Genomic DNA, 118,858 nt, shown 5'->3' with positions numbered 1-118,858 from the left:
CTTGCGGGATCGATCTGATCAATGCGAAGACAAATCACGTGGGCTTAGATAAAGACAAACCTGGAACTTATATCGAGGTGTTAAACTTGAGATAAGTTCCCGGTCCCGATATCACAATTCATTACGTTACATTACGGATTTTATTTAATAGCTACAATAAGGCCAAAGGGCTATGGTATAAGAATATGTATAAAAATGATATATACAGTATTTATGTTACCAAGATATGTTCTTTATGATTAATAAAAACATGCAGACATTACAGATATTACATATGTGTTACTTTAACAGAGGACGGTAGTGTGTCGATGGCTGAGTTCACAGGTCTGTGGAAGCTTCTGACACACCAGAGCCAAGAACACGCCGAAGCATTCTTTCATCTGGCTGACCTTACTAACGATGACGTCATCAATTCCAGCGATCTCAAACTCTTGTACCATGTCTTCGACGTTGATAGTTAGTAATCGCACAATCCGTAGTCACAGGGACGTGATGGGTTAACACAGGGATATGATATGTTATCACAGGGTCGTGATGGGTAAGCACAGGGATATGATAGGTTATCACAGGGACGTGATGGGTAAACACAGGAATATCATAGGTTATCACAGGGACGTGATGGGTAAACACAGGGATTTGATAGGTTATCACAGGGACGTGATGGGTAAACACAGGAATATCATAGGTTATCACAGGGACGTGATGGGTAAACACAGGGATTTGATAGGTTATCACAGGGACGTGATGGGTAAACACAGAGATATGATAGCTTATCACAGGGTCGTGATGGGTAAACACAGGGATATGATAGCTTATCACAGGGACGTGATGGGTAAACACAGGGATTTGATAGGTTATCACAGGGTCGTGATGGGTAAGCACAGGGATATGATAGGTTATCACAGGGACGTGATGGGTAAACACGGGGATATGATAGGTTATCACAGGGACGTGATGGGTAAACACATGGATATGATCCTAGGGCCGTGATGATTTATACCATGGATGTTAAGGGTTATCACAAGAACGTGATGGGCTACCATAGGAATATGATGGGTTATCATAGGGACGTGATGGATTATCATAGGGACGTGATGGGTTACCATAGGAATATGATGGGTTACCATAGGGATGTGATGGGTTACCATAGTAATATGATGGGTTACCATAGGGATGTGATGGATTATCAAAGCGCGTGACGGATTATGCAAGGGGCGTGGACTTATAATATTATAACACACATTTTCATCTCTCTCTTATTTCCGCATAATTCAATAATACGTTTCCCATGTGGAGCACCTATGTGGAGGTGTTTTGGAGAGTTACACTACAGACGTCCACATCTGGTTAGACTTGTGTTTAAAATGGATAATACGCGTTAGCCCTTTATGATGCATTTATCTTCAATCCTGTGAGAATTATAGGATCATAAATTTCCAAGCAAGGCAGTTTAATACTTATATTTAAGTTTTTTCTCATATGTAACCTGCAACAGTAACCAGTGTTATCACATTCCAAAGTCAAATTTCGCGCTTTCCGTGTTCTTGTGACGTCACGGCTACATGCGTCTGTTCCCGGCAGGAAATATAGAAGAAATATTTTGCAAAATTTTAATCAATATATTCCACCGTGAGGATGTTTGCCTTTAACACAACAGAAGTAAATGAATTGCCGCAAGTTACATTTGATCAATCTGTTTTCTTTTACAACGGTAGCACGTGGAATCACGTAGACCCTCCTAGTAAGTGTTGACATAAGAAAGTCACACTGTCGACGATAAGCTGACGTGTTTGCCATATACTGTGTATTAAATTGTTTTTACAGGTACTGGAACAGTAACAGCGAAGAATTTCGCCGCCAAATGGGTCCAGGTAAGAAGTGATGTTGACGTTTTGTATAAGCACCTCGATAATTTAAGAGAATAAAGAACAGACAGACAGACAGACAGACAGACAGACAGCAGACAACAAACAGACAGCAGACAGACAGACGGAAGTGTCAGTTACTATGGTTCCTTCCTCTTTTTCCAGATTATCCAGGAAACACCCTTCGCTGTTTTGTTCGAGCGTGCAGACACTGATAACAACAACCAGTTGACATCAACCGAGTTCAATGGCTTCTTCAAATCCTTTGACTTCAACAGTAAGTTGTTTTAATGCCCTTGGAATTGGGATGATCAACAATAGTATGTCGATGATTTGAATGAATAGGTGATGCTATATTGTCATTTTAAAAGGATACGGGGTTGGTGACATTTATACATTTTTCGGAATAATCGACATTGTTTATGTAATTCGAATCACCAGTATCAGACTTTCCTAGTAACGCCAGTATCGGTTCACTAGTAACGCCAATATCGGTTCACTAGTAACGCCAATATCGGTTCACTAGTAACGCCAATATCGGTTCACTAGTAACGCCAGTATCGGTTCACTAGTAACGCCAGTATCGGTTCACTAGTAACGCCAGTATCGGTTCACTAGATAACGCCAGTATCGGTTCACTAGTAACGCCAATATCGGTTCACTAGTAACGCCAGTATCGGTTCACTAGATAACGCCAGTATCGGTTCACTAGTAACTCCAGTATCGGTTCACTAGTAACGCCAATATCGGTTCACTAGTAACTCCAGTATAGGTTCACTAGTAACGCCAATATCGGTTCACTAGTAACGCCAGTATCGGTTCACTAGTAACGCCAATATCGGTTCACTAGTAACGCCAGTATCGGTTCACTAGATAACGCCAGTATCGGTTCACTAGTAACTCCAGTATCGGTTCACTAGTAACGCCAGTATCGGTTCACTAGATAACGCCAGTATCGGTTCACTAGTAACGCCAGTATCGGTTCACTAGTAACGCCAGTATCGGTTCACTAGTAACGCCAGTATCGGTTCACTAGATAACGCCAGTATCGGTTCACTAGTAACTCCAGTATCGGTTCACTTGCAGGTGACGGTTCCGTGGATAAGGCCGAGTTCGAACACGGCTGGGCCTCGTCTCTGTTCGGGACTAGCGCTGATGCCGACCATATTTTCCCTAAGATCACAAGTACCGGAAGTATTGGCGCTGTGCAGATGGGGCCGTTATATACAACATACAACGCCGACCGTACGTGACTAAATAGCATATCATGGAACAATTTATGAAAAGGCCTACTTTTAGAGCACTGATGTTTACGCCCGCCTTTATTTTGATGCTTTTAATATTTCTTCACTAGACTTGCTAATTTTCTGGATTTTTTCCTCTCTAATCCATATCCTATAAAATATATTGACATTTAAATAAGAGTCGTGAAAAAAAATTCAAAAGCATTCCTTTACTTATATATATGTGAAATTAACTCAGCAGAAAAAATATATTGTGAAAATCTTAAAGAACTGCTGAATATACAAATATAAACATGCGGTTTTATATTTCAATTATATCATAATTATCCTGACCTTTTTTTCTTCTCAGACGATGACCATTTGACAATTATTGAAGTTTCCAAGGTACGGTTTATTTTTTTGTATTTATAATATATTTTTTTAATATAACACATAATGGTTTACTCTAATGATATTGGGGTCTAATTGAACGATTTTAACAATACATTCAACCAGATCACACGATTGACAAATTCTTATCATTCACAGATGGCAAAAATGCAGCCACCCCCACCGTCATCCTAAAAATCGCCTACTAGTAGTAAGTGTCGCTATTCCATTATACAGCTAGGTAGGTCACAGTATGCATTGCTTTCAGTTTTCAAATTATCTTTGAAGGATATACAATTTGTATGTGTGTAAAAGTTATATAGATCAATTAATCATACTTACATCATGTCTATAAATGTACTAATACATATTTTATGTATAATTATATATATTCTACTTGAGATATAGTAAACGTTCTACTCACTCTTACACCCGTAAACTGCAGACATTGACGGCATATAAACAAAATCATAACCATATTTACTGTATCTTAATATAATATATTTCATACTTCTTTCTTTTCTTTTCCAGCAATCAATATACATCAAAAATAAAACAGTTTACAAATAATGTTGCGTCTGCGTCAGTCTGTAATATTCCGGGTATTAGCGTTTTCTGGATTCCGCAGGATCATGTGTTTGTATTCACTACAGGAATAGGTCTTTCTCTCTATCGAATTATCTTCCCCCGCAAAACGCATTTGCAGAGGTAATAAATAAGGCTCCGTGCGAAAACCATTCTCGTTACCGCTTTTTTTCTGCATAGATTTTCTGAAATATCATAAGTACATTTTTGATTCCCGTTGGTCCCTAGTTGTCTATGTTAAAATATGATTAACTGATATACATGTAGTCACGCGACTGGCTTATGACAGAAGTTCTATAGTGGATCTAAAATAAGATTGTTTAAGATTAAAAATTTGTGAATATACAGTATTTGAGAACAATATACGCCCGATCTATATCAAAGAGAACCACATTGAATTAAAATTAATACAGGTAAATGAGGCAGCAGTAATCAAAATGGCTCTCCGAAATACCATTTCATATCCTAGTAACCAATGACCTACAGACACGATCAATGAAATTCAAATACAAATGTACTGAAATAAACAAAGGACAATAATTTTGCAAAAAAAAAAAAAAAAAAAAAAAATATATATATATAGAAGAGATCGTCTTAAAATTTCTCTTTACAAGAGTCAAATACATATAATAAACAAAGAGCAATAACCATTGTACTCATCCTCAAGTCAATGCTATTCAGGGAAACTAAATGTATATACATCTATATATCATGGTTATAAAGCCTTTCAAGTTTCAAACAGATTAGTTGAAATCATGTAGGAAGTCTCCCGAAAAGATTCAAATGTTGGGGCGATCACTTTTGCGAAAATGGTCGGATCAAAATTAATTGTCATTCAGAGAAACACAACTATACACCTGGATTTCTGTTACCTCGAAACTATCAAATTCGAAATAACACCATTTTGCTCTAATGGGACGATATGTAAAATGGTATATTTATGTTATTACATGTATCCCCCCTTTTTTGGAGGCTTATATTTGTATACGACCGTAAAATATTATGTTTCCATGGAATTAATTTTGATTCGACTATTTTTGAAAAAAAGTAATTGCCTTTTGTTTGTTTCAGTATTTGAGTTTTGTCCTGATATATACTTTTTCGAGATATTTTTTAAACCTTTGTAGGATTTATAATCATGGTATGAAACTTCGTCTCTCTGAGAAACATTTTCATTCTATAAGGGAATGTCCTTTTCTAGAACTTTAATCTTACCCAGATTCTCCTCCCTTTAGTTTTCTACGTAGGCTTTATAATCATGATATCAGGGCCCAGTTGTTCAAAGGTTGATTAGGCTAATCATATTTTAACAATATTTTTCAAATCCTGATATAATAATTTCTTGTAGAACTAATTTGTTAAAACTTTATGAAATTATGTAATTATTAATTCTCTTCCAACTGGCATGATTTAAAGATGATATACTCACGGGTTTTGCAACAAATGAGAACTGGAATTTTCACTAATCAAGTGATTAAACTAATCACCTTTTGAACAACCGGGCCCTGCCTGGTGTTTAATGAGTTGAAGACTTCTTCAGTAACTTCTGATTACTGGTATTCCTCAAACTGTTTGAAAATTAAGTATTGACGTTTAAGTGAAATGTGAGGGTTATAGCATGTCACATATCCACCAAATCTTATTTCAATGCAAGAAAGATTATAACACTATATACCATACCATGGGCGCATATTGTACCGCCCTGCGGTAATATCATTTAAGGGGAATCTAAACAGCAAATCCAGCCAAAACATTTGATATTTAACAAGGCTATAAATCCCCACTAGGGTGTAATTTAATAGAAATAACTTGATGAAATTTTGATATGCATCATGTCAAACTGTGAGCCTTGCTGTTGACATTTAATTTGTTCAGTTGTTTGTATATTTCATAAAACATGAAAAAAAATGCATGTTTCAGGGGGACATAATTAACTAATTTGTATCGCATTTATTGCGCAAAACAGTCATGTCGTTTTGTTCACAAGAGTCTAATGTACAAAATATGAGCATTGGTTTGACTAGATTTGGCTTTATGATTTGTATTAATTTTATTTTGACCTTGAAATGCAAATGGCGGTTCTGAATAATATCACACAATTATGTCATATAAGAAGTTATTTCAAGAGTCAAAAATGCTCTTATTAGATATTAGATACTATAAAGAACTCTAGACATGGAAGGAAGACTGTTTTTAGGAAAAAATGTTCATCCGTTGAGTTTGGGTAAATGATACATATATTTCTGAAAAAGACCAAAAACTCACCAGTTTGACAATTTTTGTCTTAAAAAGGTCATTCTTACTACAATCAGATGTCTTATGTCTTAAATGTATGTATGATATATGAGCAATTTTAATGGCTGAAATGCCCCCCCCCCCCCCCCCCCCCCCCCCCCCCCCCCCTTTATGCCATATTTGTGTAATATCATCCACAGCCGCCATTTGCATTTCAAGGTAAAATAAATATGTATTTATACCTACCTAAAGTCAAATCCGGTCAAACAAATGCTCCTACCCTGTGCTATAGACACTTGTGAGCATGACAGCTGGGCTATTTTTTCAGGTTTGCTTATTTTTGTGACTTAGAATTATTCCATGCTACAACTTACTCCACAAAGTATCTATATAGAAGAAATGGTTAACATCTACATCAAATTATTTGTGATTTGAAGACAGTACATGTCCAAACAAACATTTTGGTATATTACATGACTATGTTTGTGCAAATTTTAAGATATTTATTCGTGATTGGAATTCAACATTATTCTCCTATATAAATGACCCTCAAGTGGATCGGTGAAAAATATCACCAATCTTAACTTGACAACGCTTAATTACAGACAATACCACTTCAATAGAGTCGATAATGTAATATATTTACAGCACTTCTGATTAAAAAGGATTGATGGTTGTTCCGGAAACAGTAATCTTAATACATAAAACAATGAACTTAATGATAGCGAGCTTAATATTAGTGAAGCTTAATAACAGTGAGCTTACTATTAGTGAGCTTAATAACAGCGAGCTTAACTGTGAACATTAATGATACACTGTACCGCATAACAAGTTTGCTGTTGAAACATCTAGATTATTTGTTTTAATCGACATTTTCACACGTGTACCCTACACGATGTTTGGTAATAAGGGCTCATCATATTTCAGTTTGAAGTGGGTTTGAAGGCAATGACTGAGAAGTAGGTTTGAAGGAAATGACTGGGAAACAGGTTTGAAGGCAATGGCTGGGATGTAGGTTTGAAGGCAATGACTGGGATGTAGGTTTAAAGGCAATGGCTGGGAAGTAGGTTTGAAGTCAATGACTGGGAAGTAGCTTTGAAGGCAATGACTGGGAAGTATTAAAGATAACATCCACTCCTCGAATTAGATAGCGATGTTATGCTACTCTGTAAACAGGAAGGATGAGATTTCCAGTATCCTCTTGTACATTAGTGGTACCACTTGATAGATTATATATCGGTATATATACGGAAGTTTTTGTAAGAATTATCATATTCTACTCTTTCGTATTTCACTTAACTTACATTCGAGTCTGCATCATAACGACTCCAGCCTTCATACCAGACGGATGGCAAACAGGTATGCATAGTTAAGTTGTATAAAAACTAATACATTTTGTATTTGTGTTTCAGTATGACATCGATGGTTTTCATGATATCGTCCCGTTTGTGCAACAAGGTGCTCTCTCGAATTTTAGCCCACAATCATTATATGGTGGGCTTTTTAAACCTTTTTTGTCCGTGATCTGTGGCCCGTCTTCCGTTCATAAACAATTCTTGTTATACCCCCGCAACGAAGTTAGGAGGTATACTGGAATCAGATTGTCCGTCCGTCCGTCCGTCCGTCCGTCTGTAGACGCATTCTGTCCGGACAACTCCTCCTAAACTGCTGGGCCGATTCCAATGAAACTTCACACACATATTAATGATCATGGGTAGATGTGTATGCCACTTTCTTTTTCTCAAAATTATGGTTGCTATGGCAACCGGTCACTATAAACAGGTTTTCTGATAAGAACCATAACTTTAAGATTGTCCGGAACAACTCCTCCTAAACCGAAGGGCCGATTTCAATGAAACTTCACACAAATATAGAGGACCATGTGTAAATGTGCATGCCACTTTCTTTTTCTCAAAATTATAGTTGCTATGGCAACTGGTCACAATAAATAGGTTTTCTGATAAGGACTATAACTTAAAGTTTGTCCTTACAACTCCTAAACCGAAGGGCCGATTTCAATGAACCTTAACACAAATGTAGAGGACCATGTGTAGATGTGCATGCCACTTTCTTTTTCTTAAAAGGATGGTTGCTATGGCAACTGGTCACAATAAAAAGGTTTTCGGAAAAGAACCATAACTTTAAGTTTGTCCGGACAACTCCTCCTAAACCGAAGGGCCGATTTCAATGAAACTTTACACAAATATAGAGGACCATGTGTAAATGTGCATGCCACTTTCTTTTTCTCAAAATTGTAGTTGCTATGGCAACTGGTCACAATAAACAGGTTTTCTGATAATGACTATAACTTAAAGTTTGTCCATACAACTCCTAAACCGAAGGGCCGATTTCAATCAAACTTCACACAAATATAGAGGACCATGTGTAAATGTGCATGCCACTTTCTTTTTCCCAAAGTTATAGTTGTTATGGCAACTGGTCACTATATTACTGGGTAATCTTAGTTAGCCTCTAATTAACAGTTCCAACTCACCATTGACTCTTGCAGATTGGCAGATTGCGGGGGTATTAGTCAGCCATCCTGGCGACAGTTCTAGTTACCGCTATTTCTCAGAAAGTACTAAATGGATTTTCTAAAATTTCTTACACCTCATGTGGATGTATTTTGTGTCAGCACTTCTTGATATAGTTAGAATCCAGCATTCAAACGTATAAAAGTTCAAACATCGCCAAATACCGTGGTTTAGAGAATCTTCATGCGGTAAAAGTTTGTGAGAAGTAAAATATACAAAATGACATTGATGTTATATTTATGTAAATATATATTCTAAATAGTATTGTAAAACGACGAACCATGTCCCAATTGATACTTACTTACACTATTATCCCGAATAAAATAGAATTGACGTAATTTCATTCAGCATGAATTGGTTTTAACAGAAGAAATTAACAGCCTTCCTAACTAAATGGATAAGCAATACAAAAACACATGTGTCTGTAATATTTTATAATAGTTTAATCTTGCGTGCATTTTCATTGACTAAGAAAAAAATGAAGTCGCCCTTTGTAATATCGCTTTTGCTTGGCTGGTACAGTGGCGTAGTAATTTATAAGAGAAAAGAGTTTATCAATAACAGCAGATTTCCACAGGGACTATGTATAGTAAAATAAATCATCATAATTAAGTTTTGAATTAACTTGAATATATCTTATGTAATGGAACAAAAAAAGTGCAAAATTATATGAGCTGTATTATGGATATGGTTTTAAATATACGTTGGCTGTGTACTCCACAATCTTGAAAAAAATAATTTTTAATGAAATCTGTAGGTATATTGAAATTCTACATGCTGTTGATTAAAATGAAATTGAAATTGACACGTACCTGTAACAGCAGACATTGTAGTCAATGGAACGGTACCTTCAACGTATTAAGTCATCATAAACAGTAATCGTCTAGAAAAGACGTCCCAAACCCTTAGGTGACAATGTTTAGATATAAAAAGATGACCGTCTCAACCCCTTAGGTGACGATATAAGGATTATACCAAGGATGGCCGTCCCATTCGCTAAATGGACGATATTTAGATTTACAAATGATTGCTGTCCTTACCCTTAATGGATATGTAGATTGTACCAAGGATGGTCGTCTCTTACCTTTAACGGGCGATATGTGGTTTATACTAAGGACGGCCGCCCCAACCCTAAATGGACGTTATATAGATTATGCCAAGGATGACCGTCTCTTCCCCTGAATGGACGATGTTCAGATTGTACCAAGGATTGCCGTCCCTACCCTTGAATAGCTATGTAGAATATACCACAGATGGCCGTCCTAACCCTAAATGGACGGTATTCAGATTGTACCAAGGATTGCCGTCCTAACCCTAAATGGACGGTATTCAGATTGTACCAAGGATTGCCGTCCTAACCCTAAATGGACGGTATTCAGCTTGTACCAAGGATTGCCGTCCTAACCCTAAATGGACGGTATTCAGATTGTACCAAGGATTGCCGTCCTAACCCTAAATGGACGGTATTCAGATTGTACCAAGGATTGCCGTCCTAACCCTAAATGGACGATATTCAGATTATACCAAGGATGGCCGTCCTAACCCTAAATGGACGATATTCAGATTGTACCAAGGATGGCCGTCTCCCTTTAATGTGGAAATAAAGATTATTTTAAGGATTTCCGTCCCTATTCTGAACGGACGGTATGTAGATTATACCAAGGAATATCATTCTCATCCCTTAATTGCCGATTTGTAGATTTACAAAGAATGGCGGTCCCTACCCCCTGAATAGATATGTGGATTGTTCTAAGAAAGTTATTCTGTCACATAAATGTTTGATTCAATCTGATTAAATTTCATTCAAACTGTTATATCATAAAAGCTGCATTTCATTACAGGATGGCGACACCATATCCTAGTGTCTTAATGCTTTCATTGGTGACTATGATGACGAAGGTGTCTACACATTGTGTTGATGTGGCCAACTGCTCTTGTTTCCAACACAATACCATTGCCGACTGTTCAAGAAAGCAGTTGTCATTTGTTCCAAATTTTCAACCTAATGTGACAAAAATCGACCTGAGCTTCAACATCATATCAACATTATTACCTGGCAAATACGTAAGTGTAAAATCAGATTCATCAGTCAAGCCAAGAAAAAGCAACGGGCCATTTACTTCCTTATCCCACCTCAAGTTCCTTGACCTCTCCAATAACAAATTACAGTATAAACCGGAAGTGTTCCCTGTTGGAGTATTTGAGGGTCTAGTGAATCTGGAAACATTGTACATACAACATAACAATAATTACAACGAGGATCAGGCTAATCTCATCTATCCCCAAAGTCTCAGCAAACTCACCAAACTGAAACGACTCCGGATTGATGGGCTGGACGCCACATTGAATATCTCCAGAATACTACCAACAATGCTTGCGCTGGAAGAATTGAACATCTCCGGGGCAAGTGGAATGTGCTACATTAAGAAGTTTGAGGCACAGTTCTTTAAAAATGTTCCAAATCTAGTAACTGTTACTGTTTCTGATTGTTATCTGACATATATCGAAAATGGAACGTTTGGTTCGTTGTCGCGTCTAAGATATCTTAACGTGTCTTATAATGATCAGTTGACGTTTGCTGCCCTATCGAATATTACTTACGGCCTGCAGTATACCAATATAACGTCACTGGATATCAGTGGGTTACATTGCATCTACGGTGTAGGCACGCTTCTTTTCGTCAGTGACATTAACGGGTTACAAAACACGAGCTTAGAAACGTTTGTATGTAATAGCAATCGACTTGTGCAGTTCGAGCGCAAGTTTGTGTACAACTTACCCTCCACGGTAAAGTACATCAGCATCAGAGACAATAGACTTACCTTTGGTATGTACATGTTTGAAGGTGGTGCTTCGTTAACCAGCCTGTTGAGAGTCGACATCAGTGGGCAATACACGTCACACGACCCTACCAAATCGCAAAGATTCTGTGATTGCAACGACTGGAGGGGTCCGCCCAAAAGCGACTGTCCAAAGCGACTGTCCCCTATACAGTCACATGCATTTCACTCAAGTGATTCTAGGTTGTTAAAGAACGATGGTGAGCCCATGAACCGGACATTTTACGTGCCGCCAAACCTTACAGAATTTGTATCTGAACACGCAAATCTGGTTTATAAAATTCCAAAATTATATTTTGAAGCCAACATTGTTCAAAAGATGAGCTTTAAAGGAAATTTTCTCTATTCTTGGATTGGTCCCTTAACAAACGCGCATTCTTTGGTTTACCTTGACCTATCCTACAACTATTGTTTAAACGTAAGCACTTTCTTTTTTCAAGATGGCGTGAAATTGCAGACATTATTGGTAAGCAATAATTTACTTGGCTTTGTTCTTTTTGAGGACATCAAGGGAAAGACATTTGAACGCCTGACAAATCTGGAGATTATTGATCTGTCATCGAACCGAATTGCTGAACTTGGATCAATGATATTGAAAAATCAAGCAAATATGACTACACTTAATCTAAGTTCTAACCTTTTACGGAAATTTGACGTTAAAATTGGTCACATGGAAAAACTACAATATCTTGATCTGTCAGATAATCAACTCCCATATCTAGATCCTTCAAGCATGTCGGAAATCAACAATTTGCTTGCCCGAACGAACTTGAGTATTGATTTATCAAATAATCCAATTCAATGTTCGTGTGAGAAACTGGAATTCCTCCGATGGATGGTGACGAACAAACGCGTGTTTTCAAAGTTTGAAAAGTACCAATGTTCTTTCAGCAATGGGACGACGGTGTCTTTCCATAACCACGATTCTCCACTTGTCGAGCTAGAAGTGAGGTGTGCCAGTTACGTACCGCTTATTGTGTGTGTAGTAACGGCCATTGTCCTCTCCCTGTCGGTAGCTATAGGCGGTCTGGTTTATCGGTACAGGTGGAAATTGCGCTATCTCTTTTATATAGCAAGGAATAATTTCACTCTGAGCAATAATGTAAGGAAGGACCGCCGTGATCGTCTGCTCTATAAGTATGACGCGTTCATATCGCATGCTGATGAGGATTCCGAATTCGTCGTTGGCGATCTTCTTCAAAATATGGAGGAGACTCGCCAGTTTACCATTTGTGTACACCAGCGTGATTTCATAGCGGGGCGAGATATTGCTGGCAACATAACAAACGCCATCCACAACAGCCGTAAGACGGTTCTGATACTGTCTCCAGACTTCCTCCGCTCAAACTGGTGTATGTTCGAGTTCAACATGGCGCGGATGGAAGGGATCTACTCCAGGGAGAATACAAGCAACATCTTCATCGTGTTCTATAAACATGTCCGACCAGAAGATCTTCCTCTCACTGTAATGGAGTTCATCAACAGCGAAACTTACCTGGAGTACCCTGGCGATTTACAGGGGAACGCTGTTTTCTGGGACAAAATGGCGCAAGCTTTGGCGGTGTAATATTACGGTTTGAGACAGGTGCATGTGGGACAATCAGACGTTTTACTAAAGATTTGTTTAAAATATTGTGTTTTGACATTCTTTCGTTATGTCAATGCTCCCGTGAGATAATTGGTGTCGTGGTAGGCTCATTGCCAGAGCTGCGCGATATGTATCTTTAATCGTTGTTAGATCTGGTTCCGTTGTTACATCTTGCCCGTTTTTTCTCCTACATCTTGGTAGATCTGAACCCGTTTTTAGATCTAGACCTTTATCAGATCTGGGCTTCTTATAGATATGACCCATTATAAGATCTTTCTCGAAGTTAGGTCTGAGAGAGTTATAAGATCTAGGCCCGTTATCAGATCTGGTCCCGTAATCAGATCTAGGCCCGTTAACAGATCTGGTCCCGTAATCAGATCTAGGCCCGTTATCAGATCTGGGCCAGTTGTGAGATTTGGACCAGTTATCAGATCTGGTCCCGTAATCAGATCTAGGCCCGTTATCAGATCTGGTCCCGTTATCAGATCTAGGCCCGTTATCAGATCTGGTCCCGTATTCAGATCTGGGCCCGTAATTAGATCTGAGCCCGTAATTAGATCTGGGCCAGTTATCAGATCTGAGCCCGTAATTAGATCTGGGCCCGTTATCAGATCTGGGCCAGTTGTAAGATTTGGACCAGTTATCAGATCTGGGCCCGTAATTAGATCTGGGCCCGTTATCAGATCTGGTCCCGTAATCAGATCTAGGCCCGTTATCAGATCTGAGCCCGTAATTAGATCTGGGCCCGTTATCAGATATGAGCCCGTAATTAGATCTGGGCCCGTTATCAGATCTAGACCATTATCAGATCTGGGTTTCTTATTAGATATGACCCATTATAAGATCTTTCTCGAAGTTAGGTCTGAGAGAGTTATTAGATCTAGGTCCGTTATCAGATCTGGTCCCGTAATCAGATCTGGGCCCGTTATCAGATCTGGTCCCGTAATCAGATCTAGGCCCGTTATCAGATCTAGGCCCGTTATCAGATCTAGTCCCGTATTCAGATCTGAGCCCGTAATCAGATCTGAGCCCGTAATTAGATCTGGGCCCGTTATCAGATCTGAGCCCGTAATTAGATCTGGGCCCGTTATCAGATCTGGGCCAGTTGTAAGATTTGGGCCAGTTATCAGATCTGGGCCCGTAATTAGATCTGGGCCCGTTATCAGATCTGGTCCCGTTATCAGATCTAGGCCCGTTATTAGATATGGTCCCGTAATCAGATCTAGGCCTGTTATCAGATCTGGTCCCGTAATCAGATCTAGGCCCGTTATCATATCTGGTCCCGTTATCAGATCTAGGCCCGTTATCAGATCTGGTCCCGTATTCAGATCTGGGCCGTTATCAGATCTAGGCCCGTTATCAGATCTAGGCCTGTTATCAGATCTAGGCCCGTTATCAGATCTGGGCCAGTTATAAGATCTGGGCCCGTTATCAGATCTGGGCCCGTTATCAGATCTAGGCCCGTAATTAGATCTGGGCCCGTTATCAGATCTGAGCCCGTAATTAGATCTGGGCCCGTTATCAGATCTAGGCCCGTTATCAGATCTGGGCCGTTATCAGATCTAGGCCCGTTATCAGATCTGGGCCGTTATCAGATCTAGGCCCGTTATCAGATCTAGGCCCGTTATCAGATCTAGGCCCGTTATCAGATCTGGGCCGTTATCAGATCTAGGCCGTTATCAGATCTGGGCCAGTTGTAAGATCTGGGCCAGTTATCAGATCTGGGCCCTTAGTTAGATCTGGGCCCGTTATCAGATCTAGGCCCGTTATTAGATGAAAGCCGTTATTAGATCTGATCCATTATAAGATCTGGCTCGATATTAGAACTTGGTCTGTTCTTAGATCTGGTCCCGTTATTAGATCTAGTCCATTGATCCAGATCTGGGTCCGTTATTAGATATAGATCCCTGATTAGATTGGACCCAATTTTAGATCTAGGCCCTTACTAGACCTGTGTCCATTATAAGATCTGGCTCGATATTAGAACTGTGCCCGCTATTAGAACTGGGCCCGTTGTAAGATCAAGGTCCATTATCAGATCTTGGCCCATTATAAGATCTTTCAAAATCAAAGAAATTCGTAGGTCTTCATGTGAAGAAAATATTTATCTGTCCTAACGAAACGAAACTATAAACGACACAAATCATTCTGATATTCCATAGATTTTTATTTTGATAAACAGCAGTTAAAGTAAAGAAAAATTAAATAAAAAAATGACAGTATATCACAGCTGATATCATACAACCGTTTATCTATTTTTTAGCATCTGCTCCGGATCTCACACTTTTCGAAGAACGACTTTTGCGCTTTTTGCTTGACTTTGTCCGTGTTCTGCTGTTAGTATTGGCGTTCTCCACGTCTTTTTCGTGTTTTTGTATACGAAGGTGTCGAATTTCCTCAGAAGCAAGGCAATACTGACTGGTATTTTTCATCATTTCCTCTGCAGATTGTTTCAGTTGTTTGGCCTCTTCTCTCAGAAGTCGGGCTTCCTTGCCGACCAGTAAGTTGGACTCCCACATCATTCGTTGAGCTTCGTCCATGACCGCTAAAGCTCTAAGGTGTATCTGATCGGCTCGTTGCGATTCTTCGCTGACTTTCGGAGTTGGAGGCAGACGGATTTTTCCTTTGATATATACGCCATTCTTTGATCCGTTTTTATTTTTAGGTTTCTCATGATTAGCCGTTTCCCTCTTGTCGGGCTTGGCTCTTTGTGTTACCGGCGTTGAAGACTTATTTTCGGCTTCGTCCCATAACCTGCCTATACTCTGTAACATAGACTTGGCGTCTACCTTTATCTGTCTGGCTTCATATCTTAGCTGTTTGGCCTCAATTCCCGACATCCGTCTGGCCTCCCTCTCCATCTTCTCGGCCTGTTGTATCAGAGAATTGGCTTTGATGTACGCCTCATAGTATTTCTTGGCATCCTTATTGGCCGGTTTGTAGTTGTAGATGCTGTCGGGTGACATTGGTGGACGACCTTGCCATAACATGAAATTTCGGATATATAATGGAGGATGATAGCGGATGAAAGCAGAGGAATTAATACCCATTTTGCAAAAGCTGTGTAAACGAAGTTTCTGCAGTCACGCCATAAGTTGCTATGAAGTACCTCTATTACGTCACTAACTATTAGAGATTTCAGCACGTCTGTGACGTAACAATGCCTGCAGACTTACCGAAAGAAATCCTTTATGACGTCACAGCGGGATTGTATTCTTGTTCAATGTATTTCATCAGTTCAAACCAGTCAAAATGACTGTAGGAATATTAATAGCTTCAGTTTTAGATTATTTTTTTCGACACATACTGTATAGTGCTAAATTGATATCCAACAATATTGTTCATGTGTAGCGGAACTGGACCGGGTCGATCGTCGGCGACCAGGTAGCTCAAATGGTAAAATGTAATAGGAATGTACATGTAAATGTAAATTTGTATGTGTTCTATAAAATCTATTAAAAATATTGCATGCTGCCTAAAAATTCTCACAGAAACCCACCGCTTTGTTCGCCAGACTACACCATGTATAATCACCTCGTTTAAATAAGAAATAATTGATGTTACTTACAATTTTACTTGTACAATACACTGACTACAAATGTATGCTGATAATTATATATATAACGGTATACATACGTTTGGTTGGCCGGTCTTGATGACATAGAGCAAGAGTATGTATATCTAACTCTGTATTGCATGTTATGTATAATAAACACAGTATTGTAAATTATGTATAATAAACACAGTATTGTAAATTATGTATAATAAACACAGTATTGTAAATTATGTATAATAAACACAGTATTGTAAATTATAGATAATAAACACAGTATTGTAAATTATATATAATAAACACAGTATTGTAAATTATATATAATAAACACAGTATTGTAAATTATGTATGATAAATACAGTATTGTAAATTATGTATGATAAATACAGTATTGTAAATTATGTATGATAAACACAGTATTGTAAATTATGTATAATAAACACAGTATTGTAAATTATATATAATAAACACAGTATTGTAAATTATGTATGATAAACACAGTATTGTAAATTATGTATGATAAACACAGTATTGTAAATTATGTATGATAAACACAGTATTGTAAATTATGTATATAAACACAGTATTGTAAATTATGTATGATAAATACAGTATTGTAAATTATGTATGATAAACACAGTATTGTAAATTATGTATGATAAATACAGTATTGTAAATTATGTATGATAAACACAGTATTGTAAATTATGTATGATAAACACAGTATTGTAAATTATGTATGATAAACACAGTATTGTAAATTATGTATAATAAATACAGTATTGTAAATTATGTATGATAAACACAGTATTGTAAATTATGTATGATAAACACAGTATTGTAAATTATGTATAATAAACACAGTATTGTAAATTATGTATGATAAACACAGTATTGTAAATTATGTATGATAAATACAGTATTGTAAATTATGTATGATAAACACAGTATTGTAAATTATGTATAATACACACAGTATTGTAAATTATGTATGATAAATACAGTATTGTAAATTATATATAATAAACACAGTATTGTAAATTATATATAATAAATACACTATTGTAAATTATGTATGATAAATACAGTATTGTAAATTATGTATGATAAACACAGTATTGTAAATTATGTATGATAAACACAGTATTGTAAATTATGTATGATAAACACAGTATTGTAAATTATGTATAATAAACACAGTATTGTAAATTATGTATGATAAATACAGTATTGTAAATTATGTATGATAAATACAGTATTGTAAATTATGTATTGTAAATTATGTATGATAAAAACAGTATTGTAAATTATGTATAATAAACACAGTATTGTAAATTATGTATAATAAACACAGTATTGTAAATTATGTATGATAAATACAGTATTGTAAATTATGTATAATAAACACAGTATTGTAAATTATGTATGATAAACACAGTATTGTAAATTATGTATGATAAAAACAGTATTGTAAGTTATGTATAATAAACACATTATTGTAAATTATGTATGATAAATACAGTATTGTAAATTATGTATTGTAAATTATGTATGATAAATACAGTATTGTAAATTATGTATGATAAATACAGTATTGTAAATTATGTATTGTAAATTATGTATGATAAACACAGTATTGTAAATTATGTATGATAAACACTTTTAACTTTATTGTATGTTGCTATTTATAATACATGTATTACGACCCATGAACTAGTATCTTCAAACGCTGTTGTCACTATTAAGCAAAAGATTATAAAGAGAGTGTTTTAGTAGTACAACTTATAGGACACTATTGTATACTCCACTCACTTATAATTATCCATTCGATATTGCCGCTCAGAAATGTCAAACATCTGTAATCTTACTGTAATATTTATTTTAAATATGATATATTTTGTTAGATCTACTGTATATGTAACGTAATTATATCAATGCTGTCCATCTTTCGTTAATTTGTATTATATATTAAGGATTGTGAATTATATGATGTAATCTTTTAATATGCTTATGAGCAATAATGCTTAAGTGAATAAAACATTGAACATTGAACAGGAGGCGAGTTATGTTTTGGTGTAAATCATTTTATAAAGTCCCTGATAAATTTCCAATTTCGACTTTTTGTTATTACATTGATCCACAGGCGTCTGCTTTTGGTTCGTATTAATAGAAAAAATAGACCCTACACTTTCTATTAATGCTAACCAGAAGCAGAGACGCCTATGGTTGACCAGACATACATAATTCCTGTATAGCGTTAATTTGTAATATTTACATTTCCACTGTGTGTTCTCTATATGAAGGTACTAACAAAATTAGCGTTCATTCCTAGGTGAACAATTAACCTGCCGCGTATGAATACATACAGTACACTGTTGGTGCCAACGTCAACATTGAGAATGCAGAAGTGAGAATATAAAATCGCGTTTGATTACACATAAAATAATGTTTTATCAACTTTAACGCGCGTCATTTAAAATATCTGTCAAAAAATGCCGTTCATACACCAGTGAACAACAAAAAATAACAATTATTTCTTAAGAAAACGTTGAGGATTTACAGATTAGTTAATGAAGAACTTTAATACCTTAGAATGACGTCCAGGAAAGACAACATTATCAGTCATAAATTGTCTATATAAACTTCAGAAAAATCAAGCTAGCTCATTCTCACTATTTCATATCTAAACCAAACTGATATATCTGAAGAAGGCGCAAGTATTTTTCTGAATTGTCAAATTGCCCGCAATTCTAAGTCTTTAAACATCCAATTGTTCATTTCAAATAACAAGTCACATATCCCGTCATATGGCTTATCGTACTTTTCATGTTTAAAAACACAGCCGAATTTCAGCGTGACCGTGATTATTAAAATATTGCGGTACTTTGATAGAACTTTATTGTACACGTGATTGCCGTGTACATAACTTTATCTAAACTTAAATATAAAAAAGTACATGTGTTTCCTTTCATAATATAGTCATCCATTCTACGGAGGCTGGGAAATAAAAAAAAAAATTGTGTGACTGACAGTACTGCGATAACACGCAATAATGTGGCATTCACAAGCAATACAAGTACTATTACGGCAAAGGTATGGCATTCACACACAATACCAGTACTATTACGGCAAAGGTATGGCATTCACACACAATACTAGTACTATTGCGGCAAAGGTATGACATTCACGCACAATACTAGTACTATTACGGCAAAGGTATGGCATTCACACACAATACTAGTACTATTACGGCAAAGGTATGATATTCACATGCAATACTAGTACTATTACGGCAAAGGTATGATATTCACAAGCAATACTACAAATATTGCGGCAATGGTCGTGTTTTTTCGTTGTCTTTTCTCAGCCGCCGTAGATATCATTTTGAAAATTTTAAATAAATACCGCTGTAATTATTGCAATGCTGAATGTTTTTTTATAAAAAACATAGGAAACATTCAACATCAACCCATTTTCTGAACCAAAAGCAAAAATTCCACCTGTGAAATGAAACGGTAATAAACTGGACTGTAATTACTTTGATGTCGTTACGTAATTAAGTTTCATAGCGAGAGGAGTAAATTTTCAAAGTCGGTTTGGCCAATAAACGATGGTCAATGATTTGAGAACTGACCATGTGTGTGTTGTTAGAACACGCGATCGTGAGGGTGTAATAAAGCACTGGTCAGTTATCCGGGGTATATAACACGCGCTCTGACCGCTACTGGACATTTCCTGATACATGATGGTGGTCAGTACTGTTGTTGTTTTAGCTGCCGTGACGGTGATTGTTGGTAAGTAAGACTATCTTACAAATAACGTATGTATGGTTTATTGAATACAAACATATGCACGTGTGACAGAGATGTATTCAAAAGTAATCTGGTTTCTAAAGAATAGAAAGAAAACCTGCTGATTATAGAGATTCCTTGAGGTAATTTATGTCCGGTTTATCGAGATTCTGCTTAGTATATTGATTATATCCGTACACCGGATATTGGTACTAATGAGGTGGCAAACGAACGACACACGGGTAGGTTTTGCAGAGATTTGCAGTATTGTTCCTTTCAAACATATTATATATATGATCCATATGAGATTATTAGATCCTCTGTATTTGATATTTTCTGGAGAAAAATGGATATTGACACGTGCTCTCCAGTACCACAATCACAGCTACAGTAGAAGACAAATCATGATAAAGGGTGCCTTGAACTTCCCTAATGATAATATTTATGTTCTTTGATTGGTTGGTGGCATATACATCCCTGTTGAGCATTGATAGCCTCGATCAGGAAGTTATGAAAAAGATTGATATAATTGTGTTGTGTACTATCGTTTGCCTGTTGATAAAAAATATCAACATCTAATTATGAAATTTCCGCACAACTTGTCTTTTTTATTTCGTAAAACATTCATATAGGGATTGAATGGTATTTCTATTGCGTTTATGGTGGTATGAACACAATGAGATACATATTTATTCTATACAGCGAGGTATATAACGATAAGAAATCCATAAGACAACCTTATATGCCATGATACATTGAAATAACAAGAAAACGTATCCAGGGAGATGTTAATCATCAATTATCCTGATTTGTGCTCAACTGTCATTGTGATTCCAGTAACTGACAGCACGTTTTCAGAACATCTACGCATCTTTGTGCGTCGTTCAATCGTTCGCCATCCCTCCTTAGTACCAATTTCTGGTGTACGGGTATACACAATGACAACATTAAAAAATTGTTCTCTTTACCTACTTTCTTTAAAACTGTGAATGAATTGGTCTCAAAACTGCACCACATGATGTTGTAAAAAATAATGTTTACAATACTTTATAGCAGTGTTTATGAAGATATAAATACATGCATAATGAAAGCAGGGAATGATAGGCGTGTCTCTCTCGATGTTTTATGGTACTTGATTCTATTACAGGGGCGGGGCCAAGTAGCCGAATAGTAGGCGGGGCCCAGGCCGATCCTAACGAGTGGCCGTGGCAAGTGTCACTACAAAGCCGTTCCGTCTTCTTCCTTCCCTCCCTCTCACTTCTGTGGCGGGTCTCTCATAGCCCCGGATATAGTGTTGACGGCTGCGCATTGCGTTGATGGAACCAGGTAAGCCACTTATTGCCATACACATGTATGAACATCGTCAATAATTCAAATATATATATATTACAATGTCTTGTCCATTTTTGAAAACAGCGACGTGTAGATTTTAACAACGGATTCCCAGATATACATGCATCTGAATATTAGTTTTCATCACACGATATATGAATTACCGATTTGTCTTTTTATCAAATGTACCGAATCTCTGGGAAATTAAAAAAAGAATTCGTTTTAAACAGAAAGCACATTTCGGATATACATAATGCATGTTTGGTTAGAGGAATATACCTCATTGGTTTATCAAAAATCTATTTCTGGACTGTGTATTAAGATAAATTCGCATAAAAACTACAAACGTATAAAGAGCTACAATTAAACTTCAAATTGAAAACTTCAATAGTTACATTTGAGAATGTTCGTTTGTGAGGTTGAGGGAATGTAGCGGAGAGTTTCACCACAAAATACATGTATACAACTAGAATGTAGCAATGCGCGATGAAAAGGTTTCATAACACTCAAAAACGTGTGTTTTTTTAAGTATGTGTGAAAAATTATATCAAGCATGGGCCTGTATCGTGAACAGGGAGTTCTGAACCCTCGTATAAGATTTTGGCTGGCCAGTACTTGGTAAGCACGTATGTATTTGTCTTTAACAGAAAGGCAGCTGACACGCGCTATTATTGATAAATTGTTGATATGATGGGATTGTATTCCGTGACGTTATAAAACTGATGTGAATGGGGAATTCCCGTCTAAATCCTATAACGTTTTGGATTTTGGTGGATAAATTGCATATACACTTTTGTATGTTTATTTCGGCCGAATTTTCTTTATTGATGAGTTTGTGAGAAAAACAATCAAATATTGGTGTGTCCCAGGATGTCTCGACACTTGTGTAAGAGTTGGACTGGCAGTGCTGACCAGCCAAACTTTGGGATTGAGATAGCCCTGTCTACGAAACAGGACCATGTAAGAGTATGACGTTGTGGAAAAAGGGTAGGCGACGGAATGTAGTTAACGGCACAGGGATTTGGAACGAATTCAAACACATGGCCCATGCGTGATGAACATAATACATATGAGCCGTGGATTGGATTTGTACCACGTCCCTGTGATTACCCAAGCTGTGACATTCAGAGCGTTGATGTAACTTTCTCGTCACCATGGCGACCAAGTATTTACTCAATTAAGATCAACGCTGGGTTCATATCAGACTTTCATGTTAGACTGTCTAAACTTATTTTATATCAATGCCGAGGTTTGTTTGTTTCTTGGTTGTTCACAGCCCTTCTTCAGTGATTGTCGTGGCGGGCCTTCATCGTCAGGGATCTACATCAGGTTCACAGTCAGTAACAACGTCTCGTATCATAATGGTAAGTCTGCCCGCCTTTGTTTATATTGGAATCATTTATAATTGTATTAAGTACAGCTAACCTATACCGTAATGCACTGTGAATTTACAATTATTTGCAATACAGTTTTGCGACAGAAGACGCGTATCCTTCCTGACCACCTGGTCGTAGTAATTCGCTAGCGAAGGCCTTATAACTCATATCTGTCAACTCGTATGTTAGCCCGAGTTGCCTCTGACCCTGATACCATGTGTAAGACACAATTTCAGAGGATGCCATGAAAAGCCAGTGCAGGGCACGATTATTTGGACGTTCAGAAAACATGCTAAATCAGCCAAGGTTGAACACAAGTTTTGAGGCCTTGGCTAGCGATGAAAACTTGACATCGACATGTTTTTCGTCGAGTTTACGATATATCACACAGGCACCGTCATGGGAAAATTGTGACATTTTTAATTTTTTAATTTTTAATTTTTTAAATAACCAGTTTATTATTAAATAACTGACTATGAATGTTGATAAAATAATAAAACAGCGGTATTGCTTTCCATAGTGCAAATGATTTGCTGTCTATATACATATGATTAAATATATCCTTCACATTTTGTTTTAGCACCCGGAGTATGACAATTCTGGAGCTGGTTTTCCTAACGACATCGCCATATTGAAATTGTCACAGTCATTTAGTTTAGCCGACAAGACTGTTGACCTTGTCGAACTGCCGGGGGAGACTATGGGTTTCCTGGATAACCCTGACTGTTGGATCACAGGATGGGGCAAAACTGATGGTAGGAAGACAACCAAGATAAAAAATCGTCTATACAGCAACCCAGTTAGCACTACAAAACTTCATATATATGGCAAGCCGTTTTAACATTTAATCCCTTAAGGGGATATTTTTTCACTTAAGTGAAATTTTTATTTCACTTAAGTGAAAAAAGAATTTCACTTAAGTGAAAAAAACATAATGCAAATAATTTATTCACCTTAAGGTGAAAAGAATTTCACTTAAGTGAAATAAAACATAATGCAAATAAATGTTAATATCCCTTAAGACAAAAAGAATTTCACTTAAGTGAAAAAAACATAATGCAAATAATTTATTCACCTTAAGGTGAAAAGAATTTCACTTAAGTGAAATAAAACATAATGCAAATAAATGTTAATATCCCTTAAGACGAAAAGAATTTCACTTAAGTGAAAAAAAATTCTGTGCAGACATAATGCAAAACACTTGTCCCATAAGTGAAATTCTTTTCATCTTAAGGTAAATAAAACTGACCATATGTCCATAAAGTCACTCTGTCCTCCTATCCACCCCATGGTATAATGGAATGAACCCTCCCCTTGGACCTGTCAACTAAGAAACAGCGTGAGTAAACTTCAACTTTGACACGTTCTTATCACTTACCATAATGGAAATAAATAAAACATATATTTAATGGAATTAAAACATAAGTGAAAGTAAATCATATGGGAAATAGTATTGATTTTACTAACAACAAATGAAGTAGAGAAAAGGTCTCGAATTGGTCAGAAATTAAACACCCAATGCTTGGTCAATAGATGGACTAGTCCATATCTGATTCATGAGAGTGGGTGTCCGATTTACTCAACAGCAGCATTTGCATTATGTTTTATTTCACTCAAGTGAAAAAGATTTTCCCTTAAGATGAATAAAATTTATTTCACTTAAGTGAAATTCTTTTTCACTTAAGTGAAATAAAACATAATGCAAAAATGTTAAAACGGCTTGCCATAATGGCAAGCCGTTTTAACATTTAATCCCATTTCCTCTTAAGGGGATATTTTTTCACTTAAGTGAAATTCTTATTTTACTTAAGTGAAAAAAGAATTTCACTTAAGTGAAAAAAACATAATGCAAATAATTTGTTCACCTTAAGGTGAAAAGAATTTCACTTATTTGATGGTATGTACATGTTGGCCCTGACTGACCCCCAGGGTCAGTCAGGGTCACTTAAGTGAAATAAAACATAATGCAAACAAGAGGCCCATGGGCCTTAACGGTCACCTGATTTTTGAAATATTTCAGTAAATTTGAATGAAAGAATGAATTTCAAAACAAATAAAACAAATGATAGTCAAAAATGTGATTTCCCTATAACTATAGTAAAGTTTATCCCCTCCCATGGGGCAAACGCAAGACCCCAGGGCTAGGAAATTCACAATTATGGTAAAGCACCTTATGACCCTTCGATCTGTGAAGAGTATTTAATTCTACCTTATTTTGGCTGTAAGAAGAAGATTTTTAAAATTTCTGTTAATTTGACCCTTTTTGGCCCCGCCCATCAGCCCCTGGGGGTCAGTCAGGGCCAACATGTACATACCATCAAACTGTCATCCCAAGCTGATAATGTTAACGAAGTTAGAATGAATTCCAATAAAAATTCAACAAATAATAGTCAAAAATGTGATTTCCCTATATAAACTATAGTAAAGTTTACCCCCTCCCCAGGGGCAAACATGAGACCCTAGGGTCATGAAATTCACAATTTTGGTAAAGCACCTTAAGATCCTTCCATCTATGTGGAGTATTTGATTCTACCATATCTGAGAGTAGAGAAGAAGATTTTTGAAATTTTAGTCAATTTGACCCTTTTTGGCCTCACCCATCAGCCCCTGGGGGTCAACTAGGGCCAACCTGTACATACCATCAAAGTGTCATCCCATGCTGATAATTCGATACAAGTTAAAATGAATTCCAATACAAATCCAACAAATAATAGTCAAAAATGTGATTTCCCTATATAAACTATAGTAAAGTTTACCCCCTCCCCAGGGGCAAACGTGAGACCCCAGGGTCATGAAATTCACAATTTTGGTAAAGCACCTTAAGATCCTTCAATCTATGAAGAGTATTTGATTCTACCATATCTAAGAGTAGAGAAGAAGATTTTTGAAATTTTTGTAAATTTTACCCTTTTTGGCCCCGCCCACCAGCCCCTGGGGGTCAACTAGGGCCAACATGTACATACCATCAAACTGTCATCCCATGCTGATAATTTGATACAAGTTAGAATGAATTCCAATACAAATCCAACAAATAATAGTCAAAAATGTGATTTCCCTATATAAACTATAGTAAAGTTTACCCCCTCCCCAGGGGCAAACATGAGACCCCAGGGTCATGAAATTCACAATTTTGGTAAAGCACCTTAAGACCCTTTCATGTATGAAGAGTGTTTGATTCCACCTTATCTGAGAGTAGAGAAGAAGATTTTTGAAATTTTAGTCAATTTGACCCTTTTTGGCCCCGCCCCTCAGGCCCCTGGTGGGTGGGGACCATATAATTCACAATTTTGGTTCACCCTCAGCCATGGAAGCTTCCTGTAAAATTTCATTGAATTTAGTTCAGCAGTTTTTAAGAAGAAGTTGAAAATGTAAATTGTTTACGACGCACGACGGACGACGCACGACGCACACCGCACGACGCCGGACAAAAGGCGATTGCAATAGGTCAACTGAGACTTTGTCTCAGGTGACCTAATAAATGTTAATATCCCTTAAGACGAAAAGAATTTCACTTAAGTGAAAAAAAATTCTGTGCAGACATAATGCAAAACACTTGTCCCATAAGTGAAATTCTTTTCATCTTAAGGTAAATAAAACTGACCATATGTCCATAAGGTCACTCTGTCCTCCTATCCACCCCATGGTATAATGGAATGAACCCTCCCCTTGGACCTGTCAACTAAGAAACAGCGTGAGTAAACTTCAACTTTGACACGTTCTTATCACTTACCATAATGGAAATAAATAAAACATATATTTAATGGAAATAAAACATAAGTGAAAGTAAATCATATGGGAAATAGTATTGATTTTATTAACAATTTCTAAAAGTATATTCTTTATATTCGAATTCCATCAGAAGCTGCTTCTAGCACTCTTTTTCTAAATACGTTTTAATGTTGTTTTTTTTTTAAATCCTGGATTCGGCGCTAGCATCTATTGACAATTGACAACGTTTCATTCATCACTAACGTTATCACTATATAAGCTCCTCTAACTTTAATGCCTTCCTTTGTCAATTTTTCATGTACTGCTTACTTTGTACATAATCAACTACTTTCCAAGTTCCACCAGTGGGATTTAGTTGAAACCTGCCAGGAAAGACCCTGAGTGGTCCTGACAGAATATTATTTTTCGTTTTTATTTTCTCGAAATCCAAGATGGCCACCAAGGCCACCATTTTGAAAACCACATTTTTAACTTTTTCTCTCATCGATAGGATTTAGCTGAATTTTGCCAGGAATGATCACAAGACATTCCTGACCAAGTGTTTTCAATTTTCGGGTCAATTAGAAATCCAAGATTGTCGCTATGGCGGCCATCTTGAAAAAAAAATACTTAAAGACTTCTTCTCGCTCTCCAGTCCCACCTGTGGAATTTAATTGACACTTGCCAGGAATTATTCTGAGATTGTCCTCATCATGTGTTGTGATGCTTTTCAAACTGATTCAAATTCCAAAATGGATACTATGGTGGCCATTTTATAACATGATAGGGCAGTCATAGTTTTTTGTAAAGAACACACATTTTAAACTTCTTTAGATTAGATTTAGATGAATCTTACCAGGAGTTAGCCTTATAAGATAGCCTTGGCCGTGCACGTGCCGTTCTTTCTCAGACAACATAAAGTATTGTACAAATGATTTTGGTACATACCACTCAAATATACTGCTACTAAGTACATATATCTATCCTTCACTAACCCTAGGGTCTTTAAAGTCAGATGACTGTTAAGGCCCCATGTGCCTCTTGTTATATTTTGTAGATTCAATATTTCACATGTGTCTGACATTTCCATTTGAACATAACACTATATTAAAAGTAACTTATGAAAACAAGTCTGAATGTGTGAATGAATTGATATAAGAACGCTTTAATGTGTTTAAGTTCCAGGTCACGAAATCAAAACTCTAGACAATTTATTATTATCAAAGTGGTTGATATGAATCTGTGTTGGCAGCCAACAGTGGCACGGCTGAGGTTCTGATGGAGGCCCGGATGGACGTGATCAGTAACGGGGAGTGTGAACAGCGTTGGTCTCCAGTAACAGGAGCCAGTATCTACGACACACATATCTGTATAGAGGCCGACGGCAAGTCCGCATGTAATGTATGTACTCAAATTTATATACCGAAAGATTTTAACAGATTATCATTATTTAGATGGAAATTTCACCAAGTATCACAGAGTTGGGATAAGATCACCCCACTAATACTCAGGGATGACAGCAGCTTAATGTAAAAAAGTCTGAAATCCTGATTTGTAGTGTGTTTTCTATGATGAGATATCAAAATTAACATTACAGCCAGCCACTCGTCACATCTCTGCCGCTTCCGTACCTACATCAAACGTTAGATGAAGGGTACCGGAATTGGCCGAGGTTAGCCGAATGTACAGCTAGCATGAGAAAAAAGTGTGAAATCCTGATTTGTAGTGCTTTCTATGATGCAATATAAAAACTCACATTATAGCCAACATGAGAAAAAAAGTCTGAAATCCGATTTTTATCTGAAAATTCTCATGCCTTAATACTATACTTTTATTGAAGGGAGATTCTGGGGGCCCACTTGTATGCCGGGTTAATGGCCAGTACGTCCTAGCCGGAGCCACGTCCTGGGGTATCACCACATGTGAAGGATTCCCTAGTGTGTATGTCCGCGTCAACAAATTTCTTTCCTGGATCAACAGCAACATGTGACTGGACAATGGAAAGCTTATACAGTTTGGAAAATAAATGTAATTATCCACTAAGTATAGTTTTATCTTGTTACTGATGACTTTAGTGGAACTGAACACATATACATAGATAAGTTACAAACACGAGTGTTTATGAGGACAACAGCCAGAAGGTAGAAGCTGCATGTAGGTATAATTGTTAGTTGACATATAGCTCGCTGAGTGGTTTAAATTCAGAATAAATGATTTAAAAGTAGGTCAAAGTTCACGGTCAAGGTCAGCAGGTCCAAGGTGTTGAGTTCCAAAGGAAAGGTCCTGTCAGAAGGAACACTCATGTCAAATAACTAAACTTTATTCTCATATGTAATGACATAACACTTAATATTGGAAAAACAGAAGATGTAACAAAATATATTTTTTGTTTTTATTGTCAATTGCATCAGGTACAAAATAACAAGATGATCAAATGGCGTAGGCATTCAGCCTATAATTGCATGAATTAGGTTGAATAAACAGCATTTTTTTTTCTGAATTTCACTCAAGACTTCCTCCAACAGTGTCACTACAACATATATCATAACTTGTGTAACAACTTTGTTAAAATATTCTGATTTTGAATTTAAAAACATAATTCTTAATCACAATGGAATTGTAGACTGATCACAAGCTATAGTTTATTATGTCTGTCTTTGGACTGACCACATGTTTCTATTCTCCATTAAAACAAGCAGGATGTCTTGAGTGAGTCCCAGAAAACATTGAACGTCCCTGCGTTTTAAGCTTGGACAGACGTAAACCACATATGTAATGCAATGTGGATCGGGATTAACTCTCAACAGATAACAAGCACATTGCAAGGCAGTTCATATTCAATATTCTTATAATATTCAAGACCTAGTCATCATGTTTGATGACTATTACATTATTTTCTACTTTGCAGATGTGATTTTACTTCTTATGGTGTAAATGATTTTTTTGTACAAATGAAATATGAAACATTTTAATGACATAAACAATTATATGTAAACTTTTCAATGTTAATTATAGACATGACAAGTAAAAAAAAAAATCAATTTTGTTCAATACTGTTAAATATTGGAAAAAAATAACTTTTAGTAAATTCCTTTTGATACTCAAAACGCAAAATTTTGTTGTAAAAAAACTCTGTAATCATTGAATTTTTTCTTTTGTCTATATATATATATATTAAACCTTTAACATTTAACTTGCTTAAGTGAATTTTTTTTTAGCTATGCACGGTTTTTCCGTACACAAAATCACATAAAAATACATTTGATCACATGTGTTTTTGTTTGACAGAGAAATCTACCACTAACTTATCTCAAATGTTCTGTTTGGCACATATAATAACAAATCTAACATAATAAATTCCCTCACACTGGGGTGATTTTCCCGGGAAGATATTGGAACAGTTACGTCCATGGTCAGCCTGAGTAGTTGGCAGCCATGTGTACAACCAACAACAAAAGGAATACCATCATACAGGACATCTCAGATTAAATCAATTTTCACGTCTACATGTATGCACCAAATTCATACTCTGATCTCATTTCTAATATATTACTTTCATGATCTTGTTTCTATAACACCAGTTTCATGATTTTGTATCTAAAATACCAGTTTCATGATCTTGTTTCTAATACACCAATTTCATGAATTCGCACAAAGGCGGTAGATAGTTCACATGATATAGACCGAGCGATCATGCAGAATATCCATAGCAACGACACAGGATCTTGGCCTCTATTGATGAAATATTCTTGGTAAAGACACAGGACCTTAATTTATCCTAAATTTTTCACTGAAGCAATGCTTTTTCACAATGAATTGCATCATAATTCTCAATAGTCAGATATTCATGCATCAATAATGATGATTTAACTTCAAATTAAACGAGAATGGATCATGCTATAAAGTAACAAGCAGGCACATAAATAATATCTCTGTTATCATATACAATGTACAACATAAAACAATAATTTCCCACTAATTCTAAATTACCCTTTTTGTACATTTTAGTGTGGAGTAAAATATTTTATGATTTTTTTTCGGATAGTTTGGTACTTTTTCATATAAAATTGAAACAATGTGAAAAGTTAATACTACTTAACCGTTGGAAATATTGCCTTAAATAATTCTGTATTCAGATTTCTATTCACCATCATTAATATCAAATATTTGTTATTTAATCATTAATTACACTTTGTAAGGCATATTTTGATATATGATGACGATTACTTTCAAAGTAAAATGTCATACTTCCATGTTTAATTTCCAGTAAAATTCAATGTTCTTAAAACAAGCTGCAGACATTTATGTATTAAACAGCATGTGATATTTTGTGACAGAATCTATAAGTACAATATTTCCCCACATGACTTGTCATTTAAACATGTAAAAACACAAATTCGTTGAATATTGCATTGGAAAGTGTGAGCATGACATCATGCAGAGGAAGGTGTACCAACAGCATTAATTAAAAACTAAATGTTTGAACACAATAAAGACAATCTTGACCTCTAATTTGACCTCTAAACAACACCCGTCCCCAGAACTTGTTTTATCTAATGAACTCGTAAAAATGGGGTTGACAAATGGAGTTATCTCCCTGAGGACTGAATCGCAAACTCTGCAGCAACTCAACGGTGATTTTGTATGATCGTGATATTTCTTCAGACAATACATATTAAACCTGCAGATTCCATTATAAACATATCTCAGCATAAAAATCTCACAAAGCATTTGTGATCAAAGTTTGCCATATAAGGGTGATTAATCAGCATACCATATTAGGAAACTCAACTTAGGCATGGGAGATACATGTGGAATATTCCAGCTGTGATTTCAAATCTGATATACGGACTTGTACATCAGTGATTTTAAATCTGATATATGAACTTTAACATCAGTGATTTTAAATCTGATATATGAACTTGTACATCAGTGATAAATCTGATATATGAACTTGTACATCAGTGATTTTAAATCTGATATACGAACTTGTACATCAGTGATTTCAAATCTGATATACGAACTTGTACATCAGTGATTTCAAATCTGATATACGGACTTGTACATCAAGTGGTATGAAATATCATTAATGAATTGCTACGTTTACTGGCATTACAGCGTGTTGTTATACGGTAAATGAACGTGTAACGGATTATGACAAATAATGTATATAATACGATTGTACTACATTGTATTGGGATTGTATTATACTCTGGTGTATACATATACATTTAAGCCAATTATCACAAAATTTGAGTCTGTAAAAACAAACAAGGCGGACAACTGAAACAGAACCAGCTGTTTATACAAATTTATACCGATTCATGAATTAAGCATTAATACGTTTAACTAATGTTACCTCTGCAGCGACAAAGTAGAGAGAATTTAAGAGAATTCAGTAATCAGAATTTTTCACAGTGGATGAGAGCCATTATGGAATGATGTAATGTAAATCTTGTTATAAGATCACAATGAAATTAGATATTGTAGAAAATAAGATATCTATGCCTGGTAATACTGTATAGCTATTTCACAGAGTCCTCTGCTCACCGTACCCCCACCCATTCTATACCTACATGAAGAGACTAAAACTAGCAGTCTGGATTGTTTCGTTGATACTAACAGTTCCATTATTGAGGCTGGCTGATTAAAACTTAAAGAGTTACTTCGTTAAGACCAGAAAACTTAATATAGGAAGTTTTTGCTAAGCCACAGACTCTCCATTTGTCATCTTTCAGGAAATGCATAAAACCATGTAAAAACCTGTTGAGGTCAGAGTCCCCTTCACTAATATATGATATTTTAGGTATGAATTAAAAGCAGTCTTCAGCAATAAGAAATAAATCATAAAAAATATGAAGTAATGAAGAGTTGACTTAAGAAAAGATACTAATTTTCCTCTTATTTAATTTTTTTCCCGAATGGATTGACTGAGAATGGTCAGAACTATACAGAGCTACTGTACAGTGTATAAAATCACAGAGACAAAACATAACACATGCAAATGAGAAAATGTCAATAAAATCACAAAAAATATGAACACATTAAACGCAACACACTAAAAATTGTGTACACTGAACTGAGGGACATCAATATTGATAACAACGTTGCACCACGGCGATGTAATACTATGACACACAATATGGGTAGACTATAACGGGGCCATACCATCTCACTTCCCAACCCCCAGGCCAAGATAGGGGCAGACACGCACACTTCCCAACCCCAGGGGCCAAGACAGGGGCAGACACGCACACATCCCAACCCCAGGGGCCAAGACAGGGGCAGACACACACACTTCCCAACCCCAGGGGCCAAGACAGGGGCAGACACTCACATCCCAACCCACGGGGCCAAGACAGGGGCAGACACTCACATCCAAACCCATGGGGCCATGACGGGCAGACACTCACATCCCAACCCCAGGGGCCAAGATAGGGGCAGACACACACATCCCAACCCCAGGGGCCAAGACAGGGGCAGACACGCACAGGGCTAAGTTTGGGGTTGACACACACAGGGCCAAGACAGGCCAGACACACACAGGACAAAGACAGGGGCAAATACGCACATGCCTAAGCCTTCGGCTGACACATACAGAGCCAAGACAGGGGTAAATATGCACAGGGCTACGACAGGGGCAGACACACACAGGGCTACGACAGGGGCAGACACACACAGGGCTACGACAGGGGCAAACACTCACAGGGCAAAGACAGGGGCAGACACACACAGGGCTAAGCCTGGGGCTGACACACACAGGGCCAAGACAGGGGCAAACATGCACAGGGCAAAGACAGAGGCAAACACCCACAGGGCAAAGCCTTCGGCTGACAAGCACAGGGCTAAGACAGGGGCAGACACATACAGGGCAAATACAGGGATGACAAGCAGAGGGCCAAGCCTGGGGCTGACACACACAGGGCAAAGACGGGCCAGACAAATACAGGGCCAAGGTAGGGGCAAACATGAACAGGGCTAAGCCTGGGGCTGACACACACAGGGTCAAGATGGGCCAGAAAATGAGACATGATGTGGCCATGTGTAAGGTTTTAACAGTACCACATCCACTCACACCTGAATTGTAGGACCAAGGCAGGGGAAAGATTAGACAATATTCTACCTCCAACATTTATATTGCAATCACCTATATAGCCATTAGATATTTTTGATACAGAGACTGGCCATATACCAATGAGCTTTATAATGACATTCAGCACAAATGCCCTTGTGTCATAAATACCCTGTGTTTACAAATATCAGTTAAAGTTGTAGAGTGCTCTATATATAATATACTATCATATATACTATATAAGGCTTACACAATACAACCTCTCTCAGAATGTGTTTAACAATACAACGTAAGTAATAATATACCTAGATACAACTGCCATTATGTATAATACAACCTCTCTCATACTGAAAATAAGAAGAAAAAAAAGTAAAAAAATTTGGTTTTTGTGCTTTAGCAATTTCAAAATTAATAATAGAAAAAAAAAAAAAAATTCCACATCAACTTGAATTTTTTTATCAAATGATTGTTGTTATATCTGGCTAAATCATTGGAAAAGTACACATACATAGTAAAAGCCAAATGTCACCCCTACCTTGGCCAAACATAAAAAATATATATCATCAATTGTTGCATATTAATTATAAATAAAACCTGTACAATTAGACTTTACTTTCCTTATAAATCTCTACGTCGATAATATCACTGGCAGCCCGCGGTACCCACGGGGCACCATATTCATCACAAGTCAATGGCCACTTGTCTAAACTTTTTGTTTGGAGTAAGGAGTCATCTGTTTTCAGTTCGGACCGACTACCACACAATGCCACACTATTCTCTTCAGGAGATGAATCGGTGTCCAAAACACCATTGCAATGTAACCGTGACGACAAGTCGTCTGACGAGTCCTGACCGTCCACTATTTCCGACAGCGTCCTGTTTAATGTTTCTGGGTTTTCTAATTCTGAGAAATCCTCATCGTCTTCCTCATCGTCGACCTTATCATCACCGGGGCCACAGAATCCATTGTTTCTTGGCCTCTCACTCTCGGGTGTCTTCTGCATGAATTTAAGTTGTAAAACCTGAAACACATCATAGAAATACATGTATATTCAATATTTCTTGTCTAAAATTGGAATTCAAAATAATTTTCTCTGAAATTATATACATCTAACATTATCATATCAGTAATCATTTCATTCGTAAGGAAATTGCAAAAAAAATTGTTGTCCCTTTCTTTGTAACGTTTGGTATATCCCACATTTGTCAGAAGCCTATCTTATAGCACTAGGTCAAGGAAAAAGCAAAACTATTAATTAAATTGCGAATAAATCATCATCATATCTTCTATATTCTGATAATAAATATCTTGTCTGTGCAGACCACAGGAAAATTCTTAAAAATAAGTTTAAATCATAGCAAGTAAAGTCCCATTAATTTTACTATACAAGCATGAAACATTCATTAACAAAACAAAGCATTCTGAAGTTTCAGACATCAGAAGAAGCCAGATTTCAACAAAATTTTAATGTGAATCTGTGAATTATAGAGCATTTTTTAATGTGAATCTGTGAATTATTTTTTCACTAACAGTGTCACAATTCTAATGTGCATGCACAATCCACATAAAAATTACTTTGTTTACATATGTTCAAGGAACAATAAAACTTTTTTTACAATTGTTGTAAAATAAATAAAGATTTTATATTTTACAACAATATCTACTTTTAGTGTTAGCTTTCTAGTTGTGATCATGCACAGAAAACAATAACAAACATGTGAATTTAGGAAGTGGTCACAACATTTTTTCAAAATATAATGGGATCTTGTTGAATTAGAAGTCGGTGAAAAAGAGAAAACTTTTTTCAAAATACCTTTTCTTCGTCACAATGTTATCAGATGGCTTTTGGAATATTTGTCCTTAATTTGATACATAATGTTTAACCCATCTCTAATAATTCAATAATAATTGGCACATTTTCCATTGAACAATTATTAAATTAATAACAATTTAAATATGCATAATTATCATGCATATTCAAATTATGTAATTATGAGTTTATGTAAGTAGATTTGTTACAATATGTCTGTAGAAATGAGACGTAAATAAATACATGAATAAATAATATATAACAAATTCAAATAAAACACAATGCCATTATAATGCCTTCTAATAAAACAGCTGTACAATCTGCAGTCTACCAGAAGCAGCTATCTACAAGCAGTGGCCATCGTTATCTTTATCTTTTATTAGGCTACTACAGGTGTACAATTGGTTTGTTTTGTTTAACGTCCTATTAACAGCCAGGGTAATTTTAGGACATGCCAGGTTTTGGAGGTGGAGGAAAGTCGGAGTACCCGGAGAAAAACCACCGGCCTATGGTCCGTACCTGGCAACTGCCCCATGTAGGTTTCGAACTTGCAACCCAGAGGTGGAGGGCTAGTGCTAAAGTGTCGGAACACCTTAACCTCTTGGCCACCGCGGCCCCTACAGGTGTACAATCATACCTACTAAATAATATATGTAAAAGAAGATGAACAACTCCTGAATCCAGGCTTCCAACAGTATATTCTAATTTCTTATACAGCTGGTTGCCGACATGTTTCGTCCTTAGGAAGGCCGTCATCAGGGCACAGCTTACATGGTGTTTGGAAACCTGGATTAGAGAGTTGCTCCTCTTCTTTTTCATTTGTTTACTACTTTAATTAATAGAGCCCTGTCTACCACTAGGTATCCTCCTACAGCCTAGTAGATGAATCACAAAATATATGAACATCACAGGCAGTTGGTTCTTTGAGAATCTCGCCAACTGGAGATTTCTCTCTTCTTATTCTACTTGATAATAGACTAAAATCTTAAAGAGAAAGTTTAAGTCATATCTTCATTTTAGATATTTTGCTGAATACTTTTCATCCTTTTATGATTAAACATGACCTGATCTCTCTTCAATTGTACATTCACAACCCTGGGTTTGTTAAACATGCTTAATTCTATCTTTACTGCTACTGTAACTGGATTTTTATTATTTTTTCTTTCATTTTTACTTGTTTATCAATTTTTTTTATTTATTTATTTCTAGTTCTCAAAATGCTACCAATCAATGAATTCAACATTAAACATGGTGGAAGATTTAACGAAATTTAGAATTAAAAATTGCGCAGGTAAAAATTCAAGCATGAAAGCTTCTACAGATTAATACATCCAAATTTAAACCACTAATTCGGCATCGTGCAGACTTGGAACAAAAATAAAATCAAAGCTGTATGCAAAGCTTTAAAATAATGGCAACATTATCATTTAATAATTATGCAAGTAGACTTTTAAATCTAGACAATAAATTATTGTATTTAATTATAAATAGCAACCCTTATCATTTCACAATAATTATTCTTTAACAAGAAAAGTATCCTTTTTAATATTATGTAAATAAATTTGTACATTTTTCATAAAAAAAAAAAGAAAAAAAAAGAAGAAATGTATACCATACATCTCTTTCATCATTGAAATTATATGTACAAGCACAAGTAAATGGATTCTCATTTAAACTGTAGATTTTTTCTTCAATAGATTTCTCTAAAGGCATTCTATTCATAAATAACAATATTTCAATCTTTTTCAAAAAAGTCTTAAAATGTTAAAAACAAGCTACATGCTGGAGACCTTCATGCTTTCCTATAACAGGACATCCCAGATGGATCTTGATGCCCACCATTGATTAATATTTATTGGTTTTATAAAAGACCGATATTTTTTCTCTAGTTTCATGATTTCATAACAATGGGAGCCTACCTATCAAATCTAAAACAGATCTAAATAAACTTTCTTTGAATCAGAAAATATTAACTTCATCTGTCTCTGAACTGCCTTCCAGACTAACTAATTCTCAAGAAATAACAATAACAAACTTCATCTGTCCAAATGAAAGATCGCTGCTTGTGGGCCATTTTGGTTTCTGGATCAGACTTGAAATCCGATAGACACAAGTAGAGACCAGTGAAAACCTGCAAATGAAGTTTCAGAAAACTCCTTCCAGTACTACTCATGAAATAGCGATAATAATTTGCTTTAACTGTCAAAATTCAAGATGGCCGTAACATGATGTGGCCATTTTTTTTCTGAATCAGACTGAAAATCCATTAGTCACAAGCAGGGAAATTTGAGAAAAATCCTTCCAGCACTTCCCAAGAAATAGTGATAATAAGAACTGTTTACAGATGGATGACGGATGACAAAAGACCACGGAAGAAGGGTGATTTGAATAGCCCATCATTATCATCTGATGGTGGGCTAAAAATCTACTTGGGAAGAATGTAAAAATAACTGGTCCAACAAAATACAGTAAGACTACACATCATGTAGCAGCATTTCAAGCTTTGTAAGAAAAACTTACTTTTAAAAACAACACGTAAAAACAAGATTAAATCCATACTTGCTGGAAAATTTTGTCCTGATCAATAAGTTAGACATGTGAGGACAGAAGGAAGTTTGTTTATTTTCTGCTAAATGTTTCACTTTATTGAAATATTACACAGCTGTATATATAATAAACTAATAATTAGGTTTGTTACAAACTGATATACAAAATTATTCTTACTGTTAATTGCTTTACATGCAGAAATGGAAGTTTTAATCTAAGTAGGAGTAATTTGGACACCTGTTTTTCCCCGGGGTGGGCACCCCGGGGAAAAACAGGTGTCCATGATAAATGAAGGGAGATAACTCTGTCTAGAGTGGGATACATGAAACACCTTAATTGAAAATAGCTGTATGATTTGTGAATATGTGAACAGAAACTAATGACTGGTTGAACAATCTTTTGATGAAGAATCATCCATGACTACAGAACAAACAATTAATTTACAAATATATTAATTTTATACTGATTTTATACAAAACAATCTAGAAACATACAATCTTTTTTAATTGCACATTGATAGAAAAACTTAAAGCACATTTACGAGGGAAAAATTGAAAAAAAAGTTATTTGAAATAAAAAATAAATATCACGAGTAAATGCCTATGAAAAACGATCTACCAGGCAATATGTAAAAGCAGGGGAAGGGAAATAAAACAGAGTCTGTAAAACCCGCAAAATAAAGCTCCCATATTTCTAAAACTAGAAATACAGGGCATGCAAGCCAGTGAGAAAGCTATCATACCTCGGATTTAGTGTGACAAATCCCTTCTCATCAATGGTAAAGGTGTCACACAAAATTGTTTACCTTTCTTCAACTTGACCGATTATACCTTCTACAGTGACATAATTAGGCGGGCTAATCACAGCAAGGGAACTCATCAAATGCTACACGTGTCATTTCATTTCAGGGTTTTTTTGCAACTTTTATGTCCAAAAATTTCATACAGCTATCAATTCTTTTTGAAAAAAAAGTTTGTTTAGATTAAGGTTCTTTGATTTTATGAAGGAATACAAAATAAGATACTTCTTGAAACAAAACTCTATAGAATGATGTAAACTAAGATAAGGCATACTTCTTTTGTTAAACTTTGTAATAGAATTCATTTCACAAAATAACAAGAGGCCCACTGGCCATAATGGTCACCTGAATTCTAATGTATTCTTATCAATTTGACCCATTTTAAGTCCAATACATACTGATAATTCTAAGAATTTTTTTTATTATTATTTTTTTTTTACATTATTTCAAATGGCATATCAACAAATGATGCTCAAAAATGGTATTTCCCAAAATAAACTATAGTAAAATTTACACCCTCCCCAGAAGAAAACGCGAGACCCCAGGGTCATAAAATTCACAATTTTGGTAAAGCACCTTATGGTAAAGCCCCATAAGACTATTTCATCTATAAAGTCTATCTAATTCTACTATATCTGGATCTGGAAAAGAAGATTTTTTGAATTTCAGTCAATTTGACCCCTATTTGAACCTGCTTTTCGCCTAAAGGCCCCAAATAAACATTTTGGTTGACCTTTGGAAGGTTTCTGAAAAATTTCATCATAATTGGTTCAGTAGTTTCTGAGAAGAAGTCGAAAATGTAAATTGTTTACGGACTGCTGACACACGACGGATGATGCACAACGACAAACAAAAAGGTGATTAGAATAGTTCACTTGAGATTTTGTCTCAGGTGACCTAAAAAATAAACAATTGATGTGCCTAATAAAGATCTCATTTCAGGCTAAACAAAACACAAAACAAGTAGGATAGTGACGTACAGGGGTTGGTAATAAAGACAAGAGAATTAGAAAACACCCACACGCTAGGATCGGTCATGTGCAGTAGAGCATGCAGACTGAGCGAGGTCACACACCTCATCCTGAAGATCATAGATACGATTCTCTAAATCCTGGTTATCCACCTTGGTGTCCAGACGGTCAGCGGTCAGTAACTCCTCCTTCTATAACAGTTAACATCACACACATTATATAACACAGATAACACCTAAACATGTTATTACAGACCTTAACATTTATAATTAAATCCATATATTCCAGATTTTTTGTGTAAAAAGCCTAAAGACCTTAAGATTCACCATCAAATCCAGATTTATGTATAAAATAGACTGAACTTTACTGTGAGTCCTGTCTAGTCAACATTAAAGAATGGCATAAATCAAATATTTTCCATTTATCTGTAAAAGCTGTAAATACAGAATATTATATACATACAATGTAAATAGTGTATTAACAAAAGAAGGAAACTAGAAAATGTCTGTAAGACATAAATGCCCCTGCTGCCACTTGACACCCCCAAACACCGTTTGGTGAGGATCACATCAGCAGTTCCGGAGATTAGTTAGTTACACTGCATCAGGACAAGACGGACATGGGAAACACTAACACTATATGCCCCTCCCAGATTTCATGGCGGGGGTATAAAAAAAAAAATGGTTTATACTTTAACAAAGGAACTTCAAAAAACGAAAAAACAGTTTTACTGTACAGGCCAATCACACTGATACAGTGTACAGTACTTGTTTTTTTTTAGAAATACATATCTTTTTCCTATCCTGTTTGTTAATTCTACCAATGTTACCTGTATCTCTAGTTCAGCTATTTTCTGTTTCAATGTGGCTACATATTGGGCATGTTCTGCCTCCTGTATCCTAACCATCATGGAGTCTTCTTTCCTCTGGAATAATGTGATACATTACATGTATTTAATCTGAGCAAAATTGAGCTAATCAGGCGGATAACTCCAGTTCAGTATACTTGACCTTCTTTCTATCTTGTTTCTTAACTTAAATAATCAAACTGAATTATCTTGTTTCTTTTCATATATTTGTTTCGGCCTTGGAATGCTTCAATGATTTAGAGTTACTTCCCTTGTCACATCTGAGCATTTATACCATAATCATGTACATGATGGATAATTGAAAGATCCAAAGTTACACAACTGTACATTTTTTTTCTTTAATTCTCAATATTCAAATTCTGAACAACAATTCTTGAAATAAAGGCTCATATGGAAAGATTGAAATCTCAATATGGTAAAATGGTCATAATGTTCGCTAGTTTATAATCTAAATTTTTATCAGTTTTAAAATTGGATAAACATGTAAGATAGAGCTTATACCTGAGTATGGAGATCATCCATTTTTCTATTAAGTTCCTGAATTTGATGTTTATAATCTTTTTCCACTGTATCTCTTTCTTCCAACTTGGATTTCAGCGTTTTATTTTCATCGTCCATTCTACGTATCTGGTTAGTGCATATATGGTTCTGTAAAACACCCAACAATATATATTACCAAATATGGACATACTGTAAAACATCCAACAATATATATTACCAAATATGGACATACTGTAAAACATCCAACAATATATACAGTCAAACTTCGATGTTTCGAAGTTCAAGGGACTAACAGAAAAACTTCGAAACAGCAGGACTTCGAATTATTCATGGTTGACAATAGATCGATGTTTTCTTGATAATGACCATCTATGTTAACATTACATGTCCTCAGTGTCTTCGTGTTGATCGTCGCCTGTCAGGCTCACATCGAAAAGTTTAGTTAATGTATACCTCAAACACAACAAAATTAAAATTCTTTTCATTAATTATACCTAAGCATTTTATTAATTAAACAAAATATGTATTGGTTACAAAACACTTATATCGCGTTTAACAGATAAAGCAAAAGAAGTACAATGCACACTTACGTAAGTCGTTAGGCTTTTCTGCTAAAGACACGTGCGTTTACGTTATGTGCATATAAAATACGGAATGCCGATCGGTTGGAGAATGCATGATTGAATGACAAATAATCGATTTACTTGGATATTTATGTATAAGTTTGAAACGTGACACTTTGAATATGAGTGAAGCCATCGCTAACTGTTTGTGTTTAAAATTGGTCCGGTTGTTTTACAGTTCCGTAAAATTTACTCACCGACTGCTGATTTCAATGGCGGCGGAGATTATCAGAGGCGACTACCGAAATGTTTTACCGGAGTGATTAAATGTCATGGCTTCTAAATACACCTTTTATCTATCAATTTGGTCTGATTATTAATTAACCCCATGACCGGGAGTGACAACACACGCTATCGTTATCCCTATTGTCAGTCAGGGCATTTGGGGGAGAGGTGTGAAATCTTGCCGCAGGGGTCACGACAAACACCTGTCCAGTGGTCAGTACAGGTGAATTTTTTGTTCGAATCATGAGATGTCAATTACCTATAATATCATAGCTAACGGGTCACGAAAAAAGTTCGATTCATCGAAAACTTCGATTTATCAAAATTCGAATCATACATAGTTTCGTTAGTAGTGTTATATAGTGAGAAAATTCGGGACCAAGCAAAAAGTTCGATACAGCGAGAAATTTGAATCAACGAAGTTCGAATCATCGAGGTTTGACTGTATTACCAAATATGGACATACTGTAAAACATCTAACAATATGTATTAACAAATATGGACATACTGTAAAACATCTAACACTATATATTACCAAATATGGACATACTGTAAAACATCTAACAATATATATTACCAAATATGGACATACTGTAAAACATCTAACAATGAATATTACCAAATATGGACATACTGTAAAACATCCAACAATATATATTACCAGATAAATACTTACATGTAATATAAATATCCAATATATTTTACTAGATACAGAAATATATGTAAACATTCCACAGTCAGAATTTACTTGTAAATGAATATTAATTTGCAAAAGACTTTTGATTCTGCTACAAAGCAATAAAACAACGAAGCATAGCAAATTTACCAGTTTCCATATCTAACAACTACCGGTATATATTTTGTAGACAGGTCCAAGTCTCTTTAAAATGAAAAAATGATGGACAAATTCAAATAATTCATGTAGGGACTTCCAACAGAGTTAAATCTTCAATAAAAAGAATCAGAAAATAGTTGTCATGTATCTATGGCAACAACATACCTGTGTTTCAAACTCCATGATTTTCTGTTTACTCTCCTTGAGATCAGAAAGACAGTTGGCCTCTCGGATTTTCACGGACATCAGTTCCTCATTGACCTGCTTCAGTTCCTGTTTAGTTGTCTTTTCTTTAGGAGACACAGGGTCTCGAGTCATGTTCTCTATATGTTTCTGTAACAGACCAGCCATATATATGTACTTCAAGTAAAATATCTATCCAATGGGGAGCCTCCAGAAATATAGAAAGTCTATGGTTGGGTGCTGGTGAAACTTATTCATCACATGGTACTGTTTGAAATGGTCCAAGTTTGATAAACCTGAAGTCCCTTTGGTATATATATTTAGCTGGAACATTCCTAGTCATCATACAAAACATTCAAGGTTTTCATTTAGACACTATATAATATCTTGGTCAAAACCATACAAAACATTTCAAAAACTTTTTTTTTTTTAACAGTAACCTAACTCCCTGTCACACCTCCGTGAGACATTTCCAATCCTCTATGGTTTGAACAGTAACCTAACTCCCTGTCACACCTCCGTGAGACATTTCCAATCCTCTATGGTTTGAACAGTAACCTAACTCCCTATAACACCTCTGTGAGACATTTCCAATCCTCTATGGTTTGAACAGTAACCTAACTCCCTGTTACACCTCCGTGAGACATTTCCAATCCTCTATGGTTTGAACAGTGACTTAACTCCCTGTCACACCTCCGTGAGACATTTCCAATCCTCTATGGTTTGAACAGTAACCTAACTTCCTGTCACACCTCTGAGAGACATTTCCAATCCTCTATGGTTTGAACAGTAACCTAACTTCCTGTCACACCTCTGAGAGACATTTCCAATCCTCTATGGTTTGAACAGTAACCTAACTCCCTGTCACACCTCCGTGAGACATTTCCAATCCTCTATGGTTTAAATGGTAACCTACCTCCCATAGTGACTCCAGCTCATGCACCCTCTGTCGCATCTCTTTGAGTGACAGATTGGCCTCCGCTTCCCTCAACTTTACAGCTATCAGCACCTCCTGTAGGTTCTGTACATCATTACTGGGCGCCCTCTGTAGTTGTAGATTTGTCTGTAAGGGGAGATAATTACAAAAAATTATTGTACATGTGATAAGGCGACAGAAATAAAGATAAATTAACAATAAATATTTTACAATATAATAACAAAACTGGCTCATTTGGATTAAATTCTGGGCGATCTTGTTCTTGTCATTGGAATGATAAGCTTTCAGAGAAGAGTATGCGCATGCAGTAAGTGAAGCGGTTTCAAATGCAGCTATTACCCTATAGCAAGAACATTGCGATACTGAGATAAGTTTTACTTACATCCTCTAAATCTTTAATTTTGGACCTGAGTTCTTTGACTAGAGAGTTGGTATCTGCATCCTTCAGGCGGAGTGCAATGAGTTCCTCCTGTAGGCCTTGTATCACAGTCTCGCTCTCATCTTCATCTAGGGACCCTGCAGTGGCTATACTGAGGGTCTAGAGGGGAGATAATCATCGTACAATGAGTAGCGGACAGACATTATCTAGGGACCCACAGTGGCTATACTGAGGGTCTAGAGGGGAGATAATCATCGTACAATGAGTAGTGGACAGACCTTATCTAGGGACCCACAGTGGCTATACTGAGGGTCTAGAGGGGAGATAATCATGGCACAATGAGTAGCGGACAGACATTATCTAGGGACCCACAGTGGCTATACTGAGGGTCTAGAGGGGAGATAATCATGGCACAATGAGTAGCGGACAGACATTATCTAGGGACCTTGAGGTAGCTATACTCAGGGTCTAGAGGGGAGATAATCATGGCACAATGAGTAGTGGACAGACATTATCTAGGGACCCACAGTGGCTATACTGAGGGTCTAGAGGGGAGATAATCATGGCACAATGAGTAGCGGACAGACATTATCTAGGGACCTTGAGGTAGCTATACTCAGGGTCTAGAGGGGAGATAATCATGGCACAATGAGTAGCGGACATACATTATCTAGGGACCTTGAGGTAGCTATACTCAGGGTATAGAGGGGAGATAACCTGGGCACAATGAGTAGTGGACGTAAACATTATCTTGGGACCCTGTGTTAGCAATACCCCGGGGTCTGAAGGGGGAACAAGTAAGACAAAATAAGAACAAGATACAAAGATCATCAGGTTGTTTTCTGAATACAGGCATTAAAAGGGTATAATGTTAAGCGAAACACATTTTCAACATTTATTGTACCTAGGGAACTGACATAAATTATATTCCGGGTTTAAAGGGAGATAACTAGGGCTTATTGTATACTGGTCAGGGAGACCATGGTTTCTCTACAGAACACAGACATCAAGGGTATGTAATGTTAAAACCACTATTGTGTTTTTTGGTTTTGTATATTAGTATCTAAAATAAATAAACAATCTCCAGATCATTTGTCTTACCCGTTGTTTGACATCCTCCAGAAGGACATGAGCTTCCTCTAATTTCCGAGTTGTGTCTGCTAGTTTCTGTTTGGTTGTGGACAACTTGTTTTTGAGTGCATAAGTTTCCTCAGCCTCCGTAGCCCGTGTCACCTGATCGTGGATCAACTTATCTGCCAGCGATGATGACTCCTACAAAACACAACATATTATCAGCTTTCAATCTTTAGAGCAGAGGAAGGGGAATATTCATCATGATTTCTGACTATTACATTATGTATACAATGAAATTGTACAACTTGTTTCCTGAAGTACTGTAAAAACTCATGTAATTGGAGTATTTAGTAATATGATTTTGACCAAGTTTTGTGATAACCTGTCTTAGTGTTATTTTCATACATTGATTTCGGGACCTCATGGACATCGTTTTTGGTTAATTTTTTTCATGCGCAAAATATACAGATAGAAGTTTCTTTCAGCATTTTCAGCCCCAAGTACCTGCGCAAATTACACAGGTTTTTTACAGGTAGTTCTACAGAAAAGAGTAAAAAAAAAAAAAAAATTTCAAGTGAAAGGAAATGTCAAGAACATTACAGAAATTATACGGTAGTCTTATAACACCTTTGGTGCTAAAGCTATGAACAGGTTTACACTAGAAAATCACTGACAAATATGTTGTTCTGGACCAGGGTATCGTTTCACAAAGCTTCGTAAATTACGAACGTTCGTAAATACTTAAGTAAGTGCGTTTCAGAAAGGTGTTCGTAACTTTTTTCGTATCTTACGTCAAAATCGTACGTTCTCCCGGTAAAAATATACTACTCTCTAACTTGGAGGTAAAAAAGGACGACACTTCTGGGGTGAAAATTGTACGCCGGTCCTATTCCCGGGTCACGTACACAGACTATGAACTTTAATTTGTTCTATCAAAACAACCCTATTATTGAGAGAAGATCATTTTTTCTATAAGATTCCAATTCTAATTGTTTATCATACGTTAAAACAAACAGTAACAACGCAATTTTCACAGATTTTGCTCAATGCTCAAAGACATACATAATGTTCTTAAAATAGACCATATGTTGGCACAGTCTGCGAATATGCGTACAATTAGTTTCATGACAATGTGTATTTTGCCGGCATCCCTCCTCGACTTTCAAAACCCGGTTTCCACCTCGAAACAATCGCTCACAAGGCATATTCGTTCTCTTATGCTAATTTGTAAATGAGTACGACGTCATTTTCTGTTCAAAAGGGCATGCCTGCGCACAATTTTAAATTGTTTTCGTAAGTTACGACAGGGTTGATATGGCGTAAAGTTACGCAAGGTTTTTGCGTAACTTACGAACGTTTGTAAGTTACGAAGTTTTTGTGAAACGCTTAGTAATTCGTAAATGTGACTTACGCAAATTTCGTAAGTTACGAAGCTTTGTGAAACGATACCCAGACCCTTTCAATGTACTGGTCAAGACCCTTTTGATGTTCTGGACCAGACTGATTGGATGTACTGGACTAAACCCCTTATTTAGCAATATTGAATCCCCTGAACCCAAGCTAGACTGTTTCAATATATACCAATTTGAACATGAACATCACTATTGCCATCGACAGGGAATTGTCGACCGGATCACTTACTTTTTCTAGTGTATCGACACGCTGTCTCAACAGTCTGTTCTCGGTCCGCAACCTCTGTTAAAACAACGTCAAACTTATCATCACAAAATGTTTAAACCCAAAATATCATTTCCATCAATGTAACTTTTGTTAAAACAATCCTTATTTCATTACGATTTAATGTTGTCACACATTGTAGTCGAAGAGAAAATGGTGGGATAGAGATGAGAAATTATGGATTATTTGTACAGTACTGTAGTTTGTGTTTGTAAGGAGTTTATACAAACACAGATGACAAGGTTACCTAAAATGACTTACCCTGAGCTCGATCTGATCCTCATTCTCCTTACTCTTCAGAGCTGTGTAGTCCTTCTCTATTCTACAAAGTAATTAAATACACGTGAAAATCTAACAGTGTAAGGTATAGAGTGAATAGAAATCAATGAAACATCCATCTAATTTTATTCTATATGCCAAACATTACCACCAAGGATTTCAACTTCTGAAATGACAAAATATTAATAATTGAAATCACTTCTGGTTTTCTTATGAAATAAATATATCATCTGCTGTAATCAAATTTTTATAGCTATATCCAGTAAATTGTTATAGTTTTTATCTATGGATATTTTTAGATTGCATTTCCTTAAACAGGAGTTACAAGAATGAACATATGTATTAGGCAGAAGAATAATGACCTAGGTCTGAAGAATTAAAAGGTTTCTTTGATAAGAGTACAGCACTTTTGCAGGTAACAATTTCTATTTATAATGATCCATTCATTACACCCAATATTAACAGTGAATTTTTGTACACTGAGTTCATTTTTAGATTTTATTGTCAGTATTGATGAATTAACGATCATATTTAGATTTAGCTGAACTAAAATTGATAGTAGATCTTGAATTTCTTTAATTATTGCATGTATTACATTTGATATACCAATATTAGAACTTAGAACTTAGATTTATAATTGTCTGTCTTCAATCAAAACTGTAAAGATGTAATGTATAATTTGCAATACAGGTAGACACCACGGTCTATAAATGTAACCTTACGAGGTCAACACTGACAAAAATTAACCCTACAGTACATATAGGCTATAATCATATCCTCAGCTGATATGTCATTACATACAGAAATAGAGTCTATAGTGTGTCGTGATTATACCCATCTATCATGTATCAGCCTTGGAGGAGACCTCAGTGACACACAGGGTTAATAGTGAAGTGGGGAGGGGCAGGGTGATGGTGACATGTCGGGAGGGGAGGGGCAGAGTGACGGTGATATGTCGGGAGGGGAGGGGCAGGGTGATGGTGACATGTCGGGAGGGGAGGGGCAGGGTGATGGTGACATGTCGGGAGGGGAGGGGCAGGGTGACGGTGACATGTCAGGTGGGGAGGGGAGTGGGTGACGGTGACATGTCAGGTGGGGAGGGGAGTGGGTGACGGTGACATGTCGGGAGGGGAGGGGAGTGGGTGATGGTGACATGTCAGGTGGGGAGGGGCAGGGTGACGGTGACATGTCAGGAGGGGAGGGGAGTGGGTGATGGTGACATGTCGGGAGGGGAGGGGAGGGGGTGATGGTGACATGTCAGGTGGGGAGGGGAGTGGGTGACGGTGACATGTCGGGAGGGGAGGGGAGTGGGTGATGGTGACATGTCAGGTGGGGAGGGGAGTGGGTGACGGTGACATGTCGGGAGGGGAGGGGAGTGGGTGACGGTGACATGTCAGGTGGGGAGGGGCAGGGTGACGGTGACATGTCAGGAGGGGAGGGGAGTGGGTGACGGTGACATGTCAGGTGGGGAGGGGCAGGGTGACGGTGACATGTCAGGTGGGGAGGGGAGTGGGTGACGGTGACATGTCAGGTGGGGAGGGGAGTGGGTGACGGTGACATGTCGGGAGGGGAGGGGAGTGGGTGACGGTGACATGTCAGGTGGGGAGGGGAGTGGGTGACAGTGACATGTCGGGAGGGGAGGGGAGGGGAGTGGGTGACGGTGACATGTCGGGAGGGGAGTGGGTGACGGTGACATGTCGGGAGGGGAGGGGAGTGGGTGACGGTGACATGTCGGGAGGGGAGGGGAGGGGGTGATGGTGACATGTCAGGTGGGGAGGGGCAGGGTGACGGTGACATGTCAGGTGGGGAGGGGAGGGGAGGGGGTTGGGTGATGGTGACATGTCAGGTGGGGAGGGGGTTGGGTGATGGTGACATGTCAGGTGGGGAGGGGAGTGGGTGACGGTGACATGTTGGGAGGGGGGGGTTGTTGTCATGGTAGATTTCACTGAAACATCTATGTCAATCTGACCATATCTAAATTTTCGACCAATCAGATCAGACCAAAGTAGATCAGAGGCCATTCTTTGATATGTCATGAAAAAGTGGCACTTTTCACTGCACCTGTCACTTGTGGAGAAGCTCAAGTCAAAGACATATACAGGTGGATATTTGGACTGCATGACGGTCAGAAGTATATCATTAAGGCATAGTGACACTAGAGATAAAAAAAAAGGGAAATGGATCAATGTAACAGGATAGAGGCGGAACAATTAGCTACCAGTAATAGTATACTTGGAGGTAGGAGAGGGTATCAGTCCATCTCCTGACTCCCTCACGCTAGGGAGCTGTCACGCCCTTCCCTATAGTCGGGCCCTGACCCATGTTACCCTCCCATACACAGGTATGTGTCGACTGATTACCTCGGAATGAGGTACAGTAAATATAGACATTCAATATCACCAATGAATTATGATACACCATAGACACAAGTCTGTAGATAAAAATCTCCACATATCTACAGTTGACATGTGATGATCAGCGATACCCAGCATTGGAACGTATTCTTCCACTGTATAATTTACGGGCCAAGATTATTTGAAAAATTTGTTAATATTGTATATCATTTTTCACACACAATTTAAAATCCAGCTTATCGCTACTTCCCCATATTTTCAAGCAAATAAACTTAAACTCATTCTGAAACTCAAATCAAATATAATTCATATATACATATATATATCAAATTGTTGAGTTTAACGCTATAAGCTTGACTAAACTTAAATGTCAACCGATAACAATGATCCCCACAGCACATAAGGAAACTCAATCAAGTGTGAAATCTATATACATTGTACCTGATAATCACCCGACTTTATCTAAATGTCAACAAAAAGTAGACAAATGATCATGGCTCACACAAACACACAGATGCCACGAGGGCTGACTGTACAGACTTCACCTCATCATATACTTTCAGGGAGGGGCAGTTTGTTGGGATTTTTTTGTTTGTCATTGTGTTTTATATATTGTCTTGATGGTAAATCATCTTCATACAGATGGCATACAACATCACAGCCTGTCTAATTTGCCAAAACCTGTATCTTGTAATGTATAAACTTTATTTATTTTACAACAATTCCAAAACAAGTAATGTAAATCATGCTTGTTGGCATGGTATCTTGATAGTGTGTGTGGAGTCTAATTAACTGTGGAAGGGGACCACAGTACCTGGGAAAACCAATGTGGTTGGGCAGGTGACCTCAACCTTTTCACATCCTATCGGGGAATCGAGCCCCATCCGCCTTGGTGAAAGGCGAGCCCCATGCGCCTTGGTGAAAGGCGAGCCCCATGCGCTTTGGTGAAAGGCGAGCCCCATCCGCCTTGGTGAAAGGCAAATGTGTTACATGTATCTGTCCTGCCCGACCACCCTGTATCTTAAGAACATTCATGCATTTAAGCAGACTTATCATAATCAATCGGAACTCCAAGTAACTGATGGATTATTGAAACACTAAAACAGAAACTTCATCGGAGTTTCTTTAATAAACCAAGTGTAGTTGACATGATTTTTGAGAAAAACTCAAATGATGAATTTTACCTATCTAAGCTCTGTTGCACCAGCAGAAATGTCTATTTGAGTATCAAGTAAAAGTGCAGTCATGCTCATCAATTAATCCATCATTTAACCGACTTTAATACATTTATTGTAGGAGATGACCTTTACACACTGGGTCTATAATGGGTGTTACAGAGACAATAAAACTGATCCTGTGATAGTTTGGAGACAACTTGCTTCGGTCGCATTCTCAAGCGACAAAACTCACGTAGTTAGTGATGATCATACCGGCCTATGATATAGAATGATAGGGACATACATTTACAACTGTTGTCTGACAAATATACATATACAACCATTGTCCGACAAATATACATATATATATACTGTTACAACTTTTAAGCTATACTGAAAATCATAGGGTCTGTAATATTCACATGAGAGTTAATGTTCAGTTTTCAGCATTTGTTGGTTTGTTGGGTCTATTTCCCTGTGGACATTTTGAGGTGTGGTCTCCTTGTAGTAGCTGGTGGCTTCCTCACTGAACAATATACGAGAGGCCAAGAGCAATATATATAAGGGTAAAAAGTCTTCCCCATGCACACAACCATGTCAGTTTTAACAGAAACGACTCTCAAGTTAAATAAATAGATTTAAAAATAACTTGCATTATTTTGTTTTTACTTTTATACATGTAACTGTAAGAGATATTGACGATTGTTATCCGCAAACTTATTCTAATCGTATCGATTATAATTACTGACTGATTTTCAACATAATCACATTTCTTGTGTAACAAACAAGGTAAAGAACCGTTCATACGCTTTTTCATTAAACATTAAATATTTAGAGTTATATCAGTTTAAATGGAAGATATTTTGATGAGGCTACATCTAAAATCCAATCTGGTGATTTAAATAGGGACAGTTGATAACCAAAACCTGTACTAGAAATGTTAAATGTTAAAAGTACAATTAGAAGTCCCAATGCAGTTTTGTACAGGTAATGATTTATAGTCTATTTATAAATTTCCTTAAACTTGATGGGGAGCGGACCACCTTGACCCAATATTACTATAGTCCCTTTTATTATACATAGCCAACTGCCATACCTATAGATTTTCTACAGTCAATTATCGGGTGTGCTGGACACTGAGGTAACCTCACAGGTCCCGACTACTGTAGCATATAAATCAGACCAAAATCTATCTGGTACCGACATACACATACCAAATCATCGTTACCCATGTCTAACACCCTATGGAATCAAATTTAACAGTTCAATTGAGGCGTTTAGCCGTTACAACATTTAATAATTAACGTCTTATCATCCACATGAAAAAAATATACAGCCGAGTCTAATTTAGTAGCAATTTTTGGCATATGGTATTGTAGCCTATATAGGTGTGAAATAAACGTTGCTCCACATATTGTTAGAGTATAAGGCTGAAATGGACATTAAATATTTGTTGTTATTTTAAATGCCGGAGGTATATAGGTATGTAGTACAGCAGTATTGATGTTAATTAAATATTATCACACGTAGGCTTTACCTGGATAATCTAAGTCTGGCGTGTCCAGCCTTTTTGGAAAGATTTTTGTTTACATTGTAAACAGTGATTGTGTTGACAAATACACACTCTAAGTGGCAGCTACAGTGGAAAACCAATATTTGGATAGCTATAACTGTATACAGCAGTCTATTCACCCGAGGTGAAAACCTGAGTCTGACTTTCACAATACTTCTACTGTTTTACGGCTGGAACTAAAAGTCAAACATCCGTTGATAACATTTTAGAAAGTGCACTTTACAGAAATAATTTTTATTTCGGAAATACTTTTAAAAAGATCCTTGATAACACTGCATTAGTAAAGATGGAATTTATATACCATATTTGACCTAATAAGGGCGCAGGGTGCGGGTAAATGACAGTGGGGGCGCCCTTATTAAGATTAGTTATTCTGAAGTTTTATGAAACAGACTATACCTTATAGCAGAATACCCAAGGTTGTGGAAACGGTAAAATATTCAGTCATAAAAATATTCCAGATGAAGATATCTATTCATTATCATATATTAAGCTTAAACATCACTTGAATACTCCTGTAAACTTGTAAACCATGCCAGCTGATCTTTAGACCAGAGAACGTGTGTTCCACCATTTATGTTCAAATGGAACTCTTTTGTGTTCTATTTATAGAAACAGGTGATTTCCCAGATCATATCAGACATCGTTTTCTTTGACCTAATAATTGATTTACAATGTCTTTTACTAGCTTTCTGTTCTGAACAAAAGTTATTTATCAACAAGAATGAAGTCTTTACTTTATCTTCAAATAAAGATGGTAAGTTATTATTTGTATGTGTGTTTAGTTTTGGGTGCTGAGAACTTTGCACTGACATGTCATATGTAGCCTGTAGGAATACACAAAATGTGGCGAAAACATGTGTTCCAGTTACTTAATTTGCCGAAGAAAATTGAACACATAAGTAGTAAAATATTTCACATGAATTATTACTTTTTAACACCATTTTGACACTCAGTCATAGATTTATTTCCTTGAAAAAAGGTAGGGGCGCCCTTATTAGGGTAGGTGCCCTTATTAGGTCAAATACGGTATATATTAACACACATGTATTTTTGGCCAACAATAATTTAATATCACCATTTGAAAAGAAATTGTTCATTTGTGCATTTTAATCAGTGCTATTAGTATTGCCATCACTGGCATTTCAAAAATTCATATGTAACCAAATATATATATATGCCGCCCTATAGTGTAGATGTCTGGGACATATTTTAATGGAGTAACCTCAAACTTTAGTACCTCGATCAGTCTCTAAAGTTGATTTACTGTTGATTTCATTATAATAATGAAAGCATTCTAAGCCACACCCTCAAGTTAAACATCAAAATTACAATTAAGTGATAGCCATTTCTGCAGGTAAAAACATTTATGCTGACATCATATTCTGGGATTTCAGGTTAAATATGTGAGGATTAGCCTATATTAGTTAACTATGCTACATCGGGTCTATTTTAGGTTTGAAGAGTCCCTGTGAATGACATTCCAAAGATAGCTTGACAAATAAAACAGATAGGGTTCAATTCATAGGATATCTTACAACTTCTGTGAACACCTTGATTGATATTGGATCTTCAAGCTATAGTATGTACAGCTGTGTATCACACGGTTTAGTGAAAGGTAAGGTCATATCTCATTATGTACAGGCAGAAATATTTAAGAATTAAATGAAATGATATTTACCCTTAACATACAGAAATACCTTGGTAGACTAAGTTTGTAGCTTCAATAGCCGGTTTTGATTAATTATACTGGTCAGATATCAAGTATGAAGAAGTCTTATACATGAACAAAGGCCCATAACTCTGTATATCTCATCCACACACAATTTATATGTAAGCCTGTGGATGTGGAGTTGCCAGTTATATATATAGGCCCCTGATTGTGGAATTTCCATCTGTAGGCCTCTGGATCTCAAGCTCCCAGCTACAGGCCTCTGAGTCCACGATTCCAGGCCGTAGACCTTTGGGTCTCCATGCAAGCGCCTAGGATCTAGGCCTCTATGTCTCCCAACTCCTCAGCTGAAGGCCTTTCAGGGTCGTATTTATAACCACTGTACTGCATTGCTCAACAAATGATGATCAATAGATGCAGCAACATCACAAAAGGATAGTCAGCCAATCTTTTATATCGGCCACCCTCAATCAATACACGCTGGCACATGTATTTGAATAATGTGTTTTAAACCTGCCAGAACACAATCTCACATAATGCAAACCATTGCCAGTCTCTTGTAATGCATAACATCACAAAATATTTCTTTGTTTCTTAATTTGTAGAATTTCTTTTTGAAGCTTAGTGTTGCTTGAAATTAAAAAATAACAAAAATATAATTGTGATTAATGAACAATTGTTGTTTTCATGTGTTTAAAAATCACCAAAGTCATGTATGATGGGACAAGACCAAAGACAGTCCAGACAGTCCACCATTAAATTAAAATAAGGGATATAATTATAAACATTTACAAACACCAAGGCTAGTAACAGCTTCATTACATGGAGGTATGGTGCTTTAATTTGACCACTCCGATGACTTGAATCCCGAAGTACACATGGAATTGTATTGATTCAGTTCATCAGCTTTACATGTTTTTTGAGTCCAAATATATTCCGTCCTCTCAATATCTAACACTGTGTCCCAGTATATTCCAACCTCTCAATATCTAACACTGTGTCCCAGTATATTCCCCCATCTCAATATCTAACACTGTGTCCCAGTATATTCCCTCATCTCAATATCTAACACTGTGTCCCAGTATATTCCCTCATCTCAATATCTAACACTGTCCCAGTATATTCCCTCATCTCAATATCTAACACTGTCCCAGTATATTCCCCCATCTCAATATCTAACACTCTGTCCCAGTATATTCCCTCATCTCAATATCTAACACTGTCCCAGTATATTCTCTCATCTCAATATCTAACACTCTGTCCCAGTATATTCCCCCATCTCAATATCTAACACTCTGTCCCAGTATATTCCCTCATCTCAATATCTAACACTGTGTCCCAGTATATTCCCTCATCTCAATATCTAACACTGTGTCCCAGTATATTCCCTCATCTCAATATCTAACACTCTGTCCCAGTATATTCCCTCATCTCAATATCTAACACTGTGTCCCAGTATATTCCCTCATCTCAATATCACATTGTGAAAGTAATTTTTGTTTCATTGTAATGGAAAAGGACACGTTGCTCCGTCAAGTATCAAATTCACAAATTCAGAATAGGATAATTTGAGATAGGACTGCTTTATCATTTACTCAGCTTGCTGTTTGTCAAGACACGATAATGGATGACTCTAAATAGATCATAGAGCTTGTGTAAGACTGTGGAGAACAGAAGCCAATCATTACAGGTAATTAGGACAGCTGTACAATACAGCTGTCGGCCACATAATGACAGGTATCAAACGCCTTGGACAGGTTAGGTTTTCCAACGGGAACTTCGTTACATCAGTGATACCCTCGGACAATCCAAAGTAAATTCGTTTTGTCAATTTACAGTGCTGTTATAATGTTTCAGATTATTGGAATGTCACAAAACATAATTGTACAACCCCAACGTTATTGAAGAAAATTGTTAAAAGTCATTTAAAACAAAAACCGATCTAGTTATGTTTTTTAACTAAGGCTCACTCAAGTTTTTATTGACCTAATTAATTAATTAACATCATTATTTAGGCCCTAAGAAGATGATTAAATATTGTAGATGAACTAGCGGACAGATCGAGGATTAGTCACCTTATGAGCTGGTCGTAGCTTATTGGTTAGACGGATTGACAGTACCTGTCAGTTAATGTTCATTTCAGGCCTGTATCTTAACCATATATATATTACCTACTGTATATTAGATTACAGAAATAGCAAAATACATATGGCCTTATAAATAACCGATCTAACAGACTGATGACTGTTTTATTGCTAAAGATCTTCGAAAGAAAGAAATTCAAATTAAATATATACTGGTATATGTCTTCTGGTAAGAACTTTGATAGATTAACAAGATTTAGAGGTCACCCAAACATATAAAGACAAAATATATTGACATAATGATAAAATTAATTAGTTCTGCGTAAATGCGAAAATTTATTAAAACTGTTAATATTCAACAAATAAATACGATTTCATAAAAATTTATTGAGGACTTCAAAAGTCTGCCCAATTGATCAAAGTAAATTAAGCTGTCACAACAGTGTGCACTGAACACAAATCTAGAGCATAAAAGTACAAAGATATTTTTTAAGCTGCAGTAAAATGTCATGGAATGTGGTATAAAGAGTTTGCAGGGGTCCCCTGAGGTTACAGCTGTCATCAATAGCAAGTCTGCAACTTAATAAACATCAGTCCATGGGACTCGGCAGCATTAAAAGAGTTATAATATATGTTCCTACAAAATCCATAAATAATACAATAGACACGCAAAGACTAAAGAATATATAGAAATATAAACAAATACGCTAATGATTAATTAATATCCTCGTTAGAATGTTTAGATTGTTTTATGATGCATTTTACAAATCGATGGAAATGACACATGGGATTTATATGGAGGTTATACAAGGTAATATCAGGTTAAGACTTACCCATCATTTTGGAGGCTGGTGTCGCTATAGTAATCCACATAGTCCACAAAATCCATGAGATGAAGAGACAAGTTGTGACTAAGGTCTCAGAGGGGTCAACCCTGAGGTCAAAGTTCACCGAGTCATTATAAGTAAGACAATCACTCTGCCTTAGGTCTCTTTGTAGCGCACACTTGTCTCTTTAAGGGTGAAGATTAATTAGGGCTTATGTGCCCTTAATGATCCTACAAATCACTTGTACCTGGCCATTTGTACCTGTCAGTATCTACATGTGTATGGCGACTCTACTGGTACACCCTAATTATGTGTAGAAATACGAGTTACTAATTAATATCACTGACTCGTATTCTAAGTGTTACGCAGCTATGAACAGGTAATTTATACCCGATCACGTAAAACCAAAGACGACCACTTCTATTGAAACGCAAAGTATATATAGCAGTATTTTTTTACTGCTTACAATGTATAGTGTTGAGTTGCTGTGTATCTTTGACCGGTGTTAAGGACTGTCACAGGTATCCTATATCCAGGTAAAACAGATTCATTTCACCAGTCCAGAGTTATGTTTGTTTTCTCGTTACAGGTGTGTATTGTACCTATATAGGTAGACCATCCGATGATATAAGACCTTATTTTACCACACGACTAACGAGTCTTTATATACCTGAGATTCTATTTCTTCATGTTGATGTTATCTGGCACGTCTCCGTTTTTTCACAACAGCATCCAGATATCAAATGCACACATATGAATATATTGTTTAAATTTCTACATCAAGACTACGTGTCACAGCCAAACCAACGAGTCATTCAGGAAGGAGGCTGATGTACCGGTTTGAACACCACCTGTCACCAGTCTCGGGGATTTCTCTGATTTCTCTGATACACCCATAAACCTTAACTATGGCGATCTATAATTCCACACTTCTTAACACGACATTCCAATGTCCTGCCTCAGTTGTATAACATTAGATCGGATATAGTGTATTCAGAATGTCCAGTCATTTACTTCTGACAAATATGTAAATTATTCTTTATCAGTGACAGAGACGTTACAATACATTGTCATTGTTATCAGATTTCCATCTGTAGGGTTATTACCTGTGTTTCCGGATTATCTCATATACTTATTGTAGTCTATTATCTACACAGGTAAAACCGAAGAAAATATACTAATTTGTAGATTCTTTGATTTCAGGTGATATGATCGTGGATTCTTCCTTATCACACGTAAGGAAATTCATTAATTACAGATAAGATATTATAATTAGCCTTGAGGTTTAGGAATTCAAAGATCTGATCCGACGAAGGGAAATGCAATTAAAATCCACACAATTAACTATACTGTTGCTTGTCCAGGTAAACACTACCCTTTAGTATGACCCTCTGATCCGTACCTGGAGTCAAACGGTCAGCTGATTCTCACTGGAGATTCAGTGATTGTAATTCGGTGATCAGTTAAATCCGGCTGAAGTTGTTTACCACGAGATGAAGAGATATCATTGAATTCCAGATATACCAGAGCTGAGAGGGCCACTCAATGTCCTTTGTAGTTAACTTGATTACAGTATAAAATCTAACTTGTATCACAAATGAAACGACGTCCCATAAACAGATGTACACAATCTTATCACTGGAGGTAGGTTAACACAGGGTGCCACTCGTAACTAGAACTCTACGGCTTCAGTATCGGTGTAATACTGTCCTCCACATAAAGTGTCACCAGTTTGTTACATATGATTTCTTCCAGAAAATCATTATCAGAATGAAATCACATCACTTTGAATTAAGTCGAAGTATTGCTTCCAGTAGTGTTCCTTACATAATTTATGTATACATTTTCCCTTTAGTGGCGAGTTCCGTTTTACATGTACATCAATTCCTTTCTTGTCATGAAATTAAAGCTGACCTTGGTGAAATAGCCAGGAAAAACTGATTTTATCAGAAAAATGTGAAGATGCTGGTACAGGTGTGTCGTTAGTGTTGATTACACAGGTACAGCAGGTGAGACAACATACCTGGACTCTTCCGTATCCATCTTCCTCCGGACTGGGCAATATTGGATGATACAGCGGTTACATCATATAAATCCTTATAGGTGGATTACCTACATCAATAGGTACGGGTCACAATTAGATCATACCTTAGTACTACCTGGCACAGGTAAACACCGAATAATTGTAGATAGTAGATCCTCTTCATTCTCCATAGAAACACTTGAGACTGCAGAGGAAGACGAAGTGTAAGTACCCGGACAGGTGTGTAGTAAGTACCACGGTTTACCTGTGTCACCCTTGACCGCTCAGCTTGGATTTCAAAGTAAGGCGGGAGGGCGTTATAGGCCGGGACTGACTATGACATTGTCACAGCTGAGGGCCATAGTATATACATACGGTATACACTGTACATCAACAAACACACACCTGTACACATGTCCACCTCCCCACTGTCCACTCGGCCACCTAACGCCACACCAACACCATACATGGTCAGTTCAGACACAAAGTCGACTGCTGGTTCTGACCAAAGACGAAGCATACATTGTCTTGCATGTTAAAATCAGCTTTATTGGCACACCAGGCCGTGAGTGAGAAGGGGAGATTATGCTGCAGTAGTTCCGTCGTCCTAGTCGATGGAGAGGCGCCGAGGGGTGATATACTGTGTCACTGTGTCAACAATAAGCAGATAATTCCATGGCCAGTCGACTCTGACAGGTAAACTGCCTGGCCTCCGCGGCAGCCTCAACACCAGGCTTGTTTTGTAAAACCATGCAGTAATTTAGAATAAAATTATGATCAGAGTTTGCGATTGAGTAATCCAATACACATGCATGCTTATAGAATTACCAAATCTACATCAAATTGATTTGCAAGTTGATTTGCAAGTGAACAAGATTCAACTTCCTTTTGGTTGAAACAAATTAGCATTGGCAAATTTGAATTTGAGTTCTTACAAATTCTATCAAGTATCAAGATGTGCTGTTTGATGAAGCAGACATGATTGTAATTTAACCGGAATGTCACAGACGATGGGATTGAACAATCCATTCAAGTCATACAGGAAATTATTCTGAATAATTTAAAATACTTCAAACAATTAAAATCACACACTTATAGACAACAGCTCAAACTATAATGGAGAAATTACCCAATATAAATGTATAGAAAATTTAAACCGCCCAGCTGTGACCTGAGGGAAGCACCTGTCACCTTCAATGACTGATTGTAGGATGTTATTAATTTAGCAGGTGTTAAAATATATTATAAATCCATAAAACAATGATTTGTCTGTATGATCTACTCGTTAAATTTTAAATATTTTACAAAACCATACAAGGTTGATCATACTGACAGCAAAATTTTAAAGCATTATGAATCTGTACTAAGCGAGAAATTCACACCATGTAAACAAATTTTAATGTATGTTGGAAATTGATTAGAACAATACACAGGTGTTTTACAGGTGTGTGAATTAAGCGTTACAACATTACGTCTAATCTAACTTGCCCTAGATATGAGTTAATTTCTTTTAAACTGACTTGATAATATGTTTACACTAGGGAAAGTCAAGGATAATATATAATGTATACATACAATGAATATTTAATGGGAAATATACCTTCCCCGAATTCTTCATTAATCAACACACACACAATTAATCACAAACATCCTTCACTCCCCAGACAAAAACAGGATGGAAATATTTAATGAATGGTTTACCATATCAGCTGAATTTCTGTGTTAGCTGAATTAAGGTCACCAAATACTCAGTACATATATACAACGGACAGATAATATAGGGGATTAGGATTACAATCAGTTAAATTTTTGGTCTTTCAAACTTTTCTTAATTTATGCTATAAATTTATCAAAATATGAAAAAAATGTCTGAAATATATTGATTCTACCAAATGTAAAATGAATCTTTGTCAGATTTTTTTTTTACATTATGTTATTTAATTTTCAGTGCCATCACAAGCAGAAAAGGAGATGTTGATGTACAGTATAAAGTGGGTCATTCTTCCCCCCCCCCCCAAGGAACTCAGGACTAGTGAAGAAGTGACTTTTATTTCGAAAGACAGCAAATCAGAATTTTCGAGAATCTTTGCCAGACTTAAATTTAGAGAGCGTAACCAAGATGTGCATGGATAGTGTTGATTTTAGTGTTCAGCATGTTATTAACTTTAGGTACCCCAATAAAAAGATGATTTTCTTCATGATCAATTAATTGCTAGATGACAATTGTCGATCGAGGAAAACTGAGGAGTCAAACAGCTAGAAGTCATGATCCTTCCCCAAAAACCTCGGTTAAATTACACACGAAAACCCCAGTCACACAGGAAAACCTCAGTTACACACGAAAACCCCAGTCACACAGGAAAACCTCAGTTACACACGAAAACCTCAGTTACACACAAACACTTAAGTTCAACACAGGAAAACCTCAGTTACACACAAACACCTCAGTTACACATGAAAACCTCAGTCACACACGAAAACCCCAGTTACACACGAAAACCTCAATTCAAACATGAAAACCTCAGTTACACACGAAAACCTCAGTTACACACAAACACTTCAGTTCAAAACAGGAAAACCTCAGTTACACATGAAAACCTCAGTTACACACGAAAACCTCAGTTACACACGAAAACCTCAATCACACACGAAAACCTCAGTTACACATGAAAACCTCAGTTACACATGAAAACCTCAGTTACAAACGAAAACCTCAGTTACACACGAAAACCTCAATCACACACGAAAAACTCAGTCACACACGAAAACCTCAGTTACACAGGAAAACCTCAGTTACACACGAAAACCTCAGTTACACACAAACACTTAAGTTCAACACAGGAAAACCTCAGTTACACACAAACACCTCAGTTACACATGAAAACCTCAGTCACACACGAAAACCCCAGTTACACACGAAAACCTCAATTCAAACATGAAAACCTCAGTTACACACGAAAACCTCAGTTACACACAAACACTTCAGTTCAAAACAGGAAAACCTCAGTTACACATGAAAACCTCAGTTACACACGAAAACCTCAGTTACACACGAAAACCTCAATCACACACGAAAACCTCAGTTACACATGAAAACCTCAGTTACACATGAAAACCTCAGTTACAAACGAAAACCTCAGTTACACACGAAAACCTCAATCACACACGAAAAACTCAGTCACACACGAAAACCTCAGTTACACGAGGACTTTGCATGCTACTCCATCACAAACAAACAAATGACTAATCATTATTGACATCTCTGAAAAGTCTAGCTCAAGCAGTTTCAACAGAAATTGATTTTATTTTGTTGTTCCATGAGTTTGGCCTGCTGTATGAAGACAGTCTATACCTGTCTCGTGTATGCGTGTAGACTACACAGCTTTCTCCTCCGAAGCCTGATCAATTTTATATGACTCATTTCCTTGCTGATTTCTTGAATAAGGATGGGACCCGCATCAAACACACACAAATATATATATGTATTGCATGTCTTCTGGACCAGTCATGAGGTGTTAAAACATTCAGAGATAATCTTGGTCTGAAGGTATAGATTATATACACCAGCTTGTCAACATCATGTTTACAGAGGATCCATAGCGATTATCATGCTTCCTTGCACGAGTTCACGTGATTTAATGAAAATAAACCAACTCATTGTCTGTTGTATATTTCAACTTTAGGTCTTAAAGAGATGACTGGTAAAAAAAATTCAGTTCCTTAGAAAATTGAATTAAAAATATACAGTTATGTATTTTTAAAATTCTAACTCTATAACAATCAGGTTTGACTTGAAAAAAAAGCTGAGCCAGCATCTTGATTCTGAAGCACTTTAATTACTGATCGAGTCAGATTGTGACCCAGCTTAAGTCTAATCGAAATAGGATATGGAGACTGATGGACGAGTTTTAAAGATTTGATACCATTGTAAAGATGTAACGAAAACCTTTTTGGTTTGTTTTTGTTTTATAACGTCCTATTAACAGCCAGGGTCATTTAAGGACGTGCCAGGTTTTGGAGGTGGAGGAAAGCCGGAGTACCCGGAGAAAAACCACCGGCCTACAGTCAGTACCTGGCAACTGCCCCACGTAGGTTTCGAACTCACAACCCAGAGGTGGAGGGCTAGTGATAAAGTGTTGGGACACCTTAACCACTCGGCCACCCCTGCCCCTTGAACAGAAACTGTATCTATTTTAAATTACAACAATTGTGAAACAATTAAGTTATATAAACTAATATCAATCACTTTGCTTGGATGGAGTTCTTGGAGAAAACCCAAGTTGTCGGTTTGGTGGCCATACATTTTCATGTCCGATCAGGGATTCGAACCCCCACCATATAGGTGAAAGGCAAGTATGTTACCACTATGGCAACAAATGTCTGAAGATTATCAAGTATAAGGGATATTGTGAATTCTCATATCAAAACTGTGTATGATTCCATATACATAATTCATACAGGAAATCAAATGAACTTCACATGGACCAAGCTACATAATTACACATTATAAAGTATGTATGAATTTAAATGCAATTCTAAATTTGAATGTGTTCAATAATCAATTCTAATGAAACTCAATTACTTACAATTTGTCTGACATTATGGAATGTACATGTTCAAATCTGGATTTGTCCATCCGTGTGAGAAAGTTTACACCAAATCAACGCGAAAAGTGATTTTGTTTGTGTCAATTACACATACAGAGGTGTAAAAATACTGCAGCCATAATGCGTTCTTATCAGAGGAATCACAGGGCGTTATAAAAAAGTTACACTCCAGCGACGACCATTATCATATCTAGATTTCTAAAGGAAGATTACTACCTAAACAGGTTAGATGATCACGAACACATCAATATTGTACAATCTCTGTAAGCCCTGTTGTGCATGAACGACTACCTCTGCCATCAACCTCTACCATCTAGTGTAATGTGGCCTAATTGTATGAACGACTACCTCTACCATCTAGTGCAATATGCCCCAGTTGTATGAACGACTACCTCTACCATCTAGTGCAATATGCCCCAGTTGTATGAACGACTACTTCTACCATCTAGTGTAACGTGTCCCAGTTGTATGAACGACTACCTCTACTATGTAGTGTAATGTACCCCAGTTGTATGAACGACTACCTCTACCATCTAGTGTAATGTACCCCAGTTGTATGAACGACTACCTCTACCATCTAGTGTAATGTACCCCAGTTGTATGAACGACTACCTCTACCATCTAGTGTAATGTACCCCAGTTGTATGAACGACTACCTCTACCATCTAGTGTAATGTGTGTCCGAGTTGTATGAACGACTACCTCTACCATCTAGTGTAATGTGTCCCAGTTGTATGAACGACTACCTCTACCATCTAGTGTAATGTACCCCAGTTGTATGAACGACTACCTCTACCATCTAGTGTAATGTGTGTCCGAGTTGTATGAACGACTACCTCTACCATCTAGTGTAATGTACCCCAGTTGTATGAACGACTACCTCTACCATCTAGTGTAATGTACCCCAGTTGTATGAACGACTACCTCTACCATCTAGTGTAATGTACCCCAGTTGTATGAACGACTACCTCTACCATCTAGTGTAATGTGTCCCAGTTGTATGAACGACTACCTCTACCATCTAGTGTAATGTACCCCAGTTGTATGAACGACTACCTCTACCATCTAGTGTAATGTGTGTCCGAGTTGTATGAACGACTACCTCTACCATCTAGTGTAATGTACCCCAGTTGTATGAACGACTACCTCTACCATCTAGTGTAATGTACCCCAGTTGTATGAACGACTACCTCTACCATCTAGTGTAATGTACCCCAGTTGTATGAACGACTACCTCTACCATCTAGTGTAATGTACCCCAGTTGTATGAACGACTACCTCTACCATCTAGTGTAATGTACCCCAGTTGTATGAACGACTACCTCTACCATCTAGTGTAATGTACCCCAGTTGTATGAACGACTACCTCTACCATCTAGTGTAATGTACCCCAGTTGTATGAACGACTACCTCTACCATCTAGTGTAATGTGTCCCAGTTGTATGAACGACTACCTCTACCATCTAGTGTAATGTACCCCAGTTGTATGAACGACTACCTCTGCCATCTAGTGTAATGTGTCCCAGTTGTATGAACGACTACCTCTACCATCTAGTGTAATGTACCCCAGTTGTATGAACGACTACCTCTACCATCTAGTGTAATGTGTGTCCGAGTTGTATGAACGACTACCTCTGCCACGTAATGTAAATCAATTTTTTTTTTTTTTTAAATAACACTAAATAAAATTTCTTTAAAAATTCTACAAGAAAACTTTATTTTTTTCTGTAACAAGTACAATGTTATATTGGTTGGAATCAAAAAATATCTTTATTTGCATTTTTATTGTAAAATACATTATTGTATGTTTAAATTAATCAGTTGATCTTATATATAGTTTTCCACATTAAAACCGGTTTATGATTAATTAGGCCATGGGGCTCATAAACAATATTTTTTCTTTAATTTACACCAAAACATTTTCATAAACTTTTTTTTATGAATAATTCAGTTTCAACTTGTTTCAGTCAGCAGAGTATCTAAAATCACTTCTATGTAGGCCTTTAATTTTGTTCTTATGTAAATACTTGATCTTAAAAGTTATAAAACTGTTTATGTGTGACATATAATTCACGTCAAACATATAATTTTTGTAATACATTCTGAGATAAAGCCAAGCTTGCATGTTTTCTTAACAAAAGAGTCTATAAATACTGAACTTTTATTCTGTGATTTTGACTCCTATACAATATACCTTAGGTACCAGGTTGTACAGCAGACCATATATATATGAATATTTCTCGGTATATAAATGCACCTTTTAAAGTCATTGATCTAGATTTTCACATTACAAGCTTAAGGGTCATTATAATATATATAACAGAGAAACCTGTTCTAGTTGTCAAGTTCTGATACCACGATCATTTTACCAGTACTACAATTTTCTAGTTTCTGTTGTTACCAACATATTTAAGCCTTTAGAGATGTGTAACAATTAAATTTAAGACTTTTTTTTTTTATATCTGAACAAAAATAATGGATATTTCTTCAATTCTGTAATGAAATTAATCTTTTATATGCATGTAATTTTCACAAATTTTCAACAAGAAATTTTTAAGATTTGGAAATTTTTCAATTACGATGTTGATAAAAACTTCACTCGCTGATGTTTCTACGAAGAATTTTTATCATCTTCACATAAATCATTGATTCAACAGACAAACTGTTTGATGGTATTTAAATGATGTCAAGGAGACACTCAGAGGAAGATCTTAGGACCATTATACACTGATGAAAGTGTACTGGAATACAAAATAGGTGAAACTGCCTAAGGAAGCGTGACATCCCATCAGATAGAATTATATAGAGGATAAAAAATTATGTAAATACATGCAAGCCTCGGAAAAACACATTAAATTTTTCTCATTGTATGTATATATACAGTGATTAAATTTACAGGCCTGAATATATTTTTTGTAAACAACTTACAAGTTTTTTTGTTGTGTTGACCCAAAAGATATCTTCAAACATATTCACACCATAAACACCCACCAGCAGTATGTAATCTAATTTATGGATTTGGTTCAGTTGGGAATTTTAACCTTCTCAACTTTTTTCTCATAACAAACTTTCGCTATTCATAAAATAAGTAGGCTATCTGAGTAAAGATAATATCAGATGCGTTCTTTAATAGGAAATGGTTTTGATTTGTGCATCAACTTTTATGGAACAAAACCTGTTTTTTAAGGTTTTACCTTTAAACAAAATGTTGTACAGAAATTTGATATATCTCTTATGGCAGGTGTCACTATAACTCAACTTATTTAAATTGGTCACATTTTAAACCAATGTTGTGTTTCTTTCTTTCTTACTTTCTATCTTTCTTTCTCATTCAAATCATTCATTCATTTATCTATTGTCTACAGTATACACTTGTAAATTATCATAATTCCTGAAATTTTGCATTAAAATTTATAGAGAAACTCAATAACTATATCAGGGATCACAGCTCCTGTTGTTCTCTGTGAATCATGCATGACATATTGTTATCTAAACAAAATTCTACCATGTTTGCTATGCAACGCCAGTTTTGATTGGTTTAAAACCATGTATTATTTTCCAATAATACACGCTCGTGTCAATAACACACGCTCGTGAGTCATGGCTGTTACAATGTTATGTATCTAATATTCATCCAACAAGAATATGGTTACTGTAGTCGAGTGGGCTAATGGGTTTGTCTTTCCTTATTTTTTATCACGACGCGAGTTCGAATCCTACGAATGCCGCTTTTTTTTTTCATCCCTTTTTTTTAAATTTAAAAAAACCAATGCCATATGATAGATGTTCTTGATTGTAGTACTATAGTGCCTGTAACAAAATGTATATTTTATCAACAAAATAATGCAATACTCAAGAAATAAATTACAAGGTTTTCCCGGGGTTTCTTTGCCGTTTTTCTATTAGAAAGAGGTAGATCTCAGAACTAAACAGTACCTGGTAGAATAGAAATAATCAACTTTGACTCGTGTATTGTTGCAGGATATACAACTCGGACGAGGATATTTTGCAATTTTAATTAATAACTCAGGCCTGTGGCCTTCGTTATTAATTTAATTGCAAAATATCCTCCTCCTCGTTGTATATCCTGCAACAATTTATCGAACGTGAGATATAGTGGCACACCTATTTTGTACTTAGCCAAGATTTGCATGTTTTGACACCAAATTACGAAACCGGGATGTCATGTAATAACTATATGTGAATATAGGCAGTTATTACAACTTGGTTATCAAACAATTTCGGGGAAATGGAATATTTCAATATTAGGAAATCTGCAGGGGTTACATTATTATCATTAAATTATAGCTATCAACAAAATGGTGAATCTGCATTATACTGCGTTGCAGAATATGACACCGATCATTATAACACGGCCGTCATGTAAAACCCCTTGCGGTTATACTAACATTTCAATGTTAATTATGACCATTTTTCTTGGAGATTGGATATTTATACTAACAATTTGCCGTGCATTACCCACACCTGTATATAGCCAATGGGATGCAAAACAAGGCATTTGATGAAATTAATTTCAGATAACCTGTACCAGCAGATATCCCTCGGGTAATACAACAATTAAATACATATATATATATATATATATACAAGTTAACCTTTATTTTATGTATGTGAACCAATTCAGATGTTGTATTTTTGATAAGATTTTTTTCATGTCCTTAAGCAGTGAACACTATAGACTCTATTTTTGTTGTTGTTTTTATTTGTTTCTGGCATTCCTATGTAAATCAGGAAACAAAAAACAGCATGTTATCTTCATTTCCTACATTTATCTATGTAAAAAAAATCCACTAATAGCCCGCTCCAGGAAATAGCCCATAACAGACATCCCCCTCAGATACTTTAAAAACTTGTACAGCCTGGATGGCCATATGCAGGAAATTACAGTTTAAATTTAAAGATATTTATACTGAAAAATCCCAACCAAATTATTACTATAGAAGAAGAAACAGCTTACGATTTCAAAATTAACAAAGAAATGAGGGATGAACTTTTATTGTTTTTTAATGAAGACGAAATTGGCACTGATCATGAACACGACCGCCATTTCAATTATACTTCTGAATAACATAAGCTGTATACAGCTTGTTTATTATCTGTTATCAGTGAAATGAAGCATCAATATTACTATATAGAGGTCTCTGGTATAATTAAACTCTGAGCTTGACGCTGGATATATACATCTTATGAGAGATTATATTATGTACTATAAACCGGTCCCTCTGTATTAAAACCTTCTGAACTCTATCCGTGTTTAATCAAATGTTTATGGTCAATAAGACGGTCAGTTTTGACAGCTAGTGGACGATGTAAACTACATTTGTATATAGATAAGAATATATAGAATCCGGTAACAGATCTCTAAATTAGTGGGAGTGAATAAGAATGGCCCCCAGCTGGTCAGTTTGGGAAGGTGATGACCAGCAGATTTACTAGTATACAAGGTCATCAGGTGAGAATACCTCAGGTGGTTCCTTAAAGTGACCACTGGTCATTTAATCTACAGGTAATGTACCAATAAATACCGGTCTCCGGGGTTATGTAAACCATTAGTGTCCAGTCCAGTATTTACACGGACATCCAAATAACAGGCCTAACCCACAATACCCTAGACACCTGTTATCCAACACCTACTATATATATATCCACTATGAGGAGTCAACTGGTAGTGGACTGTCACCATATAACACCACAACCTCGGATGATGTCCACAGCTACCATTTAATATAGTCATGAGGGTACATTATCGTATTTAACTGGGTATAAGCCCATGCTCGGGGATATGCCCACCCCAAATTTTTTAACTTTTTTCTTCATAGGCTCATATTTGGGAATATTAGCTCTCCCCCCAACTTTTGAAAGTCTAATCCACAATGAAATTTACTTTATTTTCAGGAATAAGCCCACCGCCAACTTTTGAATGTCTAATCCACAATGAAATAATAAAATTTAACGAAAAAAATGTAGTGAAAACGAGTTGATTAATCTAGATCTAGGTTTTGTTTTCTGTAAAAAAATGATCTTTTTATCGAATGAAAAATGTTTTGTTGTTTTTTTTGGATGAAAACTATTTCTATTTAGGTTATCATTGCTAATTTATTTCATTCTGGATAAAAAACAAACATTTTAAACTTGAATATATCTCTTTTACATATTTTGAACATTTCTTTTTTATTGCAAAGCCCAATGGTCCGAATATTACATATCAAAAGAGTAGATTTCAAAACGAGGCTACGACATGAAAAGTACACAACGGACAACATATTGACAGAACTGGAAACAATACCTATGTAGGCAAAGCTACCAGCTAACTAGAACTGTCGCCAGGATGGCTGACTAATACCCCCGCATGCACATCTACACATGGTCCTCTATATTTGTGTGAAGTTTCATTGAAATTGGCCCTTCGGTTTAGGAGGAGTTGTCCGGACAAACTTAAAGTTATGGTTCTTATCAGAAAACCTGTTTATAGTGACCAGTTGCCATAGTAACCATAATTTTGAAAAAAAAGAAAATGGCATGCACACCTACAGATGGTCCTCTATATTTGTGTGAAGTTTCATTGAAATTGGCCATTTAGTTTAGGAGGAGTTGTCAGGACAAACTTAAAGTTATGGTTCTTATCGGAAAACCTGTTTATAGTGACCAGTTGCCATAGCAACCATAATTTTGAGAAAAATAAAGTGGCATGCATATCTACACATGATCATTAATATTTGTGTGAAGTTTCATCAGAATTGGCCCATCAGTTTAGGAGGAGTTGTCCGGACAAAATGCGTCTACAGACAGACAGACGGACGGACGGACAGACAACCTGATTCCAGTATACCCCCCCCCCCCTAACTTCGTTGCGGGGTATAACTAGAGATTGATCCGATTAAACCATATTCAAACCAAATTCAAAGTTATATTAAGGGCAGTAACTAAAGATGACAAACACAGTAACTATACATATACAGCTGCACTTCGTCATCTCGAAGTCAGTCGGTCATAAAAAAACCTCGAGATATGCTGAGTATTCGTGGAAACTGAATATATTTTCAATAATTTTTACTGTTGGAACTGTTACCAGAGTTTGAGAATAATGAATTTTGACTGTACTAGTATAATAGTTGGTACGTATTTGGACTCAATTTCATCATATTAAACCGTATCAGCCAATATTTGTTAAAAAAATTGATTTAATGACGACATTTTGATGACTTTTTTCAAACCCCATTTCCTGTATGATATGCCAACAACATAGTTTGCTGTCATGAGTTATCTCCCTTTACTATTCAAGATTGAAGTAAGCACCTTGAACTGATTGAATGAATCACCGCGGATATACCGTCCATATATACCAACACTACACAAAAGACAAAGTTTGATCAAACTTCTAGTTCTACATCTTATTCAAACATATTAAATTCAATATAGATTTATAATTACATGTATATAATAAACAGTGACATGTATGTGAATTTCCATGTCCATTTCACAATTTGGTTTCAGTAAATTTTACTGAGTTAACAAAAGGAATTAGACAAAAGTCCGTGTCTGTATAAGTCTTCCCTATTACACAATTCATCAGTTTCAGTCGAGGCCTACGACTGACATATACACAACTCTCAGAATATGTCATCAGCTTATCCATATGGGCAAGACAAATACATGTAGGTAAGATGATAAATAAACAGGCTAATCACATGATTTCTAAATTAATGAGGGCATGTATTCTACTGACTGAACGGGTCCTCGGTGGGCACTGAATACAGTTTTATGTACATTTTGTATTTTGGACTTGATCGGCCCGCAACAGTAAAATTTACCAGAATACTGAAGGAAACAATAACATGTATAGTAAAAAGGTGAACAAATTCTGAAAGATGTGAAACAATAAAAAGTTTAAAGATTAACATAATCTAACATGGGTCTGTTCCGTGGACAGGGATATCTCAACCCGAGTGCAAGAGTTTGGCCAGTAAGCACGAGGCTTGCATGCATATGTTTGATTATTATTTTCACATACATTTATTTATGTACATGTATTTGCAAGCAAATGTAAGTTTTTATGAAATTTTTCATCTTGCCATTTTCAATACTCCTTGGAATGTGCATCAAAATTGATGACATCATCATTTATGACATGGTTACACAACGTAAAACGATGACGTTATGTTATTGCGAGCAGCGTCTGAAATATATAGCGTGCCAGCTGTCTTTACCCCTCTGTGTGAAATTGAATTTTCTCCCATACTTCATAGGGTTATCCGGCGGTTGCTAGGGAAAAGATAAATCCATCTTACACAGGGTTATTCAGCGGTTGCTAGGGAAAAGATAAATCGATCTTACACAGGGTTATTCGGCGGTTGCTAGGGAAAAGATAAATCCATCTTACACAGGTGGGTAAAGACAGCTGGCACGCGCTATATGACGCTGCTCACAACAACGTAACGTCATCATTTTACGTTGAGTAACCATGTCGTAAATGATGACGTCATCAATTTTGACGCACATTCCAAGGAGCATTGAAGATGGCGCGATGAAAAACTTTCATAAAAACTTACATTTGGTTGCAAGTATGTGAGAAAAATAATCAATCACGGGTCTGTTCCGCGAACAAGGATATCTCAACCCTTGTGCAAGCACTCGGCAAGCCTTGTGCTGACTGGCCAAACTCTTATACTCGGGTTGAGATATCCCTGTCCACGGAACAGACCCGTGATAGATTCTATTAATCTTTTCTCTAGCAACTGCAGGATAACCCAGTGAAGTATGGGAGAAAAAGTTTACCACACATTTTAGTCTATCCCAATTAAAACATTGATAATCAAGAGGCTCCAACATGTTATTGTAGTAAAGCCAGCACTGACTGGTCGGACCACACCACCACAGCAAAAATACACAGATCAATGGCACAGAAACAATGATGTCAGGATAGTAAATAACAAATCATTTTCCTCCTGGACAGAAACTTGTGAGTTTAAATCACATGTATTCCAGATTTTTATACTGCAAATACATATTCCAGATTTTCCTGAGCACTTTTGAGCAGCTCAAGTTAATTGGGATATTCTATGGGGATGACATCTCCATCAATGTCCACAAATTTTACAATGGTAACCAGTAACCATTATTAGATGTATACTGTTGTTTGTGTATTGTTAAGTATGTAGGAGCAGAGGACGAGCTGGAATTGGGGAGATCAGGGGTGTGGTGGTGTCGGTGGGAAATTTTAAAACTTTCAATTGTCCATAGTACGTAAAATTCAATTGGTCCATAGGGAGAGCAGTGTGAAATATGTAGTTTTACAGTAAAATCCTGTCAAAAGAGGTCTACAAATGTGATTCTATTTATAGATTTGGAAAATTGGAGTACCCATAATCACCTCCATGGAAATTTCACGAAGTCAGCATTTATGACATATACTTAAGATAAGACAGTGCACTGTAGATGAGACAATAGATAGGATAGTATGACTGTAGTTGTAACTTACTTCTTCATTTTCTTTGTGTTGTATCGTACTTGATAAGCTGCCTGGAACAATTTCTCAGGATCTTGTTCATATCTAAGAGGTACTTCCTTTTGGAAAAACTGCAAATATAAAAAAAAGCTGCTAATTAGTATTTATCTAAAACTAATTCACTTTTTATTTTCTTAACATTTTTTAAAACATCTTATATTAAAGTTAAATCTGTAAGTCTTACACAGTTAACTCCCCTGGCCAAAATTGTTGACATTTCCTAAGTCTACAAGAGTTACTTCCCTTAGATGCTAAATTTTTATTATCAAGTGTAGTTTCTCATTCTAAACTTTCTTGGTAACTAACCTCTATTTTCAGTCCACATATACAATGGCACTGCTCAGATCTGTCACAACAACACTTCAAAGCTAGATATCATTATTTTTTATCAGTCTTAAAATGGATGATATTAGGAACAATTTGTATTTCTGTAAATGATAATATCTGGTAATGAGATATCACAGTATGGGTAAACCCTTTCACCCCTACTTACCATATTGGACTTCAAACTATAAAAGAACGGCATAGTCCACTAAAATTTCTTAGGGATGAAAGGGTTAATCAATTACCAAAAATTAATTAACAGAAAATTTGGATTCAACGTTGTGTTTGAATGTTTTCACATATTTCTACATATACATGTATATTAAATACAAATTATAACATTTTGATATACACAATTTCATAGTGAAATATTAACACCATTAACTTGTGAGTGTATAAAATACATTTGAGCAATATCACAGTACCTTGAGCATGCCCTCCATGTCCATGGTCTTCAATAGATCCTGACTAGTCTGTAATATTGCTATGGCCAAGCGGAATATAAGGTCCATACCCTGAAGGAAAACATAGGTAACATGAATTAAAATTTTTAATATTCCCCATTTCATTAATCAAAGTACTGGAAGTACTGTAAACGAACATTATTGTTTAATGCAAAATCAGTAATCTTCTAAGTTTTAAGTTGATAAATTTACTGATATCGGTTTAGGAATTAATTGCAAATAATTTGAAATGTTTGCAGCTGTTCTGATTTGATTGTACACATGCATGTTTCTGTAAGGTCCTAATTGAAATTGGAAGTTTGTTGATCTATCTTGGATCGATGAAAATAAAATATGTCTTCTTTCTTTCGGGAAGGCATCATCAGTTATAATACAGCCAGGACTCTGTGACCTTATTGATGCCAACTTCTAATATGCACTAAATTTAGGCTAGTTCCATCGTTAGTTTAGCATACATAGTTGCATTTCAACTTAATATGATGAAACACACATAAAGAATTACTGAAAACCAAAACCAGAGCTGCTAATCAAGGCCCGAATTAAGAATGTATCCTATTGAAACTGTACTCATTCAAGCATTTATGGTACTTCAAAACAAAAACACCTGACTCCTTTTGTTCAGGAATCATTTGATGTTAATAAATCTGTATATGAGATGATAAACTTCTGGTATAATTACAGTATTGTAAACAATGTGATAAAGAATAACAACCAGATAAAGACTATCTTCATCGAATAATTCAGCAAACAGGAAAAGAAAACTTCAAGCTTCATTTTCAACTTCAAACCTGATCACAAAGATTACAATCCATTCGATGGGACGACACATTCCCTATTTATTGTCCTTTTCCAATGTTGATCATCCAATCATACTGAACCACACAATTCAGCAATGTAATTGCACAAATCACATCCTTTATGTGGAGAGAACATTTTTGGGGGTGTTATAAGATTCCATAACTGTATGCAAATTGTGAAGCATTCCATATCTATAACTATATATATACAGTACGTGTATATATTTACACATATCAAAATTGGAATGACACAGGAGATTTGCAAGTTTAAGTTCACCATCAGTCATGGGAGGTTTATGTAAAATGTTATATTTACCGGGGTAATTAGTAATTTTGAGAATATATTTATGAACCTCTATTCTGTACATTCTACCAGTGCTTAGAGAATGGACACAATTATATGTTCTCCAATGTCAAAATTAATCATATGTAAAATATTAGGGGTTTATTCGCCATTCTAGGCCTGATTGCCGTCATAGTAAAATTACCAAAATGGACTTGAAATCAATATTTTTAAGAGAATGATCTATGACTTGAATATTTCATAAAAATAATGTAATACATCGTTTATTCACTTCATTCAGATCTTCAACACCGCATAATTTGTGAAGTCATATATAGAAATATATTAACCATTTTGTTATTGATTTATAGTTCACACAAGTAAGCACTAGATGTAAGCAGTAAGTATATGTACCGCGCGCTATCTACTGGCATGACTTTGAGTACAGTAAACTACACTCGCTTTGTGGATATTGACAGGATAACATATATTTACATACTAATTCAATTTTAGAATTGTAACTGAAATCTTGTAAAAGCATGGCACAAATAGTCATCTGAACATTTGTTGTATATTGAAAAAATATTTAAGGTAAATTTTCAGTTTATCAATTCATTGATTACTCCGTGTTTGAAGTATGGTGTAGTGAGAATTTCAAGTCCTGATCATGACTTGATGAAAATTTTAAATTAACAAATTATTAAAATGAATTTGTTTGAAAAATAACACAAGCTCCACAGCAATATTATATAGAGAATCAATCACAATATATCAAAAGTTATAAAACTACAAATAACAATTAACGGCTGAAATATCAAATTAAGTGAATACCACAAGTATTTTTGCATTTGTTTTTTAGATAATCCGGATTTCCGTTTTCCGGCTTTAAAAAAAATGAGAAGTATTTTAATTGCCGTTATAGATGAATTACCAAAATGGACCTGAAATCAGTATTTTAAAAAAAAGAATGATCTATGACTTGAATATTTCATAAAAATAATTTAATACATCGTTTATTCACTTCATTCAGATCTTCAGACACCGCATAATTTGTGAAGTCATATATAGGAATATATGAACCATTTTGTTATTGATTTATAGTTCACACAAGTAAGCACTAGATGTAAGCAGTAAGTATATGTACCGCTATCTACTGGCAGGACTTTGAGTACAGTAGACTACACTCGCTTTGTGGATATTGACAGTATAACATATATTTACATACTAATTCAATTTTAGAATTATAACTGAAATCTTGTAACAGCATGGCACAAATAGTCATCTGAACATATGTTGTATATTGAAAAATTATTTAGGTAAATATTAACTCATTTGCTTGACTTTTAGAATTGTAACTGAAATCTTGTAACAGCATGGCACAAATAGTCATCTGAACATGTGTTGTATATTGAAAAATTATTTAGGTAAATATTAACTCATTTGCTTGACTTCAATTTTCAATTTATCAATTCATTGATTACTGTGTTTGAAGTATGGTGTAGCGAGAATTTCAAGTCTTGATCATGACTTGATGAACGTTCTAAATTAACAAATTATCAAAATGAATTTGTTTGAAAAATAACACAAGTTCCACAGCAATATTATATAGAGAATCAATCACACTATTTCAGAAGTTATAAAACTACAAATAACAATTAATGGCTGAATATCAAATTAAGTGAATATCACAAGTCTTTTTGCATTTGTTTTTAGATAATCCGGATTTCCGTTTTCCGGCTATAAAAAAATACGTAGGAGTAGTGCATACTAAACGTATAGCCATATCATGTAACAGTTGATTTTAATCAGATTGACTTGACATGAACTAACACCGTCTCAGTAGTTCGTCACAATCGAAAATTTGATCGTGAATTCGGTATTTTGCAAATTCTTTCAAAATACTTCCAGGTCTCTATACACACACCAAAGATTAATAGATCCTATATTGGGTCCATTCTCTCGTAAAAATGTCGATTTGGGTCCACTATCGGCCATTTCGGTAATTCAACTCTAACGACAATCGGGCCGCGATTCGCAAATGAAAAATTAATTTAAAATTTGTAAACCTCTAATATTTTACATACGATACAAATAGGCATTGAAAAAAATATATGTGGGTCAATTCTCTGAAAATAATGCCAATTTAGGCCTATATTATAATTAAGCCCCGTTTTTCTTCGTTTCAGTATTTCCAAGTCTGCTTCACCTGTGGTCCGTTTCAGTAAATATTCTCGACTTTGCCGAAATAAAAACAAGCTATATGATTGTTCATTTTAAACATGACAACTGCCGACCACACGTATCTAAAAATGTTATTGTGGATATTATCTGAATATTGCCATAGTTATCTGTCACCTCGATTGTAAACCCATTGCCTAAGTCATGGAAGAAACGACCAATCAAATTGGTTTAACGTTTGATTTCCGTAATCTTGCAGTTACCTCCCTTACAACAGTAAATACGTTCCAAGTATCGCCTACAACAACCAATCCCGTGCACATGGCAACAAGATATTATCATTTGCATTTGATTTATTGGTCGTTTTCGTCAAAGGAAAATGGAATATGGAAATCGATGACAATGTTAACGCTATGACCAGTCACCCTGACCACAAATGCCACCTAGTATATATCTTTCTCGCAAACATGTTCAGTAACCTATAGTATGATACAATGTATCGTCTCGTATGCCGTTATTGATATATTTCTTTCTCTAAATTATAGAAATACTCATCTAGTTGATAATGATGTAACATTCTAGAATATATATATTACAAATTTAAGTAAATCGCGGACATATTTGCAGACCTATGCTATAATGTCAGCCGTTTTGGAATGAACACGGAAGAGCAAAACTTTCTAAACATCCGGAGACGAATGCGCCTGCGCAATATTTGTTTACATAAATATATTGACCTGGAGTTATTCGCAAAGTTCAGGTTCATTTAGTCTTCACATTTCGCTAGCGTTATGCATTTCTCAAATCGTATGCATCTTGAAAACATCTACTGAATACATTTCAACATTTTCGGTAAAACTACTACATAAAACGAAGATGTTTTTGCAAGTAAATTATTTGAAGCGTAAGGCAATGGGGGCAGCCATATTTCATTGAAACAGACAGTAGATGGCGTATTGGTGAATGTGGCTACCAAATATGGTCATATTTCTCAGTCCAGTTCTTGATGGCAATAATCGAACATTAATGTTCGTTTAAAAAGGAAGTAAATTTTAGTCATTATGGACTTGTTTTTCAAGATAACCTCAAACAATAAGTATTTTTTGAAAACTGAAAAAAAAAAAAAAAAAAACCAAAACACACCATTGCATTTTAATACAATTTTTGATACCTGACTTATATCTAACTTGTTATGTAATCTAATTAAATAACCGATGCATTTCAATTACAAAATATTGTATTGAATAACAGGATAAAAATTTCCAAATCTGAACATTAGCGGAGGGCGGGGGAGAGAGGTGGGGAGATCAATAATTGGCCATAGTGGAAGGCGGATTAGGGATGTGGGGAAGAAAACTAGCAGTAGTGGAGTAGGGCAGATGCAGAGGACAGAAATGGCAGTAGAAACAAAGATCATGTGTTGCGTAACATTTAACCTCTGTGACAGATTCATGGTGAAGTTTGACAAGGGGGAGAATCTTTACCTCTGAGATAAAAACATCCATGACTCGACATGCCATAGACATTGGTAGTGTTGTAGAGAACAAGGTGAGGAACCAGGACGAGGCATACATGGACGTGTAAAAACCCTGGGTCTGGAAGTGGATATACAGTGTCGGCAGCAGCTCCTGGAACACACCAATAACATGACATTCATATCATCATATAATGTGGTATACCTGTATGTCTAATGGGATGATATTGCATTGAATCAATACATACAAACAAATCAATACATACAAACAAATCAATACATACAGAGAAATCAATACATACAAAGAAATCAATACATATACACTGTCAAATTTTTACATCAGAACACTTCAGTTCCAGGGAGAATACAAGATTTATGTGGATTAATATTTCTGGATTAATATAAGAAGTTTATTCTGTGACATTTATCTAGGTATTTATTGACAGTTCTGAGAAAACTGGACATGTGATGTCATATAAACTACAGCTACTTAAAGCCTATCAGCCACCACTAAAGTAACAGTGACCTTGACCCCAAAACTCTCAAACTTGAACTTGTCTAAGAGATTATGTTCCTTTATCATTGTGTGAAATTCTATCAAAGTCCCTCAAGGGATGAAGTTGCTAGAGCCCTGGCAAACCTTGGCATTATGTACAAGATGGACGAAGAGGAAACCTATATAGCCCCCCTCCAGATTAACATGTACTATGTATTGTTGACTCTATTCCTGTATTAATTTTGAAGTTAAAACAAAGTCTGTACAATAATGGCCATGTACTAGACTTACCTGTATCAGCCACTCCAGTTTGTACATACATAAGCCCAGCTCTGCCATGCTGGGTTTGAAAAGTTCTCTGAGACGATAGTCCTGCATTAGTTTTACTAGCACCGCAAATGTTTCCTCCTCGGGCATCTACAGTAAAACAATAATATGTCATAAAATATTCTACTGAAGGAAAAATATCAACTTTTTTACCACATTCCAGACACTCCTGTTTCTGCCTGTAATTAGATTCAGGCATCTCACTGCATACAAATGTTTAACGTTTAAATTATCAGGCAAAATTAGGATTCAAATGCCGAGTGTCCAAACTTGAGGTGAATCTATAAACTACATAGATTTAATTTTTGATGACAATATTATGGGGCACATAGAGTTAACATCAAAATCTTTTAAGTCTTAAAGACATTATGACTTTTGTTATTAATTAATTCAGCAATTATTCCAGTTCAGGTCTTTTGTGAAGTTCTCCTCCATCTTATCATGTCCAAAATGTTAGGTCATTACATTTTAACAGTTTATACGTTACCTGCATGAGAAGAAGTCCCACTATAAATCCGCTCCCCTGGCAGTACCCTACCTCCTTGTCGTGTATAGAGTACGCCTGAAAAGTTATAAAAGACATTCATGTTACACAAACCTCAGCCAGAACTGTTAACATATGTACTAGTACATGGGAGCTCTCGAAAACACCTCGACCCTTTCCCAGATTGATTCAAAATAAGAAATGGTTTGAGAGATCATTCTGCCTTATGAATGAATTACAGTTCTCGTTAGAGTCTGAAGATCAAAATAACATTGATACAACATAATAAGAATGTTCAGGTCAAAGTCAAATATGTCAAAATCAAGGTCCATGGTCAGTCATGTTGATACATACTGATAATCCATCAAGTGCCGTAAACGTACATATTTTAGAGGTAATCTTATTTTAACGTTTTTCGAGCTAGAAGCTTCACGCTAAATTATGATTGCACTAATTGCCCTTTCTATCAACTATTTCTGTATAAAATAATTTTGGTGTGCTAATTTATCAATGTGCTAACCTATGAAAATTAAAAAATGAGCTAAAATTTGAGTGCATCAAATAAATAACTTTTATAGTAACTTTTAATAATTTGTATTAGAGTAGTGATTTATAGGCCTGTGAAATTTCACTGGATATATTAAAATTTTAAAAGGTGATATATCTCTAACAAAGAGTAATTAAAGATTAATTGAAAACAAGAATTGGTTGTTGTGTATTTTTATACAGTACCAAAATTAGCATACTTCATCCTATAACTGCCCTCCAAAAGTTTGAGCTTTTCTTTTTATCTTCTGAATTTACGGTGAATAAATGTAACAGGAGTGGAAAAATGCACGGCCAGACCGGAGTTCGAACCCGGGACCTCCGAACACTAGCCGGATGCTCTACCGATTGAGCTACCTGGTCGCCAATGATTGACCAGTTCCAGTTCCGCTACACTCTTCCCTCCCTTTTTTTTTAAGTCTTCAACCCCGAAGACTTCACAACCCAGGTTCGGGTATCCCCTTGTCAAGTATTCACCTCACTTGAAACAAGGTTTGGTCACAGGTACCAAATGTAATAGGAGTGGAAAAATGCACGGCCAGACCAGGGGTTCGAACCTGGGACCTCCGAACACTAGCCGGATGCTCTACCGATTGAGCTACCTGGTCGCCAATGATCGATCCCGGTCCAGTTCTACTACATAAATAACTGCATTTTAAGAAATTTTATAATACAATGACTCAAAATATTGGAACATAACTTCTAGTCTGATTAGCAATTATTTTCAAAATGCGATTTTTCTTATCTATTATATTTTTTTTCCCATTTATAGGTGTTCATGAGATAAATTTCTTTACTATGGGTGCATTTTACACATTTTTGCTGCAAGCAGTGTATACACTGTCAGTGATTTAGCATCCGTCATACATTAAATAGTTTGTTATTTTATTAAATAAATGTACCTTCATAACATTAAAAAGACTCTCCTGACCAAGCCCATCCTTTTCCTTGAAGAAGTCCTGTTCTGGAAAAGTTCTCGCAATGTCACGCTTGATGAGCTTTTCACTAGGGGAGTTTTCCTTCAGGTATTGAGCGTACATTTGTCTGTGGGGGGAGTCATTCACATTCAACAGCAGCTGCCAGGCTAATCCCCGGAAGTGATGTGGAATTCCCTTCCGCACCAAATCCTAGTTAAATACAAATCATGTTACATTTGTATATCTGGAAACTTTATTACATACAGGTACTAAAAGCTATGATTCTTCTGTTCAGAATATCATACTCAACTTAAAGAGTTTTACCTTTAATATGAAGAAATACAGTCAGTATGATAGACTTGTTAAGATTTTCCTCAATTCTCATTGGCTAAAACATGGTCATGAGAAAGTCACTAAGATATTGACCTGATGCTTTCTAATTTTAGAAACACCGGGTCAATGCCATGTTTATGACGTCATAATCATTGTGATGTCACAATGCCCAAAAGTAAATTTTCAGTTATCACTGTCAAAATTTTTTCGATATCTCAACCAGGCGTTTAATACCATAATGACCTCATCAAAAGTCCATAATTGATGATTATTTTAAAATTGTTGACAAATTCAATCTGTAATTGTTTATCAATCTTACTTTGATACAGATTTGTTTCTTTTTGGCATTTTCCCAGTCATTGACAAGTTTTCCCCACACATCCCACAGGTTTCCTGATGTAGAACCTGTAAACAAACAGAAATCCTCAATATATACATAAGATAATTTGTTATATCAATATTAGAAGGAAAAATAATCTGAGACCATATAGTGCAATACATTAGAGGCCCATGGGGCCTGCTTTGCTCACCAGAACTTCAGTGATTATGTCAGAACAATCTTATCTTATATTGCACATATACTGTTTCCCAGTTTGGTATCTGCTTTACGGTACCATACACTAATACTGGATTCAACGCATTCCCTTAACTAAGATTCTTGGCTAATTAAGTTGAAAATCACACGTAAGTACTAACTAGGCTGATTGAGTTGAAAATCACTCAAAAGCACTTTATTACCAATATTCCTTTTGGGCCCTGTCCATCCAACCTATGGGAAGCGAGATCCATTGTGTTATAAATATAAATAGTTCCCCTTTCACTCAAGGATGCTTCGGACCAAATTTGGACCAATTCCATTCATTCCTACAGAAGAAGGACTTTAAAGAATTTGCTATATTTTTGCTATTGGGTCCATGCCCCCTACTGCCCATTAAAAGCCGGCCGAGATCCATCGTTTATACAAAATTGATTTCCATTCACCCACGGATGCTTCAGACCAATACGGACAGAATTCCTGATATTCCTACAGAAAAAGGATTTTAAAGAATTGGCTATATTTCCCTGACTTTGGGCACCATTCCTAAGTACCCAGGGGACAGACAACGATCCATTTAAGTTGGCTATCCTTTGCTCAAGAATACTTCTGACCACATTTGGTCAAGATCCAAGCTGTTCATGACTAGTAACAATTTCCAGAAAAAATTGACAGTCGCGATCAGATGCCAGACAATGTATGGACAACAGAACTGCGCCATGACATTAGCTCAGGTGATCACATAAATCTTCAACAAAAACATTCTTGTAGCAATACTTAATGATTCCGATAGCTGTTGGTAGTTGGATTTCACATGACAATTGCATTTTTGGCAGTAAAGAAGAATTGACAATGGCCAGTCAATAAAGCAATTCCTATTCATGATCGTAAAAAAAAAAAAAAAATTTGTTGTAGTTGAATCCGATGTGATCGTAAAATACAGAACTGTTTTTGTACCTCTCACTCTGTGGAGAATACACAAAGATAACTGTTCCAGCTAATGTGGTCTAACAAGAAATGATGTTTGGGTACAGTTCTATAATCGAATGCCATTGTATTGAATAATTCATGGTTTGGTACATACTATTTTCGTCATCTGTCTGCTGCGTACTATAGTGACTGTTGGAGGACGTCGATGACTGCACACTCGACCCGGATCCCTTCCGCGAGTGACCAGGTGTCGGGGACGGCGCAGAATTCAGAGAGCTGCATGACTTCTGATCTGCCTCTAACAACCTGTGAAAATACATAAAAACTTATCCTCTTGTATCTATAGGTGGACAATAGAGTTGTAATTTATATAATACAGATATACACTGTATTTATCAGAAATAAACCTATATGCCTGCAAATAAGCCCATCTATGGCTATTATAGTTAAGTGAAAATATTAAATTCTATATCAATGTCACATAAAATATAAGTTATAGTAAGCCCACTCCCTACTTGAGACAAATTTTATGTTAGTAACCAGGGCTAATTGCAGGGAAAACACAATAATTCACCCCTCCAATCAGATATACATATATGTACTCTCCCCTCAAATAATTTGACAACAATAATTTGGGCAAGTGTTGGTATTCTAGTGCCCCAGACATGGAATTATATCTGTACAATCTATACAATATTGATGACAAAACAGGAGTGTACCAGACTGCAGACCACTAACAATAAATCAGAGATACTGGTGCAGGGCTTTTTCTCAATGGTTTGGGATGTGTCCTTTTTGTCTCATATTGGAAAAAAAAAATTATGAATTGGGAAGGATTTTTTCAGGAATAAACTGCAAATTTTGTCGAATTTGGCTTAAATTTGATAATTTTAATTGGGAATGGGGCCCATTGACAGCCCCAAAAAGCCTTCAGAAGAGCTAGTTTTAGCTATATTAAAGCTGTAGTGAATTGCGTTATTAAACATTTTATGAGCCGAGTCGTGATATACAATGTACATATATATGCATGTACAATGTGTGTGATGAACAGGTAACTCTGTCTGTACCTGTCTACACTACACACTGACTCGGGGCAGTAAACCCTCACACAAACTACACCTGTACACTACACACTGACTCGGGGCAGTAAACCCTCACACAAACTACACCTGTACACTGTACACTGACTCGGGGCATGCGCAGTAAACCCTCACACAAACTACACCTGTACACTACACACTGACTCGGGGCAGTAAACCCTCACACAAACTACACCTGTACACTACACACTGACTCGGGGCAGTAAACCCTCACACAAACTACACCTGTACACTACACACTGACTCGGGGCAGTAAACCCTCACACAAACTACACCTGTACACTACACACTGACTCGGGGCAGTAAACCCTCACACAAACTACACCTGTACACTACACACTGACTCGGGGCAGTAAACCCTCACACAAACTACACCTGTACACTACACACTGACTCGGGGCAGTAAACCCTCACACAAACTACACCTGTACACTGTACACTGACTCGGGGCAGTAAACCCTCACACAAACTACACCTGTACACTACACACTGACTCGGGGCAGTAAACCCTCACACAAACTACACCTGTACACTACACACTGACTCGGGGCAGTAAACCCTCACACAAACTACACTTGTAGAGGTTGCAGTGGAAGTTAATCAAATGATCATTTTTGTTTCTCTAAATCAGAATTTAAATGGCACTCTGGTTTTTCTGTGATTTACTATAACGTTACTTAATTCAGTTTATACAGTATGATTACTTTGTCTTCCTGTACCTGACACCAGTTTAATTCCAGTCCATTGATGAATGAGCCGCTAATGGTCGTTGTAATAAAACATCGCTCACCACATTTTTATACTTGCTGTTTTTACCTTGAGGGTTAAAGATTTCATGATCAACAGGTGACAGTACATCGAATTGCATTTCTCACGAGTAAGAAGTGACGGTATGTGTACGAGTAAGAAGTGACGGTATGTGTACGAGTAAGAAGTGACGGTATGTGCACGAGTAAGAAGTGACGGTATGTGTACGTGTAGCCACTTGTTAGAGGGTGTTGTGTTGATTATAATAAAGGTAACGATACATATACATACAGGTATACTTAGTTTTAAGTTCAATTTTAGCATAATACAGTGAAACCTGACTAAACCGACCATTATACAGTGAAACCTGACTTTACCGACCACTGTCTTTAACAACATCTTGTATCATCCGACCATATCCATCGAAACAGAGACATTCTCATTGTTGCTGACAATGACTTTACTGATCTACACACTGTCTTATCCAGCACAATTTGACTCTGTCCTACAGTGTGTCGGTAAAGTCAGGTGTCACTGTATAATCTACATAAAAACAGGACAAGCCAAGATTTCACTAAGAGCTCAGATACGATAAATATGAAATCCTGGTATTACAGACACAGACCGACATGTATGTGGAATATATAGGTACATTTTATATATGCATATGTATTTTAGTCATATTATGTGGACATATCATTATGTCATGCAGAGACACATCACACATGTACAGAATCTTATGTCACACATGTACATGTAACTTGAAGACATGTGTACATATCTACCTTACCTACAGCCTACCTAGATATCAGGTATGTACTGAAGGACAAAACATGTGTCTACCTTACCTACGGCCTACCTAGATATCAGGTACGTACTGAAGGACAAAACATGTGTCTACCTTACCTACGGCCTACCTAGATATCAGGTATGTACTGAAGGACAAACGTGTCTACCTTACCTACGTCCTACCTAGGTAGATATCAGGTACGTATACGTACTGAAGGACAAAACAAGTGTCTACCATTCCTACCTACCTACATATCAGGTACGTACTGAAGGACAAAACATGTGTCTACCTTACCTACGGCCTACCTAGATATCAGGTACTTACTGAAGGACAAAACAAGTGTCTACCATTCCTACCTACCTACATATCAGGTACGTACTGAAGGACAAAACATGTTTCTACCTTACCTACAGCTTTAATGATGGACAAAATAAGCGTCGACAATACCTACAGCTTACCTGGATGTCAGGTATATACTGGATGAAGGACAAAAGAAGGATTTATCATACCTACAGCTTTACTGAAGGACAAAACATGTGTCTACCTTACGTACAGCCTACCTAGATATCAGGTACATATCTTATGAGAAAGTCCTCCTGACTTATAAAATCCAGAGGTCCACAGCTGATTCTGTATCCAATTATTTTCTTCTGTTTGAGCTGATAAAAACTGAATCTGCTGTATTCCTGCAGTTGCTGTATTGTCCAAAACACACAAATCTTTAACCAAATATCCCGTGTTTCATGAAGCCTAGACTGTGCTAGAGTGTTGTTGTGTTTTCTGAGCTACAAGGACATCACTTTGACAACCTGACATAGGCACCAGGAATACTAAATAGGAAGTATAATTTATACACCTTGTCATCACTCAGCTGTTGTTGTGCTGATGAAAGTTGTCAAATAATTTTATTACATGAATCTCATTATCAGTAATTAAACATCTAATTAACAATTCAACTCACAACCATAGACACTTTGTTTACCAACACTTACTTTCTTCAGAAAACAGTCAACTTCCTGTGAGAGGGTTAGATAGAGATGGGAGACTTGTAGTGTGTGGTTCCTGTGAGAAGGTTAGATAAAGATGGGAGACTTGGAGTGTGTGGTTCCTGTGAGAAGGTTAGATAGAGATGGGAGACTTGGAGTGTGTGTTTCCTGTGAGAAGGTTAGATAAAGATGGGAGACTTGGAGTGTGTGGTTCCTGTGAGAAGGTTAGATAGAGATGGGAGACTTGGAGTGTGTGGTTCCTGTGAGAAGGTTAGATAGAGATGGGAGACTTGGAGTGTGTGGTTCCTGTGAGAAGGTTAGATAGAGATGGGAGACTTGGAGTGTGTGGTTCCTGTGAGAGGGTGAGAGATGGGAGACTTGGAGTGTGTGGTTCCTGTGAAAGGGTTAGATAAAGATGGGAGACTTGGAGTGTGTGGTTCCTGTGAGAAGGTTAGATAGAGATGGGAGACTTGGAGTGTGTGGTTCCTGTGAGAAGGTTAGATAAAGATGGGAGACTTGGAGTGTGTGGTTCCTGTGAGAAGGTTAGATAAAGATGGGAGACTTGGAGTGTGTGGTTCCTACGAGAGGGTTAGATAGAGATGGGAGACTTGGAGTGTGTGGTTCCTGTGAGAAGGTTAGATAAAGATGGGAGACTTGTAGTGTGTGGTTCCTGTGAGAGGGTTAGATAGAGATGGGAGACTTGGAGTGTGTGGTTCCTGTGAGAAGGTTAGATAAAGATGGGAGACTTGGAGTGTGTGGTTCCTGTGAGAAGGTTAGATAAAGATGGGAGACTTGTAGCGTGTGGTTCCTGTGAGAGGGTTAGATAGAGATGGGAGACTTGGAGTGTGTGGTTCCTGTGAGAGGGTTAGATAGAGATGGGAGACTTGGAGTGTGTGGTTCCTGTGAGAGGGTTAGATAAAGATGGGAGACTTGGAGTGTGTGGTTCCTGTGAGAGGGTTAGATAAAGATGGGAGACTTGGAGTGTGTGGTTCCTGTGAGAAGGTTAGATAGAGATGGGAGACTTGGAGTGTGTGGTTCCTGTGAGAGGGTTAGATAGAGATGGGAGACTTGGAGTGTGTGGTTCCTGTGAGAAGGTTAGATAAAGATGGGAGACTTGGAGTGTGTGGTTCCTGTGAGAGGGTTAGATAAAGATGGGAGACTTGGAGTGTGTGGTTCCTGTGAGAGGGTTAGATAAAGATGGGAGACTTGGAGTGTGTGGTTCCTGTGAGAGGGTTAGATAAAGATGGGAGACTTGGAGTGTGTGGTTCCTGTGAGAGGGTTAGATAAAGATGGGAGACTTGGAGTGTGTGGTTCCTGTGAGAGGGTTAGATAAAGATGGGAGACTTGGAGTGTGTGGTTCCTGTGAGAAGGTTAGATAGAGATGGGAGACTCAGAGTGTGTGGTTCCTGTGAGAGGGTTAGATAAAGATGGGAGACTTGGAGTGTGTGGTTCCTGTGAGAGGGTTAGATAGAGATGGGAGACTTGGAGTGTGTGGTTCCTGTGAGAGGGTTAGATAGAGATGGGAGACTTGGAGTGTGTGGTTCCTGTGAGAGGGTTAGATAGAGATGGGAGACTTGGAGTGTGTGGTTCCTGTGAGAGGGTTAGATAGAGATGGGAGACTTGGAGTGTGTGGTTCCTGTGAGAAGGTTAGATAGAGATGGGAGACTCAGAGTGTGTGGTTCCTGTGAGAGGGTTAGATAAAGATGGGAGACTTGGAGTGTGTGGTTCCTGTGAGAGGGTTAGATAGAGATGGGAGACTTGGAGTGTGTGGTTCCTGTGAGAAGGTTAGATAGAGATGGGAGACTTGGAGTGTGTGGTTCCTGTGAGAGGGTTAGATAAAGATGGGAGACTTGGAGTGTGTGGTTCCTGTGAGAGGGTTAGATAGAGATGGGAGAATTGGAGTGTGTGGTTCCTGTGAGAGGGTTAAATAGAGATGGGAGACTTGGAGTGCGTGGTTCCTGTGGGGCTGAACCGACCGTCTCTGATGGACTGTCCCGACCGTCTCTGATAGACTGAACCTACTGTCCCTGACGATTTAATTGAACCGACTGTCTCTGAGGGGCTGAACCAAACGTCTCTGAGTGGCTGAACCAAATGTCTCTGAGGGGCTGAACCAAACGTCTCTGAGGGGCTGAACCAAACGTCTCTGAGGGGCTGAACCAAACGTCTCTGAGGGGCTGAACCAAAAGTCTCTGAGGGGCTGAACCAAACGTCTCTGAGGGGCTGAACCAAATGTCTCTGAGTGGCTGAACCAAACGTCTCTGAGGGGCTGAACCAAATGTCTCTGAGGGGCAGAACCAAACGTCTCTGAGGGGCTGAACCAAACGTCTCTGAGGGGCTGAACCAAATGTCTCTGAGGGGCAGAACCAAACGTCTCTGAGGGGCTGAACCAAATGTCTCTGAGGGGCTGAACCAAATGTCTCTGAGGGGCTGAACCATGACAGACTGTCTCAGAAGGATAGAACTGACTCTCTGATGTGCTGCACCGACTATCACTGTGCAGGGCTGAACCAACTGCCTTTGAGGGGCTGAACTGACTCTCTGATGAGCTGGATGGACTGTATGTGATGGGCTGAACTGAATCTCTTGTAGCGGTCCTTCAATTTCATTCATTTCACATGTACAGGGAACAAAGAAATAAACTGATACAGATTATCTATACCCTGGATACAGAAAGATCTAAACTGGGCCTCTGATAGTTCAGACAACATCTATACCCTGGATACAGAAAGGTCTGATAGTTCAGACAACATCTATACCCTGGATACAGAAAGGTCTAAACTGGGCCTTTGATAATTCAGACAACATCTATACCCTGGATACAGAAAGGTCTGATAGTTCAGACAACGTCTATACCCTGGATACAGAAAGGTCTAAACTGGGCCTCTGATAGTTCAGACAACGTCTATACCCTGGATACAGAAAGGTCTAAACTGGGCCTCTGATAGTTCAGACAATGTCTATACCCTGGATACAGAAAGGTCTGATAGTTCAGACAACATCTATACCCTGGATACAGAAAGGTCTGATAGTTCAGACAACGTCTATACCCTGGATACAGAAAGGTCTAAACTGGGCCTCTGATAGTTCAGACAACATCTTTACCCTGGATACAGAAAGGTCTGATAGTTCAGACAACATCTATACCCTGGATACAGAAAGGTCTAAACTGGGCCTCTGATAGTTCAGACAAAATCTATACCCCGGATACAGAAAGGTCTGATAGTTCAGACAACATCTATACCCTGGATACAGAAAGGTCTAAACTGGGCCTCTGATAGTTCAGACAACATCTATACCCTGGATACAGAAAGGTCTAAACTGGGCCTCTGATAGTTCAGACAACATCTATACCCTGGATACAGAAAGGTCTAAACTGGGCCTCTGATAGTTCAGACAACGTCTATACCCTGGATACAGAAAGGTCTGATAGTTCAGACAACATCTATACCCTGGATACAGAAAGGTCTAAACTGGGCCTCTGATAGTTCAGACAACATCTATACCCTGGATACAGAAAAGTCTAAACTGGGCCTCTGATAGTTCAGACAACGTCTATATCCTGGATACAGAAAGGTCTGATAGTTCAGACAACATCTATACCCTGGATACAGAAAGGTCTAAACTGGGCCTCTGATAGTTCAGACAACGTCTATATCCTGGATACAGAAAGGTCTGATAGTTCAGACAACATCTATACCCTGGATACAGAAAGGTCTAAACTGGGCCTCTGATAGTTCAGACAAAATCTATACCCTGGATACAGAAAGGTCTGATAGTTCAGACAACGTCTGTACCCTGGATACAGAAAGGTCTAAACTGGGCCTCTGATAGTTCAGACAAAATCTATACCCTGGATACAGAAAGGTCTGATAGTTCAGACAACGTCTATACCCTGGATACAGAAAGGTCTAAACTGGGCCTCTGATAGTTCAGACAACATCTTTACCCTGGATACAGAAAGGTCTGATAGTTCAGACAACGTCTATACCCTGGATACAGAAAGGTCTAAACTGGGCCTCTGATAGTTCAGACAACATCTATACCCTGGATACAGAAAGGTCTAAACTGGGCCTCTGATAGTTCAGACAAAATCTATACCCTGGATACAGAAAGGTCTGATAGTTCAGACAACATCTATACCCTGGATACAGAAAGGTCTAAACTGGGCCTCTGATAGTTCAGACAACATCTATACCCTGGATACAGAAAGGTCTAAACTGGGCCTCTGATAGTTCAGACAAAATCTATACCCTGGATACAGAAAGGTCTGATAGTTCAGACAACATCTATAACCTGGATACAGAAAGGTCTAAACTGGGCCTCTGATAGTTCAGACAACATCTATACCCTGGATACAGAAAGGTTTAAACTGGGCCTCTGATAGTTCAGACAACATCTATACCCTGGATACAGAAAGGTCTAAACTGGGCCTCTGATAGTTCAGACAACATCTATACCCTGGATACAGAAAGGTTTAAACTGGGCCTCTGATAGTTCAGACAACATCTATACCCTGGATACAGAAAGGTCTGATAGTTCAGACAACATCTATACCCTGGATACAGAAAGGTCTAAACTGGGCCTCTGATAGTTCAGACAACATCTATACCCTGGATACAGAAAGGTCTGATAGTTCAGACAACATCTATACCCTGGATACAGAAAGGTCTGATAGTTCAGACAACGTCTGTACCCTGGATACAGAAAGGTCTAAACTGGGCCTCTGATAGTTCAGACAACATCTATACCCTGGATACAGAAAGGTCTGATAGTTCAGACAACGTCTATACCCTGGATACAGAAAGGTCCAAACTGGGCCTCTGATAGTTCAGACAAAATCTATACCCTGGATACAGAAAGGTCTAAACTGGGCCTCTGATAGTTCAGACAAAATCTATACCCTGGATACAGAAAGGTCTGATAGTTCAGACAACGTCTGTACCCTGGATACAGAAAGGTCTAAACTGGGCCTCTGATAGTTCAGACAACATCTATACCCTGGATACAGAAAGGTCTGATAGTTCAGACAACATCTATACCCTGGATACAGAAAGGTCTAAACTGGCCCTCTGATAGTTCAGACAACATCTATACCCTGGATACAAAAAGGTCTAAACTGTGCCTCTGATAGTTCAGACAACATCTATACCCTGGATACAGAAAGGTCTGATCATGATAGTTCAGACAACATCTATACCCTGGATACAGAAAGGTCTGATAGTTCAGACAACATCTATACCCTGGATACAGAAAGGTCTGATAGTTCAGACAACGTCTATACCCTGGATACAGAAAGGTCTAAACTGGGCCTCTGATAGTTCAGACAACATCTATACCCTGGATACAGAAAGGTCTGATAGTTCAGACAACATCTATACCCTGGATACAGAAAGGTCTGATAGTTCAGACAACATCTATACCCTGGATACAGAAAGGTCTGATAGTTCAGACAATGTCTATACCCAGGATACAGAAAGGTCTAAACTGGGCCTCTGATAGTTCAGACAACATCTATACCCTGGATACAGAAAGGTCTGATAGTTCAGACAGTGTCTATACCCTGGATACAGAAAGGTCTGATAGTTCAGACAACATCTATACCCTGGATACAGAAAGGTCTGATAGTTCAGACAACATCTATACCCTGGATACAGAAAGGTCTGATAGTTCAGACAACATCTATACCCTGGATACAGAAAGGTCTGATAGTTCAGACAACATCTATACCCTGGATACAGACAGGTCTGATAGTTCAGACAACATCTATACCCTGGATACAGAAAGGTCTAAACTGGGCCTCTGATAGTTCAGACAACATCTATACCCTGGATACAGAAAGGTCTGATAGTTCAGACAACATCTATACCCTGGATACAGAAAGGTCTGATCATGATAGTTCAGACAACATCTATACCCTGGATACAGAGAGGTCTAAACTGGGCCTCTGATATAATATTCATACACTTCACCCAGCTACAGAGGCTGGTTCACAATAAGACACCATCATCTGTTTGTCCTCCACATACAAGCATGTCAAAGTGACATCCCGAGTGAGGGAACATATTGATTTGATAGCACATCAGTATACAACTCTTACACAGATTCTACATGAACTGGAGTTTTACCTATTAGCAAGTTCCAACTTGTTGAGGAGGTCAGCCTCTGTAGCGTGACCATTGTCCAGGGGAGGCTGGTCAGGGGCGGACATTGGGCTGGTCTCGGGACCTCTAGTCGACTCGTCTGGTCATGTCAGCAGATGAAGCCTGATGATGTCAACACCAGATCTGTAACGATACAACATCACAATCTGTCTTACACCATACATATACACATTCTACATATTACATATTAACAAAAACCTAATCCTGTTCTTTTTTTTTTATTGAGGAAATATACTGTTTTCAGGTAAAAGTTAAGTTAGCGTGCATGTAAATATCATTAACTGTGCATGTATGTGTTTTTACCCCAGTCACCACTAATCTAAACTATGTTTTACTGTGTAAGTGACATATAGCCCGTGTGTACAAACAACATCCTGGAGCCACATCTTTCTAACAAGTGACATATATATATATATAGCTGGTGACCGGTGTACAGACAATTTTCGTCAAGCCTCGATCATCTATCTATAAGTGACCACTTGACCTATTCCCATTTTACATAAAGTTCATTTCCTTTATAAAATTTTAACTAAAATATACACATTATAAAATTTAACACTTACATTGTAGTTTCAATTGTTTTTTATCTATGATTTCTGATCGAAGGAGTCACAGAGCTAGAGGACTAGATCTAGCTAGAGGAGATGGAAGGAGTCACAGAGCTAGAGGACTAGATCTAGCTAGAGGAGATCGAAGGAGTCACAGAGCTAGAGGACTAGATCTTGCTAGAGGAGATCGAAGGAGTCACAGAGCTAGAGGACTAGATCTAGCTAGAGGAGATCGAAGGAGTCACAGAGCTAGAGGACTAGATCTAGCTAGAGGAGATCGAAGGAGTCACAGAGCTAGAGGACTAGATCTAGCTAGAGGAGATGGAAGGAGTCACAGAGCTAGAGGACTAGATCTAGCTAGAGGAGATGGAAGGAGTCACAGAGCTAGAGGACTAGATCTAGCTAGAGGAGATGGAAGGAGTCACAGAGCTAGAGGACTAGATCTAGCTAGAGGAGATGGAAGGAGTCACAGAGCTAGAGGACTAGATCTAGCTAGAGGAGATGGAAGGAGTCACAGAGCTAGAAGACTAGATCTAGCTAGAGGAGATCGAAGGAGTCACAGAGCTAGAGGACTAGATCTAGCTAGAGGAGATGGAAGGAGTCACAGAGCTAGAGGACTAGATCTAGCTAGAGGAGATCGAAGGAGTCACAGAGCTAGAGGACTTAGATCTAGCTAGAGGAGATGGAAGGAGTCACAGAGCTAGAGGACTAGATCTAGCTAGAGGAGATCGAAGGAATCACAGAGCTAGAGGACTAGATCTAGCTAGAGGAGATGGAAGGAGTCACAGAGCTAGAGGACTAGATCTAGCTAGAGGAGATGGAAGGAGTCACAGAGCTAGAGGACTAGATCTAGCTAGAGGAGATGGAAGGAGTCACAGAGCTAGAGGACTAGATCTAGCTAGAGGAGATGGAAGGAGTCACAGAGCTAGAGGACTAGATCTAGCTAGAGGAGATCGAAGGAGTCACAGAGCTAGAGGACTAGATCTAGCTAGAGGAGATGGAAGGAGTCACAGAGCTAGAGGACTAGATCTAGCTAGAGGAGATGGAAGGAGTCACAGAGCTAGAGGACTAGATCTAGCTAGAGGAGATGGAAGGAGTCACAGAGCTAGAGGACTAGATCTAGCTAGAGGAGATGGAAGGAGTCACAGAGCTAGAGGACTAGATCTAGCTAGAGGAGATGGAAGGAGTCACAGAGCTAGAGGACTAGATCTAGCTAGAGGAGATGGAAGGAGTCACAGAGCTAGAGGACTAGATCTAGCTAGAGGAGATCGAAGGAGTCACAGAGCTAGAGGACTAGATCTAGCTAGAGGAGATGGAAGGAGTCACAGAGCTAGAGGACTAGATCTAGCTAGAGGAGATGGAAGGAGTCACAGAGCTAGAGGACTAGATCTAGCTAGAGGAGATGGAAGGAGTCACAGAGCTAGAGGACTAGATCTAGCTAGAGGAGATGGAAGGAGTCACAGAGCTAGAGGACTAGATCTAGCTAGAGGAGATGGAAGGAGTCACAGAGCTAGAGGACTAGATCTAGCTAGAGGAGATCGAAGGAGTCACAGAGCTAGAGGACTAGACCTAGCTAGAGGAGATCGAAGGAGTCACAGAGCTAGAGGACTAGATCTAGCTAGAGGAGACGTCGACATGTACAGTTAGATGTATTGGTTACATTATCAGAATCAGTAATCAGAAACTTTTAATCGATCAGTTATCATTTATTATTATTTTTCGAAATTTAGCACAGATTTGCACTTTTGTAGAAAAATTATGTACATATATGTACATCTCAAGTATATTTATTACACATCTTGGCCTTTGTTATCAATATTTTAAATACTAACACAAACAAAGCAATTTAGGACTGTTAATAATTTAAATCTCATTATATAATTAATTGCTTGTATGAATAAATCGTTAAAATATAACATCTGATTCACCAACATTACAATTATTATGCAAAACCGAATATTTAAGAACACTTCCAGTAATATCTGATTAATAGCCGTTCAAAACCATTATTGGTGATGTTTTTTTTTTCCATCTTATTTAATTTTCTTATTAATTAACTAGTTAATTAAGTCAGTTTAACAAACTTTACCTTAATATGCAGTTTGTTTACTCTCTAATATAGAAATGAGGTACAGATTAATTTATAGCTAGTATTCAAAAACTCAAAACATACACTTTCGCATCTCATTATCAACATCTAATTACAATCCAAATACTTGACATATATATTTGTGGATGATTTTTATCAAGTATTTACCTTTTCAGATCAGTTACATACTCAATTTGCACTCCATGCAGATTTATGTTATATAGATACATATACATATTGCATCTTGACCTTTGTCCCCTGGTCATAACCTTTACAAATCCGGGGGGAAAATCTTTGGCTGGTATTGATTATGATGCCATGTTCAATGAAATGTTGACATATTACAGGAAAAGTCAATATTCTTTATTATTATCTTTGAATCCAGATCTGTATAAATGCTGACAGCACTTATTCTCGTTACAACATCAATTATTCAACATGGTTTGATAACTAGGTTACACAACACTACATAGATAGGAACAGGTAAAACATGATTTGTTAATTAAAACCATACATGCCTGAATGAGATTTATGGTAAATTGAAAGTTTTGACATTTAGGATTGATGTGTTTTTGAGTACAGCTCGCTCATGATCAGGTACATATATATACCTTCGTAGCTGAGATAATGTACAATTTGAACTTTGACGACTGGGTGTGTTTGTATAACCAAGATTAACAAAATACATTGCATAATCTGCATCTCTTTGGAGGACTACATTTTTTACAATATTATTCTGTTAAGAGTTAAAAACAAACTTGGCTATATACATCAACAGTGTACTGCGTTGACATTCATCATAAATGCCTGGAGGCGAAGTTTGCAAAGGGACATAACTCATGTTAATTGGTGTCGGAAAATAGAGTCACATCGTGTTGACTGCGTCACATTATTTTTTATTGTTAATTGCCTGTTACGCAGGAGTTTCAAAAGAATCATTACTGCTTACCGATGGACAAATACATATAGTGTCTATATCTTTAGTTAAATGTGAATCCAAAATCCATAACAATGTACAGGATCGCACATAATATCTAAATCTCCAAACATATACACAATTTCTAAATCTCCAAATATATATCACAAATTTTGAAATAGCCAAACAATCATTATTATTATTATATATAAACGTATAAATTATATGCGAGAAGATACATTGACAACAATAAAAATTATTGACACTAGTATATATGGTACAGTGATACTTGTGTATCATATTACAAGATGATTTAACTTCAGTATGGAATATTTGTATAAACATGCATGCTCATTATATGCTACATTAAAGACTGACAGCCTCCCTTTAAAGAAATATTTATCATTCCATCTGTGTTTACTTTGATAACAAGCCTGCAGGCCTATATACATGTACACCATGCATGCATATAATGACACAACATCAGTTATCTTATCTCGAGTCACGATCAACAAGCGATCATGTAATCCTCTGTTTTCACGATCAACAAGCGATGATTACAACCACAGCCCCTTAAAGAGTTATAATCCCCTGTTTTCATGATCAACAAGTGTTGATTACAACCACAGCCCCTTAAAGAGTTATAATCCCCTGTTTTCATGATCAACAAGTGTTGATTACAACCACAGCCCCTTACAGAGTTATAATTCCCTGTTTTCACGATCAACAAGCGATGATTACAACCACAGCCCCTTAAAGAGTTATAATCCCCTGTTTTCATGATCAACAAGTATTGATTACAACCACAGCCCCTTACAGAGTTATAATTCCCTGTTTTCACGATCAACAAGCGATGATTACAACCACAGCCCCTTAAAGAGTTATAATCCCCTGTTTTCATGATCAACAAGCAATGATTACAACCACAGCCCCTTACAAAGTTATAATTCCCTGTTTTCACGATCAACAAGCGATGATTACAACCACAGCCCCTTAAAGAGTTATAATCCCCTGTTTTCATGATCAACAAGCGATGATTACAACCACAGCCCCTTACAGAGTTATAATCCTGTTTTCACAATCAACAAGCGATGATTACAACCACGGCCCCTTACAGAGTTATAATCCCCTGTTTTCATGATCAACAAGTGATTATTTCTACTACAGCCCCTTACAGAGTTATTATCCTCTGTTTTCGTGATCAACAAGCGATGATTACAACCACAGCCCCTTACAGAGTTATAATCCTGTTTTCACAATCAACAAGCGATGATTACAACCACAGCCCCTTACAGAGTTATAATCCCCTGTTTTCATGATCAACAAGTGATTATTTCTACTACAGCCCCTTACAGAGTTATTATCCTCTGTTTTCGTGATCAACAAGCGATGATTACAACCACAGCCCCTTACAGAGTTATAATTCCCTGTTTTCACGATCAACAAGCGCTGATTACAACCACAGCCCCTTACAGAGTTATCATTACAAATTTACCTAAATTGGACTGTTGTCACAATCTTCAGGCCATCATTATACAGCCACAGTCCTTACAGAGTTATATAATTAATCTTACTTGACTGTTGATACATATAAATTGACAAAACGCAACAGAACAAAGAAGTATTTTGTATGTCATTGATGTACAAACACTATAAAAATCATTGTGTCATCATTTGTCAACATGGAGACCAGAATTGAGTTGTTAATCATCTGCGGTTAGACATGATGTATAAAGAAACAGGAAGTTCTTTTTATAACCTGACGGAGAACAAAGAATTACACAACAATATCTTACATATGGAACACAACTGTCTAGTCTATGGATTTTAGTGAGCTCGGGCATCTGGTGAACTAGCTACAAAACAAAACTATAAGTTCATAAATCTTGGATAAAACAGAAAAAAGTGCATTATCACTTGGTCGGATTTTTTTTGTTTTTGTTTCTTTTTCGGGTGGGTGGGTGGGTGGTTGGGGGGGCTACCTGAGTAAGTTGATGATTTCAGCATGCATTATTTTCTTAATAGGCATTTCATACTAAAATGTCATTATATTTCATTATACATCAATCAATTGATCACTTTATCCATCATGCTGTAATAACCCCGAGATCCACACATAATCTTTAACTCAAATCAGAAAGAAGGTTGACTAGCTTATATGCAGGACGATCATATTTCCTTAATCCTGGGCTAGGCAATTTATTACACACATAAATAGATCGTGATTTCAACAGACAGAGATTAAAGACAAGAGACAAAAACTGTCTTCGTTATATATTGTCATTTGTATCATGTCCAGATACGAAATACAAAGAATTTAATTTAGGATATATATGTAGCACTCCTGCTCGTTTTGTTTTCATTAAATAAATGTTTGCACAACAAAACCATTAAAACTACAAAAAGAAAGCTTATATCTATGATCATTTTATATTATAATAAGTATATGTACAATATACACTGTGTTAAACAAGAGACCCAGAGGGCCTGTATCGCTCACCTGGATATTTTAGTGATTATGGCAAAATTTTACACTCCCATATGCATTTACAAGTTAAATTACAAATTACTTTCCCAATTTGGGATCTGTATGTCACTCAATCATGCGGTATCATGCATTGCTGTCAACTCTTTTCTTCAACCAACATGTTTGACATTTGGACTTTAAAAACAATCGCAATTTTGCTGGGCTAATGGAAATGTAAATACCAGTATAAATATTTATTAGCTTTGATTTGATTTATTTACACCTTAAATACCTTCCCCAATAACAGCCACAGTAATTGTCAGAGATCCACAATGACCTTGACCTTTATACCCAAATTATAATTACTTTTGACCAATTGCGATTGACCTTGACCTTTTGATTAATTTGTTATATTATTAGTGGATCCGGACCAGGTGGTGAGCTGAATACTTCCCGATGGGCAGATAACTGATGTACTCCTACGTGTATACCGTGTAACAAAGAAAATGAGACAATTAACCGAAGGGATCATTAAATTAATGCAGATGTATGCAGACTATGCACTATTGTGACAGGGTTCAGAATATAATCAGAAAATATTAATTAAACAGTTTATGTTCTGATTATAAGTAAATGATTTAAACAAAAATGTTGTGTTACACTCTTTTAACTTAAGGATAACCAACTTTCAAGTTCCTACCTTAAATTGGTATGTGTTAGAATGTGTTGTTGTATCTCGATGCATAACAGTTTAGTCCAACCGACCATGTGTACATGCATACACACGTGCCTTTAGAGTTTTATGTATACAGACTTATCACCTCAGGATTCCTAGGTTAATCAATTCCTGTGCTGTACTACGACTACCTTCCTCAGAGGAAGTCTGTGTTCATTATACTCTCTCTGACTCTTTACACTCCAGAGATAATTAATGAGAAAACACACACACTCCCCCCCCCCCCCTCCCCCCCCTTCTGTCATTACTCACAGCTATATCACTGGTGACGTCCCAAGCCAAAAATTACACTAACCAGCAGCCGCCTGAGAAGACTCTCATCTGAGTCATCAATTAATATCACGGAGACTTCACAACTTTTTTTAATTCAATATAAACTTGAACTTATTAGCATATATATATACAGTGTACATTTACATTATTTTTCAGTTCAATAGGATTAAGCTGATTTCAAATTCAAATTTAATGAAATTATCTCGAAGTAAACGAATGCGTTTGATGTAAGCTTGATACACTGTTCACACACATGTCGATTTGTATGTAGAGTATATTGTGGTTGCTAGCTGTACAGTAAGGGTGAGGTACATGTTCCCTGGAGCAGCACACTGGCGCCTGGGAAGTTTAACATAACCGATCCTGATGTACATAGAGACTAGTGATATTGATAGACAATGGCAGACACATACAGACGATCTATCATCTAACAAACAGATTAAAGAAATCATCACTGGGCAGGACCTATACAACTTGTTTTTGATTTCAGCAAATTTGCTAAGAACTCAAACTGTTCTTTCAATTATTGTATATATGTTTTTAATATTTTTGATTATATTGATAAATAGAATTTAACTTAGATCAATCCCTTTATCGGATATAACTATAAGATTTTAGTTCAGTAAATAGATATATTGATTCTGTGTCCATGTTAAACATTTTATATATGCCTATATATATAATCTAGTATTATTACATGTCTTGACGATTGGCCTGATGCATATGCAGCTAGCTAGTCTTCACATTGCTACTTGTTTAACGTCCTATTAACAGCCAGGGTCATTTAAGGATGTGCCAGGTTTTGGAGGTGGAGGAAAGCCGGAGTACCCGGAGAAAAACCACCGGCCTACGGTCAGTACCCGGCAACTGCCCCACGTAGGTTTCGAACTCGCAACCCAGAGGTGGAGGGCTAGTGATAAAGTGTCGGTACACCTTAACCACTATCCCACCGCAGCCCCTCACATTGCTAATGGTACCATACAAAATGTAATACAATTTTTTCTTATTTATTCTTTTAAATATAGTTGCCAAATTTTAATATCAAAACATACTTTGTAACAACCTGAGGTTATTTACATCTTGGTAAGTTCCCTACATGCAACACACAAAAAATCGCGAAATTTGTTCACGCACTCTCTCCCCATTTTGGATGTGGAATGAGGGAGATCTACCTCAATGGCGGTTTCAAGAGGTTGACATGTAATTGTTTTGATCATGTTTACAATATAGTATCTGTCTGAAGTCAAAGCTGTGACATACATATACTAGTTGCCTGTCTGATTGACCAAGGTGTTCTCTATATAAGATTGATGACCTAGTGATCATTTGATTACCAGGGGTGAACCTGTCAGATGTTTGTCTCCAGTAAATCAACCACCAATATATACATGTACACGATTCCCCTATAAACACTCTATAGAGATACAAGGATATCAAATTTTACACTGCAGCAATTATAGAATTGACACAATGTTATAACTGTAATAAATAATTGACTATGCAGTGATACCTGAAAAACAACACACGTGATGCAATCAATATGTTTATTGTTTAAAACTTCTTTTAGTTTCTGGTATGTGGTCTTGACTAATATCAATAGTCATTAATAAATGAAAGAAGCCAATATATATAAATCTGGCTTTTTAAATCTAAATATATATATGCTATACATCTGTCTGTAGCAAATATGACATAATTAATCCATATGTGTATAAAATCTCATCGTTACTTCACTGAATTCAGCTGGTAGTACTGTTAATGTTAAAATCAAAGAACCGTTACATTGAACATTACATTTAAATATAACATTAGCTTCAATACAATACGGTACTTCAATGTGAAAGTACTGTAAATGAAGCATAAAATATGCCTCGACTTAATATAAAGAACCGGGTATATTGTGAAAAAAAACAACAACAAACAAACAAAAAATCTTACATAATTTGAGTTGTATATCTATAGCTATATATATAGTTTACTTTGCTGTGTCCTTGATCTCACTGATAGATCGCTGTGTTATTATGGTGTGATGATAAAATCCACTGGCCCTGAACACAATCTTCATATATATACATGATATTAATGTAAACATGGAGGCCGATGAGTAGAGGTCAATTTACAGTAATGAAGGCGAAGTATCCATTACAGATAAACCGTACACTACAGCTGGATATATCCAGTATCATGAGCTCACATAGGCCTTGTGACATTACTATAGTCAAAGTCCCTAGTAATGAGTTTTAGGATTATCAGCATTCAGGTATAATTACTAGTACATATATATCATGCTCAAGGTTCATCAATGAATTCATATTTGGAATTAGATGTTGTTGCCAAGTGAATTAATCTCTTTCAATGACCGGGGATATTTAATTTTCATTCCATTTTGCGCAGTGGGACCAAATTTGTACTTTCGGAAAAAAAAAAAAAAAAACCAATACACTGGTTTTTTTTTTGTTTTCTTGATGAAAATGCCTTTCTCTCTCTCTTTATCTCTTCTCAAGCATATTTGATACCATCTGCAGCTGGCAAGTCAGTATCTTGAAAATGGCCTTCATAATGACAATTCCCTGGCACATATACCAGAATCAGCTGGTTAACTGGGCTAAAATCTCAAGATGATATGTGGCATCATTAATGTATATCCCCTTTAACCAAAAAATATCATATTCAATATTTTCGGGTTTTAATAAGGATGTGAAGTAACATGGTCAATTCAACCAATATGGTAGAAGCATATGTACACTTTTTGGGCGTATATACACTTTGTAATTTTGCAAACCTATAACTGTATCTCAGACGTCAGTCACAAACAATTTTTTCTCTCTATTGTTTCATATTATTTATAATACACCAAGTAAAACAATCATCAATTTTATTCAATATTTGAAATGTCCATTTTTAGATTCAAATGATGATAAAGCAATGTACTTGTATGATTCCAATTTTGCAACAAATTCATTCATTATTAATTTTCATCATAATTATTATGATGGAACTGTAATTTTGTCAGGTCAAATTTTCTGAGGTTACTCTAATTTAGGTATCTTGTACATAAAAACACAAATGTGAGTTTGGTCAGGTTTTACTTCAATATAAGATGACAAATGTACATGTATATATATATATATATCTGCAGGAAATGCTATGTATGTACATACTGTATACCGATATATTCAATCATTATGGATCCAGATTGTGTACATACTTGCTAGATTAACAGGATGTAGTCTGATATTTCAACATGTCATCTAATATTACAGACAATTCTCGCGGTAATAAATTTCTCCAAGTAGCTGTTGACACATGGTAGCGTTCACATATCATGTACACAAACAACAATTTTCAATGACTTTATGCATGAAGGCCATTAGCAATTTTTTTTTATTATATATAGCTAGAGCTTATATTAAGAGCCATGATGAGGAGTGTACATATTCACAATCAATACTTATCTGCCATCAATTCTTTATCGGCTCTACCTCAAATGTACCATTCGAGTATCGTTAATAAGAACTGTACATAATTCAGCATAATGATAACCTTACCTGTCTGTTATATGAATCTGTCCTCATTTTTTACAGCATTAATCATCTATTTTTCTTTGATGTTTATGCATGTGACTTTTTATTCTGGATATTTGCTGAAAATCTTATTTATCTGTGAAATCACATTTATGTCTAGATCTGATGTCCCTCGCTGTGGCCACCAACAGCAATTAATTTTGTAATCTCACCAACACAGGAACACAAACCTCGACATTTTTTTTTGGTAAACATGCAAGTTCCTGCTTCCACTTTGATGAAAATGGAGCTGTAAGCTTGAGCTAAAATAAAAAGTTAGCCAAAGACCATAACATCCAAATTTGCAGAAAAACAATGTTGAATTTTCATGCAAATTTCCGGCATCCTGTATATGTCAATGACCAGCTAGAAAAAGCAGGGCAAACTACGCCAAATTTACTTTTTAACCTAATTCGTGACACGATGGATGAGAGTAAAATGTTTATATTCTTCTGAGAACGTTGTGGTGAGAACAAGGGAAAAAAATAAATTCAGAATTCACATAAAATGCTGTTGGATCGTAAAAATCTCAGGCAGTCCTGGATCGATCCACAAACTCCGCATCTGAAGCTTGGGTAAGATGAGCACATTTTACACTGCAATGTCACCTCACTACAACTGTACTAGTGCAGTCGAACTGACTGGACTATCAATTGGAGGATGCAATAGCTCAGAGAGTTAGTTTAAATTTGTCAGCCATGTAATATAAACTCATGTGGAGATCAAGAGGGGCGTGGTTCGACACTCCCTACACCCGTCTGTGTTTCGACACTCCCTACACCCATCTGTGGTTCGACACTCCCTACACCCGTCTGTGGTTCGACACTCCCTACACCCGTCTGTGTTTCGACACTCCCTGAACACCCGTCTGTGTTTCGACACTCCCTACACCCGTCTGTGTTTCGACACTCCCTACACCCGTCTGTGTATCGACACTCCCTACACCCGTCTGTGGTTCGACACTCCCTACACCCGTCTGTGTTTCGACACTCCCTACACCCGTCTGTGTTTCGACACTCCCTACACCCGTCTGTGGTTCGACACTCCCTACACCCGTCTGTGTTTCGACACTCCCTACAACCGTCTGTGTTTCGACACTCCCTACACCCGTCTGTGTTTCGACACTCCCTACACCTGTCTGTGTTTCGACACTCCCTACACCCGTCTGTGTTTCGACACTCCCTACACCTGTTTGTGTTTCGACACTCCCTACACCCGTCTGTGTTTCGACACTCCCTACACCCGTCTGTGTTTCGACACTCCCTACACCCGTCTGTGTTTCGACACTCCCTGAACACCCGTCTGTGTTTCGACACTCCCTACACCCGTCTGTGTTTCGACACTCCCTACACCTGTCTGTGTTTCGACACTCCCTACACCTGTCTGTGTTTCGACACTCCCTACACCCGTCTGTTTGTGTTTCTCGGGAAGCTGAGAAATGGGCCAGTCTGTTCTGTTGTGGTTGTGTCCTTGGGCAAAAAAATAACCCTAATTGCTCTGGATGGTATGTAGTGGGCATGTTTTTCAGTGAGGTAGTCACCAACTACTACATTAAGACCCTGCCTCTAAATAATCCTTGCTGTTCACGGGGCAATGAACCCAGCAAACAAAGTTCAGTGCAATATATATATATATAACACCAAATTTAGCTTGCCGTCGCAACTTCCAAGCTGAAATTACTATATCATGAATGTTGCAACTGCATTCAACTTGCTATCAATTTATTAACAGAAGAGGGTTTTTTAATTTAACTTGTCATTACTTGTAATTGTGGAAAAAAATCATTGCAATGAATTGTGATAATCTAATATGCAAATTAATGCATCATTACACAGCTAGCTGAGTAAATTGATTTTCCAAATAAAGCCACATATTCCTATCAGTACCGAGTATAGACCTGCATGATCAACATTAGTACAGAGAATGGCATTAACTTGCCAAATGATGGACATTTCACATGAACACAGATGTTTATTGTCTTCAGCTATCAATTTACACCAGCTGGTCACTGGAATTTATCGACAGCTAATTTTGCTAATCACCTTTTAATGAAGCAGACTATCTCAAACATTTACTTTAGAGGAAATGATCATCAGGAGTCTACTGAATTAATAAAGTTTTATTTTGTGACAGATAAAATGGCTTGTACCTGCAGTGTAGATGTAAAAATAAGAGTACTTATATTGTCCTAAAACCAAACAAGAGGCCCATGGGCCTTAACGGTCACCTGACTTAAAAAAAAATAAAGACTCAAGTCATGAGTACTAATTAATTAGAAAATGAAATAGCAGTACTGAGCATAAATGTGCAATTTTGATGTTGACCATGGTGGCTACCTTTGATTTCTGGTCCCCAGCCCGAAAAATAAGAACACTTTGTCAGGGCCTGATCTCCTGATCTTATCTGGCAAGTTTGATCATGAGCTGATACCCACTGGTGGAACTTGAGATTAAGCCTGAAATATGCTTCAAGATGGCAGCCATCTTGAATTTCAGACAATATGAAAAAAAAGACTTAGTCAAGACCATCTCAGAATCATTTCAGGTAAGTAAAGTTTGAGCCGAATCCTTCTGATGTAACTTAACTTAAGAAGATTGAAATGTGATTTTCAAGATGGCCGCTATATGGAAGCCATTGTGGATTTCAGACAGGCCCTAAAAATATCAACACTTGGTCAGGATCATTTCAGAAGGATGGATGGGTGGTACAAGTCCTTTCATCTAGGTGGCCAGGGTGTGATCCCCGATTGTACGTGAAAAGGTATGGGGTCACTTGAATTGCTCAACCACGCTGGTTTTCCCTGGGTTCAAGATGATAGTCTTTGTACTATGGCCATCTTGGATTTTGGATTTTACCAGTAAATAACAACACTTGATCAGGACCATCTCCGCATCATTTCAGGCAAGTCTGAGCTGAATGATGGGCCCACTCGAGATGAAGTTGAATTTATACGAAAAGTTTATAGATATATTGGTGCACTGCATGCAGACTGCAGCCAACGATGGATGATGGACGTTGGACGAAGCAAAATGACTGAAAGCATTCTTGAACCTTCAGGACAGATGATCTAATAAAAGCCTAATTAAATATTTAGAATTATTCTCATGAAAAAAAGTCCTGTATGATAATTTGAATTATAATACTGTACATGTACACCATGGCCAACATGCAGTGCATATATACTTTTCAATATTAAGATGTGCTGCAAGAATTCGAAGGGCCTGGCATTATTACAGGTAAAGAGATATTTTTTTTAAATGACCATCATGCATAGGTAGTGTGAATAGATTCATACCAAAGAAATTCCACAATAATGTAACTTTTCTTACTTTTCTTACTTTAACATATGGTATTGCTGAAATGCGACTGTCCCGGTTTTCTACCAGCAAATTCAAAAACTTCAAAAATGTTTTACTTCATCAATTTAATATCTAAGCATATGCATGCTATACAAACATTGATTTATATATATACATTCAATTTCTCTACTAACTGGTTCAACATGTAAAGATTTTATCTGGGTCAACTTTGAACCACTAGGCAATTGCAACTGTACATTATCTTTTTTATATCAGTACTATATATATATCTTAGCTGAGTGAAGGACAGCTCTATATCTAGTTTGATGGAATAAAACATTGACAACATATATATATAGGTTACTGTACTGTTCAAGGCCCCTTGAGAAGATCTAGAGATAGCGTTGGGATAAAATTCCTAAAATGATGTTAAGAATTTGGCAATTGTGAAGATCTATAATCTGGCACGCTCAGTATGCATTACATGTTGTAGAACACAGCATGTCTATATATATATATATCTATGACAAAATGTATACTCTCTCCTAGGTAAACCAAAGAAATTTCTGGATAAATATCAGATGCATGCTGATCATGAACAGCAACACACGTCAATCAAGTCATATAGGTGTATGAGTCTACATTTTGGTGAATTCACAAGAAAAATATCTGAAACATCATTTGCTTTTTTTATTTTACATCTTAATTTCTTTTTCACTTGTCATTTTTTTTTACACACAGGCTCACGTACAGGAAATCCCAAGTCTACAGGCACACAGGAAATCCCAAGTCTGTATGTGTTAACGTTGTATGGCTATAGGTCTACTGATCATAAAACGTTTTTGTATTTGGCATTGAATTTTCTGCTTGTACATTATATTAATTCAAAAAAAAAAAAAAATTCCGCATATACTGCATTACATCTCCAAAATCTTTTAGTTATTTGTTTGAAGGACTTTTAGCCCTGGGGATTCATATTTTGTATTACCTTGAGGTATACATATATAATGTAGTTGACTTGTTTACTTTAAATTTCTGACAAGTTGTGTCACTGTCAACAAACTTGTACAAATTGTCATTGCAATAAAAAATGGTAAATATATATACATGCATGCATGTACATGTAATGGACCAGCTTTGAAATTTTAAGGGTGATTTAAACAATCTACAGCTGTAAAAACTAAAATTGTTAAACCTTTTGTCATATTGTAAATAGTTTTGTTCCATACCAATCTGATCATGTCATCTCAACAGTAAAATTTTCTCTATTTCAAATTTTCTTTCACCTGCCTCATTAATATTGAATCTCCAACCAATTGAGAACGTTATATGTAGTGCCGAGTGCATTTACCGGAGTTGAGATGATAGTCAGACTAGCTACGTATACCCTATCACATGTAAGGTACATGTACAAGGGTTTGGGTTCTAATTAGTTTCCATTGAAATATACACTCCAATTATCGATTAATTTGAGGATCGGTATATTTCATCTGGCCATTACTGGAATACCTTGGAGATGGGTGGACTTTAATGAAATTATGATATTTAATTATGCACATATAATGACAATTAATGTACGTCCATGAAACTTTTGGACATTAATTCTTATAGAATTCATTATTTATTTTACTTTATATCCTACTTCAGTTAATGAATCCTCACTGACATTATGACTTAAGGATTTGTGCCTTTTTTCAGATTCGATCCCAATAAAAGGAAGTAATATGTAGGTAAAAGTAGTTATTGGATAAACAAACTCCAGATATCGCTATACATCAGACAGACTGATATATACAAGCCCACAATTTGTCCATGTACACAATGTGTATTGTAAATGTCCTCTCCTTTTTATATGGTCACAGTCATGTATAAACATTTGTATGCCATGTCCAGGGACGTTATGTGTCCATAAACAATCTGAAAGGCCGTTATATCATCAATAGGCCCGAGGACACAATGTCTCAAGTCAGGATAACCAGTTTATGGTTCATAATAAGACATTTTATATAGGAAAGACATCTTCCTCATTCCAAAGGTTATACACTCGCGATCAGTTATCTTCTCTCCAGATCGTGAATATAATGTATGCACCCCTTGAAATTCAAGGATCAATGTAAAAAGATTTACTTCAAATTCTTAAATCAAATGAAAAGAGGCCTTATATATATACATCCAGTTCTACAGATCGACAGAACAAAATATATGTAATAATATGTTATCAATAATTACGTAATTACATCTGTTACTAATGTGAGTCAATGCAGGAATTTTAAGTGGAAAGCAGGGTTTTTTTCAGTAAATTATTAATGTTTGGGGATAAATTTTTAAAATTTTAAATGCATGAGCCCATGCATATCAGCCTCAAAAATCACGGGAAAGTTCTGTATTGATTTGTATCATATCACCAAAAATTGTTTTCATTGCGTGTGCTTCCTTGAATGATTCCTCTGGCAAACATGTGGTTTATCATCACACACACTAGTTCGTCCAGGACAGTAGTATACAGTGTTATTGTCTACCTTTCATTTCAATCATGCTGCTAATCAATAATACCTCAGAACGACAATATATTTAAATAAGAATGTGCTGATCAATAGCATTAAATCAGCTTTAAAAATACACAGAAAACTATGTTCATGTACATCCTTATGATTAATTATAACGAATCTACATTTTTGTTTGATATCAAGATAGAATACATGTACCTGGAACACATACTCATCCCCGTGGAAGGATAGAATTATGTTTTCACTTTTTGAATGTAGTAAAAATTATTCACTTCAAATTCTATCAAAATACTTTTAAAATTTCAGTGATCAATAATTGTAACTATAAATTTATACTGTATGGAAATCTGATAAAAGTTACATTTTGTTTATATATTACTCATGGCAATCAATCTACTGTATTTACTTTACTACCCAGATAAGTCAGAACTGCTGATCATGATGGGATACAACAAACAAATAGAGGTGTCAACCTGGCAGTGTCCTATCACCACCATCTCAGAAAGTTGATTTACTGACGTGGGAGACTATTGACTAACACTAGCAGTGTTTACTAGTATAAAGTAGCCCAAAACCAAATAACTGTTATACCAGTGTAAACTGCCAACTGATATGATGACTGTGTGGTGCCTGGGGATACATCTGTACAGGAAGCGGTTATAGTGTGATGATATCTCCTCAACAACTCACAGTTCTCATACTCATCATCTTGACTGGCATTAATTATCTATTGAGTTATAATGTTAAATCAACAAATGATCAAATTATACTAATAAATGATAACATATACACCTTTAATTCAATACCTATGACTTACGAAATAGCCCAAAATCATGGGTCAACTGCAGCTAGATGCTGTTTCAGTGATATATATATATGTCATGAATTAAATAACAGTTTTCATTAGGATAATTAAATGGCAAATTCAGGTATAAGGTTATTTTTAGGCTGTACTGGATATGATATTTGCCCAATATATTGTGTGAGGAATGGGTTGGTGTGGCTTGTACAGGCTGCTGTCACTCATGATCAGCTGACGGAGCATGCTTCTTTGGCTCAGGATCCGGAGGTAGAGCCATGGCTTATAATGCCGGAGACCCAGGTTCGATTCCTGTTGGGCACTTCACAGACAGGATTGCGTTTTTCCCTTGTCCAATTGGTTAAGAAAGGGAAAAGTATTCCTGACCATTCATAATGAAGTGCAGCTTAAATTAAACCTAATACATAGTATGTTAGATGAGAAGGCTAGCAGTCAACACTAGTTCTATATATACACTGTTTGATAAAACAAGTCAGTCATAATTATAAACTAATGACCATTAATTAACTTGGAGTGTTCGATGATATCATCGCTGATACAGGTTATCACAGAATTTTGTTTAGCAATGATATATATCTCACGATATAATTTTCAAATACTTGTCAGGACAGCGAAATCAGATAATCATGGAATAGTTTCTTGCCATTTTCTTTTGTTTACTAATACGTAAAATATACCATTAAGGATTATTTCAGTCACAAAATAAGTTAGAATGTAAATTCAGTTATGTTGGCACCTACCATGGCCAGTACCCGACAGCTGTCAGGTATTCTGCAGAATAACAAATCTGACTTCATACCTGCAGGCATGCAATCCAATGCAAACACATCAGACTTACATTCGTCTGGTACCTATAACTTAGGGATCTATTGGAGTTATACACACAGACCAAACTGTACCTTAAATCAGACAAATGTTGTGACCAAATAGACTTCACATCTTCCTAATCATTCCAATACAGCCTTTTGAATATCTGACAAGTGTATTACTGTGATATTGGATAAATTACAGTAATAATAATATATATACAACATTGAAACAGATGGTGATTCCCATCTTTACCACTAACTACAATGTATAAAATACAGATATAGAAATCTAGTAATGTAACACAAATAAGAGTAATTACCTAATTATACATTTAATGCACTGATCAAAACTGGAACCAGAAATAATTTTACATAATACACATTTGACATAACAGATGAATTAATCAATTACACCAGTTTGTGTCTGGGTTAAAAATATGAAAATTTATCGTATATCCTACTTCTGAACACAATGTTGTTATAAATCAGTAGATGGTACGTAGTTTAGTATATTGTAAACAGTAGGTTACCCTATTTATAGAATCTGATATTCATATTAAGACATATTCACACACTGGATGTAGATACATGCGATATCATAAACATTGTTGTTAGTCTATAATAATTGTTAACTATACCACGGAGATCAGAATCAACAATCATTTCATGTAAACAACAAGGATTACTCAAGAAAATGACCAGACAGGAGAAAACACGTTTTATCTACAGTTATGAAAATTCATACTTACGAGCTTCCATCACAATATTCAGTTATATCATAAGTGTAGAATACCCGCTACCCCATAACAGTCCAAGAATCTTACGTATGTGATCGGACACTTAGCCGAGTGGCCACTATCCATCAACTTCTGACAGATTTTGACAGAACTGACGACTGGAAAAACTATCAAACGCCCTCTGACCCAGATCGAACCGGAAGTACAAAATTTTGGAATATAAACTTATTTAACCGACGTAATTTATGTTATTTTGTTATAACATTTCAGCAGTAAACAATACAACAATGAAATTGCAAGAAGATTACATAATTTAATACCGAAAAAAAATATTTTTCTCATATAAAGACAAGTTAATAAAGAATAAAAGTAATATTCAAAACCGAAAGCGGAGAAGGAACCAAACTTCCGACAATCTGCCAATATATCAATCTTTTCCTTGATTCATAAGAATAAATCGATGTAACTTTTGTTAGCGTTTTATTCCGACGATAGTGAAACTTTCTTTATATTTTCATTTAATTGTTTTATCTTTGTGTGTTATAAAAAATAAATAAATAAATAAATAAATAAATAAATAAATAAATAAATAAAACACTTGACTAAATAATATTACATTTTACTATAACTTTTCATCACCCATGTTTACACGAATTTTACTAGTTAAATAAACTATAAGCAACATCTATGAGAAAAAAATATGGCAAGCCAAGTCGTCATTTATTTCTGGCGCATTGCGGGTCCAGCACTTCACCTAATTATACTAGATATCTTATTTATTCTATATTATATCTTATTGTATATAAGGTATCTTGTATGTTTATACGAAATCTAATTTTGTTATACACGATTTAAAGTTAATGAAATATCTTAAAATCTTTATAAGATATATAACATATAAAAGATATCCTATGTATTATATAAGATATCCTATGTATTATATAAGATATCTTATATAAGATCAAAGACATTTTACACTTTGGTTTGTTTTTGTTTAACGTCCTATTAACAGCCAGGGTCATTTAAGGACGTGCCAGGTTTTGGAGGTGGAGGAAAGCCACCGGCCTACAGTCAGTACCTGACAACTGCCCCACATAGGTTTCGAACTCGCAACCCAGAGGTGGAGGGCTAGTGATAAAGTGTCGGGACACCTTAACCACTCGACCACCGCGGCCCCCCCACATTGCTACTGGTACCATACAATGTAATACATTTTTTTTCTTATTTATTCTTTTAGATATAGTTGCCAAATTTTAATATCAAAACATACTTTGTAATAACCTGAGTTTTTTTTTTTTTTTTTTTTTTTACATCTATGTAAGTTCCCGTGAAACATTTCCCTACATGCAACACGAAAAAAAAAAAAAAAAATCGCGAAATTTGTTCACGCACTCTCTCCCCATTTTGGATGTGGAATGAGGGAGATCTCCCTCATTGGCGGTTTCAGAGGGTGACATGTAATTGTTTTGATCATGTTTACAATAGAGTACAGAAAAACGATATGTAATATATATATAATACATAAAGAAAATGATGTTTCTTCTGCAGTATATAAGATATCTCATTTATTATTTTAAATTTCTCAAAGTATAAAGAAATATCTTTTAAAATGATAAACGGCATAGTTTTAATGCTTGCTGTTATAATGTATAACTGCTGATGAAATAAATTAACGAAGTCATGCGTTTCAGCACGGATAACAAAATTAGATCAGTTGAATCATTTTTGGTGATGATAAGACTGCATTTGAATCAGGAATATAATTTTATTAATGTATCATTTGAAAAGATATATATACATCCACTTATTTAGCTTGCTTTCAAACTTAACTTTGTTTCGTTTTTAACTGCATATCTGCATTTTGCATTTACCGCTACATTGACCAATCACATACTTCATCTTGACCAGTAACGCCACCTGTCGCGTCATATCCGGGGCCAAAAGAATATTATACGGCTATGTCGAAAATAATAAATTTATGTCAACAAAATCTAATCGGCGTTTAACAAGGCTTATTTTTAAAATAATTTTAAAGCTTAGATTTGATTGTTTGAAGATTACTAGTTAATGCCATTTGGGCATTGTGACGTCACAATGATTATGACGTCATACATCCGTCGAGGTCTATTCATAATGAGGTCTGTAACAGGTTGATAGGCTCGTCACATGACATAAAGATGGCTTTTTTTGTTCTTTTTATTTCTTTACTATACAATTATAGCCTTTTGATGATGTCGATACACCGTTTTATTAACCCGAGAAAAAATATAACGACCGTGGAGGAAGTTCGAGGTTGATATTATTTTCAGGTTGATAAAACCATGTATTAACCGAAATCAAAAGGCTACAATAGTTTTATTATAAAACGTATCGTTGTTGTGTTCCAATCAAGTCACACGTTCATAAATGCCCCCCCCCCCCCCCCCCCCCCAGTTTTGTTCTTGTTTCTGTTTTTTGTTTGTTTGTTTGTTGTTGTTTTTTTAAGAATTGCTCAGCTTAATTCTAATACTAGATAAGCCTTATAGTATAATAAAATTGATACACCACGGAACATTTGACGACTTAACTATATGGATTCCAGTAAAGAATTCTGTATTAGTTCCGGTAAAGCCATTTGCACAAGTCTCGAATGTTTTGGCACTACACGTAGATCGAAGCATTGTCGCATAAAAAAAGGTGTCCTTCCATAGCCTATTTGCTTATATTTCTATATATTTACATTGACAGCAAGTTCAAAAACCGATTTAAACTTTTCCTCTTATGGTTAAATTCTGTAATGCTTTGACATGGAAAAAAGTAATTTACGGAACTATGATGAAACCATATCAGGTCCTGCTTACCGAATTTGATTCTGAAAACCACTTAAGTAATAGAAAAAGGTTAATAATAATTGTTTTATTGCTTCCCCATTTTCTCTTTCTTCACTAACACATTTGCCCTGACTAGATGTAGATGTGATTTCGTTACGATTTTCTCCATTTTCTAAGTTAGGGGTACCGAGGTACCGCCTACAGCCGGTAGGCCTAAGTAACCAGCGATTTTTATTTTTGATTAAAAAGATCAGATTAAACATCTATTCATAAACGAAACATAAGAAATTATGAAGAATGGAAATAAATAAAAGAGTTGGTCTATTGCTAATCCTTTGAACAATGCCAACACGCCTGACGGACAATATCATGACATTAGGAGTTAGCTCCCTTAGTCCATTTATGTGTATCTGTATAAGTGAAGTTGCATGTAGTGGTTTTTGGCGTGATGAACGATGGAAATGAAGCGACAGGTGGCGTTACTGGTAAAGATGAAGTATGTGATTGGTCAATGTAGCGGTAAATGCAAAATGCAGATATGCAGTTAAAAACGGAACAAAGTTAAGATTGAATGCAAGCTGAATAAGTGGATGCATCTTTTAAAATGACACATTAATAAAATTATATTCCTGATTGAAATGCAGTCGTATTCAGGCGCGTAGCTGCCTATACACAAATACGCAGTTGCGTACACATCAGTTTTCAACAAAAAACTAAACAAAAAACAAAATAACAGAACAAAACAAACAGAACAAAGAAAGAAAAAACCTCTGTTATTTATATGAGCTTATCTATACACAAACTATGAATACCTACTACTATAAAGTGGGACAAAGGAACCATCAGCATCAGAAACAAGTCAAAATGGTACACCTGATGTAACAAAGCTCCCTGGTGGTTGTCAGAATTGCAAAATGCTTACGCTAATATTTTAGAGCATTCAGGACATAAAAGATCAAAGCAAAATTTATGCATTTTATATACAAAATTTGCAAGATATATGTATATATGAGAGGTTGAAGCAAATTCTAAATAGCACACAAAACTTAGTTTTGATATCCAACGGTTTACACAAAATATGGGAAAAATGAAAATAAATCCAAATGATTTTAAAATTAGTTGTCAAATAAAAAAGATGCCAGATATATATACTAATATAGACTTAAAAAACATAATATAGACTTAAAAGTGTTTCGATCAGTTTTAAATGAGCTTTGATACAAAAACGTTAAGTCCTAAACATAGGAAACTTAAATTAAAAGAAGAAAAAATAGAATAATTCAATAATATATTTTTTTGTTACTTTACTCTACTTAATGATTATTAACTTGATTTCTGTCCTCCACCTCTCTTGTCTTGATCAATCAGTCTATTTGGTATTGTACCTTCAAAATAGAGCAAATTATTTTCTAAATTCTCCTAATTTTCTACTGTTTATCTCTCCTACCATTCCCTTTTACAATCTTATATAAGATATGTTATCACGATAATATGCCGAAACACAATACAACATAGAATTATAATTTAACTTATTCCATTATAACAATTATATACAACGAGAAAAACTTCTTTTTTTTAAATATGTGTGTGTGTATTTCGGCACAAATTGCATGAAACTTGTAGAAAAAATTATAATAAAAGTAAAATAAGCGCCTATATCATCTACATGTTGTATTGTTAAACGTACATGTAGTGAATGAGCGAATAGTGAAAATTGGAGATAATATCTCATTTACATATTTAAATTGCTCATTTAAATATGATTTAAAATTTGGACATAGTAACATTTAAATTTTTTCTGGGGTCTGATCTAGCCCACCATCCTCCCTTTGGTGCAATTCGTATAAAGGACTACTTACAACCGGAAACCAGGGTGAAGTCTAATTTACATATTTGTTACTGTTAATCTTAAAATGAATTATAAAACATTAACCAAAAGAACAGGTCCTGAGTTATATATGCGCATAGAGTACAAAATTCACTATTGGAATTTTCCTCACTACATGACAGTTGGTAAGATGCAGAAATGAATCAATACTTTTAAGGAAATCGTTTGCTTTCAAACGTTAGGTGAACGTTACTATACGTATGCTTAGGAATGTTATTGAATATAATGAAATATAGCTTTCTGAACGCAGATAGACACAGAAATCTAATTTTCAAATGTATAGATTTCGATATTATATATGTACCCTTTGTCTGATCTTCAATGAAATTAGTAAATTAATGTATTTATAAATAATTAGGTTTGCACACCAACGCTGTCACGAATGTTTTGCCTTATATATCAAGACTGCTAAATAGTGGGATTAACGTCTCCAAACGAGACCAAGTGTGTTTTTCCTGGCTTGCCTGGGTTGTCACATGAACACAGTTCCCTGATAGTTAAGCTTCTGAACTCTGACCCCTATCTGAGAGAGTGTCCTAGGCTCGGCTATAACCGGAACAAGGACTTAATCCTCGTCAATCAACCCCTCTCTGAGTATAATGATAATCGTTATAATTCCAACTTTTAACTGAACTCTAGAACACATGTCGTGCTATGTTATGACCACCGGTACAGTTGAAAGATTCATTTACATTAAATTCAATTCGACTTTACTGGAACTTTATAACTACAACTGTATTTTTATATATAAATGTATTTTACCTACACATACCGTCATGAAATCATCACCCATTGTCGCAATGATCATCCCAAAACGTCGTGTTACGGTAACGCGACTTAAATACAAGGCTGATCTCAGGTTTTTGGTCTTGATTTACAATGTACTTCTGTTACAGCCCTTCCCACAGGAAAGGTATTGCTTTGCCCAATGTACTATATGGTTATGTACGTATGGTTATTGAACAAACATATAGACATTATGTAAACGTGTTCCAATCGTGCAAAATAAGGTAAAGTCAACACAAATTATCATTATAAATGCTGTACAAGGCTCGTCGTTTCAAGAAAACAGGACAACGTAACTATTCGGACATCGTTAAATGACGGACTTAAATTGTCCAAACACTTAACTGTATATCATAATACGGTACTCATTCATCCCTCATTGCATTTCTCTGCACACACCTACAAAATAACTTGGCTACGCGCATGGTATTATCACCAAAATGATTCAAACTGATATCATTTTGTTATCTGTGCTGAAACACATTAGTTCGTTCATTTATTTCACCAGCAGTTTTATATTATAAACACCAGCATTTAAACTAAGGCGTTTATCTTTTTTAAAGATATTTCTTGTTACATTTGTAACTGCACATCTGCATCTGCACGTTTATCTGAATGCCATGATACAATAGTGAACGTTTATTTGAATGTCATGAGACAAGAGTGCATATTTATCCGAATGTGATGAGCTGCAAAATTAACTCTAGAACCCCCTTTTTTGTAGAGTATCACAACATTGTAATCGTGATTATAATCAAATCGTAGTTCTTACTAAATATTGTATCTACACAACTGTGTCTCTTTAACTCATTAAACCTTAATCCGAGCATATCGGCCTGATGATGATGATGATGATGATGCACTTCCAATCAATTTGTGTGAAAGCGAAAGAGTGTGCTGCCCTATTTATGTATTGAAAAAAACTTTGAAATAAATGAATTGACAAATAAACAAAAACGCTCTTATAATATGAATTAAATTATATAGCAGTCTTCCACGACACAAAACGAAAGAAGAAAACATCTAGTTTGCGAGGAGAACAAGAGAAACAGTCCAAGAACTTGTCTACCATGTATACGGCCATTATTTGAGATGAAGTTATGCTGATTCA

At 36.5% G+C, this 118,858-nt stretch overlaps 5 protein-coding genes across 8 annotated transcripts in view; 4 read left to right on the top strand and 1 right to left on the bottom strand.

The window, feature by feature from the left end:
- Positions 1-4,048, top strand: part of LOC117322125 (probable calcium-binding protein CML18) — an 8,820-nt gene extending 4,772 nt beyond the window's left edge. Inside the window, exons 4-10 of the mRNA XM_033876889.1 lie at positions 292-456; positions 1,825-1,871; positions 2,031-2,142; positions 2,952-3,110; positions 3,459-3,493; positions 3,638-3,689; positions 4,010-4,048. Coding sequence (XP_033732780.1) covers positions 292-456; positions 1,825-1,871; positions 2,031-2,142; positions 2,952-3,110; positions 3,459-3,493; positions 3,638-3,673 — 554 coding nt within the window. The 3' untranslated portion in view covers positions 3,674-3,689; positions 4,010-4,048. The remainder of the gene's footprint in view (positions 1-291; positions 457-1,824; positions 1,872-2,030; positions 2,143-2,951; positions 3,111-3,458; positions 3,494-3,637; positions 3,690-4,009) is intronic.
- A 6,674-nt stretch (positions 4,049-10,722) lies between these two features.
- On the top strand, positions 10,723-13,262 carry LOC117343148 (toll-like receptor 4). Its single transcript, XM_033905472.1, has 2 exons — positions 10,723-11,298; positions 12,175-13,262. Exons 1-2 carry the CDS (start codon positions 10,723-10,725, stop codon positions 13,237-13,239), a joined length of 1,641 nt encoding a protein of 546 aa, XP_033761363.1. The 3' UTR covers positions 13,240-13,262.
- Positions 13,263-20,558: 7,296 nt separating this feature from the next.
- Positions 20,559-29,064, top strand: LOC117343139 (fibrinolytic enzyme, isozyme C-like). The gene is given in 7 exon segments (XM_033905459.1): positions 20,559-20,607; positions 21,752-21,828; positions 21,830-21,930; positions 23,213-23,300; positions 23,893-24,067; positions 28,273-28,421; positions 28,861-29,064. Coding segments are annotated over 7 exon segments (789 nt in total). The 3' UTR covers positions 29,011-29,064.
- A 336-nt stretch (positions 29,065-29,400) lies between these two features.
- Positions 29,401-112,426, bottom strand: LOC117322124 (ecotropic viral integration site 5 ortholog-like). Of its 4 annotated transcripts, none has more exons than XM_033876884.1 (20): positions 112,276-112,426; positions 93,464-93,622; positions 83,867-84,018; positions 82,567-82,652; positions 81,900-82,124; positions 80,455-80,529; positions 79,932-80,057; positions 79,155-79,298; positions 74,374-74,463; positions 73,598-73,695; positions 47,784-47,844; positions 47,487-47,540; positions 45,873-46,043; positions 44,775-44,930; positions 44,372-44,518; positions 43,438-43,605; positions 41,590-41,736; positions 41,050-41,145; positions 40,325-40,411; positions 29,401-35,114 (listed from the first exon to the last, which is right to left on the bottom strand). In XM_033876884.1, the coding sequence occupies exons 2-20, from the start codon at positions 93,544-93,546 to the stop codon at positions 34,695-34,697; spliced, it is 2,586 nt and encodes an 861-aa protein (XP_033732775.1). In that variant the 5' UTR covers positions 93,547-93,622; positions 112,276-112,426; the 3' UTR covers positions 29,401-34,694. The 4 variants fall into 4 exon arrangements, with proteins under 4 accessions (XP_033732775.1, XP_033732776.1, XP_033732777.1 ...); XM_033876885.1 differs by lacking the exon at positions 112,276-112,426 and adding an exon at positions 93,803-93,990; XM_033876887.1 differs by having other exon boundaries at positions 35,000-35,114; positions 40,271-40,411.
- On the top strand, positions 94,089-95,694 carry LOC117343131 (protein qua-1-like). Its single transcript, XM_033905447.1, has 2 exons — positions 94,089-94,647; positions 94,679-95,694. The coding sequence occupies exons 1-2, from the start codon at positions 94,089-94,091 to the stop codon at positions 95,692-95,694; spliced, it is 1,575 nt and encodes a 524-aa protein (XP_033761338.1).
- Positions 112,427-118,858: the final 6,432 nt, after the last annotated feature.

This window comes from Pecten maximus, chromosome 2 (genome assembly GCF_902652985.1).
Source record: "Pecten maximus chromosome 2, xPecMax1.1, whole genome shotgun sequence".
NCBI classification, from domain to species: Eukaryota; Metazoa; Mollusca; class Bivalvia; order Pectinida; family Pectinidae; genus Pecten; species Pecten maximus.
Note: the sequence above shows the minus strand (reverse complement) of the source record. Positions and strands in the feature narration are given on the sequence as shown.

What these genes read in the sequence shown, in the direction of transcription:
- LOC117343148 (XM_033905472.1), top strand. Translation starts at nt 10,723, where the DNA reads ATGACGAAGGTGTCTACACATTGTGTTGATGTGGCCAACTGCTCTTGT. An exon ending in TTAAAAATGTTCCAAATCTA is followed by an intron (nt 11,299 to 12,174) that starts GTAACTGTTACT and finishes GTTCTTTTTGAG; the next exon opens with GACATCAAGGGAAAGACATT.
- LOC117322124 (XM_033876884.1), bottom strand. Translation starts at nt 93,546, where the DNA reads ATGTCCGCCCCTGACCAGCCTCCCCTGGACAATGGTCACGCTACAGAG. An exon ending in AAGTTGGAACTTGCTAATAG is followed by an intron (nt 84,019 to 93,463) that starts GTAAAACTCCAG and finishes GTATTTTCACAG; the next exon opens with GTTGTTAGAGGCAGATCAGA. An exon ending in ACATGGAGGGCATGCTCAAG is followed by an intron (nt 73,696 to 74,373) that starts GTACTGTGATAT and finishes TTATATTTGCAG; the next exon opens with TTTTTCCAAAAGGAAGTACC.
- LOC117343131 (XM_033905447.1), top strand. Translation starts at nt 94,089, where the DNA reads ATGATTTCTGATCGAAGGAGTCACAGAGCTAGAGGACTAGATCTAGCT. An exon ending in AGCTAGAGGAGATGGAAGGA is followed by an intron (nt 94,648 to 94,678) that starts GTCACAGAGCTA and finishes AGATCTAGCTAG; the next exon opens with AGGAGATCGAAGGAGTCACA.